The sequence below is a fragment of the Brachyistius frenatus genome, unplaced genomic scaffold (assembly GCF_029030835.1).
Source record: "Brachyistius frenatus isolate BFR_SWC_R1_liver_20210118 unplaced genomic scaffold, ASM2903083v1 Contig_40, whole genome shotgun sequence".
In the NCBI taxonomy this organism is placed as follows: domain Eukaryota; kingdom Metazoa; phylum Chordata; class Actinopteri; family Embiotocidae; genus Brachyistius; species Brachyistius frenatus.
The window spans coordinates 2431917-2572500 of NW_027210639.1; the positions used below are offsets into that span (position 1 = coordinate 2431917).

The 140584-nt window shown below is 41.5% G+C and overlaps 2 protein-coding genes across 2 annotated transcripts in view; one reads left to right on the forward strand and one right to left on the reverse strand.

The window, feature by feature from the left end:
- Positions 1–41905: 41905 nt before the first annotated feature.
- me1 (malic enzyme 1, NADP(+)-dependent, cytosolic) lies at positions 41906–119701 on the reverse strand. Its single transcript, XM_069702158.1, has 14 exons — positions 119496–119701; positions 91879–92012; positions 88377–88526; positions 63588–63663; positions 61875–62036; positions 54584–54687; positions 45676–45785; positions 44330–44427; positions 43972–44085; positions 43629–43734; positions 43278–43420; positions 42992–43165; positions 42481–42579; positions 41906–42372 (listed from the first exon to the last, which is right to left on the reverse strand). The coding sequence occupies exons 1-14, from the start codon at positions 119622–119624 to the stop codon at positions 42205–42207; spliced, it is 1767 nt and encodes a 588-aa protein (XP_069558259.1). The 5' UTR covers positions 119625–119701; the 3' UTR covers positions 41906–42204.
- A 19058-nt stretch (positions 119702–138759) lies between these two features.
- Positions 138760–140584, forward strand: part of prss35 (serine protease 35) — a 5655-nt gene continuing 3830 nt past the window's right edge. The window contains exon 1 of the mRNA XM_069702172.1: positions 138760–138895. The gene's annotated coding sequence lies outside the window, so the exon portion shown is untranslated. The remainder of the gene's footprint in view (positions 138896–140584) is intronic.

Sequence of the window (140584 nt, forward strand, 5' to 3'; positions counted from 1 at the left end):
TAAACAAGTAAACAAAGCATTTTCCACAAACCATGGAAAGATCAGCCCGCTCTCATTTCCAGGGAGATGCACACAAGGTACCTTATGTCTTATGCACTATGACGAGGCTGTTGGAACCACAAAGTGATGTAAAGTCCATGTATGGAGGGGAGGTCGAAGGTGGTTGGATAGAAGAAATCCAGACCTTTTACCCGGGAGAGCGGTGTTTGAGTCCATGAAAGACACTAGGTCAACATGGATTTCTTTTAAACAACTCAAATTATGATCTTTTCTTAACCCCAACCATGTGCCTTTTTGGTGCCCAAAACAAAAGGCACCTTGTACATCCTCAGAAGACGCCTCGCGCACAGCATGCACAAAGAGACAAACCACTGAAAAACAATAAAATCCGGCCTTTATGCTAAGTTAGCTGTCTTGAAGGTGGCCTCATATTTAACAGACAGATAACAATCTTCTGACCTCATTCATAGTATAAAGAAAAATAAGTTTACATTCAAATGTATCTATTTCTTTCAGAGAAGACTTTACAGAGATACATCCTTTTATTCAAGTAAGTAAAAAGTCAAACTGAAACACAGGTTTCTCTTAAACCCATCACACATTAATGGCTGATTAAAAATTGTAACATTGTGAGGTTGAACTGAAACATTATGGACCACACTGTGCTTGTAAGTGGATATAAACAGACAGGCATTAAAGTAGCAGGTTTAGCACTCATCGACTCACTAGCGGGTAAATAGCTGGATTTAATTGAAGCCCACAGGCTGCTACAAGCTACAATCGATAAGCTGCTCAGGCCGGTCTATACGAGAGAGACGGTTTACAAACTTCTCATCCTAGTCGTCAGGACTGAAGCGCGACTCGACCGAGGTACTTCAACTTAACTTGCTCTTTGTTGTGTGTTTGGCACGTGACTGCCGAGAAGAAGCTCACAGAGCTGAGGATGAATAAGCTCCAGTGCTGGAAAAGCTCTAAAGATGTGTTGAATGCGGTCCATTGATTTCCTCATTACCCTCAGCCTACTAAACAACCAGGCGACTGCTAATGCACTAGTCATTACCATTCAGCATGCTGGGCAAGGTCTCTGAAGGCAAACCTTTCCCTTCAATCCCCAAGGGCATTCACGGCTGGGTTGTTCTGCACTACGTGTGCCAAGTTTACATTACACAATGAAAATCACAGCAGAGGTTTAACTTTTAGTCAAAGCAAACACTTCAGCTGTGAACCTTTGTTTCACATTGAATTTCTTAAGCTCTTCTGCATTGAAAACCATATGTAAGATGGCCCTGAGAGCTCAACACTGTGCAACCTAAGAAAAAACAAACAAACAGATAAAACACTCACCAACAGCCTCACCAATCGGCCAGCACCTGCACAGCATTTAAAAACTGATTGTACTGTATAAAAAGTATTTGGTTTACTTTTCACACTTTGCAGCATTCTTTCCAAATTCTGCACGATTGGTGAAGAGGGTTAGTCAGTCCACTCCTGTTTTGTCTGCTTGTGTCTCTATTTTCTGAAGTCGCCTTCCATTGAGCTTTCAGGACTACGCATTGGAAAAGATGGGTTTTAGTGGGAACAGTTGCAATTTCAGTGTATCAGTTCTGTACTTTGCTCTAATTTCAGTTATTTGGGAAATTTTAATCAGAATTGAAGAGGTTTTGTTTGCCAGCAGTGTTCAAACATCATTTTTATGCAAGTAAACAATTGTAGATGATTGTGCTTGTGAAAAACGCTAGGTGGTTTTTGACAGTAATATCAAAGTTCTACACTCTTGGTTAATTCAGGTGCAGCATCTGGCTGCAACAACTCTTTGCACTTTAGCGTGAAATTGACAAACCCATCCACTGAAGCAAAACACAAGATAACTATGTTTGGGGCTGTTAGGATGTGAGAGTTACACGTTTGGTTTGCTGTGATACCAGGTTGGGTTAGGAAGAGTGAATTTAGTGAATGACACCAAAATCACTTGTGAAAAAAAACCTTTAGACTTTGTATTTCATTACAGAATTTGAATTGGAGTCTGTGGAGACAGAGGTCATTTTGAGTCTGCACCTAGTGAACAGTGATGACAAATGCATGCTGTGAGAGACTACAGGCCCTGTGATACTGGAGCTAAACTGTAGGCGAAGAGGAGGAGATATAAACCATCGGTACCAGCGATTTTAATGGGGAACGCGAGGTCGTTGGCCAATAAGACGGACGAGCTCAGCGCGCTGGTAAAGACCCGGCGGGAATACCGGGAGTGCAGCAACATGTGTTTCACCGAGACATTCCCTGACTCACATCTCCCGGACCACAGCGCGGCCGTACCCGGCTTCAGGACTGTTCAGGCGGACGGAGACGTTGTGCAGAGCGGCAGGAAGAAAGGTGGAGGGATTGCAGTCTATGTGAACGAGAGGTGGTGCAATCCCGACCACGTGTGTGTGAAGGAACGTTTCTGTAGCCCGGACATTGAACTTCTAGCCGTGGGGATGCGGCCGTATTATTTGTCGAGGGAGTTCTCGTCCGCCATTGTTATCGCTGTGTACGTTCCTCCATCAGCTGATGCAGAGGCAGCAGTGGACACCATCTACTCCACTGTGTTTAAACTGCAGACTAAGCATCCCGGTGCATTTTTGGCAGTTACTGGAGACTTTAACCAGTCTGGATGAAGCTCTGCCAACTTTGCACCAGTATGTGAACTGCCCTACACGGAACAATACAACTCTGGACTTACTGTATGCTAATGCCATGGATGCATACAGTACTGCTGCCCTTCCCCCCCTTGGTAGGTCGGATCACAACCTGGTCCTGCTGACAACAAAGTATGTTCCTCTGGTACTATCCCACCTGGTGAGCTGCATGGACACCTGTGAGGAGGTGGACACAGGAGGCGAAAGACGCTCTGCAGGACTGCTTTGAGTCCATGGACTGGGATGTGCTGTGTGGACCACATGGGGAGGACATCAACAGCATAACGGACTGTATCACAGAATACATTAAATTCTGTGAACACACCACCGTACCATCCCGGACTGTAAAATGCTTCCCCAACAATAAACCGTGGATCACCAGTGACCTGAAAGTTCTTCTTAATCAGAAGAAAGCAGCCTTCAGATCTGGGGACAGGGACGAGCTCAGGAGAGTGCAGCGCCACCTGAAGGAGAAGATGAGAGAGTGCAAGGACTCCTACAGGAGGAAGCTGGAGGCCAAACTCCAGCAGAACAATGTGAGGGAGGTGTGGACCGGTATGAAGGAGATTACTGGGTTCAAGGGGAGGGAGAGACAACCAGGGGGAACCTGGAGAGGAACAATGAGCTAAACTGTTTCTTCAACAGGTTTATTTCACCGGCCTCATCTGTCTCCTCCACACCTTACACCTCCCAAACACCTCTGCTGCCTCCCCCCCTCCCCCTCTATCCCACCTAGTGAGCTGCATGGACACAGGTGGTGGAAGAGCCCTTTGGAGTTGAGGGCTCTTCCACCATCGACGCCACCATCCTGCCCACTGCAATAAGACTGTACAATAACTCACCTCTGGCAAAATCCATCACAACAATAACACCGTTGTCTGTTTTTCTTGGTTGTTTAAATATAAAAATTAAAAAAACAACAACTTTGCACTATTGTTTAGTTAGTTTTAATTTAATTATCCTATTTTATTTTATTCTATTTTATTGTATATACTGTGCATTTTTATATTTAATATTTTTTTACTGTTATTTTATTTCTTTCCTGTATCTATAAATGCTGCTGTAGTGAAAGAATTTCCCCTTGAGGATTAATAAAGTAACTGTCTGTCTGTCTGTCTGTCTGTCTGTCTATCTATCTATCTATCTATCTATCTATCTATCTATCTATCTATCTATCTATCTATCTATCTATCTATCTATCTATCTATCTATCTATCTATCTATCTATCTATCTATCTATCTATCTATCTATCTATCTATCTATCTATCTATCTATCTATCTATCTATCTATCTATCTATCTATCTATCTATCTATCTATCTATCTATCTATCTATCTATCTATCTATCTATCTATCTATCTATCTATCTATCTATCTATCTATCTATCTATCTATCTATCTATCTATCTATCTATCTATCTATCTATCTATCTATCTATCTATCTATCTATCTATCTATCTATCTATCTATCTATCTATCTATCTATCTATCTATCTATCTATCTATCTATCTATCTATCTATCTATCTATCTATCTATCTATCTATCTATCTATCTATCTATCTATCTATCTATCTATCTATCTATCTATCTATCTATCTATCTATCTATCTATCTATCTATCTATCTATCTATCTATCTATCTATCTATCTATCTATCTATCTATCTATCTATCTATCTATCTATCTATCTATCTATCTATCTATCTATCTATCTATCTATCTATCTATCTATCTATCTATCTATCTATCTATCTATCTATCTATCTATCTATCTATCTATCTATCTATCTATCTATCTATCTATCTATCTATCTATCTATCTATCTATCTATCTATCTATCTATCTATCTATCTATCTATCTATCTATCTATCTATCTATCTATCTATCTATCTATCTATCTATCTATCTATCTATCTAATGAACAGGTCAAGTGTTATAGAAAATCAGCAGATAAACACTCACGATCTGCTGTGACTGTGGACACTCCCAAGGCTTTCCCTTCACGTCACCTACAGTTAATTGACTATTTTATTTCAGTCGTCCCTGTTTTGTATGTGTCAATCGCAGAGTCATTGCCATGTCAATTCATACAGTTTTCCTTGGCTGCTCAACTTGGAGAGGTCCAGTTTTCCACACGCAAGCAGCATGAACAACAGGAACAAATAAGTCAGAATGAAGACACTTGTCAGACAAGTCCACACTCTTGATGTGAACCATTGGAGGTTTTACAAGGCTGTAATGCATTGTATAATTGCATTTCTGCCCTATATTGAAAAGCAATGGATATAAACGTACAGACACAGTTCATCTATCTAAGATGAGATATATGAACTTTATCACCCAATCATTTGTCTTTCTTAAAAACCTCTTGTTGTGGGCAGGGGGTGTGTGTGTGTGTGTGCAAAATATTTTCCCCTTCAGCCTGTCTTTCACATCCTCAGGAGACAATCATTACCAAACATTACAAAGGATAACTATTTAAACCCGTGCTCCTATTGAAATCCAATTCATACTGCCTGAGGAAGAGAACTTCAAAAAGAAGTACAGGGAGGAAAAAAAAAAAAGGAGACAAAAGCCGATATAGGCTCTGAGAGAACGTGGAGGAGAGAAAGAGGACGGGAAAAACAGAGAGAGGGAGTGATGGAAAGAGTGAGAATGGTATAGAGACAGAGTTGGAGAAGACGAGGCTCCTTTGGGGTGCAGTGGGCTGTGAGACAGGTCCATTCACTCTGATCTAAACACTGTGTCCCACTGCGCATCAGCGCTCTCACCCAGGCAGCCAGCACCGCGGCCGCAGACTCAAAGTTAACCAGTCAACTCCATTACAGTGCAGGGGGCGTGTACAGACCTGCCACACCAAAGGGATCATGCCAGCCAGCCAAGAATATTAATTGCTTTTAAATGAAGTGGAAGTCTCTTTATTGGGTGTCTGGTGTTGGTTTGTTATCTGCCCGGCTGAAAAGGCCCCTCTGCTCTTTGGTCTCGCCGCCTTTGAAAGAGAAACTGACTCTGGATGAGGTCATTGACCAGCGGGGGCTATATACTCCCAGTGGGTTTTTGTGTGTCCTGCCCCTTTAACTACCCCCATTGTACTCTGCCCATTGAATTCTCAGTGCGCTGCGGTTAATAAACTTATTTGTTAATGATGCTTCCTCTCAGGCTTAGATTCAGTCCTAAGTGTGTTTATGTACTGATGCAACTTTAAGTAACAGATGCTCACTGTTTCACTGCAACACATCACTTTGTAACATCTGACAATGTCATTTCTTTAGTAATGATTAACAAATCAGATTTCAGTTTTTTACATTAACCACAATAGGAATGCCTCATTGCATTCACAGTTCAGGAGTCAGCTGATTTGCTGTCTTACCGGGAGTTTGATGGAGGGTTGATATCAGTCTGCTGTCTCTGTGTCTCTGTGACTCTGTGGTCTGGTACATGTTAGCTTGCTTCTGCTGGTGGGAGACTCTTGATGAACTGCTACAACCTGTAGGGCAGAGGTCACATGACCAACAGAGACAGTTTAAGATGTCAGTTAGGTAATTTTTTGTCAGTTTTCTAGTGTGCATACTTGTGTTGCCAGAGAAACAGTAAAACAGCACAAATGCAGCTTGAAAAACAGTAAAGCCTGATTTATAGTTGTCCATACTGTAAGCATTTCTACTTGTGTGCTGGTGTTTCTGCGTCACGCTGCAGTTTACACCATCAAAGCACCAGTTGGCCACAGTGTCGAGTTCCATCCATAGACTGTATACAATAATGATTGGGTGATAAAGTTGACATATTTCATATTAGATAGATAAACTGTGTGCCTGTATTGGGCAGAAACACAATAATACAATGTATTACAGCCTTGTAAAATCTTTAATGGTTCACTTGTCTGACAAGTGTCTTCATTTTGACTTTTTGGTTCCCTGCTGCTGCTTGCATTTGGAAAACTCGCAGTGTCCAGCAGTCACAGCAGATCATGAGTGTTTATCTGCTGATTTTCTATAACACTTGACCTGTTCATTATCACAGGACCTGGAGTCTTCCCCAGCATTAATTTGTCTTAACACTGTGCTGTCATCATGGACAGTATCTAAATATAGATGTGGCTTTCAGGTCCGAAAAGTGAAGCCAATGCAAAAGTGCCTTGAAGTGCAATACTACTACTGAGGTCCACTAGGGGTGGGCTCCAAAAACCTCTTGGCCCATAGACTCCTATTCAATGTCTTTCATGGTACACGATGTACACGACATGATGAAGACTGTACATTTGTTTCACAAGTCACAATGGTGTCATTCGCTAAATTCGCTTTGTCTGATTAGTTGTCTGGCAGTCCATCTGAAAATAATAACATTATATATATATGATTAGATATTAGGCTGAAAAAAATTGCTAAATTTGAGGGTGTGTCTGTTTGATTGACAGGCCTGACGTACAATTAGGTTTCCACTACACGTGAGCAGGCGCAGTGTCCTCCGGTTCTCAGCCATCAAGTCAGATCCACCGTTCACTCCTCCACAGCTTGTACGAATAAACTCACTTCTGGTTCCAAAATATTAATATAGTGATGGACATGAGGCTTCACAAACCAATGGGTGACGTCATGGTAGCTTGCCACTTAGTTCCTTTGTGTCTTTCAAACAATGGTGACTGAAGTTGAGGAAACGATGGCATAGTTGAAGCTAATAAATGTTGAACACTTACTTTTTACTGCCATGAAAAGAGAGAAGACGTCGGAGGAGATGGTGTGTACGGCCATTAAACTGACTGAGGTAGAAGGAGACAGAATTTTCTGTGCTTGTCCATCTACTGAGAGGCAATGCAGACCACTCACAGTTGTTGCAGTCTGCATTGATGGGTCATGTAGTTACACATGTGGGCTGGTTCCCCTCAGGCAACTGTGTACGTAAAGCGTAGTTTGTGCACAGAGGTATGAACTGACCTTACAGTACTTTATTATCACCATGGGGGAATTTTTCTTGGGAAAGTGTTGCTGGATTTGGTAGAATCCTGCATTTTGAACGTAATCGAACATAATTCATTAAAAAAAACATTATTTTGTGTGTCATAAAATAGACAATACAATGATAACTAAATGTATAATGTGAATATTAAGTGCCAGGGAACCTTTAATGCATACTTAAAGAAGATAGAAAATGCAAACAATGGATATCATAATAAAACAAATGTGAGCACCATGTACTGCACACACTTTATTTTTGAGTCTCTTAGATGGATCCTCGCCGCCTCACTGTGACTGAATGCGCTTCCACCTGTGAGCCCTGTCGCAACTACAATGGCTGCTGCAGCTCAAATCATGTACAGTGTGTCCACCTCGCTGGTCCCCACTGAGCTCCATGTCTGAGGTCTAGCAGGCTAGCAGCAGGGAGAGGATGGAGGACATTATCTATAATTCCCCGCACCGTCTCTCCTTCTCAAAAGGGGCCCAGGCACCAAACAAAGCCCTGCTGCTAGACAGCTCTGGAGATGAAGATGAAGCTGAGGTTTCACATCCCCATGAATAAGGTTAGATATTAATCCAGCTAAAAGAAGAAAAAACATGCTACAGGTTGCTTTCTAAGCTCCCTTTGTGGGAGTATTTCTTTGTGTTGCTGTCTGTCTGGCTCTTGAATAGGACCCCTCCTCCTTCTCACTATGTCCATTGAAAAAATTGGCTTCTAAATACAAGCTATTAGAATATTTGTGTAGATGAGTAATAAGTTATTAGTTGCAATTACTGGTCATCTATTAGTCTGGTATAATAGACTGATTAGGCAGTGGGCCTTTTAACTTCTGAAGAAGTAATTTGGAAGACAGCCTACCTTTGACAAGGCAAAGAAAGGCTTCCTTTATTCAGGCCATATCTGGCTATTGTACTAACAGACATGTTATAATGGGATTACTAGCGACTACAGTGGCTGATAAAATCAATGGCGCACGCATCATTTTGTATAATTCACAGGTACTGGAGATGAGAAGAGATCTTGGCTAGTGAGAGGGAACTTGAAACAGGATGAATAGGGAGCACTATATGCATTGCACAACCTATATTTCATGTAATTTGCTGCATATGGGAGAAGGTGGTGGGAAGTTTTCTTCCTTCGCTGTTTACTGAAGAGCCTTTCGGTGACTTCAACACGTTTTGACTTTTAGAGTATTCGGAGCCAACTTTGCCTCGAAACGTTACGTTTTGGCCTGCAGGAAGATGACGTGTTTGACCTCGGAGAAATTGGAAGCATCGCCTCCTCTGTACAGGTAGCACTGGTCTTTTGTCAAACATGATGACAAAACCTTCATTCATATTCTGCTGGAGTTTTCCAAGGACGCCCCATTGTTGTCAAACATATCCCTGACTGAAATCTTTCATTATAGAGAACAATGGCAGCTCTTGTGGTCGTGGTGCTTGGACTATTTCTGTTTTCGTCCCTCTTTCTCTTGGCTTCTTTGTTATCCACAATCCAAGAAGATGATGGTGAAATCTGTGGTGCTGCATTAACCAAACTGCTTATACACATTCAGGCACATGAAAAAAAGTGCAAAAAGTGAGTGTAGCTGTGTGATAGGAAGTCTCCACTGACATAAGGTGAGCTGCAACTTCTTAAAGGGAAATGTCAGAAATAGAAAAAATAAAAGTGTCCCTTGTGTGTGCTGTTTAAGGCTGTGGTGCAGCACACAGATGAACACAGGAGGTTCCTTGTACCTCCTTCAGCTGCTGGCTCAAGTCGGGGTTCCTGCCTCCTCATTCACCGGCGGCCACAAATGGAGCACAGTGTTGACACCTGACCAAATAACCCACAACAATATCATCTTTCCATTGGTGGCAGACAAGACGAGTGTATTGCTGTCTTTCCTACCCACTTGTCTCCTCTCTTTGTACCTTCTTCTTCCCGGCCTGTTGTTTATTCTAATGCAGTCCGGATGGAGCAGCTGGTGGTGACATGGGGTTGATTATGCTGTTCCCACAGTGACATATTCAAAGGCGGAGGAGGAAGGCGCCATTGTTGCCTCTGATCTGTGGATGACAGCCCTGCCTGTTGCACCAGCTCCACAGTGGCGATCGCATGGTGAGAGGAGAGAAGGACGAGCGTGCAGGGACGTGTACAGAACAGGTTTGATGATGTGGGCTTTCGCAGTGCCAGGATATTTGGTATCATACTGGCATGTATGAAACGTTTCAATTTCAGTGATTACCTGCTGAATTTGAACATTGTTCATACAGAGACACCTGAAATACGTGTCACAGCTCTCCACTGAAAACCAGGCCACCAGCAATACAAACATCATTTTAGAAATCTCTGGCATTTTTAAAATTAATATTCTGAAAGTGTCTACAGAATAGGATTCAAGGTGTAAGACATTACAACTGAATGTTCAAATTATTTCATCATATTATCCTCACTGAACCGTAGGTGAAAAAGTTTAATTTCTTAAGTGCTATTCTGAAGCTCTCAATTATATCACCGACATTAATTACTCATCTTTAAAAGACAGTATCAAGATATCCTTAAAGTGCTCAGAAACAATTTGATGACAACTGGTAAACTCCATTCGCTGATGAAGATTGTGTAATATACGTTGTAATTGAAAGCTCCAAATCATCTGGCAGGAAAATAGCAATTAGCAATTCCCTATCAAGAAATAGCAAATGTTTTGCTCATCCTATTTTCAGCCCCAAACTTCTTTTGAAGTTCAGGATCCTTTAGGGATTACATCCAATTCTTCACCTCACAGGAGACAGCTGTTTGCATCCTGTTACAGACCTGCAGTAACTTAAGCAACTATTTTAGTTGTCTGACCATAATTAAACCTTATTCATAGACTGTATTTAAAAGTGGATGCAGGTCTGAAAAGTGAGGCAAATGTAGAAGTGCCTTTAACTGCAATACCACTGAGGACCACTGGGGTTTGCCTCCAAACAGAGACTCCAATTCAACTTTCCTCATGAAATATATAGTCAGTGCATTTTTTCCACCAGTCATTATGGTGTCATTCACTAAAGTCACTCTTTCTTATTAGTTTTCTGGTGGTCCATCTGTAAAAAAAAAAATCCCATTCATAATTAGACATTAGGCATCAAAAAGCGGTTTGTTTGGGGGCGTGTCTGTTTGATTAACAGGCCTGTGGTTCAGTCAGGTTTCCGCTAGCCATGGTCGGGGCATAGTGTCCTCTAGTTTTCAATCAGATCGAGTCAGATCCACCGCTCGTTCCTCCCCAGCCCGTTCAAATATGGTCACTTCTGGCTCTAAAATAGCAAATGGCGACGGCCAAAATCTCCGAACTAGAGGATTCAGAAACCAACAGGACATCAAGGTTGGTTGCTGCTTGATAATAGCTCACTTGCTATAATCTTCACTTTTCCTTAATCTTGTTCTGATGTAGCAGAAAGCAACAACATTGCATTCATATTATCTTCAACTATTCTCAGTTTCTTAGGAGCGCCACAGAAGTTGCTTCAAATATACTGTAGAGCTTCATTCAACAGTCTCATGATACATTTATAAACCCAATGTTTCCTGATTTTTAGTCGGAGTTTTTCTAAATCTCCCGCTTATCTCCATATATATCCCCCTTCATTCCTTTTCCACATGGAAATACATCACAAAGTAGCAAAGATGTCACACCCTTTATTTACCTTAAACTAGTTTAAAAATGAAAAGCAATGAAGAGCACATGTAGTGTAAATTCTACAATCTGTGCAAAGTATGCTCTAATGTGTGTAGTGCATATGCATTCACATGCTGTATATATTAAACCACTTTGTTTGAAAGCATTGGAAGATACCCGGCACACAAGCACAGAAGAATAGTGCTGCCAGTCACTCAGTCAGTCCGGCCTCTTCATCACAAGGCCCAGTTTGGATCATTTGGTTGGTAATTGCTGCCCACAAGTGAGCCACTCCACATGAATAGAAGTGCAGCAAAGCGTCAGCGGCCATGATCAGTGTCTGCTCCCAGGTAATAGCCCCCCACCCCTCTCCCCCGCTTCCCCTCTCCCAGGCTGCTGCTCCTGTTCAATGAAGGATACAAGTAGTGAGGGTGAGGCAGAGGGCTTTTGCAGAGAAGGGGCGGGCTAAGGGGGGCCATATAGGCAATCCATAATTACCTGTAATGAGACTTTTGTCTTGGAGCATTATAGGGATGTTCTTGAAGTCAACCCGGAGGTGGTTTTCAGATGGAAGAAGGGCGGCGCACGCCTCAAGTCCTCTCATGGCCCATCTTGTCCATATGTGCAGTAATAAGTAATTACTGAAGTCTCATTGAAGTCCATGTGGAGTATTCTCCCTCTCTTTCTCTCGAGGCAGATGAATACCCGCCACTCACCTATTACACAAAGTGACACTCCTGGAGATCCGATGTGTCATCTCAATCTTCCTCTTCAGTCCTGCTCGTTCTTCTCTTCCACCCCCCTCAGTTTGAGAAAACAGCTGGCACCCTTTGATGTCTCTCTGGCCCCGCACTGGGTCACCTTCACTGCTGCATCTGACAGGGTATCTATTCACGCTCGTCTCGGGACGTTGAATTCATTTTCTATATGGCACCATGTTACAAATACCTATCATGGTCTTCCTGTGCTGCTTCCTCACACCTAGAGAGTGGCAGCTCTCACACAGGGACAAAAATCACAGAGCTGCCCCGACTGTTTGGCCCATGGGAAACCTTCTTTTATACAGTACGCAGCCACAGGACCCTGACAGAAAAAAACCCATATGAATTTCACATGTGCAGAAAGTCATGTGATCACACATGACCACATACACATGTAATTGTGCACATGTGGAACGTGTAATTTGAAATGCGGTGTTGGAACAATTTCATGTTGTAATGTGTGAAGCCATCTAGATTTTCTAGGTGAAAACCTTTCCACATATTTTCCCCATTTTATCATATGTTGCAACATGTGCTAAACATGTGTCATACATGTGATCACATGTCTTCCATGTAGAAAACATTGGAAACTCAAGTGTTTTTTTCTGTAAGGGGATTCTGTTTAATGATCAAAGAATCCATTAAAAAATGTTTCTCCAATAGTTTTCCATTGTTGAAGGACAATTCATTCTTTAGTTTTATAGCTGCTGACAATTATTTACTACACTTATAATAATGATCAGCTTTGCAAAGATGTTCAGTAACAAATGGTCATATGATCAGTAAAGTTATGAGCAAGTTACTGGTTTGCTCAGATTGACTAGAAGTACTAATTCCCAACAGGCGTTGGTACTAAATCACTGGGGGACACGTCGACAGGAAATGGCACGATTTGAAAAATGATTCATAATAATTGTAAAACTTTGTTGGCTGATAATAAAGTTGTTCTAATTTGAGTTAGCAAACAGTCAGCTGTCACATGGAGCAGACATTTATCAACAGCTCTGTTTTAATTTTCAATAACTCCTGAGGGAAATATTTATCTGTTTAGCTGCTAAATGTTCCACAACTGGTTAGCTGCTTTGTTTTTCTGCTTTCACGCTGGAAACAGCCGCCCGCCTGCTGCTGTTATAGACAAGGTTGATGAGCCCTTACGAAAAACACACGAGTTTCCCATGTTTTCCACAGGTTGCAACACATGACAACATGGGGAAAACATGTGTACAAGTTTTCACGTGAGAATCTACATTGGCTTCACACATTACACCATGAAAATGTTCCAAAACCACACGTTTCCCATGCGCAAAATACCTGTCTAACATGTACACAATCACATGTGAAATTCACGTGTTTTTTTTCTGTAAAGGAGAGTAGAGAGTGAACCAAAATAATAAGCTGAAAGTAGGTAAAATGCTTATTATAGCTGAAGGGAATTGCAGAGCTGAGTGCTAATTGTGTGTGGGTTTGTCTTTACAAGTAATCCAGCTAGCGAGATACATAATGATATCATCTATTGGTATTATAAAAATGTAATTAGTGGTGTTTCAAATAAAACGAGAACCATTTCAATAACATGCAACGGATAACTTGCTGCGGATGGTTATTAGATCTCAGGAAGACAAATTAACAGTTCACTGAATGGATATTTGAATGCAAAGACTTCATAGTTTCATAATGAGCTCTAAAGCACATGTAAACATACAATAACATACTGTATCTGTCAAGAGCTCTTTTCCTCTCATGTGAGCACGCATGTGTGTATTCCCTCTCAGCCCATCAACTTGTTTTCAAGGCCTCGGGTTCTTAACACAGACCATGAACGTCCTTATTAAATTACTGTAATGCAGCGCAAAGCTCCAATTCAAATTGAAACATTTTGAATGGCGCATGAAGAATGGCATAATTTGATCTGCCAGGAAAGATGCACACTTGGCATATATATGAACTTGACAATCAATCTGAAGGGCTAAAGCTTTATTGATTGAACCGATAAAAGAAATGTATCTGTCATCTTAACGCTGCGATGGCACAGAAAAAAAAACATGAGAGGTTTTTGATTAATAACACAACCGCAATCATGAGGTCACCAGTAGATACTCTATACTCAGCTCTCAGGTGGGGTTATAAAATGAAGTGCTTTGATTACATGTCTGGCTTTTTGTTTGTGTTTGTGTGTGTGTGAGTGTATCTGTAGTTTGAGCTCTTGAGCAGAAAACGACCCTTGGTGACCACACATGCTTGGACTCGCACACAAAAACACACAAAAACACACAAACACACACTCTCTCTCTCTCTCTCTCTCTCTCTCTCTCTCTCTCTCTCACACACACACACACACACGCACGCACGCACGCACGCGCGCACGCACACACACACACACACACACACACACACACACACACACACACACACACACACACACACACACACACACACACACATACAGAAAACAGCTGTGCGGGTGGGCCTTGTCATTAGTCCTGCTTGTTTTTCTTTTGATCGGGTGAAGTTGCATCGCGGTGCAACTCTCAATGCAGGTTTGAGAGTGTGTGAGTGTGTGTGCCATGTGGATCGGTTCTCAGTGTCCACTCGGCACTGGGACTAATTTGCATTCCTTTGTGCATGAATAAAGGACACCTATTCGGAGGACAGAGTTTACCAGCTGCCATCCAGGACTAGTCCTTATTAGAGCCCTGCTGTTCCTCTGAGAACGCCAGCACATGTTCAACACGCGCTGCCGCTCACACACGGCCGCACAGCCTACACACACACACACACACACACACACACACACACACACACACACACACACACACACACACACACACACACACACACACACACACACACACACACACACACACACACACACACACACACACACACACACACACACTCAAGGACACGGGCACCCCCACAGTCATAATCTATTCATACACAAATGAAAACACACTAACACAGATGCACAAAAAGAGACAGACACACACTTTACACGGAGACGCTTGCAGAAGGTCCCAGCAGTCCTCACCAACACCAGTGGTAATGTTCTGTAGTTATCAATAAGGGGGCAAAGGTCACTGTCTCACACACGTCAGTCCCGTTTGACACAATGAATATTTATGTTTTTTATCTGTTTACTCAAAAACTACAAGTTTAGATCAGAATAACTGTGTAACATTTACTCTAGTTTGGGTTTTCAGTTCCTGAACAAACTTACTTTTATGGAATTATGGGTAAATATCATCGCAAATTAAGGAAGGATACTTCTGAAACTTCCTTCAATAAATAAAAGGTAGTAAAAGCAGTCCCCAAGGTTACTTTGTGAGCGCAATCCGACTTATCGCTGTGAGGATGAGATTACCTCAATAAAAAGCTCCTAGAAGGAAGAGAGGTAGAAAAGAAGTTTCATGATCATTATAACCCTAAATGTAACACTTTTGTATATCATAATTTATTTCGATTTCAAAGAAAAAAAAAAGAAGCTTCGTCCCATTTCCTAATTACATCCTAATAAGTTTTGACTTTGTAGCACATTCATATGGGAATGACTGGATGTCTTTATGTTTGTATGCACATAACTTGATTTTATTTTTTGTGAGGTGTTGATGGAGGTTTATGAAGTTTGTTATTTTATACTGTTGAGATCATGTGATAGATTTGGGCACAGCAACAGTGAAGGGTAAAGAGTGTAAGAGAGGAGACAAATTGCAACATAATTAAAAAGTGTTTATGGGAAATGTAGTGGTCACAAATTACAAAGGGCCACACTGGACCCCTTTAACACTTTGTCATTTAATTCTCATGTACTCGTGTTGTGAAGAGCTGCAGTGGGAGACCCAGCCGTGTCATTCGCTGTCACTCCTCTGAATGTAAATGACTTGCAGATTAGGGGATGATTCGGGGTTTAAAAAGGAGAAACAAATTGTTCAATTTGGGCTAATTAGAAGAGAGGATGTAGACAGTGACCAGCGTGGCCTTGGCTTGAATACCTTATTACAGAGTGGAAAAATGATCTAAAATTACAGCCAAAAATTAACAGCCTCACCCTGACCACCTGAGTGGATCAGCTTGCAGATTTTATGGAGCTGATATAACACATACACTTCAGTCCCTCCTCTGCTCGTGTGTGTGTGTGTGTGTGTGTGTGTGTGTGTGTGTGTGTGTGTGTGTGTGTGTGTGTGTGTGTGTGTGTGTGTGTGTGTGTGTGTGTGTGTGTGTGTGTGTGTGTGTGTGTGTGTGTGTGTGTGTGTGTGTGTGTGTGTGTGTTTGTGTGTGAAGTGGCTGCAGATATTCAGGCCCATATAATGTGTTTTTCCGCCAATATTACGCCACTATAGTCCTAGTTTTCTTTATGCCTTACTTTTCACCAGTTCTCCTTTATCTATTTTGCATTAATTGCATCTCCCTTAATTGTTCATGTGTTAAATAGAGAGTTAGTATGGCACACAACAAGTGAGGAAGGACAATGGCACTTCACAATTGTTGCACACAAGCTAACACTCAAGTACACTTCAGCGCGATGACAAAGTGCAGTTTTTAGTGCTTAATCAAAAATCATTTTAAAAATAAAAGATATGCTAATTATGTTTGTTATTACATGCTAAACAATTGGTTTGGACATGCTGGTCGCTGAAAAACAGATGATGGAGGTGACCGGAGAGAGCAGATGTGGATTACAGGAAGAAAAAGATGTAAAAAATTTACATTTAAATTCCCTGTAGGCTGCTGCAGTGTTGGCGGCCTCCTTTTGTTCTCCAGTTTTCATTTTTCAGAAAACATTGTGGACCTTTGAGGAAGCATAGATGTGGGCGAGCCACTGGGTCATACAGCCAAGGAAGAGAAAATGAAAAGCTTCCCTGAAATCCCCCCCAACCTGCAGCACCTCACACCATCCGTGCATCTCTTCAGCACCACATCTCTGAAGGTCAAGAGGTCTGCAGCTGCAGAGATGCTGCTTCGCCCATGGTTTTCTGTGCAGGTCAGAGAAGTACACAACAGAAAAGTGTGATTTTCTGCTTTGTTTCCACATGTTTAATTTTAAAAAAAAATTGAAAAAATTAAAAGGCTTGTGTGAGACCCTTACACATTGTGTTACTGAAGGTTTTTTCTCATCCAATCAGCCTCCTCTGACTTCATAAAGGAGCCCACAGGTCACAGAACAAATGGATATCGGTCATCTAAGGCACATGTCTGGTTGCTTGAAGCTTTCTCTCGCATTATTAAATATAAACCATCAAATAAAAGCTTTAGGATTTGTCTCGATAGAACGAATCGAGAAAGAGATTATGACCTTGTAGCAACACCAACGCTGCAAAAGATTAATTGGATTCCCGCAATCCAGATTCATTTAATTAAAAGTGATCATCAAACCACCACTGAGATGAATGCAAATGAAAGGTAGTCATTGAACTAAAGCCATTCTTTAGCTAAAGGTGGTATGGGACTGCACAGTAAATAGGCTGTTTGCTCTGCTCTGATTTTTTTTTTTTTTTTTTCACCATTACTCCGATTGTGGGATACTCGTAGCTGAGAGAGAGGCTATGTGATGGAGTATGACCGCTGTCACAATACACACAACAGAAAGGCTTGGTGAAAAATGTAATTTCCCCTCTACTGTGAAGCTGCAGAAAAAAAGCAGAAAAAAAAGAAAACGGGGGAAAAAATGAACCCGGCAGAATTATTTGCCCGCAACTACTAGAGCTTGTGGTAATTACTATAATGATGTCTCCAAGTCAAGGCAGAGCCAGTGCCGCGATCACACAGAAGCTGATCAGGAAATACAAATTTCAGGGGGCACACAAGGCAGCTGCAGTCAACTCATTAATACAAGCTAATAAGGAGAAATGACAGAAAGATGCTGTTCTGCAGATATGAAGTGAGGCAGACAGCTGTGTGCCCACAGTTTTCTTTACATGTTGGAAATTATTCTTTAATGAATTTTTGTACAGTGCCGCAGCTTTGTGAGGTCCTATTTTCTTTTGGGGGCCTTTTAATCACAAGGGTTCATTTTCATGTAATACACAGACACACACACACACACACACACACACACACACACACACACACACACACACACACACACACACACACACACACACACACACACACACACACACACACACACACACACACACACACACACACACACACACACACACACACACACACACACACACACACACACACACACACACACACACACACGCACAGACAAACAAAAAAACTTTTTTTAGGCAGAGGTTTAGGCTCTGATTCTTGTCTTTTCTCTATTTTCCTCTATATTTTGGGTCTATAAGCCACTTATATGTATTTTTTTGAGTGATTGAAATATTTTAGATAGAATACATTTTAAGCCAATAACATAAATAAACAGATCTTTTTATTTTTTAATTTTTTTTTTACAATATGATTAACTTGTATTTGACTAATTAATGTATAATAAAGTCCACCTGGTCAGTTAAATGCTCCAAAAAAATAAATAATCTGAAAATGTATTTATTTATTCATTTTGTATTACTTTTATTTACTTAAACTAATTGTTACACTTTGAATTATGCTCTATTTTGCACACAGCATCTACAGCTACATGTAATAGTATATATGAAGTATGTAAGTAGTGTAATATAGTATTAAAATGGGAGAATTTGAAGCACAATTTTATGAACAGATATATAAACTATATGTTAATAGAGAGCAGGCTACATGTTGTAGCTCTGCTGTAAACTTTCATTGAGGTTCAGTTATTCTGTGAATTGGTATCTGTATCCTCATTTCTCTGATTTCCAGACGGTATCCATCTCCCAATCACCTAAGAGTAATTAAAGTGTTACATCTGTTACTGTTTTCTATAGGAGCTCATTTACTCTAAACCAAGATTTCACAGCAGACCATTCAACCACGAGGGCGTGAAAACACCAGAAAACTCCTGAATAAACTGAAGCAGGAGATTGATTTAATGTCTATTTATTAAGTTATTTGGATCACTTAAATAACAGTTTTTGGTGCAACAAATAACGTATTCTTTAGATTCCCTTTAGATTGTGAGTATTCGTAAAGAACCCACTGAAAACAGGAAGTGTTTTAAGAGTGCAGGAAGAGGGACGTGAGTTGAAGTATGGAGGATGTAACATACAGCATCTAGGTTCCTTGAAGGAAGAGTTTTCAGCAAACAATGCTTTGTGACCAAAAGCAATTTCTCTGTGACTGTGCGACTGGCCCGAGAAGACATGGTGGACATGCAGGGATGCAGGGCTGCTGATGTGCACAGATGTTCCCCCTCATATCCACAAGCGTGTGACCGCAGTCACTGGTCGCCCTCGCCTGGCGCCCGCTTACGCATCTTGCCTCTTGGTCCCTCCACATAACGCACGGCCCCGTTTGATTCTGATGGGTCCTGAAGGCCAGGAGACATACGTGGCTGTAACAACATCAATGCGCTTCGCCAGGTTTTCAAGTCAGGGACATGTCTTATTATAATTACTACCTATGTATTATTTATTTTGCTCCAGAGAGACAAATTGTCATGGTGCTCCCCGGACGGTTTCGTGTTTACCTCTCCTCCCTCCCTCCTTCCTGTCCTCCTTTCCTGGGAGAAGAGAGAGGAGCACAGTTTGGGAAGAGGGACACGGTGAGGGCAGAGGCAGGATGGTGGGGGCAGCAGTGATCTGCAAATCATTTATTTACGTTTGGCATCTGCATAATGAGGCAGGGAGCCAATAGCAGCTCTGGCTGGCTGGAGACAGGGTGGCATGCCTTCAGTTTTAATGGGCACGCTGAGGAAACTTCCAATCCTTCTTGACATTTCTCATAGCGAAATAAACGTGCTCTGGGTCAGAGTGTCTATTAGGAAGATAAGAGACGAACAAGTCAATTATACTTCAATGACTACATAGCCAGGGGACCTCATTAACATGATCAGAGAGGTCCGTGCCGCAGCGGCCCTCTCCTGTGTGTAGCCCCTGATTAAGTTGTGGAAGAATGACATGGCCTTTTTTCCTCTGCTTCATGTAGGAAAAAACAGAAAAAACCCACAAAGACATAAATGTATTAAAACATACATAAGCAAATACAAACACACGTGGATACACAGCTACACACTGTGGAACACACACACACAGACACAGACACACACACACACACACACACACACACACACACACACACACACACACACACACACACACACACACACACACACACACACACACACACACACACACACAGACACAGAGACAGACACACACACACACACACACACACACACACACACACACACACACACACACACACACACACACACACACACACACACACACACACACACACACACACACACACACACACACACACACACACACACACACACACACACACACACACACACACACACACACACACACACACACACACACACACACACACACACAGCAGACATTGCCAGGACGTAGTGTCTGGCCAGCCAGCCAGAAAGTGTTGACACATTGAAAAGTGAGAGGAGCACTCCATCAGAGGTTTGTGGGGAGGTTTTATCTGCTGATAGGGTCACGGAAGTGGATGCTTTGGGAAAACATTTGTGGCAGGGGATGTGGCGAGCTGTCATGCACAGCCTGGACGCATGGCCTTGGGTTGCAAGTGGAGGGTGGGTGATGAGGAGGGGGGATGGGAGGGGGAGGGAGAATGGGGGCGTAGCAGGCGAGGCGGGCGGGGCACGGGCTGAAGCGGAGGCGCGGGTTAAAAAAAGCAGAGCCTGGGGTTTGGTGGGCGGAGTGGTGCATGTTTTTTTTTTCTTGTTTTCTTCCCTTTTCCTCTGAGCCGCCTTGTTTCCTCAGCGAGGACGCTGCGATCTGTTGACGTTGATGGGATGAGTGCAGACAGGGTACAGGGAGCACGGCTTGTCTTTTCTAGTGCTTGCATAGTGTGCATCATATCCAGCCACTGCTCGGCTAAGGCTCTAATTAATTAATCTCAGTGCCTACTTGGACCAGTGGGAATTGATCAGCAGTCATCTTATCAGAGGCAAATGTGTTGGCAGCTACTTCTGACTGAGAAACACTCCTTCCTTCAACACTTGTAGTCTTCTTACATGTTGTCAGCTTGTACACGGCTGCCTTTTGGTTTAAAAAACGGTTCAAAGCGGTACTTTTTACTTCTGTAAGCAGATTTAAAATAGATTCAATTAAGAGCACGATATTTTAAGTTGTTATTTGCTAATGTTGGCCAGAACTTCAGGATTTGTGAGGTAAATATTTTCACTGTAAAGTTCATGATTCAAGAACAGGGAAGTATTTATACATACTGTAGCACATTTAGATCAAATGTCACAAAAGGCTTCACAATAAAAGACAAAAGTAAGACATAAAAGAGAGAAACTACATTAAAGTAGTGAATTAAAAAGAGGTGAAAGTGAATGCAGGTCGTTGGAACCTCCCTCAGTACCGATGCAGCCAGTAAAAGAAAAACTGTCCTCTCATCAGCCGTACTCAGAAATGGATCTAATGTGGCTATAAAATGGATTTAATATCCATCAGCTGGCCGACCGGCGTTCTTATCAGACTGGGGCTTGTTTACTGTAATTTTCTGATGACCTTCTCTGGTGTGCTTTTGTGTGCTACCATGAAGAGGAGAGGAGAGGAGACAGTAACAAGCCTTTGTCCAACGGGCACACCAAGCACACACAAAGGCGTCCCACTCGGAGAGGTCCCGGACATATTTGCTCACATACCTCCATTATTGCTCTCTGAAACATGAATGATTTGATTATTTGATGACATCTTATTTCTTAAATCTGTTTCGGCACCATATGTGTCTAATATGCGACTCGCCCGCCATATGAATGCCTTGCCCTGGGGTCTGTGCGAGGCCAGTGCAGTTTTCAAACCTGGAGGGAGGATTGGCTTGTGAACTCAGACAGGCATACAGCTCTCTGCAAAAGCGCAGCGGACTGGATTCAAGTGCATGTTCAAGGAAATGTCTTCCTCTTGCTATGCATCTCGTGTTCTCCCACTTTCTCCTTCTGTTTTTTTTAAATTTTTTATTATGAATTACTAATGCTGCTTAAGGCTATAAGTGCTGTTTTTGAATATCCGGGCCTTGGCAAACCAACCAAATCAAGCAGAACAGAGCGACGGAGAGCTTCTCTTTCATTATTTCCATTGCCTTCCTGAGGAAGTATTCTTGTTATCATAATTGGTCGCCCAGTTGTTGGGTTTTTTTCCCCTTGCAGGAATTTTAAAACACGACAGCCCATCATGATTCAAATTAACTTTAACCTGCTTTGCAACCTGTGTGCCATCACTCTAATTGGCTGATGTGACTGGACGATAGTGATGCCCTGATGGTAGATCCTGGCAGACTGCCCATACTATTGGCATGCATGTCTGATTAATTGAATTATTTTCAACTTCTTACAGAATTTAATAACTATGCAAAGACGAAGCGGTTGATATTTTTCTATTAAAGCTGATGCCGTTTCATAGAAAGCTAAAATTTCTATCTTTTTTTTCCCCAAAAAGATGCAATCTTTATGTTTTAGTGCAGTGAAGCGGAAGTGTTATGACATAGCACATCTGATTTCCATTACATTAAGAAAAATATGTTCTTTTATTACTCCAAAAATAAACAACAAAAATTAATGTAATGTAATTAGTGTCTTCTATATATTTACACGTGCACCACAAAGCACCTTAAAAGAGCAGACTAATGAGACATTTTATTTCATCATCTCTTACACATCTTATTATCATTCAAACCTTGACTGAGACTGTGTGTGGCATCAAAAAGTCAAATAATATTTGAATAATGTAATCCCTCCGATAGTAAACTGGTTTTGTGGACCGTGTCAACACCCAAGTGTTGGCTCTGGGGCGTGAAGAGTCGTGGCTGCTGAACGCGGCGCCGCAGCAGAAGGTCATGGAGGTCAGGACACGGTGGTCAGGACACAGTGGTCAGGACACGGTGGTCAGGACACGGTGGTCAGGACACGGAGGCCGCCGAGAGCTGCTCACTCTAACGAGGCCCCATTACGAGGGTCCGTCACCGCGTCCCCACTGTCATTCACACCTCGCGCAAGGAAGAACCCAACGACTCACCATTAGAAATCACTCGACTGCAGGGATATCAAATACTTGACAGAAATACAGAATCTTACTGACCTGCAAACAGACAGGATTGGCTCTGAGTAATGCAAATGACCTCAGTAGCACTCAGAATCATGTAAACACTTTCATGCCTATTGAAGCCTGCCATACAGCGGAGGGAATAGTGGTATAGACAAATAGCCTTAAGAATTAAGAAATTGTAAGGTAAATGGAACGTTTTGGTTATTTTTTTGCTCTCTCAAAGAACATTTCCAACAATTGAAATATACTGGCCTTGCTAATTCTCTACTTTTGAATAAAATCAATTCACGAGCTATAAGGGAGGTCACACTGTGGTCTTGGGATAAAAGTCTTCCTTTATCTAACTGCAAATAAAGCGTACCACCGCTTCAAGGTTTGTGCCACAACACAAGTTTTGAGTGGAGAAACTACAAAAAGGGCAAATTCAGATACTTTTGACCACAGCCAAAGATTTTCGCAATCAACTTCACAACGCATGCAAAAATCTAGTTTGTAGGCATCATTAAGGTGAAGGGAGCCGGAGATGGCCTGAGTAATCCTGTGTAAACATGTGTGCGTGGTGGCGGTGAGGGGTTGAGTGAGCTTGCTGTTGTGGCTGCTGAGATTCTTCCCGACCATTTAGCACTGCTAATAGCCTCGATGCCACAGCAAATCACCCTCCTCTCCAAATATTCAGACCTAAACATCCCCTCGTGGGACAGGGAGAAGCTCTTTAATTACTGTGCATCCCCAAACCTTTGAGTTGGGAGGAAGGAGGAAACTGCTGTAAATAAACGAACAAAAGGTCACAGCACAGGAAGAAGGATTTATCTTCTTGTGTGCGCTGCTGGTGACACACTCGATGTCCTTGCTGTCTCAGATCTCTGCTGAGGAGATAACGCCGGCTGTGTCCTAACAAGGCGTACAGTTATGGTTGGCTTCATTCCTCTCAGGTCTCTTCTCACCAAGGCCGAAGAAGACGACAGAAGTTACACACTTTAAACATGATAAGGAAACGTAGCGCTTCATCTATCTGCTTCTTTTTTTGACATGTACATGATCTAAACATGCCGGCAAAGAAAACTCAGACCAAAATCACCAGCAGGAATTAATACACTGCCTTTTTAAAAAAAAATGTATATACAGACTTTGATTTGGATCATCGGCTTTTCTGTGACTATTTAACGTTGCTTATTACTGGGCGGTAGTGAAGCGCATGATATTCATCCCTTCAATAACCTCTGAGCCATACGAGATCTGTTATGTTTGGAACAGAGCACAGCACGAGTGCCACTATGCTCTCTCACGGCAGGTTGTTTTACTCTGTCTCTCCAGCAGAAATGAATAAGGACTTTATTTTAAAAAGAAACAAAGTGAAGGAGGGTTGTGGCAATTATTTTGATACATATAACAATTAGCTTTTCTGTGCATAGTATGGAACAGGCTAATAAGAGGAATTGCTGAATCGTGTAATAACTCCCATATAATGTGATTCAACATAATTCAAAATATGGATTAATGTTTTCCAAGGTATGTTGAGTTAAAGATTTTATTGTGTGTTTTGAAATGATTTGTGTGATGGCTACTATAATGCAGCCTGGTGATGCCAGACTACTGCTCACAGCTTCAGTTTTCTTCACAGTAAATTGTAGTCTGGAAACCCTGTTTGCATCACATTTGCACAACCACTCCGAAGTAGTCTGACTGCTCCGACTGCGGCTCACCGCTGGAGTTTTCTTTGCTGTAAATACAGTCTGGTAACTCGGTCGTATTAGTGTTCGCAGTCACTTTGAAAGGCGAACCAATCAGCGATCAGTGTCGGTGCTTAAACGAGTTTGTCCCGCCCATTCTTCACAATGATTTTACAGCTGGTGACTGAACTGTACTCAGGAAAAAACACTTTGGTGGACACGGTTGCAGCGGTGGCAGAGTGTCGGCTGGTTTCGGCGAATGCTGATTGGTTAAAATTAAACCGAGGTCTACGCCCGGAAGGATGGAACGACTGCAAACGATTCCCAACGATGGCCAGATCCATATTGGTTTGCACCAGGCTAACTTTGAAGGGTGGACCAATCAAGGACCAGTGTCAGTAGCTCAGTGCAATGACACTGAAGTGTTTCTGTCTAAATGTATTTGCTGCAGTGGTGAGTTTCGATGCACATGGTGGTCAATGCTGATCGGTTAAAGATGCTGTGAAGTAGAAATGAAAATTAGTTTTAAGTTCATCACACCACAGAAGCATGGGTTGTTAACTACCCATCCAAATTTGAATGAAAAAAAACACCGACAAGTTTGTTAAATTGGGCTTTGAAATAGTGAGAAAATCATCAGTCTTCTCTACTCTGAGACTGAGGGGGCGTGTCATGAAGGAGCTGAAGCTCCGCCCACTCACTGGAAGGTGTTCAGTGTTCAGTATGACAGTCCTGTGGCTGCAGTTCTTTTCCCCACTAAGCGGTCCGTCTGACATCCAACCTCTCGGTGACTTTATGCATGATGTCCCACTGGTCCTCTGTCTCTCTGGTGGACGGAGCAGCCTGCTTTGGGAAAACACAATAGAATCAGAATTTATTTGTCCAATGAGTGAAACATACAGATGCAATCAAATCCAGCTTGTCCCCCTGAGCTGTAACACAGGAGTCAAACTGGACACCAGAGACAGCAGACAGTGAGTCTCCAACTACTTCTAACGCACCTGCATTACAATAGTGGAGATAATAAGAGCGGAGGAGTTGATTTAGTTCTGTAACGACTACAACATGAACAACGCTGCATTACATCACATGTTAATTCATTACATCACATCAATTCAAACTTTGAACCTGCTCAGGTCGAGCCGAAAGTCTTTCTCTTCCACTGATGTCCCTCCACCTTCACCTCCTCTCTGCACATGTAGTCGGGCTCGTTTATCCGGACCGGTACCGGTACATGTAACCGAGAGGGTCGGTGATTGTAACGTTACACTGGAGTACAACAACAACAACCCTCATTAATCAGGAGGACTAGATCTCCTCTGGTCCATGTTTACCATCACCCCGACATGTAAAATACAGTTACATATATTATAGTTCCTTATCGTAGCTAGATGGACACGCATAAAACAATCCGCGGCTATCGGAGCATTTTCCTCTGAACTCTGCTCGGCTACGAGCAGGAGGTTCTTGCTTCCAGGAAAGATTCTCTTGCAGGTGGAGGGAGATGTCCTGTAGCAGCTCGCTGATGTACAATAACAATCTGACTACGGCAGGAGTAGCAACTGACGTCCAGTGGGATGACCTCTTATGCAAATGAGCTCCAGGCTTGTATAGCGTTTCACCGTGTGAGAGGAGGAGCCATGCAGGAGGTTATATAAACCGTCTGTGCGGTAGCTCGGTGACGTACTGAAGCTAGCTTTTAGCCCCGCCTAAAGAAACCTGAGCTGAAGATGGATGAGAAACTGTTTAAGGGTGAAACTCCACATTTCAGTGCGACAAAGTTTTAAAACTTTGCACATGCTTTCAGCAACTCATTTCACAGTTATATAATGTACTGAGAAGCAAATCTTGGAATTTGCTTTGCAGCATCTTTAAAAGCTGCTCCAGCAGTTTCAAAATTGACCTACGGCCTACGCCCAACAGCATGCACAGGCTGGACACAGTCCCCAGTGGAGGGTGGCCAGAACCAAATATCCACACCACGAATTTAGGTCTGGAACATCAGGCTAGTAGATCTGACCTTTTCTTTCAAGGTAGATTGTGGAGCCTTCCATATATTGAGTCATGATTCAATAGCTACATAACAGCCACTTCAAAACACACATTCCTGTCAATGTTTCTTTTATTACATACATTTCAAGATTATCACAGCCCACAATAAGCTTTGGAAGAATTTGATTGATGCTGATGATGTAAGCAACTGCTTGGATCAATAAACCCTGATCAGTTTTTGGGGAACAAAATGGGAACACCTTAACTGGTGGGTCTGTCTGCAGTTAGTCACCAAAGACACAAACTGTGTCCCTAAAGATAAGACTAACTTGGGTCAAGGTTTCATCGCTTGAGCAAATCTCAAACGGAAATGAGGAGGTGGCTGCAGAGGTCTGGTAAATCCACATCTTTGTAACATCACCAGAGGGTTTTTGTTTATTTTCAAACTTCACCGACTCATGCACACCTGTCGAAACCTGTAAACAGATTTCCTGTTTAATATCCAATTTGACAGAGCATTCTAGATATCTTAACTTGCTGTTGTTTCTTTTATTGCCGATCTAATAATCTGTCTCCTAAAATGAGTCACCACTCAGTTGTATTTTTAGGTTTTTAGCTTATAAAGCAGTTAGAAACCTTATAGTAATTAGTAACAATTAAATTATAAAGATGTGTTTTTGTTTGCAGATGGTTCAGGATTACCACTCTGTTGTGTGTGCATTGTGATGGTGAGAAGTCGTCACCCCCCACCAACACGTTGCTCTTAAATATGTATTTGCCCCCTGAAGGCTGAAACAGGTCACAGTGTCAAAATGTTCATTTGAAGATGAAGGGCCTGCTGTATTTTTCACACTTTGACACATGCTGGCTAATTTACCATAATTGCCAAATTAACTGGTCAATAATTTAATTTTAATTAAGGTTTTCTTTTTTACTTCTCATCCCTTCTGTTGCCTCCATATTGGTTGATATAAAGATGAGGCTTGTTTCGAGTGTCACGTTCAATAAAGTGGGCCAGGATGGGACCCAATTAATATCATGTAGCTGAACCCTCAAACCGGAAAGAAAAAAAAGATCCTAACGGGGACATTTCCTCAGGACGTAATTGAGTCTGATTACATCAGCTTTAATTTGAGCGATGATGCCTGCAGGGTATAAGTTTGTCTTGAAGGTGCACACGTTAAACGAAGAAAACGTCTGAAATACTAAATATCTCTGATCCTAAACCAGGCACCTGTGAATGTTCTGCTGTCAGCGGGAAAGACTGAGAGGAACACTGAGAGACTGGAATATGGAAAATTAAAGGAAATGTTCACTTAAATCTCCAAAAGACGCATTTTCTTCCTCATTTCTGAGGTTATTTGTGATGATATTGTGAACTCCGAGCTGGAGCTTCCAGAAGCATTTTTGGATGATCCTGATTTGCAGATAGTCCCATTTCTGTAGTAGCAAAATTAAAAATTAAATCAACATACATGGCTAGACCCCACAAAGGATAACTTGATTTAGACTTATTGAAGTACGAGAGGAAATGTTTTAATATAATTGGCTTTAATATCCAATTCACTCATATTTACTTATTACTTACAAATTTGCAGAAGAAAACATAAACTGATGAGATATGACTGATAAAACTACTTGACAGTATAAAATACAACAAATTTGTCCTTCTAATGGTGGTCTAGAATTACTGCATCAGCAACACTAATTAATATAATATGGAATAGTTTTTATCGGCAATGGTTGCTTTCAAAACATTATGATAAATTGATTGGCTTAAGTAACATTTTTAATGCAGGAACTTTTCTTGTAACAGAATACTGCTATTTTGTGGTTTACTATATTTTCTAAAAAAAAAGGAGAGCAACACTTCTTTCACTATTGACAAATACAAGGTTGCTCAAACAATAGACAAAGTCTATAAAACTCACACCCACTGTGATTGTGCATGTAAGTGAACAGCATTACATACAAACAAGCACAATCATTATGAGACATGCTGAAAGGTCCCAGAGCCACATTGTGCAGAAGTTTGTATGAATGTTTCTCTGCTGTCCTTCCACTCTCAGGCCTGAAGAGTACTGTCACTCCCCAACCCGCCTGCCTCCCTCTCTGTCTGTCACTCTGATGGTCTAATAGCTCTTCTACTCCGTGCTAGTCTTACGAGTATCTCTGCACTGCGGACCTTCGGCTTGCATTACCCACGGCTAGTCCAGAATCATGAAATTGTAACCTTATGATCCTCCAGGTCAAAGTTAATGGGACACCAGAGTCCCAACCCGCCCCAACCAGCCCAGTGGATTAGTGCTACTCGGATCCGATCACATCCAGGCCTGTCACAGAGGCCCCTCACACCGACCAACTGCAAATCTGAGGCGGCAACTCTGGGCCCAAGACCTGCCTGAGTTTATCCATAGCCTGAGGTAGTGGTGCTCAGCTGACCAGCCTCGAAGGCCTCAGGGAGCTGAAACAACAGCAGCAAAGAGGGAGCGACCCAGAAAGGCCAGCATGGTCAGACACATGATGGTCACATGATCACCCCTCCTGGTCCTCTGTGGGCAAAGATCTGGACTAAAGAACATCTGGAAGGCATCGCCTCAAGCATCAAGGGGCGTGTCTACGACTTGAGTGGAAGCTGGTCAACAGAGGAAGAGGAGGGAAGGACAGAGACAGAGAAGCAGACATCAACACAGATTGTGAGCGGTATTTGGTACTCAAATATCAAATTTAACATTCGATATACGTTTGGAAAAATCTGCCCATCCACAAGATTTATTAAACGAATCCTGCAGTTTAGTTATTGTGTCAGCTGAGAAACTCGAACCCTCGTTCTTTTTAGTTAACCACGCAATGCCTGTCAAGGTCCGCTCTCCAGGCCAGTCAGAACATGTACAGTTTACAAAGCTAACAGTGATTCTTGAAACTATGAGTCCAATGGGTCACACTCACACAACAATGGTGACACAGCTTCCGTGCAAAGTGCTACTAACCTCATGACTAGTGGGAAACCCACTCTACCATCTGAGCTACAGCTGCCATGAGCTATCATTAACTTCATGAGTTGGTTGAAAAGTCCAGTTGACTCATTTTAAAACAAAAATCCCATGAGAGGGTTTTAAATATGTATTTGATAGCTATACATGATGTGGCACTAAAATAGTGAGGCAGAGAGCTAGCATCCCCACCAGCTGATGATCCAAGAAGAAGACATGGAAATAAAAGAGCATCATTGTTATTGAACTTGTATTATAAGCAGTACACGATGATATAGAGAGATTTAACAACAGGCATTACATGCACATTTATCTTGCTCTGATATAACCCTGTTTCAATGCTCACTGTACAGAAACCACAGGCTGAGGACAACTGTTAAAATTGGGGTTCGGGAAACAAAATCTCAGTTTGACCAAACTCTTACTGAACTCTGGTAGCATCCAAAGGTTCATTAATAGCACATAGTTGATACCACTAATCTTTTTTCTGACTACGGTATCTTATAATTTGTTAATAAATTGTTAAATCCATTCCTTGGACTTTTGGAAAGGCGTTAAAAATTGGTCCAGAATACCCACTTAGCATTTCCTCTTAATCCCAAATTTGAATACATTGTGCTGGTTTTTTTTTTAATGCTTCTTTCGTGTCACGAAAGCAACTTTAATCTCAGTAACATTTCTAGCTTTTACCTCAAAGTAAAAGAAAAATAGAAGACAATAGAAGAAGTATATCCAGGCTGTGAAACAAGAACAAATATGAACAAATGCAGGAGCCCCTGTAAGAAAAAAAAAAAGATACATTTAGAGAGTATGGAGACCGAGACGGAGAGAAGGACGAGGCTCTTTATTGTGCACGAGAGGAAACAGAGGCACATATCTCAGCCTAATCGCAAAACTCACTTAAAGACAGCGTCAGAAGAATTAGGTCCACAACATCAGAGCTCAGCGTAATGGAAGCCAACGGGTTGACAGGGAACTAGTGAAGTGGTGGTGGGCGCGCAGCGGCTGAAATATCCGGCAAAACTTGTATGTTGACTAGTCTTTTATCTGATTGGATTACTGTTACTTAGACCACATGCAGTGAAGCGCGAGTAACGCCGAGCTCTTTTTTTAGATTGACTCGCTCCCTCTCTCTCTGTGTTGGAGCTCCTCGTGGGTGGAGGTGACGGATGGATGTAGACTGAGTGACCTATATGAAGGCCATGTCCACACTTGTCATTTAAAGGACCATACACGACTATTATATTTCTGATTTCAGTGCCTTGAGGCTCATATTAGGGCCACATTGTACAAAAAATATGGGGCTTAAATGCATTAGTGAGCTCATGCATACCATTTTAAAAGCCAGTAAATCAATGCTGTGTGTCATCTGATTCAATATTAGATATGATTCATATCTAATACTGCATATATGGTTATCTAAAGTGAGCGGTGTCAATACATCCACTTTGAAAGTAGCAGTGATAAGAGCACCAGTAGTTTGGGAACCAGTCAAAAAATAAATAAATCAGACATGTATGAGGTTACTCACTGCGTTCACTATTCATTTCTGAAAACTACTCCCACCTTTCAACTGATAAAGCTTTTCCTTTTAAAAGCCCACCTCCCTATTCATCAGCTTTGTCATTGTCAGACAACATGGTCATGCTAGACTGTGTTTTCAATTAGCTACTGGCTGTTTACAGGTATTGTGTTCAGGGCTGTTGGGCCAGTACAGCCTGGCCTCCAGGCCATTGTGCCTGCTCACAATAGATAATGAGCTATCTACCCATATGCAGCCAGCACAAGATTGACACACTCATATACACACATGCAGCATGATTTTACGAAGACAGGGACACAAACACTCAGCCACTGTTGTCCACAGATTTCATTGATTGATCTATTCTGCTTGCTTTTATTTGCTGACATGAAATTATCTGACCTGAGCTACTTTCTCTGAGCGTTTGGATGGAGATTTGGATCTGGAGTGGAGGAAAGCACATGGAGCATTCAGCACAAGGTCAAGAGCCTGATCAGGTGCTCTTCACAGGCCGGCGAGACATTCAATGACTGGCACACCAGATGACTATTTCAAACAACCTTTGGGGTATAAAAATGGTGACCATGGCCGTACATTTGTAGACTATACTTGAGGAAGTATAGCTGCATTACAAACATGGTAACAGGACTGTCTGCTTTTATGGTGGTGGTCAAATGGTGAGACTGTCTGGACTCTAGTCTATAAGCCAAAGTCATCTTAATAACTTAAACCTGCTATACTTGACTTGTTTTGGTCACTTGGGGACTGATGAAACAAAATGTTAACACGACACTGGAATGTATCATCTTTTAAGTTGTTATAGCGAACTTCCTCATTCATTCAACTTAGAGCCTTTAATTGAAGTCATGCTTCTGGCCACCATCCTTTCAGCTCTGTTTTGGTTGGACCACTGAGGGGAAATTTTGGCTCCGCTTTGTTCACGAGCTTGTTGCTAGTTCTGTCTTTCTGCTGTTAGTTCAATGGGTTTTCATATGGCTGACTGGTTTTGGAAAATGACACTGATGAGAACCGTAAGAGTAAACCAAACACTGAAGTTATGACCAAAACAATTCGCTGAAAGATGCTGAAGTAATTGAGCAGAATTTTTGAAATGTGTGACATTTCTCTGTGGGTAACCTTTGTAACATTAACCACACGGTCAAGGTTACAAAGAAACGTAATAAATCTTGAGGCTTGATAAACAAAAAAGGTACTATCAAAGAACAAATCAGACCTTGTGCCACGTGACTTAACCAAACTTGTTGTCTAGCTTGTTAAGTAACATGTTGTCTGCAACGTTAGTGCTCAAATTATCTGCAATAATATTCCAAATTTGAAGGAATAACAATATGTGCTTACAACATAAATTGTCAAATGTCTGAACAGCAAACATACCATAACTTAACTCGTATGAGGTTGTTACTGTTTGATGACAGCACAGCAAATGACCCAGAAAGGATCCGCAGTACTGCAGGCTGCCCTAACTACACCTGACTGGGAGGGAGGGAGGGAGAGAGGGATGGAGGGATGGATGGACAGCTGGACGGATGGATGGATGGATGGATGGATAAACAATGCAGTTACAATATCTGATGGTAGACACATGCACTTTGACACCAACAGTTGCAATCTGTACCTGCATATCCTGTCATAACATTTTGGGATTCTTGAAGACTTCTTCTGAATTAGATGGTATAGATTAGATAAATGGACCGGCAGTCATTTGCCATCGACACCACTTGTAGAAGTTTTGTCTGTGGAAGGATCTATTTCTATTTGGCGATCTTTTAAAATCCCTTGCCACAGTTACCGGCATCCACAACCTGAATGCTGTTCTGCACAGTTCTACCTGCATACTCTCAGGAGCCTTCCAACATCAAACTGGCCTCAAACGACCAGCTTCATCAATTAAAATGAGCTTTCCAGCGTTCAACCCGAGCAACCTTTCACACTGTCAGACCAGACTGCTATTGGTGTGCTACACAACACTGTGACATATTGATCCAAAATAAGTAATTCAGCCTTTGTGGGTTCTTTAATTTCTCCATCAGGTGGACCAACTCAGGTGAACCCTTGAGCCGTTAAGGAGATAATACAGCAGGCGGATTTACATGCCGCAACTGATGCAAAAAGGAGGCCACCTCACTCATGGTGGCCACATCAAAGGCAACCCGGTTATTAATGGGCAAGGAGAGCACTAAAGGCTGCATTACCATCACATACAGCTCGCAGTCCTCATTTACAATCAGCCACACACACACACACACACACACACACACACACTGAACAGACCTGCGTCAGGATGGACACCCACCATCACCACACAAGCCAAGAGGGACAAACTACTTTCTATACCCATAACAACCAGAAGCTGTTGTTGCCTCTCTCAATTAATTAGGCAACTTATTGAGCTCAAGATGCAATATGCATGTTAATTTAATGGGTTATGTCTGGTTTCAGAAAAAAGGGAAAATGCTTTGATGTTTACAAAACTTGGCAGTAAATCACTGGCAGCAAACAATCGCAGAATTAATGAAGATCGAGAAAACAATAGCAAAGGCCATTGTTGCAAATACATGCATGTTAATAAGTTAAAATGCATGCATGCTAAATGTCATCCCAGCCAATAGTGTGCCTCGGAGCATATTCAGGCTCACCATCAATGCTCTCTTACTGGTCAGGAGTGCATCAAGTGTGATGGTGGGCTTAGCTTTCTTTGTTCCTGCGTTTGATTTATTATGAAAGATAGAATTCTAACTTTAAAAACATCTATTCATCACGTACAATACAATTACATAAAAAGACATAAACACATGCATTTACATTGCATTAAATTAAACAAAGCTTTAATTATAGGCGTGTTTGTCTCTACCTTGTCCAGTCTGGACACGAGTCCAGTCAGGCAGATACAAAAAATATCGCAGACTATTGCTGTTTTCCACATGGCGTCCTCATCTACTAACTTTCACTGTCCTGAGTGCATATGTGTGTTCACACTGTCAAGTATGGAAACATGCAGTGTACTACAAATACCCGGATGATGCACTGAAAACGGACCAAAAATGTTGTGTGAAATGCTGGAAACTTTTCACACTCAACGCTCACCATTTTGGAAACCTAGCAGAAAGGGAGGCACCACCGACAGAAGGATTTTCAAATTAAGCCGTCTGAAGAAGCTGCAGCTGATCCCGAACACCTCACAAACGTGTTTATTTGTTACTAACTACCACCGTACTTCAGTTGGTAAAGAAGCCATTAGCGTATTTATTGTGTGCATTAAATAAAGGACATGAAAACAGGTTAATTTATGGATAAAAGAATCAAAGCTGCAGATATGTTGGTAGGTGATACGCTCAAATGTCATGGGTATTACAGGTAAGCGCAGAACGGCAGTGTACGGTTTGAAACAGTACGCTGGCAAAATTCAAGTACTACAAAAGTAAGAGTACTAACATGTAAGAGTACTATATTTGAGTGTACTAAAGGAAGAACGCGATTTGGAACACAGTTTAAATGTCACTTGAGAGTATCACAGGTGACTTTCACTTCCAAATGGAGTTCACGATATCTTAGTCTTGTCACAAAAGCAGTTAAATTTGAACCAACCTATTTGCTTTGAGTGTACAAGAACGTACATTTCAAACTAATTGACCGAAAGCTGCTAATTTGAATGTTGCCAAATGTGGAAAAGTGTATTTTCCAACACAAACGTTCTAATCCAGGGTCGTTAAATAATGTCTTTGGACTGACTTGTTTGCATGGTGGAGCAGAAGTGAGTGATTTAGGTCACATGCAAATGTCTTGCTTATAATATTTTCAGCATGTGTTGATCCATCTGGAGCTTGCAGCAGAATAATAAGCACAAGCCTGCCCAGCATGTGCCAACATTCAAAAGGCGGCAAAGACATGCTCAAAAGCTGAAGGCGACGTGCTGCAAAAGAGCTCAACTAAACGAGGTTAAAACATGCTACCTTTCTTTACTCCTGAGTCTGTGGATAGGTGAACAGTGTCTTTGTCCTAACGACCACAAATCTGGACCCATCACTTGTTGAATTTCTCCTAAAATACAGTTTCTACTCAGCAAACCTGCATGCGATGCTTCAAAATGATACAAAGTGGCCTATTTTACATGTTTATTTTTTCATTGGTGGGAGCTGCAGGGAACGATGTCTGTGCGCCCTGTGTTGCAACAAAAATTAATTAAACACGACTTTGGGTCGTGATCACACATGTCATGTTAGATTCCAGTGCAAGAATCCCCACGCCGAGCGCGAGGCCTCGTCTAATTATGGAAAAGCTGTCAAGGCGTTGGCGCTCCTGCTTGGTATCTGCGCGTGGTACCCGCCCGAGAAACAACAGGCTGTCGGAAACCTGTGCCCACCACTGCCTCTCAGGCTAAAACCTGTGCGACGTGCAGGCCTCACGGACTGTCTGCGAAACAGAGACGTCTCCCTAAATTACACACAGAGTCCGTCAGGAGGAGGACGGCCGGACGGCCGGACGGGAGGACGCGGCTCAGCAGGGGTTGGTTTCTTCATCACAGTACTCATTCATTCTACCACCAGCCAGGCAGGCAGGCCGCTGAATTTGCGGAGAAAAAAAAGGTCACTGTGTAGCAACTTGTGTCGTCTCACACCACAAACAAGACAGAGACATCCATGGAGTCATTTCATTACTACACCGCTCTGTCGGTGTCATTGATCCCAGGAGGTTAAATCTCTTTTTGTTAGTGATCGGTCTGTATAGAGAGGTCAGAGCCAAGGCTGATTATGTGCTGCTCAGGTGCACTTCGGCGAGGTTATTCAGATGAAACACTGTCCACATTATACCTCCCTGAATTACTAATTCAGATCTGAGATTTAAACCTGCAAATGCCAAAAGAAAGCATCGAAGAGCAAAGGTACTGAAGGCAGACAGTTGGTCAAAAACCCAAAGATTTACAGTGTGTTAGAGAAAAGTAGAGAGTAGAGTGTCATTAATGTCTTTTACACACTGCTCTCTTAAAGCGAGCTGGATAACCGAATTAAAGGATACTTTAATTGTTTCTCCCTCCAAATAAACAATCAATCATTTCACAAATTGATCTGATGAGTATCTTGCAGGTCAAGGGGGAATCAAATATAATATTTTATATCACAAAAATAGCTTAAATAACCTGAATAGAAATACTTAATAAAAAATAACTACACAATAATCCCGAGTGCTTCAGAGGTTTTAACATGCACATCTTTGCAGTGTGATCTACAGTATATGACTGCTTTAGCTCAGCTGTGATTAAAGATGCTCTCCATACACAACCATCAAGATTTCTGTCAGGATTTCTCTGACATGGCAGCACTCAGCCAGAGGAAAGTTTGAGGAGGAGAATCATTTGTGAAAAGTGTCGACAACTTGTCGTTGTTTATCTTTCAGGTTTGTTTTAGTGTTCGAGCTTTTGTGCCATGATCCTTTCCTTGAGGTTGTTTCAAGCAGACCTGGAAAAGTTACACATCAGCCGCATTCCATTCATATTTACTGGTTGTACTCTGCAATCAATACGTTTGAACTTTTCAGGCGGAACCCTTCAGCACAGATACGTGTTGGTCTTTGTGAGCGAGACCAAAGTGGGGCATACTTGGTATGTATAAAATCCTTGAAGTGTAAACTGTAGTCCGGCGCACTGCAGCGCGGCTTTACAATTCAAAGAGCACACTGAAACAAAAACAGGTTTTAGAGACCTTCTTCCAAATAGTTAAGAATTTCTTTCCTTTCCAAGGCTTGTGGCTCCCAGTGTCACCACAGCGCTTTACACAGTTTACTCGCAGTTACTTCAAGGCTTTTGGAAAAGAAAATACTAAAAGCATCTTTTAATTGATTTCTTTCTCTTTTTGTTTTGCCTTCATGTCTGGTAGATTAGGTCAAACCTTCAGGGAAGCCAACAGGTCCAAGTTATTTGCATTAATGTGCACAAATGTACAGCATCATCTGAATTCAAATTTGAATGTGAAACCTAGAAACACAAAATAATCTCGTAGAAGAGTCGAAACATACAAAATACCAAATAAATGTGGTTTCTGTTGATATAAGATATGTTGGTTTCATAAAAAATTTCAAAAAGAGTTTAAGTCTGAATTTCAACAAAATTCTGGGAATATTTTAGAAAAATATTTCAGGAGTAAAGACCACCAAGAGGCAATAACATGCTGAAATAATGTAATGTACTCTATTTAGGCAATTATTACCCATCATGTCATCCACATGGGTTCAATTTAACCATCATGGTGTCTGGCTATATTGCAGCTATAATTCCCATCCATGTGCCCGGTCATACATACAGCCGGAACAATGCAGGAGTCCATTATATGTACATAAAGACAGAGCTGGTGAAATTAGTGCAGAGTGAATGCAGTGAGTTATAGACTGGAGTATTGATAGTAGTTGTTATCTTGTGTCATTATAAGGGTACATTAGCAGCAGGAGAGTTAGTGCAGGAGACACAAGAGGAAATGTAATGACGGGAAACAATGTGGTGGTGGTAGTAGTTGCACTACACTGGCTCCTTTTACTGATCTATGTTTAAGCAATATATTAGAGCGCCCTCTGTTGGTCTGTTAGAGGAGTGCCTCAGTGACACTGTCATTTCAGGACAGTACGTTTTTATTTATTTTTTTTTTTTTTAATGTATCTGGGCCTAAAATGTCAAATCCTGGTCTCAAATGTTGTAGCTTTACTATCGTTTTACTGAATTACCATTATTGATTGATAGAGAAGGAGACAAAACTCAACCTAATAGCGTTTTATGAAGTCATTTAAAGGCTAACTAACATGTTGAAAGTGAACCAAGATGCAAACAAAAAGGAGGAACTGTGTGTGCTGTGAGGAGTGAGCCCTACGCTGACTGGTTGTGCGGTGTGGTGCGCCAGCAGATGGGTGAGAGGGGTTTTGGGGCAAAATGTCAGACAGGCGAGCTGGAGGAGGAGGAGGAGGAGGAGGGGTCAGACTCACACAGGCGACTTTCCCTCGGGGGCTTTCACTGATTGGCACTGATCAACAGGCCTTAGCAAGGTGCCGTTTAATGTGAGACTGTAAACAAGGTCAAAACGATGTCGGGTTACAGCTGCCAGGCACCCGGCCTGTCTGCGACCAGCAAGGTGCCACACAGGGCTGCAGGGGGAGGCGGAAATGTCAGAGACGCACACGGGGAAGTTCCAGCATGTTTACACAACATACTGAGAGTCAGCTTTAACAAAAGAGCATTCATAAAACAGCCCCAGTCAGGCTTACACGGGCAAAAAAAAAAAAAAAATAGTCAATAGAAAACAAAATTTAGGGTTCGATTGAAAACAATATCAAGCCAACTGGAACAACTGGAACCCATGTTGTGTTTGTGTTTGGGAACACGTGTGAAAACAATTAAAATAGTTGATTTAAGTTATAGATAAATGGCTGAAATAACTTAAATTAATCAACAAACAGGTCAAATAATGAATTGGATTAATACAGTGCATCCGGAAAGTATTCACAGCGCTTCACTTTTTCCACATTGTGTTATGTTACAGCCTTATTCCAAAATGGATTAAATTCATGTTTTTCCCTCAAAATTCTACACACAATACCCCATAATGACAACGTGAAATACATTTTTTTTTTTAGAAATGTTTGCAAATCTATTTAAAATTTAAAAAAAATCACATACATAAGTATTCACAGACTTTGCCATGACACTCAAAATTGAGCTCCGGTGCTTCCTGTTTCCACTGATCATCCTTGAGATGTTTCTACAACTTGATTGGAGTCCACCTGGTAAATTCAGTTGATTGGACATGATTTGGAGAGACACACACCTGTGTATATAAGGTCCCACAGTTGACAGTGCATGTCAAAGCACAAACCAAGACATGAAGTCCAAAGAATTGTCTGTAGACCTCTGAGACAGGATTGTATCGAGGCACAGACCTGGGGAAGGGTACAGAAACATTTCTGCAGCATTGAAGGTCCCAATGAACACAGTGGCCTCCATCATCCGTAAATGGAAGAAGTTTGGAACCACCAGGACTCTTCCTAGAGTCGGCCGCCCGGCCAAACTGAGCGATCGGGGGAGAAGGGCCTTAGTCAGGGAGGTGACCAAGAACCCGATGGTCACTCTGACAGAGCTCCAGCGTTGCTCTGTGAAGAGAGGAGAACCTTCCAGAAAGACAACCATCTCTGCAGCACTCCACCAAGCAGGCCTGTATGGTAGAGTGGCCAGATGGAAGACACTCCTCAGTAAAAGGCACATGACAGCCCACCTGGAGTTTACCAAAAGGCACCTGAAGGACTCTTAGACCAGGAGAAACAAAATTCTCTGGTCTGATGAAACAAAGATTGAACTCTTTGGCCTGAATGCAAAGCGTCATGTTTGGAGGAAACCAGGCACCGCTCATCACCTGGCCAACACCATCTCTACGGTGAAGCATGGTGGTGGCAGCATCATGCTGTGGGGATGTTTTTCAGTAGCAGGAACTGGGAGACTAGTCAGGATGGAGGGAAAGATGAATGCAGCAATGTACAGAGACATCCTTGATGAAAACCTGCTCCAGAGCGCTCTGGACCTCAGACTGGGGCGAAGGTTCATCTTCCAACAGGACAACGACCCGAAGCACACAGCCAAGATAACAAAGGAATGGCTTCAGGACAACTCTGTGAACGTCTTTGAGAGGCCCAGGCAGAGCCCAGACTTGAACCTGATTGAACATCTCTGGTGAGATCTGAAAATGGCTGTGCACCGACGCTCCCCATCCAACCTGATGGAGCTTGAGAGGTCCTGCAAAGAAGAATGGGAGAAACTGCCCAAAAATAGGTGCCAAGCTTATAGCATCATACTCAAAAAGACTTGAGGCTGTAACTGCTTCCAAAGGTGCTTCAACAAAGTATTGAGCAAAAGCTGTGAATACTTATGTACGTGTTATATTTTCATTCTTTATTTTTTAATAGATTTACAAAAAATTTAAACAAACTTTTTTCACTTTGTCATTATGGGATATTGTGTGTAGAATTTTGAGGAAAACAAATTATTTAATCCATTCTGGAATAAAGCTGTAATATAACAAAATGTGGAAAAGGTGAAGTGCTGTGAATACTTTCTTGATGCACTGTAGCTGAAAGTCAAAAGCAATGAGTAAACAGTTGACATAGATTCATTGAATTACAGAAACAACTAAAATAGTCACGAGTAAACAGTGGAAATAGTGAGATAAAGCAGTGAATAAACACGTTAAGTCATCTCAAAGTAACAGAGAAATGGCTGACATAGTTAGAAGTCATGAATAAAGGTGAAATAGTGAATAAACTGCTGGTTAAAGGTAATAGATAAAATATACAGATACAGCTCATTGATCCAGTCCATGAGGTGTTATGTGGACTCACAGGGAGAACCATTCTGAGTAACATGACACCCTGAGATCATCCTTCGCGTCACTTAGTCCGCCATAAAGCAGAAATATTAAGATATTCATTTTGATATTTGCAAACACAACTGATGGAAAATAATGAATGTGTTGGAATGATACACCCCTTCCAGTAAAGACAGCTAAAGTGACAGCAGGATGGTTGTTGACATTGAGACATATTGATCATCAGGGCAGAGCAGTGGCTGCCTGCGGCTGATTCAGTAATTTAAATGGAGAAAACGAGGGAATGTTGCCCGAGGTGGGACGCTCAACACTGGACGCTGACTGGTCTGGGTTCCTCTCTATTGATTTCAGACTGGGAAGGGCAGCGGGCCAGCCGAGGCCTCTGGTACTGACTGTCTGGCCAGTGATTGATTACTTAATTAATGTAAAATCATCCTCAGTTTAAATCAGACTCAGAGACACAGAATACACCGCTGGACTCCCCTGCTGCTTTTATTGTGGCTCTCCATTAATACACACCCCATAATGCATGTGTGTGACTCTGTTTTATGGGCTGTGTGTTAGTTTGCTTTGAGAACCGCAATAATTAGGACTGTTATGTCTGATAAGACTGTGGTTTAAATATAATGATAAAAATTACATTCTTAAAAACACGTAAATGTGTGCATAGAGTTGATTGTAAATCTACACTACAAGCTGACTGTTGTATTACAATGACGTGACGTCGCCTCTGGAGGGAGCCAGAGCACCATAAGAGAGCGAGAGAGAGAGAGAGAGAGAGAGAGAGAGAGAGAGAGAGTGTGTGTGTGTGTGTGTGTGTGTGTGTGTGTGTGTGTGTGTGTGTGTGTGTGTGTGTGTGTGTGTGTGTGTGAGGAACTTTTATGGTGTGTTCAGTAAAATTGTGAAATGAATTATTCCCGTGGAGCAATTAAATGCAAAGTCAATGCAAAGACACAAATGTCCACACAAATTCGTGTCTGCGTGAGCTGAAAATATTTAACTTGAGCGTCCGAACTCGCACAAGTAACACGAGGCAAACATTTGCATTGAGTTCACTCTGAACACGCTATCAGACTGGACTTCTTTGAGAGACTCAATAGACGCTACTCAAAAACATCTTTGTCAAAAGTTCCTTTTAAATCCAAATCGGTGCTTGTTTCCCGTTTGTCAGTACAGATTCAATAATAATAATCAGACACAGAAAATATTAATCAAAAGCAGGTTTTATTTGACAGAGTTTCAGGATTTTAGCTGACAGTCATAAATTAAGTGTCTATAACAATACGATTAACAGTGACCTGTGGAGGACCTTCACAACATATATTCATGCAAAAATAATAGGATAACAGCCACTGGTGCAACATTATACTGTTCACAAGTGGAGAGGGAAACAACTCTACATGTGTTGTTACCAACAGTAATGTCTGTTATGTAATTCTATACTCTATATTGCACATCAGTAGTTACACTGCCTTTCCAGGGCTCACTCTCTCTTTCCAGTGCATTAAAGTTTGCATGACTGCACTATCATACTGTCCTCAGGCCAGCGGTACGAGTCAACAGAAAACTCATCGTAATCAGTGCTGTAAGAGAGCGAGTGCACGTGTGCTTCTTTGTCAGACGGCTCAGGGCGGAGGGCGGCCATGTTGTGCTCGTAGGCGTACTCTATGATCTGTAATGCACAGGTTTTAGGGAAAATAAAGACCCAGACACGATCAGCGACATCTACTGTGCATGGTGTGTGTGTGTGTGTGTGTGTGTGTGTGTACGGAGCTCTCACCTTGACCGCCAGTTTGACGGAGACGTCTCTGATGGCGCTGAGAGGAGGATACAGTCTCCCCTCTGCCAGGTCCTTCTCTGTCACCAGCTCAGCAAGAGCCTGTTTAACAGTCGACACACAGCTCAGGGTGCAGCAGCAGAAAAATGAAGTGTTTACATGGCGTTACATGAGTCAGATTACTCTCAGCAGAGTTTTTTTTTCATTAACTTGTACCTCAAATCTATATTGAAAGCATTGTATCAATTGAAAATTAGAAGATACAAACAAGTAACGGATATGACTTTTTTCAGCACAACTGTCTAATTATGTATGCCTGTTCAAAGCCAAATGATATACAAGTAGTTCAAGTAAATAATGTTCCTTTTTAACAAAAAATAACTATGTAGGTGTGTTTAGTTTCTTCTGAGTTTTAGCCGAAGGCCTGAGTAACATCCGAGTTCCTGGAATCAAGTTGAAACAATATAAAAGACTTGATAAGGGTGAGTATTCATTGTATGTGTCATTACGTCACCTCTGCTGCAGTGAGGAAGATCTCTTCAGTAATATGTCGCACGGTGCAAGCGGTGACGCCCAAACCCACACCGGGGAAGATGTAGGCGTTGTTTCCCTGTCCGGGGTGGAGCGTCCTCCCATCGGGCAGCGTGACGGGGTCGAACGGACTGCCGCTGGCAAAGATGCCCCGCCCCTGCAGCACAGAGGGGTTAATTCAAGTGTTTTTCACCCATGTTTTTATTACAGATGAGCTATAAAATCATACACAGCCATGTACTAGGATGTAACTGCACAATCCTGAGCACCTCTGTGAACTTGTAGCACTGCTCTGCGGTACATTCGGCTTTGCTGGTCGGGTTGCTGAGGGCGAAGATGATTGGGCGTTCATTGAAGGAAGCCATGTCCCTGATGATCCGCTCGGAGAACACGCCGGCAACGGCCGCCACACCTGAGATGGAAAACTATTACTATGCAATATGTTCCATTTTACACAGCTGCTTTACAGGTGTTTCTAACCTTTCTAGTCTCGTGACATTTAAAATTCTGTAGATCATCTTCAGATTTTCCCAAATGACCTAAAACTCTACCTAAAGTCTGCAAATCCATCTCTGTCCTCTATCTGACACAATGAGACGCATGAGTGCTTGTTGTTTTACCAATGATAGCTGTTGGTCTCAGTTCCCGCACCACATCCTCCAGTTTCTTCATCTCTGGGTGCTCATGAGCAAACCTCTCCTTCTCATGAGTCAGGTGGTCCCGACCCTAAACGAGGATTCACAGATTAAAGACCATCAACCATCAGTGGAAACACCAGAGAAAAACGTGTTGGACTTCAATATGTGGAGTTTAATTTCTGTCTGCCTTTTTTTTTTTTTTTTTCATTCTACTTCCTGAAATGTTTTCAAAGATTCCAAGACAATTAAAACATTACTGGACCTTTCACTTTGACCAGATTACAGTAGATTAGTGGGTTCGCGCCTGCATGCGTTCGTTCGATACCTTGACAATGAGACCCTTGGAGTCAACCATCCAGATTTTTTTCAGGCTCTCTTTCTTCGCGAGGCCCTCCTTCTCCATTGCCATGGTGATCAGCTCAGCAATCCCCATCGCTGCCTAGGAGGAAGACATAAAGGAGGGATAAAAGAGGAGAGAGGCTGCATCATGAAAACCCATGAAATACTAAATGTGGTGAAAAGAAATAAATAAATCGGGCAAAATGTTCTCTGCTTACAACAGAACTATATACTCTACGTTCGATCACCATTAATAGTCTGTGTCTTTTCTTTAAGGTGAGACATGCAGATGTTTACTTCATGTACCTCAGTGGTTTATTTTGGTGAATGAATGTCACACCTACCTCCCCCGCTCCTTGGAACACGATGGTGTGGTCACACATTTTGCTGTTGGTGATGCGGAGGGCGGCCAGGAGTCCAGCTACTGCGACTGCAGCGGTACCTACCGAGTGGGATGCAGCAACACCAACACGGTTAGCGCTAGAGCTTAAACCTATAGTTTTCCAATGCGCTCTTTAAAGAAGACCTTTGTGAAAGCTGGAGAGGAAGTAGTGTTCCACTGACAGAAGCTGTATGTTTAATAACATAAGAAAAATCCTCTGTAATGCCAGAACTGTATATTATTCATGCTCATTCAAGGAAAATAAGACAGAGCAAAGGTTTCTTTTCAGCATTGTAGTCGGGCTGACAAAGAGCCACAGCTCTGTTGAGGCTTGTATTCCTTCAGCTCTTAGCAGTAATGACTTTGTAAGCTTCTTTACAAATATAATTGTAACTATTAGGAACAAAATTAATTAAGCTGTCACGGATGTATTGTCAAGTACAGTAGCTTTAGAAACGTCTGGAAGACTGGATGTATATTTGGATCTCTGAGCAAACTTCAACAAAAGCTTCAACGTGTCTTTTCGTAGTAAAGAAAGCTAGCCTGACTTCGCTCAACAATTGCTCACAGCTTCAGTTTTCTTCGCTGTGACTTTAGTCTGGGAACCGTGTTCACATTAACGTTAGCACAGCTACGATAAACGCCCGACCAATCAAGCACGAGCGTCTTTTGATAAATGCGATAATGTTGAAGTCAAGTGTTGTTTTTGTTTATGTTATGTAGTTGCAGCGGTGGTATTTTCTTGGACATGGTGGTCAGTGCTGGTTGGTTAAAGGCTGCTTGAGTTGTGTGAAAAAAAACCAACCAAAAACAGGTGTACGACAAGTAGGATTCAACAACTGGAAACGATTCCAGATGGAGTCTGGACACGCATATATTCACACGGTAAATCACGGTCGGGTAACACCAGGCTGAAAGAACACCTCTGCTTGAATGTTGCCGTTGTATTATTGTCAGACCAAAATGATAAATCACTGAATATTCAATCTAATCAAGAAAAATAAATAAACGACAGCGTCACAATGTGATAATCACAATCAGTGGTGAGTGGAAAGCGGGTCTGGCTCTGAGTTCTTTCTCTGCTTTTTAATCAGCAATACTGGTGAGATATGAGCCTCATGTACCTGTGAATGGAGATGAATGGAGAGGATGTCCATTTATGTGAGTGTGTGTGAGTTCGTGTGTAAGAGTGTGTGCGTGTGCGTGTGTGTGTGTGTGTGTGTGTGTGTGTGTGTGTGTGTGTGTGTGTGTGTGTGTGTGTGTGTGTGTGTGTGTGTGTGTGTGTGTGTGGGGGGGGTGGAGTGTTACCTTGGATGTCATCGTTGAACGTGCAGTACTTGTTGCGATACTTGCTCAGCAGACGGAAAGCATTAACATTTGCAAAGTCCTCAAACTGAATGAGACAGTCCATCCCGTACCTGAGAACAGAAGAGCTGCATTTAATGTGACTGAACCACCAGAGGACATGAAAAGGAGGCTCGTCATTATCTTAACAGTGAGCTCGGATTTGATCAAATCTGCCCCACATAATCAGAAAGATCAGACTCTGCTTTCAAAAATGTTATTCCGGTCCAGAGGGGGGTGCTCTCCACCTCCACGGCACAGCGCAGACTGAGATTCAGGCTTCTCAGTGCACAAAGTTAAACTGCATTCAGGTTTGTGAATATGTCCAGCTCATATCAGACAGAAAGAAATACTTCTTTTGCTGTAAATAATGTGTAAAAATAAACTTTTGTTTGATAGTCATTTGACAAGCTGACACCTGTTTCCAAACTTTACGAGCGCACCTCGCAATGAGTTTTAATGAGGGAGGTCAAACATCTAATAAAGGAGCAGAATCACACAAACACCGTATTTGAAAGGAAGGAACACAGAAGCCACCCAGTAAAACAGCAGTGTTCAATTTTACAAGAAGCTGCTCAGATCACCAATCACATCCAGCCAATTCAGCAACACAGGAGCTCCTACAAAAACATCACACAACAAAAATAAGTCCACAATTATAAGTCTGTAAATTAGATTTAGCAATGACAAGAAGGAATCCCAGAACAGATGGAACTTTTGTTGAGGAGTTTACTGGATGTTTAAAGAGGGATGGCTGCTGCTCCGGCTCGAAGATGAAAGACAAGTTTTCAGCAGTAGGAAAAGGAAAGAATGAGCTGCTGTAGGTGTGCAGGATAACGAAGCTGGCGTGGATTATTAAAGATCAGTATCGAAATCCAATTTCCCAAATGAAAAATCAGTGGTTTCATTGCTTTTCAAATAGCCCCGCCCCCTTCTTTTGTCCTGTGAACACCCCCCCACCCCCGCCCCATTACTGCGGGTCCCATAATGCAGTTTACAATGTGACAGATTAACAACTTAAAAGCTTCTGGATTTCAGAAAGATAAAGGCAAAAGCAGGTTTCTTCATTCCTTGTAGCTGGCAACTGTCAAGTTTGCCACCAAACTTTTGCCAACCTGATAACCGTCACAAGTAGATTTAATCAGCTCTCGCTAAATAGATATTCAGGCTAACGTTGGTTTAATTACAGTTTCAAGAAGGATGATCTCAGATTTTAACACTGCAAGCTGGTTTATTTGAAAATGAGAAACGTGTTCCCAGACAGAAATGAAGGATTCATACCAGTGATCCCTGTACAGGAAACGTAAATAAAAACAGCAGCTTTATTTTTGTATTGCAGGTTCGTACTGCAGTAAAAGTTTCACAATTATGGAAGAACAAATGTAAGATCAGACTCTAATTTTTCAAACACAGCATTAACCTTGTTTGACTGCTTGTAATTCATAGTTGGGTAAAACAGATATTTGATGACTTTACTGTTCATGCTTTTGAACAATATTTCACCACAGAGAAGAAGCTTTGAGATGACAACTAACTGATGTTTATTGTAAACATAATGACACCAAGTATGAACAAGTTTAGCAACAGTTGGTGTGGTGTAAACAATTGAGAGCAGGACACAGCTGGTAACTTTTCTCTAAACTCTGTCAGCATTCAGAACTGGTGAGATATATAACGGAGAAAGTCCTAAATTGTCTAAAAACTGTTGCTATGGTGTTTGGCTTTAGTTTAGTTTGCTGGACAGGTTTTGCCGAGTAAAATAAAGGTTAAATACAATTTTTAAAACGATGACTGCGAGAGCTAAATATTTCAGAACTAGCGCTAACAAGAAGAGAAGTGAAGGTCATTAAACATTGAAATTTAAAAGGAAAGAGATTAACTAAAGCTTAGCTTAATAACACTTCCATTGGTGCTTTCAGCAGGCAGACAAAGGTGAAGGTAGAATAACAATTGTTGACAAAATGTCGCTGACGTTTGTGTCATTCTATTTTGTTTTATTAAGAGCGAATCAATCAAGACAGCAGGAATCTCCAGTGATGAGTGTGAAGCAGTAACGAAAACAAAGCGGCAGCTGATGTCCCGAGCTGTCAAAAGACATGAATGCTCGCAAGCTGTCAAGATGGGAATCACGACCTTCCCTCCCATACCGTGAATAGAGCTGTTCTGTTTGAAGAAAATGATTCTACAAGGTGAAGTGAGCTTAATAACTGACACTAGTCTTTGTTCAACACTCATTAGAATGCAGGAGAGACGAGAGAACTACGCGAGTCTACTACACAGCTCCAAACAAAGGGAGGAAAGGGCGAGGCCGTCTGAAACCTGTATTAAAAACACCGGAGCTCCTTTTTAAGTGAGTGAGTGAGGGAGGAAATTGAGGACAGGCCAAGCAAACAGAGCGAGCCGCCTCCAACACCTGCAGCCCTGCCAGCTAACAGTGAGAGGGGCCGAGGGGTTTAAAGCCTTCATCATCACTTCTTTCTTTTCTTCTTCCCTTCACCATGTTCTAACTTTGTTGTTTTCTCTGATTCCGTTTCTTAAAACACCACCTCATGCCTCAAAAGGAAAATGACTGGTGTTTATACTGTTATTGTACAACTCACTAAAGCTGTTTCCCACTTGTTACAGTGGCTGTGAAACTGCTTAGATTTTCAGTGAGGAGGAGGTTGAAGCTGAGCGGAAGCGAGGCAAAGGAAAAACAACATCCAGGATGAGAAGCAACCCGAGTTCAGCTGTCATAAAACTTAACTTCCTGATGTGAGAGTACCATCGCCGGGTCAGTGTTTACCCTTCTCTCTGCTGCACTGCAAGACACGGATGCCTAATACAGAGACTGACAGCGTGGCTGACTTCCTGCCAACACTGCAGCAGTGTTGATGAGAGAAATGTGTTTTCTATCAAGCGGTGACCAGCACTAAAGCGCAGAGAGCCTGAGCGAAGAGGAAGAATAATGAGGCCAAGAAGGGAGCTGTAAACTTTTCATTGTGTTTGGGCTTCAGGAGACGCAGACAGGCGACAGGCGAGGATGGATGTAGCTCTGCCCGATCGCCAGCGCAGCGCCCTCTGGTAGGGTTCGGTGCAGCTCGCCACAGGAGGGGTCATGCCAGTTCACGGAAAACCAAGATGCTCATGCAGAGAGTCCAGAGAGGATTTAGGAGTGTGGTCCTTTACGAGATGAAAATCTTGCTGACATGCTGCAACTATTCTCATCATATGGCGAAAACTGAGGTGGATGTGGCCCGAAAGACTTGAATTTATTTGTTTTCTTTGATCAGACAGTCAAGAATGATCTTTTGAGAGACATTTGACATTAAGGACAGAGGATGAGCGAGCTGTGAATCTCTTTATGGAAATCTGCTGACCATAAACTACAGTCACCATCTGTGGTTGTGGTGTTGCAGAAAGAAAGGAACATCTTCCCGCTGCAGAAAGCTCTTTGGTCCGTGGCCTGTGCCAATAAAGATAGGGGGAGTGCTTTTGACAAATGTGTGTGTGTGTGTGTGTGTGTGTGTGTGTGTGTGTGTGTGTGTGTGTGTGTGTGTGTGTGTGTGTGTGTGTGTGTGTGTGTGTGTGTGTGTGTGTGTGTGTGTGTGTGTGTGTGTGTGTGTGTGTGTGTGTGTGCGTGTGTGCTCTGCAGGAACAAAGCTCCTGTTGGCGGCCATTTGTGTTCGCTGTCCCTATTCTGCCTGGGAGTCTGTTGTCTTTCCTTGACGAGCCACTGAAAGGAACGCCGAAATCTGACAATGAACCTCTTTGCCAGCTGAATACAAAAAAAAAAAAAAAGGACAAAGAAGCAGGATTTGCTTTAGTCTCAATGTTAACGCATGAAGGGCGGCAACCTAAGAAAGCCAGGGCACACCCAGGAGATGAAAAACACTGACCGTATTCCTGACTATGCTGTAAAAAGTGCATTAATCTCTCACAACACGGATTATACTCACAACACAAAATGGATTGTAATTGCAAAAAAACTAAATGCAGCTGAGAATTTCTCTTGCAGATGCTGTGCCTGAGGTTGTTCTAGATTGGCCAGAGATTGAAAAAGTTACATATTGAAGTCTAGTGGTAACACAGATGTGTAATTACTAAGAATATATAAAAGAAACACACACACTGGAGCAAATAGCCACATGGAAAGAGAACAAGATGTCAGGGATTTACTTACTGAATACCTAATATTATATACCGCTATATACTGATACTGCTGTGAAAGTAGGTATAGTATCCTTTATTTCACAATTGTATGTGCGAACATAATTTGAGAAAATCCCATCTGCTTCCATCCAGTCATGATCTATACCTGCTTTTAACCTGTACAGGGTCACAGGGGTGCAGCCAGGTCAACAGTCTATCACAGTGCCAACACAGAAAAACACACAACCATTCATGCTGAATCACATAAGTACTCCATATTATAATGCACATGGCCATTTGGACCCTCGTATTCTCTGTATTACTTGTTCTGCATTTACTAATAGGGACCCTGCGATCTAATTTATGGCTGTTTAATATTTATTTGTTACTTATTTCAAAGTAACCTTTAAAATATAGATATGACCTTAAACTCAACAAACGGTTCAGAACTTGTTGAGAAGTCTTGAGAGACTTTAGAGTTACTTTGCACCGTATTTCATGTCAGTTATTAAAAAGAAACAGCGGCTGTGTGACCCTGTCATCTAGATTTGGCAGTGAGATCACTTTTCGTCTCTTTGTCCTGTGTTTTGTCAACAGCAGTGTCTGTTCAGAGGGCTCCGACATCAAAAAGAGACGGGTGGGAAAGTAAGCAAAATGAGACAACGGGTGAGAAAAATCACTGCTACACCTGCGTAGGAATGTAAAACGTGAAGGTGAAAACTCATATGACCACTCAGGTTTCCCAGTTTGAAACAAAGGAGCAGAAAAAGTAGAAAAGCACAGAAGAGTAACGATACAGGATTAGAGTGAGTCTTAACTATTGCTAGAATAAGGAAACAATATCAACCTGCTGCTGATCCTTCTTTGTTCAGTGGGTGAAACGAGGGGAGCGACTGGGTAAAGAGAACCAAAAGATTTGTGGTCGGGCATCAAACGTTCACGTGGAACATGTAGGCGCTGCCAGCACAAGCACAGCTTTGCTAACATGAAAACTCAGAAGAATTCGGCTTTGTCAGTCAATATAGCAACACTGAAGAACATATTGCTTAAGTTTACTACATTTACGATCAACACCTGCAAGTTAAATTTTCCCTTCAACAAACTGATTCATATCAGTGTCTTGATTTCCACCTCAGTCATTCACTCGTGTCTCCTGAGCCTCCATGTCACACTTTATCCACATACACCCTCACTCTTCCTCGGTAAAGAGAATCCTATCTGACTTCAAAGGTGCAGTTACTTCTTGAATCTTAAATCTTGATTTGTGTTCAGAAACGAGCAAACAAACTAAACTGCACACACATGAAACCAGTGAGAAGAACACAAAACAGTCCAGAAACCTCACATAAGAAATAATACAAACCGTTTGCAAACTGTCAGAAATCGATTCGTTTAAAAGAGACGACATCACTCAGTGAAAACCTGACCGAGAAAATAGGTTTTTAGGCCCCATTTGGAACTTCCATATTAGTTCTCTCGGATCATAAATTATCATATGGAAGCAGGTGTTTTGATCGATTTGAACTCTGGAAACTTTCAGAAACGGAAAACTTCAGCCAGGCAGACAAGGCAGCAGTCGAACCTTCCTTGCTCCGGGACTGTTTAAGCTATCTGAGCCAGTCAACACAGACCTTCTTTGTGCCTAAAACTTTTATTTTCCTGTGATTTATGATTTCCCAAAATAACACAGCCAGCAGAAGAAAAGAAAAGACTCTTAGACTCGTTGTTTTCTTGGTCCAGTGCTTAAAGGATTTCTTCGCACTTACTGCTAAACCCGTCCAATATACTGTGAGTAAATGCTCGTGACATTATAGTTCATGTTTGATAGACTGAACAAAATAAAAAGCGTAGGACATGAGACGTTTTCCCATGTGGAGAATCACTCAGACGTTTGGTGCTATGTCTATGAGCTAACGAGTGCCCCGGCTCCTTCAGGAAACCCAGTCTGACTGCATCTGAGACCCGATGAAACCAGAACCTCCAGTGAAGAGAAAGTAGCTGCATGTCATATATACTTCCAGCGCTGAGGGGAAGACTAAAAGCCGAGGAAAAGGTATGAAGGAAAGGTATGAAGTGATTCTTTGAGGGCTGCAGAGAGCCAGGGAGCACCTCAGCAAAGAAGGTCACAGACAAGGGTGCTCTGTCCAAACACAGCTGTCCAACCTGTGTGCATACATGTTTGTGCGCACACACACACACACACACACACACACACACACACACACACACACACACACACACACACACACACACACACACACACACACACACACACACACACACACACACACACACACACACACACACACACACACACACACACACACAGGCTGCCTGTTAGCTCCCCTACGGGGCTTTGTGGCTGAGGCCTTAATAAATCCTCAGCCCCCTCTCGCCCTCCAAAGAGCCAGCATCTCTCAGCACACATTATTTCTTAAATTCCCAAGCAGTCATTAAAGAAAGACGTATTCTGCATTCTTTCTCCTCTCCTCTATTACTCTGTCCGTCCGTCCGTCCATCCGTCCCTCCATCCATCCATCCTCACTTTCTCACACCCCTTTTAGGGTTAAGATTAGAATTAGGTTTGGTTGGAACAGGTTGCTGTTTGCTTTTCTTTTTCTTTTCCTTTTTGATTTGTTGTGTTTAATATATTAAATGATTAATATTATATATTACATTAAAATGCTACAGACTGCATCTAAAAACACACCAACTTGCTTTACTTTTTGTAAATACATTTTCTGACTTACCAGCACTAATGAAAATTCATGAATGAATGAAATTAATTTTTATTTCCCAAATGTTTATTTAATTTTCAGATAATGTATACGGCATTCATACATATTTTCTAAAAGGTCAAACTAATCTTGTAAAATATTTCAGTTTTTTTATATGTATCTGGAAAATATAAGTTTAAATCCAATTCCATCCTTTTACAACAATAAAACCTGAATAGTTGCATTTGAGCAGGGTTGTTTAAATGTAATAAATACAAAGTGATTTGAAACACTGCAGAGAAGCTCAGGATTACTGACCTCCAATGCTCAGTATTTAAAACTATATGCTATTTGGGCGTTAACGCGGCAGCCCAAATAGCAAATAGTTCTGCCAAATAGTTCTGACCAAATAGTTCTGCCAGTATGAGATAGTGACAGAACAGTGTTTTATTACTGTTTGATCTGAACACCGTCATGCAGAGGGATTCTTGGAGAAATCTGCACACACCAACAAAAGTACATCAGAAATGATGTGTGAGAAAAAGGTGAGTGAGTTTCTAAACCACAGCAGAGTATTAGCTCACTCTTTTTAAAGAATGATATTATTATATAATTTCTGCCTGAAGACTGGAGATGAGAGCCCGGCCTGAAATCAAACACCGGGTTGCATCACTGACCATTCGCATTCAACTGAGAAGTATTTTTAAGTGGTGAATCAAGAAATGCCTCCAGCCTTCAGCTCATCGACGATGAGTCAATGTGGAGTATTTTAGTTCATGTTTAGTTTCTTAGAAAACTAAACATGAATATTACTTAAAAGACTGCAGAGCTGTAATCATTCGTTGAATGTCTGAGACCATAATTATTCATTTTCCGCCAATCTGGCTCCTTTGGGGAAAAAGCATAGCTGTTCCCTGCATTTGGGAAGCTACCCGGTTATTAGAGTCATGGCTTCCTGTTGCCAGCTGGAGGAGACCCAGACCCAGACTTCTCCCAACAGACTCCGGAATCTCTGGGTTAGGACGAGGTTTAATCAGGCCCGTGTGTGTGTGTGTGGCACAAAGACACAGAGATGTCGGCAAAGGAAAGGTTTACAAAAGTCTGAATCAAACACAGGACTGCAGTAAACACACGCAGTCCCAACAAGAAGCAACATGTCTCACCTGACGTCAGCTCAGAAAACAAAGATAAAGATCAGCTCATGTAAACCAAATACATGAAAATATTGAATATGAACTCTTCGGTGCCTTTCTGTGTCTCCAAGTCAAAGAAACCAAAGCTAACCGCTAACAAGGCTAAGCATGTCAACATGACATCGCAGCGCTGAATTACATGTTCTGTTTGATCCGGGATGATGTGACAAGATACTTTCCCTGGACTAGATTTGTGGAGTCAACACAGAAAAACATTCTTCCTCAAACCAGAGGTCTCCCACTATTTCTGTGAGCATCTCCGTTTACATGCTTAGTTATATTCCCTATGTATTCAATATAATCAGATTTCTAAATATCCTTTTACAACCAACAAAGAAGCTCTCCTATTATCCCTGGAAAAAAATAAGAATTGACCCTGTATCTGTGGATTAATAAACTAGTCTGATCATTGCAGATAGTTTCCGAATGTTGCCTACTGACAATTCAATCATCTTCCAAATATCTGGTTAGTGTCGTTCACTGTCTGTCTGGAGAAAGCCATGCCAGTAAAAATCAATAGTTCCAACGGTTACCAAAGCTCTGATCACTTTTAAATAAGACGATGCTGCCTTTAAGACAGCGAGCAGAGTTTTGATTCATAGTTCTTAGCAACCAAAAGTTCAAAGAAGGTAAAACTGAGTAAGCGGTGAATTGATCTCCAGACGCCTGAATGCCACAGAATTTGTGTGCGTCGCGCTGCATGCACTGACCATGCTGAAGTGCTTAACATATTTCTGTGAAGAGCAGGGCAGCTGTCTGGACTGAAACGACAATAGCAGACCGCAGAGAGGAAGTGGGCAAATGATGAATCGAAGGTGTGTGCGGTCGTACCTGTCTGACACAGCATTCATAAATTCATCCAGCAGGTCATCGTATTCTTGGCCTCGCACTCTCTTGTGCCTCAGCCCAATGTAGAGCGGGTCCTTCAGCAGAGCCTGCAAAAACACATGGAGGCAGAGGTCAGCCCCCCCCCCCCCCCCCCCCCCCCCCCCCCCCCCCCCCCCCCCCCCCCCCCCCCCCCCCCCCCCCCCCCCCCCCCCCCCCCCCCCCCCCCCCCCCCCCCCCCCCCCCAGAGAGGAGCAAAGCAAACTAATAGGAAGACTGAAGCTGCACTCTGCAACTGTACCGATCAGCAACCGTGTATCAAATGTATAAGAGGAAATGTTTAAAATAGTTAAACTAAACTGACGCAAATAACTATTATCATCATCAGTTAATCTGTTGATTATTTTCTCAATTGATCGATTAGCTGTTTGAGCTTTAAAACGTCAGTAAATAGTGAAAAATGCAGACGAGTGTTTCTCAAAGCTGAAGGTGCAGCATGACGTCTCGTTCCGTCTCAAACAACTGAAAAGCAAAATATATTTCGTTTAAAATCATGGAGGATTAGAGGAGCAAGAAAATATTCACATTTAAGAAGCTGGAATCAGGAAATTTTATGAATTTTGCTTCAAGAAATTTCTCAAAAGATGAATTGATTATTGAAATAATTAGCCATTCATTTTCTGTCCCTCAAGTAAACCATTAACTGACTAATCGTTGCAGCTCTAGATGCTGCAGAACCAGGGATATCATATTCTTCTTTCTAGTCAATCTTTAAACTTATTTAGAAGTACTACTCCAACATCTGAGGATCAAAAAGGGGAGTTTGGTGATGAAAACTACAAACTAATTTACCACACAAATTTAGACTTAAGTATCAACCTTTATGACTTCACTGTATCTCTCCTGCATTCAGCTTCAAGAGACACTCAGGTCAGGTACTGGAGATTGAATTAAATTAGATCAAGACTTGACAGGATTGTTTCATTGTACAGTTATTCGTGCTAATTCCTAAGAATTTCTTTAGGAAATGTGTATGAAACCAATTACAATGTATGCAGCAGAGGCAAAGATCAAAAATCTTTATTTAGTGGTACAAACCAAGCTTCAAACAAAAGATACTTCACTTCCTATAATATAGCATTATAATATTTTTTCAGCTCACAGCAAAGATTTAAGATTTGCCAAAACTGTTTTCGAGCACCGCAGGGAAAAGTTGCTGCCGGCTGATCTGACCCGTCTCAGCTCGACTCAACGAACTCGGCCGGTGTTGTTGGCTGCTGCGATTTAGCTGGTCACGTCGCAAGTGGGCAGTTTAAGAATGGAAAGCAGGACACACACAGAGACGGACAGACAGAGACAGACAGAGACAGACACACAGAGACAGACAGACAGACACACACACACACACACACACACACACACACACACACACACACACACACACACACACACACACACACACACACACACACACACACACACACACACACACACACACACACACCTGTGGACCTCTGACCTCTGCTATAATGTGAACCATGTGTTATGCTACAGCGCCGAGAACCAATCTGCAGACACATATCTGTGTACAGAACATCTTGACCCTGTGGTGTGTAATTTTGCATTGATCTGAGCTCATACATTCCTACAGAAAGGTTTAATCTGAATGAATTTGATGTTTAAGTTCATCAAATTCAAAACTTCCGCCATGCTATTAAAATAGAAGAAACAATACATGGCAGTTAAAGAATAAATGAGAATAAAGTATGTATACTGTAATATATGTGTAAACTCTGTGGGTTACAGGAAACCAACTGCTTTTCACATTTACATCGACTAAACAATCCTTCAAAGAAAAACTCCAGCCCGAGGAGATGAAGGAGTGACCTTTGACCTCGACACCACAGTATTTTAAAGAATGAGAGGGATACGGCACTGAAGTGTGAAAATTAAGAGCGGAAGTGGAGGGGAAGGTGTGTGTGACGGAAAGACAGAGAAAGAACGGGAGACTGTGATGAATTAGGTGGACGACAACGGCGTCAAGCAGTGATAGATTGCCAACAGACTTTTGCTTTGAGGTGTCAACTCATATTTCACCTGATCTGTGACGCAGTGCACCTGCCTGACACAACATGCGGAGTCTCATCGCACGACAGCCAGTAGATTCAGAGGGAAATCTTAAATGTGCTGCACTCCGTAAACGTCAGGAGAATCTCGATCCCAAAGGTTGTGCTGTCACGCCCCGCCCGGACAGACGACCTTTACTTCTGGAGGTGGATAATTAGAGGGTTGCCTCTGAGATGTGCGCGGCTTGGAGGAGCGAGAAGCCACCCCTCTGTGGCAGGGTCAACAGTCACCATGTCCAAGAACAGCTCCAGAAGCTTATTTGAGCCAATATTTATTTGAAGTTGACAACTCATTTCCTGGCAAGCCTTTAAATGGATTGTAATAGGCAGGAGTTGGCCAAGTTTAACTGTAACTAAAACAAGCAAAACATTTTGCAAGTGATCCCACAGGGAAGCCGGGTGATATTAGAGGGAGGTTTTTTGGTGGTAATTTGAAACAGCGTGTGAGGAAAATAATCACAGTCGCTCTGAAGAGTGACAACATGACGTTTTGTGTCACACGGTTCTTTCAGAAACTGACAAAGCTGCTTTTCATGGTGGAAAGAGAAGAAGCCCTGAGTGACTTTTCAAGTGGTCTGACCTCGTCAGCACTGTGCTGAACTGTTGACATGAGTTGTCGTTCTGTCCCAGATTATCTGCTGCTGATTGGCTAAACTGTCCTTTGTGTTGTGCAGCGCCTCTTCTCCCAGAAGGGATTAGTCCTTGTGTATGGCTTTACAGTCACAGAAGACACAGAAGATCCATTTACGACTGTTTCCAAACTGAAGACTGCTGGACTTCAGGACAATAACATGAAGCAAGATTCAGTTGTTGTGGCGGACTGAGCATCGACAGCAGCCTCGATGAAAGAATTCATTTTAGAGAAGAGGTGGAATAAAGCCAGAGAACAGCAGCCTCGACCTGTTTGAGGTAAAAGACACCCGGCATTGAACTTGTGACAGACCACCCAGGACACACACACAAGCAGCATATTGTCCAGGATGACATCATTCTCTCATTTCAGCATGAGACAGTGTGTTGAGGTTACTTCAGGAGACAAAAGGCTAACAGATACACAGACAGACAGACAGACTGACAGATACACAGACAGACAGACAGACAGACAGACAGACAGACATAGTCCAGAGGGATAACAGGGCGATGCAGCAAAAAACTCCTGGAGATGTTGACTTTATGATGTATGTGTGTGTGTGTGTGTGTGTGTGTGTGTGTGTGTGTGTGTGTGTGTGTGTGTGTGTGTGTGTGTGTGTGTGTGTGTGTGTGTGTGTGTGTGTGTGTGTGTGTGTGTGTGTGTGTGTGTGTGTGTGTGTGTGTGTGTGCACCTCCCTTCCTGTGGATATAGCTGTGTATGTTGTGTGTGAATGTGAAAAGGAGATAAGAGCTGACCAGGTAGTCATATTTTAAAGATGCCTCTGAGATTACGCAGCTACCACATTCTGCTGCAGAAAAAACATCAACTACACAGCTACCGTTTCTGCTCATGATCTGATAAGAGATCAGAGGAATAGTTCAAAATTCTAGGAAATATGCTTTCTGCTTTCTTGGTGGAAGTTATGTGAAAAGATCGATACCACTCTCATGGCTGTACGTTAATATGAAGCTAGTCAGAGGCTGGTCAGCTTTGCACTGTGGACTGGAAACACACTGGGTAGACTTTTGTCGTGATTTACCACATATGACATGAGGTGGTAAATAGTGAACTTTAAAAGGTGCTGTTGGGTGGATTTTGTTACCTTTGGACAGAGCCAGTGCTGTTATGCTATAAGATATCCATCTGCTGGCTTTAGCTTCATATTTACAGTACAGAAATGAGAACAGTATCAATCTTCTCATCTCACTCTTGGCAAGAAGGTGAATAAGCATATGTCCCAAAAATTCTGAATTATTGGTTTAAAGAAAAAACAAAGGTATGTCTCTGTTGTGGGTCCTGCCTGCCTCTCTACCTCTGCCTCCACATCCAGTCAAGGACAAATATAATCCCATAATAACAGTCATTTTAATAATTAGCTGGAGCTACCACTCCCTCAGCCTCCCAGCCCCATCTGCTCCCATCATGCTTTCAGACTCAGCGCTGCCTCCCATACGAAGCCGGTCCAGAAGAACCACATATGCACACACACACACACACACACACACACACACACACACACACACACACACACACACACACACACACACACACACACACACACACACACACACACACACACACACACACACACGGTCCATTTATCCCATTACATCTCATTTAGCCTGTCATCTCTTTAGAATAATAGAGAAACGGAAAGTCGTCCACGGCCAGGCAGGCTGCAGTAAAATCTATTGTATAGCTATTTGTAAGTTGCACAAGCAGCAGTATATGTGTGTATATGTATATATGTGTGTGTGTGTGTGTGTGTGTGTGTGTGTGTGTGTGTGTGTGTGTGTGTGTGTGTGTGTGTGTGTGTGTGTGTGTGTGTGTGTGTGTGTGTGTGTGTGTGTCTGAAGGTAAGTTTGCCCATGCATATGTGTATATATACTGTATAATGGTACACACATAATGTCATTTAAGTGCTGATGGACCAGTATGCCTTGTATCTAATATCACATTATAGTAATGGGTTTGGTAAATAAGCTTATTCGCTTTCTTTCCAAGGGTTAAGAAGACTGATATAATTCTCATAACCAGTGATAGGAACTCACCTAAAATATGTAAGAAATGACATAACTGCAGCACCTCTACACCATCAACAGTAACAGAGCGTTCCTGACATTAGTAACGGTAATATAATTCGAACATTTTGAAATGTAATTCTTGGGACTAATCCTAAATATTGCATCACCGGCACAAGCTGGCTCTTTCTGAACTTCAAAAAAATATGGTAGATGGAGCTAAAAGTAACTTGTTGTCTCTTATAATAAAACAGAAGTGTAAAAATACTGTGATTTTGTGGGGAGAGATGTGCTATAACTATCTGAAGTTGACCCTTCAACCAAGAACTTCATTGTAGAGACACATACTTATACAGTCAAATAAGTGTTTCTCTTGTATAAGTTTATAAAGCCAGTTTGTAATAGAGGCAAGTATGGCTTAAATAGACAGCTTGTTAAAGTTGTGTTGTGATGCCCATAAATGTCTCAAACTGATGCTGTGTGCAGATGGTATTATTATGAGAAAGAGGTCAACATGTAGAGCTATAGTAAGGAGGCTTATGAAGATAAAAATCTGAGGCTGAGAACTTGGCAGAATGAGAGAGTTTTACTCTTAATCCAGGTTTAATGGCAAGAAAAGGGCTAATGTAGCAATGCAATATCTTTTATGAGCTTTCTGGTACACCAGCACTGTTTCTGTTGTTATCATGCTGTGAGCTGAAGCACTTTGATGAAGTGAGTATTGGGTAAATGATGTCAGGAAGTGAGCTCAGGCCATCAAAGATGCCATCACCTGCATGAACATCAAAGTTCATCTTCTCTCGGTTTCTTTTGGCAACTTAACATTTCTTGTTTAATTTTATTTGCAAACTCATCTAACCTCTGGAACATCTCATCGTTAATCCAATCGAGACATCCGCTTGGAATGAATCTGAACTCTGGGCGCTGAGTCATCTGAAGGCTGTCTTGGGAAAAGCTTCTGAAAGACGGCGCTCAGCCGTGTCGGGCACACTGGCATCCGAGGCTGCCACGCCCTTGGCCGAGGCCAGGAGCTGGGTATATATAGACATGCGCACAGGCTATTCTTAGTTTGTTTCAGGCTGCAGACACACGTGCTGTCCTGCCCACAGTTTGGATCATCTTTCAGAGATGCTGACATACACAACAGGGACCATAGGTGAATGACTGCAGCTCTGTTGGCTGCTGCTGTACCTTCACAGGCTGGCAGGAGGGAAAGGTGCTTTCCCAACTGGCACCCGTCAATGGAGCTGCTTACCTCACTTATGTGAAGGGTGTTTCCTGGTTGTAAAGTGTGAGATTTGTTTTCTTTTTCTTGGCTGATTTCTCAACCAAAACCTACCTGCCTTCGGTGGATTAACCACTTCGGTCCTACGCATTGTTTTGAATTTCTGCCTGACAAAACAGCCAAGTTCAATCAGTAACAGCTCCACAACTGTAATACCAAAACAAACAACCTGGGGTTATGGATAAAGGGCACATGGAAGAAATTTAAACTATAAAAAGCCTCCTTGTCCCCACCACTGGGCCTAAGGGAGATTAGAAAAACACTAAGTGAAATTGTTGTTTGCCTAATAAAAATAATAATCTCAAGAGTGAACAACACCCATTTAACAATGAGTCAGTGACACTGATGCTGTTGGACCAGTCCAAAAAGTTCTTAACTGCAACGCTACCAAATTAGATGCAACAGAAATGAAGCAAAACAATTCTACATCCATTTTAGTTAATACAATAAAAGGCATAATGGTCGATCTCAGAAATGGTTCAATCTGAGCAGTCAGGTTTAAAGTATAGGTACAATACAAAGGCCATAAATGAGATCCTTTTAAAACAAACAAAAAAAATCTTCTTCGTCTTGTTAAGGCAGCATAAAATGCAAAATTGCTACTCTTGTTGCCCTTCAGCAATTTTTTTTTTTAATTTTTTTTAATTTTTTTTTTTAGCTTTTTTGCTGAATGTTATATGCGAAGATGTTTGGTAAATATGACGCTACAGCAGGTTAGCTTAGCTTAGCTCAAAGACAGCAGCAAGCCTGGCTCTCCCCAAGGTAACAAAATCCACCTGCCAGCACTTGTAAAGCTCATCAATTAACATGTAATCTTCTTCATTCCATCCTCTGTTTATATCTAATTGGCAAATGTTAAATGTACGATAAAATGGTAAACAAAAGGCCTGCTAAACACCAGAATGCTGCCACTGTCATTTTGAACATGTTAGCATTTAGCTCACGAGTCCTCCCCGAGCCAATAGGTCTATTGTGAACGCAGCATTGGTCCGGTTATCTTGTGGCTCGTCTACACAATCTAACTTTGCCAACTTTTTATTTTGTTATTTATTTTTGTAGCGATGTAAAAAGTAAAGTACAAAAATATTTTCCTTTGAAAAAGCAGTGAAGTAGCGTAGAAGTACAGTAGGCAAATAAATGTGACTTTCCACTCCTGATGGATGGAACATAAAACAAAGCATAAGCTGCTTATAGTTCTGTAAACAATCACTAATATTTAGAGATCAGCTCTTACCTCATTGTCTGTGCCCACGTCCAGCATGACAGGCAGGCACTGCTGTGGGGGCATCCCTCCACAGGCTGTGTAGAGGGCCAGCTTGCCAACTGGGATGCCCATGCCATGGCAGCCGAGGTCTCCCAGCCCCAGGATCCTCTCTCCGTCCGTCACACACACAGCCTGTCAATCGATACAGCTGTCAGCCATCAAGGATGGGAGAAACACCAGCCATCTGAACAATCATTCCATTAAAAGTCTGTGTGTGGTTCCACTACGTTATAATAAATCACAGACTTTCATATTTGAATGTCATATTTTTAAAGAATAACATTAGGTTTAATTAGAAAACAAATAAAGAAGTCGTTCCAACTACTCAATTCAATCCCTCGTCATCAAAACAAGTCCATCCTGCTACCAGGAAACATGTTTTTTCCCCTCAGTGGAAGCCAGGTACTCCCACACCCTCCTGGCTTTCCACTCACAAGTCACTTTACTGATTAAGCGATAAGTTCCTCCTCTGGGCTGATTCCACAACATGAAACAAATGGGTTGTATAACACTTAATATAAGCAGCAGGAGACTTTAATGCAAAAAAATGTCCCTAATTCTGAGTGCTTTCTTTTTCCATCGTTGGTGTGACGCAGAGAAGTCTGGCACAAAAGTTTACCAGCCGTGGTCTGCCCACAATCTGACAGGTTTAAAGAGTGCCATTAGTTTTCCCACTTGAATTTCTGAAATGCATAACGACCATACTTAATACTTTTAGCAGCTTATGTTTTTGTCAATCACTTGTTAATATTTGTCAGAGCAGCTGCCAGGGTTTATCAGTGCAGGGCTGCTTTGGCTACCTTTTGCCCTCTCTCTACTGAAATGTTAAAAGTAGGACATATTAGGTGAGCTTGTGATAAGACCACCCTGTCAATGAGAAGCAGCATGTCAGTGCTGAGGTAAATGTCCTGCTGTTGACAGCTGTGAGCAGATGGCTGAGGCTGCAGGTATATTTGACATGCCAGGAATGCCTGATGGTGTCATCATTCTGAATATGGCAGGATTATGACTTGCACATATTTTTGCCATATACAAGATTAAAGGAATAGTTCAGGTTTTTGGGATACTGGCCAATAGGTCAGGTCAGAAGAATCAACTGAAAAATCTTCCAAGTCCCAAACATTGGATTTAGTGAATTCACAATCTCAGAGACAGCCCTTTATTTAGTGTTTTATTCAGTATTAAATGAATAACTGCGTGTGTCATCATTCTAAACATGACCAGATTATAACCTGATTATTTTGTTTTAAAAAGTATCTTCACTACATTCAGTAACCAGTTTCTCAAGTAGGTTTTGATTACGTCTTGTTCGAAATTTCAACCACAACCAAACAAAACAACAACATCTAGTTATTAAAGTGTCAGTATGTCATTTAGGATTTACATTAGAGTCCAAACAAACATTTCATTTTTCAAAAGGCTGAATAATTGTCCTGAAACAGAGGAGGACTTTTGATATTTGCAAATATTACTCAAACAGCAGAAGGCACTTTATATGTTGGGGACTATTTTCAGTTAAGTTTCCATATGTTTGTGCAACCAGTGCCGTTTTTAGGGGATCAACTCAAAATTAACTACAGAGCCCATGTTAATTGTAATGAAGGGACATGTCACCCAGTTTAACAGTGCAGCTCACTAATGTAAAAAAGGATATATAATTGTTATATGTATTGATAAATTTACCTTGATGTCCTTTTCCGGCCAGTTCTGGAGCAACGAAGCAATGTGGCCACGGTCATGGACAGTGATGAAGAGTCCCCTAGGACACAGAAAAATAGACAACACTTTTATACCCATTACATATTAGATGGTTAAAGTCTTCCTCTTTTGGACTTTTCAACTTTCATACTTTCTCTACTCAAATAAAACAAAATTTCACTAAAATAATCTTGGCAAAACAATGGCAACACATCAACACATTGTACTTCAAATATTCGCATCTAAGATTTGGAAGAAAAACTGTTTTAAGCTGCGCCTCAATAACTGTTTAAAGTTAAGCAGCTTTTCTTTTCTGCCTTTCTTTTTTCCGACCAAAACTTGATTGAATATTGATGGCACCTGGGACTTTAACGTTGAGCCCAGGGCCTCAGCAGGGACTTCGCTTTGGACCCTTGAGGCTCCCCAAATATTCTTTCATCTAAGTATCACCCCCCTCCTACCAACACTGCCTCTTTCCTTTCCTTGCTCACTGGCATCAACGTCCCTCGCTTCAGGACAATCCCAGGATAAAGAGATCACCTCAATGTGTGGGGTCCAGCTGCAGCATCTTTCCTACCAAAAGCACCCATCTGGTTATAGTACCGGGGTGGGAGGGGGAGGGGGCTGCAACAACACTTCCTCCATGTGCCAATGATAGTAAAAAATATCACTATTTGTAAGAATCCGCTCATAAAGTAAATCAAATGCAAACAGTAGGAGACGTTGTTAAACGCAAGAAGAGAATACAGAGAGATGAAGAGAAAGACATAAAAGTGTCACATTAAAATGCTCTGATAAGTCAGGGATGAGGTAGGGAACACTGTCAACATGGGTTTCCACTTAACACGAGTAACCACAGTAGAAAAATCTAAAATCAGACAAGCGGAAAACCCACATGTATACATCAAGAAATGCTTTAAAATACACTTCTTAAAAGTAATATTTACAGGAGCAACTAGATCTGATTGAGCTGACAAGAAGACAATATGTAGCTTAAAATAACTTCACTATAATAGACTGGTGTAGGCCAAGAAATTTGAACTTAAACCTCCGATTTTAGGAGATATACTGTAGCTCAGCTGAGGTGCGTGATTAGTTCGTGCTACGACCAGATGACTCCAGTTAGAACCTAGAGGAGCTCCCACATGGAAACCGACATCAGTGGCCCCAGAGCTCGGCCTGTTTGCTCTCCGAGGTAAACTATGTGTCTTCTCTAATCTCGAATTGATTAGGCCGGGGCTCATGCAATGAAGATCCACTTTTAAACTTGGTTGTGCCTTTTCATCTCTGTTTTCTTCACTATGCTGGCAGCTCCAGTTTGATGTACTCTTACATAACCCCCTTGAAACAGGTGGTGTTTGTTCGTATGACAGAACACAGCAGTGCTTTACATTTTGGCTTGACAAGATCCAAAAACTCTGGACTATAACAAGGGACAAGGCTTTTTAAGACATTTATTCTGATGGTCGATTACATTTTCTGTTGTGAAGTATTTTATAAAGGTCTTCACATAAAGTGCTTCACATAAAACCATTAAAAGCTTTAAAACATAGGGCAAAAGAAAAGGAAATTTAAAAACAATTAAGAACATTGATTGAAACATTAAAAACAGTCATTAAAACATTAAACAAGCTAAAAATAGAATAAAAGTTGCAGAGCAGTTTAAGAAATAAAATACAGGAAATTGATCAACATCCTTGAATCTGGTTCAATTAAAGCAGCAGCAAACAGAAAAGTCTTCAATCTTGATTTGAAGCAGCTGAGAGTCTCAGCAGACCTGCAGCTTTCTGGGACTTTGTTCCAGATATGTGGAGCAGAAAAACTGAACGCTGCTTCTCCATGTTTAGTTCTGACTCTGGGGACAGAAAGGAGACTCGTCCCAGACGACCTGAGGGGTCGGGATGGTTCATAAGGTTGCAGCGGATCAGAAATGTATTTTGGCCCTAAGCCATTCAGTGCTTTATAAACCAGCAGCAGGATTTTAAAGTCAATTCTTTGTTGGACAGGAAGTCAGCATAAAGACTTCAGAACTGGAGTGATGTGATCCACTTTCTTGGTCTCAGTGAGGACTCGAGCTACAACGTTCTGAATCAGCTGCAGCGTTCTGAGTGACTTTTTAGAGAGACCTGTGAACACACCGTTACAGTAGTCGAGTCTACTGAAGATGAATGCATGGACAAGTTTTTCCAAATCCTGTTGAGACATAAATCCTGTAATCCTTGATATATTCTTCAGGTGATAGTAGGCTGATTTTGTAATTGTCTTGATATGGCTGTTCAGATCGAGGTCTGACTCCATGACAACACCTAGATTTCTGGCTCGGTTTGTGGTTTTTAACATCAGTGATTGAAGCTTCAATCGTTCTTTCTTGACCCAAAAACAATTACTTCTGTTTTATCTTTGTTTAATTGAAGAAAATTCTGGCACATCCAGTTGTTGATTTGTTCAATGCATTTACCCAACCCTTGTATGGGATTATAGTCTGGAGTTGTGTGTGTGCGTAAGTGTGTGGGGGCTGAAGCGTTGACCGCACAATATGACTATTGGAAAACCACTTTATTATGACGGTTCAAAGCAAACAGGAAGGTGGGCAGTAATCCCTACTCTCTGTCAATTTAAAGGTTACCAAAAACATTTCAGGCTCCCCTTTCTATTATCCCTCTCCTCCTCCAAAACTCATTTTCTGCCACTCCATGGCGTCGGGGGAGCTGTTGACCTCGTGACCTTTGACCCTGAGGGACTCTTTAGAGCTTTCAGGAGTACTGCAGTACTGAATAATCTAAAGAAACTATGATGTCTGGAGTCATGCTGTTTTAAATCTATCATCACTATCTCAAACTATTGATCTTTTCAGAGCAAGAATTTTGCAACAAAATGCAGGATACAGCAGCTGTAAAGGGGATGTGTATGATATGAAAGCATCTCTCCAAAATCCCTAAAGAGATCAGTATATGGTAGTGTGTGTGTGTGTGTGTGTGTGTGTGTGTGTGTGTGGTGGGGGGGAGGGGGGAAGACAGAAATAAAAAAGCCATGGAGAGAGGTATGTTTTACATCCTCTGTTTGAACATTGTTACAAAATGAAGTCATTTTGTCTAAATTTCTTTAAGAGGTTGCTGCTAGTTTGGGGGTTGGGTTGAGGGTTATATGAGAATTCCACCCTCTGATACTTTCATGACTGTTTGGCCAATATAAAACACAAACCATGACATGTCCTGCATCATTTCTGGTCTGTAAAAGACTGCTGCTGAAGGAAACATTCATATTTCTGCATCTTTCCACAACAGTGGTTTCAGACTTCTTTTGTCAGAAGTCACCCAGAGCCCTGGCAGATCAACTCAGTATCTCCATGTGGGTAAAACCCAGACTTTACCTGGGATATTTCAAACATTGATCAGCAAACTGTTTATTCATTATTTGCAGTTGAATATTGGAACTACAGCAGATATCCAGAATATTTAGCTCGTCTGTTTTATCTATTAGCTTTAGCTTCACATTGTTTGTGTTCTGGTGTTATAGCTGAATAACTGCATATTTTTGGATTTCAAGCACAATTGCTATTTTTTTCAAACTACTTGAGCTACTCTTTAATCTTGCTGCATAACAAAGCCTCATGATTGTTACACAATTCCCTGATTCAAATTATTTAAGCTGACTGTAATTATTTTGCATAATCATTCGGAGTCTTTTCCATTCAGTGTACAAAACAGCTGGATGACATTAACAGAAATATAATGTTTCCATTGCTATCTCCACGTCTTTTTCCGATGTGAGGTTTGATTGGTGCTCTTTTAATGACGTCATCTTGTTGCAGCTCCTTCTTCTTCTGCAGTTAAAAGGCACACGAGTGGAGAATGAGTGCCACCATATTACAATTTACGTTTGCCATTGACAGTAATTTCTATGAATGTTTTATTGATAGTTTGTTTATTAAAGTTGATATTCATGTCATATCTGAACCTGCATAATTTTGGTTTATAGAACCTGTAAGGCAAACAGAAATGTGATTTCTATTTATATGTTCCATGTTCAATCACAATAAATGGCTCTTTGTCATAATGTGTATGTGGATTATTAAACTATGATAAGGCTCTGAATGCAAGAGTGGCATAAAAATGAACAGAAAATGACAATTAAAGTTAGCAATTTGTATGACAATTAATCATCAACTAATTTCATGAACTTGACATCATATTTTCCTCTTAATACTGATGCTGTAGATATTGTAAATGTGCATGTGTTTGTGTGTGTGCATGTGTCCGACTGCTGCTGATGAGATAACCACAATGAACAGCAGATGCCTGATTTTCTAGATGAGAGGAGGACCACAAAGCGCTGAGCCGCCGTGTCTGGCTCCTCCTGGAAGAGAGTGTGGCGAGTACACAGAGGGTAAAGAAAACAACCTGATGGCCTGAAACAGCACAACCGCTGTCCTGCAGCCAGACACAAAATGCTCCCCCGGGACGGCCGAAAGGCTGCTGGAGGCTGGCAGGAGGAAAAGCAGCTTTCCACACCGTGACCCCAAAACAAACTCTGAGCCCCACAAGGAAAGCAGCCGCCGATCGTTGACCCGTGTCCACCCAAAACACCAGCAGTCACTGTTCTTCATCCCAACTGCACAACCTTAATCTTCACTGCGCTGGACGCCCTCAGCTAGCAAGCCACATAAGGTTCAACTGACACAATGGACACAAATCACTGAGAATTAGTGTGAAAATAGTGATAAAGGTCACAGTCACGCACTATGACATTTCTCCAAGTAATTAAGCTCCAAATCTGCCACGACAGACAGGTTTTTATGGATGGTCCACGTCCCCTGAGACAAACGGTGACAGGATGTTCTCCTCCATTTTTGTGAAAAGGCCTAATTGGAGCTGAAAGGAGTCAACATCTTATAGTGTTGTGTCCGCAGGGAGGAGGTAAATGTCAGCTAAGAGGAGAGGACAATTCCTGGTTTGTTACTGTGCAACTTTTTCACTTAAAAAGTAAAAGCCTGACATTTTCTAAAAGCTTCTGAAATGTCATTTGGATAGAGAGCAAATGTAATTGTAGAGGAGCAAAGCCAGAGTCACAAAACAATGGGTTACATAAAACCTACATGTCTGTCTTTGCTCTCATTTTTAGTGCCCTGCTCTGGTCAAAAACATGATTTAAAAAGGGAATTAAAGGAATGTTTCAAAGTTTAGTCAATTTATTACTGTACTTAAATATTTGGTGCAACAGAATTGTTTACTTTGAATGATTTTTTTTTTTTTTTTATAGGCCCGAAGAGGTGAAAGCATTCAGTGTTTCACATGAAAAAAGCAAAGTTTTGAAAGAAAGTAAAAAGAAATGTCCCTGTATTCATCTTGTGACCTCCTGCTTGGGACACTCTGCACTCTCAGGTAAACATAAGTGGCTCGTATAATTGAGAACAAAACAATAAAATGTCATTCTGAGGCAATACTCTAGACTGTGAGTGCAAAACAACAACTCAGCATTTTCCTTTGCACACTGTATGTTCAACATTATCACATGGCTTTGTATAGGCCACAAAGTAAAAATCCTTACAATAGACAACGTTTTAGAAAATCATCTTTTAGATTTTCAAGTTAAGAATATGTCAAACTGTCCAATGGCTGCACAATCTGAGAAATTTAAAAGTGCATTTCCCATTCAGCCCAGAATAACTGCATTACATATAATCACACAGTAAGTAACAATTGTCAGACATTACAATTAACTGTAAAATGATGCTGCGCTGGGCAGAAACGGCCCCAGGATGTATAGTTTATCCATTCCTGTACCTGCTCCAGCTATGATCCAGCTGGAGCTGTCAATGGGCCCAGAAGACTGTTACTGTTGGACTAATTACTTTCTCATTTACTCCAGGCTGCTTGACATTGTTCCCATGAAGAATCTTAAGGGTTATGTAATGAAAATGGTTATGCAAGTACAAATCATTGACTCAATGTGAAGCTGCATGCCTCTCAGACGGTAGTATGACAGTAACTGTACACCAACAGGGGAGACAGTGAGACACATTTAGCTCTCTGGGGGATGTCATCACACATCGCTGTCGCAGGTTGTCGCCATGCTACACATGCACTCAATTAGCAATGACATGCGTCACACTGAGATCCTCCATGTAAAGTGGTACCTGTGCAGAATGGGCTGATGCTGTGAACATCAACTGGATATTCATTAAACTGTCGTTTCCAGCACAGTATAAAACTTATGGTATACAAAAGCAGTCTGCTTTTGACCATAAAAGAAACCAGTTTATTCAACCGAAGAACTCCCTGGTGGAGATATGTGGCTTTTCAAAACAGGTTCAAACACGAGCGTCCCTCCAAAATTAACACATTGGATCCTTCTGCCAGACCAGCTGCTGGGATGCGAGGTATCATTTCATTAAAGCTGGGAAGTTCAACAGGCCTTCAGAGAAATGAAAACAGACGGTTTCCAATAACCGTTAATATGCAGCATTTCATTAAAATAGATGATCAACTGGCAACTTCACTGGAGTTCAAATGGTCATAAGCAAAGAAGAGTTAAAAACACAATAATAAACCACAGATTTGAATGTGTTGTGACTGTCTTCTTACAAACATCTGCCAGAGAGGAGATAGTTATATTTCAAATCATCATCGGTCCAGGACTAAAGTTTTGCAAATTGGATCTACAATCGGACAAAGTCTTGTACTAATGCCATGATATGGTGAGTCCAATCTACTGATGAAAAGAAATTCTTTCATGGAACACTTTCCTTACAAATTTGCTTTTAGTGCAAACTTGGTCTCTCAGAGTTACAGACACAGTGGCAATGTTGTAGTTGTTTCCAGACTGGATTTTGGGTCACATCAGGTGAGACAACGTGGTCTTGAGGATATCATGTCGTAGAAAGATCTAGGTCAGAACTTAGATGCAAAATATAAACTGCCACGATTGTATTCTACATTTATACAACAATGAATTCCATGTGAGTTGGCTGACTGGATTATGTCCCATTAAAAATAAACCAAACAAAGGAAAACAGAAACAAGACTAGATGCTGAAATGCTCATAACAACAATGCTAACACGCTGATCTTGTTAGGCAGTTTTCAGTAGCATGAAGTTGTCAATACGATCTAACTACTACCACTATGACAAAATCAAAAGAACTTCAAGAAGAGATCAAAATAAAGGTGATTGAAATAAACTATTCTAGGAAGGGATACAAATCTATTTCTAAGGCTCTGGGACTCCTTAACTCTGCAGTGGTAAATTATCTACAAATGGGGAGGTCTTGTAAATAAAGCAAACACTCCCAGAAGTGGCCAACCTTTCAAATTCCTCCAAGAGCATGACAATGACTCACGGTGACACGGACAGGAAAAAACTGGAGGAAAAAGAATGGCCTTCATAGAACAGTTGCAAGCGATAACCACTGCTAACGCAGAGGAACATTACGGCTCTAAATGTTGCTGTAATACACCTTGATGCCTCTCAAACCTTTTGGGAGAATATTCTACTAAAAGTGGAACTGTTTGGAAAACAGGGGTCCCACTACATCTGCCCAAAACCAAGAATAGAATTCCAAAGGAACATCATTGTGCCTACAATTAAGCATGGACTTTGTTGTGAGGGTGCTTTTCTGCATCATGGAAACTTATATAATTGAGGGAAACATGAATTCTGTTCTCAGCCAAAATCTCCAGAAAAAGAACTTCAGGAAATCAGTTTAATGAGTCGAAGTTTAAGTACAACTGGGTCATGCAGCAAGAATATGATCCCAAGCACGAGTTTCAGTCCACTTCTGAATGTCTCAAAAGGTTTAAGATTAAAAGTTTTGAAGTGGCCTAGTCAAACTCCACTGAGTTGCTGTGGCGGGACCTCAAACCTTTCGATGTGGCTGCAGTAAAGCACTTGAGGAAGAGTGGGCCAAAGTTCCACCACGGCGATGTCAGAGACTGGCATCCACTTATCGGAGGCGTTTGGTTACAGTTGTTGCTGCCAATAATAACACAACTGGTTATTAAGTTCAGGGGGGGAGATCACCATTTTACTACAGTAATTACAATTATCATTTAAAACAAGTATTTTGAGTTGCCTCAGGTTTCCTTTGTTAATTGCAAAATTTTGTTTGAAGGTATAACACAGTAGTATGGTACCACAGAAATCAGAAGGAAGACAAATACCTTCTCATGGCATCATATACAGTTCAGGGCCGATAAGAGTGGGACCAAGTTTGCAGGTATTGCAACATGCTGGGGAATATTGCAATTTTGACATAATGCTGATTTTAGATTTGAAAGAATCACCTCAAGACAACTTTATAGGAACACAGATATCTGTAACAAATTTCATGGCAAACCAATAGTTCCTGGCAGTTCAACAAAAACAGATTCATATCTCTACAGATTCATCCAACGTCAAGAAAATCTATCTAGTCATTGTCATTCATGAAGCGAAGCCACACACATCTGTGTCTCCCTTGATTTGGAGTTAATTTGTAGTAGTTCTTGTGTCAGTTATACTTCTTGTGAAAGGTTGTGTGGGCCTTTGCATCTAATACAGTGAACAACACCAACCAACCCTTATTGATAGCTGAAGGAGCTTTTCATTGGCCACATAGGAGGTAAACCAAACCTTTCAGCCTAAGCATTGATATGAGGATAAACAGTGGTTTACATTTTCTCCATTTTGAACTGAAAATCTATTTTTTGGTCATTTTACCTGACAGGCATTAGTGTGGGTCTAACATTAGTCATCTTACTGTGTATGCAGCATCCTCTAAAGTGCTCCACACCAACACATGCACACAGACATTCAGAGCACTCATAAGGAGACAGAGTAATTTCTAGGACTGGATGTGGTATCTAACCACGAGCAGTAGAAAAAGGACTGACAGCACAATATTTAAGCAACGAGACCACTGGTTTCTACTTTCTTGCTTCCTTTGCTGGGAGGTATTAAAAATGTTAATGGTTCCATGGAAAGAGAAGATATAATTTTTCTTGGTCAAGTAGATTATTGTAAAGGCAGACGTTGGATTATACTTCATGATGAAACTTATTTTTGCACTTAGATCCAAGTCAACTACTGTATCTATATACTGCAACAGGAAAGCAACTTTGTTCTTTATAACTTTGGTTGGACTGTTGGTTTCGTTCATACTTGTCATTTCCAATGTAATTAGGTACGTGAAGCCAAAAGAAGTGCAGCCTTTGGCATTGCAAGTAACACTCATGCTGCAGCGCATGAAGCAGCCAAGCAACTGACCAAACCAATAGAGCAGAAGAAGAAAAGTCAGTGAGACCAAGGGGTCTGGCAGTGACAATCAATAACTGTGTTCCTGCCTCAGACTGAGCTGACGCAAACTCTTCCCACTTTAAAAATAACTAAATGCAATGGAAAAGATGATTGTCAAAGAAATTAAATATGCAATAGAGCTTTGGGAACAGGCGAAAGTGCTCTGTAAATACAGAAACAACAATGGGTTCCAGATAGTGGGTGAATAACATAGCATCAGCTCAACAAAAACAATTATCCAGCCCATAATCCATCACTCCATCTCTGTCTAAGCACATGTAAGCCTCCCTGTTATTTTTCAATCAGAAAAAACTTTTGCATGATGTCTGAGCGGAGAGTTATGCATGTTTCTTCCAGGAATTTATCATGGCAGTAACAGAACTGTTCATAGTCATTTTTGGTCAACACACAGCTCTCAACACTTGGAAATGAAACATGACGGGCAGGAATTCCCTTTCCTCCTTCTCCTTCTCCTTCTCCTTCTCCTTCTCTCCTTCTCCTTCTCCTTCTCCTTCTCCTTCTCCTTCTCCTTCTCCTTCTCCTTCTCCTTCTCCTTCTCCTTCTCCTTCTCCTTCTCCTCCTCCTCCTCCTCCTCGGCACGCTCACACTTTGACAGGATTCCACCACATCACAAGTAGTCAACACATTGCCTGAATCACCCTCTCTTTATTTTTTTAACACAAGCAAGAACCAGTTCCAGGCCCTGGCCTCAGAAAAGCAGAGCGCTCCCCCATCTCATTCCACTGCAGCCCACTGAAGTCAGCCCGGGCCTCCACACAATAACTAATCTTCCCTCCTGAAGCTCATCCAGACTCTGAGAAGAGGGTTAACTCAAGAGAATTTTGAGGTAAAAGGAACACAGTTCAGCCAATCTGATCGGCCTTTCATCACTCCAGGTAACATGCTGAGGCCAAACAGAAGACATGGAATATTTGACACAGGTCAACCTGCAGATGATGGAAATAGCAACCAGACAGTGTGAGGTTCTGGGCTTTCAAAGCCTGTCGTCTACTGCAGCTGTCCAGTTGAAAGAGAGGCACTCGAGTGTGCAGACGACTGCCGTGGATGTCCAGTTTCTCTCTCTGTCAACCTTACATAAGAAACAGCAGGAGTGGAAGGCCCTGCTAAAGGAATCAGAGGCAGAGACCTGATGAACCCAGCTTTTCCATTCGTTTGCCTTTCACACACATCCTGACATTTTGAGGGATGCCAATGACGTTTTGTGTGGGATGCAAAGTCACAGTCAAAAGCAATTAGTTTTACCTCGGCCAGAAACTGTGCAAAGACTGGTTGTACTGTACCATGTTTATTTGCAAATGCTGCTTTGTGTTAGCAACAGTGGTCGAGTCTGCATCACATGATGCATACAGTACAGCTAACAGGAAAATGTAAATCATATCAAATTCAAATTGGTAATCTTCTCATGAAAAACAGACACTGATGATGGGACACAACTAATGAGAATGTTGTAAAATCACTGAGCCCTGTATGGATGACAATGATTTATTGTATTCTCTGACATTCACAGCAAAATGTGGATTCCATTTTCAGGATGTCTGAGGTCGTGGCAGGCTAGCTGCTAGTGTCCACTATAAAACAGATGGAAAAGTGCTTTAAGACTATCCAATTCTTCATGGCTTTACAGCTGAGGAGGTAATTCGTGTAGTATATGACATGAAATGAGACGTTAAAACCATTATATTTTATAATCTACTATAGGTAAATGTAAAAACAAAAAACAACAACTGTAATATCTCTACTGGTTTAAACTCTCAGGGCCATTCAAGTTGTTTGCAAGATGATCCAAGGCCTTTAAATTCACAGATATTTTCTGAATAAGCTGGAACCCTCAAGTCATCCTTAAACCTGGATAAATGTCTGGTTGTGGAGAACCTAAATAAACACCGGTGGTATTTTATAACAGGTAACCAAGAGACAAAGCTTATTTGGTGGTTTCAATGGTGGTGTGAAATAAACAACAAAATACATCATTGTTTATATGCCCTCCAGTGCGATACATAGATCTGCTTTCTGATCTGGTGGCCCAGCCAGCGGCACAATATTATTTGTCTGTGCCTTTCAAAAGTGTCAAAATCACTGCTGCCAAATAAATCTATTTTATGATGTGACAATATGCTGGTTGAGCTTTGGTTAGCTTCATGTGGTTAATATTTGGGGAATGTTGAGAAACAAACAGTCTTTTCCCACATTAAAGTCAGAGGTTTTGTTTAATTTTTTTGTTGTAACCTTATGAACACATGGCTGCAGTGCTCAAACCAAGAGTAGTATTCAGGTCCCATTAGATTAAATAAACTAAAAATGAACCCTTTTGGGAAGATTTTGTCAAGATTTGCCTCAGCCATCCCTACAAGAAGACAGTGAGCTCAGTTTGGCAGATGTTGGTTAGTGACCAGGTCGCAGTCTATCGATCTATATTTTCTGCCACTTAGCCAAGGTCCTCCTGGGACATCCCAAGGTGTTTCCAGGCCAGATGAGAACTGAAATCTCTTCAGTGTGTTCTGGGTCTCCCTCCAGTCTCCTACCAGTTGGACATGCCCAGAAAACCCTCAATGTAAGGCCAAATCAGATGGCCGAACTTCCTCAACTGGTTCCTTTTGACACAAAAGAGGAGTGAATGTACTCCAAGCTCCCTCCGAATGTTGGAACTCTTTACCATAGATCTCTAAGGCTAAGACCAGCAACCCTACAGACGAAACTATCCGTGATCTCATTCACTACACAAAGCTCATTACCATTGGTGAGGTTCAAAACATAGATCAACTGATAAATAAAAAGTTTTACCTTTGGGCTCATTCCTTAATGGTCTATACAATAATGCATAATCCATAATTGTCTTGTACAACGTCAGGTTTACTGCTGACGGTGCACCAATCTTCCTCTAAATCTTTCCCTCCATCCTTCCCTCATCCTTGAAACCAGATGACAGATGAAGTCAAGACACACAACATCAACAGTGCTAACAGTTTTACAATCATAACTGATGATATCAAATTAAAATAATTATAGACAATTTTCTAACTTCTTTGAAGAATGGTAATGGATTATTCTACAAGACGAACGTGTGCCCTGTTAACATGCAACTACCCTGAGGGGGACATTTTTCAACTCTATAACAAGGTAACTGGAGCTGCAGCTCTGACTGATGTAACGCTGAGCTCTAAATCAAAGTGAATGTTCAGGGTGCCAGAAGAAAGGTCAAGTCTCATCATGAAAACAGATCAAAGAGTCAAAAAAGGACCACCTGGGGTCAGACACCATTCCTGCAAAGGTCAGAGAGGTGCTGAAGAGTTGGTTTACATCACCTCCAAAACCAAGAATTTTACCATGACAAAATTTTGAATAACCAGAAGGTCAAAATGCCAGTTCCCTAATGATCACTTGTCCTGAAAATAGACATTAAGACCCAGTGCACTCACAGAGAGCATTAAGACACACATCAACAATCTCATGTCATAATTTCCTTCCCAGACAATATAACAAATGTTTTATATTACATAAAAGTTCATGATCATGTCATGTTTATTTACAATACACATAACGGAGTACCAACAAATTGGCTGGGATCAAATAGGTTTTAGCAAGCAAGATAAAAGTTTACTGTTATTTTATATGTAAAAATACATCTTTCAAACAGGCATCATCAACTTGCATGGAACAAACTGTGCAGGAGACTTACTGCGTCGCTTTAATACACTAAACACTGAAAAATAAGCACTTCTGGACTTCCCCTGCCAAGTAAGCCTATTGTGCATTTTTGGCTCAATGCAGAGTGATTTTGAGTGCTTACCACAATTCCTATAGAAGTCGTGTTGGATTAGTAATTAATATTTAGAAAATGACATTTTTCTAACTTAGTAAGCCAATATGTGTCAGTATGAAAAGTGTTTGTTAACAGAACATAATACAGAAAAAGATACTTGGGGCAGATACAAATTTGTTGTATTTGGGTTTCTTTTTTAGTCATAATTGTTCAAATCAGTGGGAAACTTACCACTTCCGTGCACTGATGTCAGTGTGGACAATAAACTGTAAAATATCCTGCCTATATTACTTATCTTTTAGTAAATGCATTTTTAGTAAATATGCTGTATTTTCATTATCAAATCAGAACTGTGTGCGTAATATGCATTATGTCTATGTATTGCAAAAATTGTGCTCTTATTCTTAATGGCAGTGATAATGATAGTGCTTAACTGTTTTTAAAAAATCCAATTAAACTATTGTGTTTTCAGAATCCACAATTCTGTTCAAAATCAGAAGCAGTGGATGGTCTGATTGGAAGTACCAGCAAATGTGAGAACAAGTTCTCTGCTGGCACAAGGTGCTTAAATGACATGGTTTGATTTCCCAAGAGCCTAATTCAAGGCTGTATTTATATTAATAATATGCAATACTCTCCAATATAAGCAACAGGGGAACGACCGAGGCTGCTCATAGAGGGCTGCTCATGTGCATACAATCTCACGGAGGTTTCCCATTGAACAACTAGATCACAAGAACTGATGCATTTTGGAGGCTTTAATCAAGCTAACAAACATTCAAATAAACAGTGGCTTCAACGTCTCCGCTTGAATTCAAAGTCCAATCACTGAAACTATGAAATATCTCGTACTATACCACTCAAAACTCACACGTCTTCATAACTGCATGTCAGAAGCGCGGACAATGTTTATAGTTTGGAAGCCGTTTGACTGATTCAATAACCAATACAGCCCATGAGTGCAGATGGATTTCTTCAAGTTTTGGGTTTCTAACCTCGGGCCAAATCTCTGACAGGACAACAAGTGTTCACAGCCAAGGCTGAGCAGAGAGCTGATGGAGCTGATGGAGCTGTCAAAACAGTGAAATTAGCTTCAAGTGCTTTCTCACACATCCATAAACACAGGAGGGTTAAACTGACAAAGAAGTGGAGACATTACGAGATATTATTTTCCGAAACTGCAAGATCTCATACTTCCAGAAGAATGATCTTATCTAAGTGCTGATATGAGAGTGGTGATTAATGAGTGATCTGTTGACTTAGCTCTTATCGGCAGTGAGGAGCGTCTTATGTCAACATGAGGCTGACCTAGTTAGAGACTCGGGTTGCACTGCTCTTTAAATAAGATTGTGAACCATCATGCCTTTTGTTCATCTGTACTGAGTCAATAGCGTTTTAAAATTTAAAAGCTTCCCATTCAAGTGTTTTCTAATCTGCCTCCACTGTGTTTAAGTTTTGGTCAGATTCAGAAAAAAAAAAAAAAGAAAAGAAAAGAAAATTGGGTTGATGAAGGTTCAGGTCATCATAGTTCAACCTTCTTTACTAAAGGAAAGGTTTGACATTTTAAAGGAAATATGCTTGTTTGCTTGGCAGATCAGAAGGTTGATAACGGACTGTAACACCTGTAATACGATTGAGCAGGTCTAAGAAGGTGCTTAGGTTAGCACAAAGGCAGTTAGCAGTTAGCCTCACTCCTTTTTACATTGTTTTTGTTTTCATATGAACAGAACACACTGAAATGAGTGTTAGAGGTGCTGCGAGGCAGATTATGTTAACTCAGAGAGCCAGGAGACTAAATGCTTCCCCTGATTTCAGTTTTAGCCAAACTAAGCTGATCTCTTCCTAGCCTACAGCTGAATATTGCTTTGGTACAAAAACATGAAACGTGTGGGAGAGTAAAAACACACAGAAGCTGATATATATATATATATATATATATACACACACACACACACACTTAAGAAATCCCAAAACGGAGATAAATATATATATAAATATATAATTTATATATAAATATATAATTATACATTTTGGCCTCCTCTCATTGTTTTACAAGGAGTCTGCCAGTCTGTAAAAACATTTCACGCTTTCTCTGAAGAGTTTGATTTTTATTAACTTTCATAATCTAAAATAATATCAGGAGAACAATCCATACACAGGCATTGATTGGCATAGAAATGTGCAAACACAGTAACAGTCAGCTGACACAGAAGATGTCCACTTTGTAAAGTACATAGAAGATATAAATATACCTTGTTTCATTTTTATATAATTCTGATCATACAAGTGATTTCAGCCTGTACTCTATGTTGGTTTGTTACATGTCATCCTATTATCTGTAATTTACCACTATATCAGTAGCCATGAAATTTGTTTTGGTCAATTTAATGCGAGGTGTCGCTCAGTGTCTAGCTGCCACACTCTTACTGTATTTCTTGGTAACAGAGAAAATAAAGTGTCATCTGTAACTGAAACTCTACCACACCTGGAAAAACAGGCATCACTGTGCACCAAACAGGCCGTCGGGCTCAGTGACCGCAAACTGTCGAGTCCGATCGACTTCACAAATCAAGTCCAAACACCTTCATCCGGCCAGGCCTGAAGTTATATTGTGGCAGCATGTTTGCATCTAATGGGGTTGGTGTTTCACAATATTTGCATCATTCCATTTGGCCATAATGGGAGTTTTTATACCAGAATAGAAAGTCGATGACAAAGTGCCAATAGGGTTGGACTGGGACTCTGGGAAATTCTGGTTTGGAGTTTCCACTCAATCCAGAGGGAAACGAGGCTTGATTCAACACCCGGGTACTTTTCCACTTATGATGGCAATGGTTTATATGTCAGACCTGATATGTAACACGGATCTGTCCACTTTTGACACTTGCCTGTATACTCCATGTCCTTCAACTCCATCTATATTCTTTTTTGATTGAGAAATATTGTGCAAGGGGATACCTGATTTTGGATCTGGAAGCAGTTTGTCCAAAGTTTCTATTGCACCATTACTTTCCTTAATACACACTGTACCTACAGAGACGATTGGACGCCATATTAATGAGGGAAATTATAATATTGATGCAGCTATCCGGCTTGTTTCCAGAAATCTGTCTACACATGCCCAAGATCTGACCTGTGACTGTATGAATGGCTCTCTAGTTACCCACATACATGCAGTATATACACCGTATTACATCACACATACCCATCTGGCCGTTACATGTCACACAAGGAATGAAGCCAGTGCAGCTCGGTGATGTGAAACGACTCTGCTGAAGCACTGGCATCCCTCCAACACTAGCTTTGGAAAAAAGCCCCCTCTAACATTTGTTACGACATCCAAGCAATACACACACATTTCGAGCATGACAGGTGTAATAAAGAAATGATATAGCTTTGTTTCAATTTGCTGTCTCCTTGTCAGTTTATAGCGATCCTGCAGCAGTACTTGTGGAGGAAAGATAACATTGTTAAAACATACAGAGCACATAACTACAGTACAGTATGCTGGAAGTTGCCAATATACAGCTATTCCATAAGGCATCGTATTTAACTCGCCAACTTCTCCACTCCACTTGACTTTTATGGTCCAACCACATTTTCTCAAGGTAGGGAGATGAAAGCTACATCCATTCTGTACTAGCGATGACTGTATGTACCCAGGTTTGGCTGTTCCGGTATGTCAGATACATAAAGTTATGAAGAGCAGGTATATGCACAACTCTTTTGAATCGCTGTCATCAAATTTATTTCTCCAACTTGTCCCTCTTGTCTTCATGCTCTGGGATATTCACATTAAAGCTATTAAAGAAGATCTGACCTTGTTGGCAACTTGTGTGACATATGTTGAATGCATTTTCTGCTGTACGCTGTGAAGACACCTCTGGGTCGGCTCTAAAACTGCAAACCAAGCCGCGTGTGATTCACACAGAGTATCAGATAAGTTTAATGGGATGATCAGCAAGTCGTATTTTCCAATGTGGGATGGTGAAATATTTCTACTGCGCCCCAAAATGTAACCAGAGGAGATGATGTGGGGACAGCAGCCAAACAGTGCTCTGTAATTTAGTCCTTAGTGGGGATGGAGAGTTTCGCAATAATGCGTCATTCGGCAGCCCCCACTAATGCCTCACTGAAATCACATTATTCAAAGAAAAAAAGGATATGGAAAATATTAGACAAGTTCATTTTGTGTCATCTTCGGTGTGTGCAACTTTACATACTTGATGGACTGCGAGCTGTCAGATTGAATACTGGAAAAAAATACAAATGTTCTTATAGTCATTAAAATAGAAATTAAATAAAATATTAAAATTTTATATATTAAATAAAATATATAAAAATGTATAATATATAAAATAAAATAAATATATGTATATTATATATATATATAAAAAAAAAAATCAAACTGTATCAGACCATCATGTCTCATTTCCCTGGGTTTTACCTGTGCCCGGTAGGGACACTTTACTACTGCCAGGAGGTGGCGCTAATGCAGGTAAAAGCTGAAGAACACGTTAAGACCAGGTGTCGGTAAAATATGTGGCGCTGTGAGATTAAATGTAAAAAAAGTACAAAAAAGGTGCAGTACAAACTGTGCCAGGTAAAGCAAGCATATCATAAGTCTACCACAGCTATGAAGTCATATGAGAGCGAGTCACCGTGCAGACGGTGAATCCACAGATCAACAATCAATGGCTAATTTTGTCTCCAGACAAAGTAAGGGATGTTAGACGTGAAGAGAAAAGAGCTGCCCAATTATTTCGAAGATGATAGCTAAAGACATGCTTTTCATCAGCGTTGGCAAAGCTGAGGGTTTTCCAAGTTGAATACGTTTTGTTAAGCCTGAGTTTACTGCAGGAGTGAGTGTCTCTCTCCTCCTGTGTGCACATACAGCAGCGGGGAGGGTTCCAATAATAGCAGAGAAACTATGTACATACACCTGCACTGTAGGTTACAGGTAGGCCGACAGTGTCGTGTTTGCAGTGATGCCAAGAAGGTAAGAATACAGCAGTATCTAAACAGATAGTTTACCAACAAGTCAAATAAAAATCAGTTTTTAAGCAGTTTAATGGCCTGTAGCCAACTGGGTAGCTACAAAACTTTGTGTTAATGTTTATAAGAAGGATACGAGGAGACTTTAGCCAGAAATCTAATATAGCCGTTATTCAGAACCAGTGGCTCTGATGTTGTGTAGTAGGATGTGACCATCTGCCCGTGACAGAATACCAACATTACTGCTTTGAAATGAAACAATTTGAAAGGCTGTTCTAAACCAACAGCATTACGACAAATTACTGCTTAGGCAGCGGGCACCATCATGAAACAAACAAAAAAGACTTATAAAGCAAACATATCTGCCACACCAGATTCTATTTCAATTGCAGTTGGACAGTAAAGCAATGCCACAGCACTCTGAAATAAACAGACATCAAAATGATGAGGATGTCAATTTGCTTCGTGCTCCTTCAGAAAAATAGCTTCCCTTCTGTTTTACAGTGTCATGTCTGGCATTCCTCGAGTTTACGTGGTGTTGCCCAAATTTTAAATCTTCACCTGACTGACAGTAAATTATGTGACAAAGCTGGGACCTGACAACCACTGAGTTCATAGAGCCTGGCTGGATCCAGACCAACAGAGTGCGAGCGAAGCCAAACCTGTCCGTGGTGAGGTGAGACGTGGACAAGAGCTGCCAGGTCGGCTTTTAGGCTGACAGCCAACAGTCAGAGCAAAAACCTAAATGAATGTGTCTGCAATTATTTCATGGTTGTTTCTTAGGGACACGACGGAACAAACTGGATTATCTCCTGAACAGCTAAATCCAACCACCGGGCAGCCTGCTGCACCCTCAGTCATGGAAAGTTATGGCAGTTTGAAGTAGAAATGCAGGTCACAGACAATGCAGCCAGGTAGTCTCAGTCAAGTCGACAGTTTCTCAGAACATATATTTAGTTTGATTACTTTCCATGTTTACACAGTGAATCGTAGCAATGCTGTGGATTTAAATTGGGTATTAAATAATACTTCATTTATTTTACTGAGGGATGCTGAAAACAGGAGTTAAGTCTGCTGTGCCCTCAAATTTATTTTCTTTCACTGGCTCAAAAACCTCCTCGGACATGAGCTTTATATTGTTATACAAGTCCAGAGTGGAATTACTTCCAAATGTTTGCCACGTTCTTCATGAGGTCGGTGTAACTCCAAACCATTTCTCTCCTCCCATTCAAACAGAGTCTATTCTGCGCTGCTCTCATGGTCGACCAAAAAGTAAAAATGTGGTCAACAAATTCATCAGCAACAGTCATGCAATCAGTCATAATCAGGAAACTAATTCTCTCTGGACTCGAGTTGTGTGGGATGAGTGGTTGTTTCTTATTCACGATCATACGCTGGTCATCACGGTTCAATAATCCTGTGTGGATTAATCATCCAGAAGGAGATGGTATTTTCTACTCGCCATGGATGCTCATCAGTCCAAATGAGGTCGTTTCTCTCATACTTGAATTTGTGAGACTGCGTGTGGGCCAGGGCAGTGTGAGAGCCCCTACAGCTCGAAAGCCCCTAATCTGCAAGGTTGGAACGCTTTATCATCCAGCACGTGTCCCTTCAGAGGTGGCCGAGACACCTTCAGCTGATGCCTGTCATTAGGCCTTTATGAGCCTCCTGCAGCTCACCCTCTGGTTTCATCAAAGAACTGCCCATCAAGACTTCAGCATGGCTGTGCTCAAGTGATGGTTCAGTACCTTCTTCCTTAGAGTAATCAGGAAAAAAACCACTTTATGTCTGTATGGTTTCATAACTATCAAGCTCACACAGATATTTCAGTCTGCTGTGTACCCTGCACTCATCTGGTAATTTAGTGATATTAATCAGTAACCTGTCCATATACTGTACTTGTATTGTTGGTCAGGTGGGGCTCAACCATTTGGGTGGATTAGGAGTCTCATCAGTAAAGCATTACATATGCACACAAATACTTTGCAGCTCCGAGGTCAAATATTTTCAATACTAAGCATATTTGTACACAGCCTTTCAAACGATGTTGTCATCTAAGGCCACATGATGTCAACGTGTACATTCTTCTCAGATTTAAGAATGAATGTTCTGCAGGCAATCAGGAATCCTTCCTGGACCTGAGCAGCTGAACTCTCCACTCAACAAGCAATGATCTGAATGATCTGCAGAAAATATGGCGGATGTAGAAGGGAAATTGTCATTGCTAGAGGAATCTGAGGAGATAGATACGCTTTTCCTCAGCCAGATCATGTTTTCTACCCCTTACTTTATTAAGTAGCTCAACATCTCCATGATGGATTGGATTGACAATGTTGTATGTACAGTATTTTCATGGTTTCCAGAGGATCCAACACACTAGGGTGATCCCCTGACTTTTCCTCCAGTGCCACCATAAGTTTACCCTTTTCTGTTTTTTTATTGAAATAACTAAACAACTATTGGATGGACTGCAGTGAAATTTGATGCAGACATTCATGTTCACCAGAAGGTGAATTGATATTAATGCAATCATCAGGACAAAATTTCAAAGTGGTGAATACTTTGGTTTATGACCATATACTAACAAAACTAAAGACATTCACATCATTGTCAATTATAAGCGTGTTTAAAAGAGGATGTGTCTTATGTTATGTGTCTAAATGTTAGCATGCTAACCATACAAAACAAAGATTTTGAATTATACTTCTGACATAATCATAGTAAACATGAGCATTTAGTCTGCAATCTTAACTGAAGAATCTTAGTCTTTCTGTTCTTATTGAACTAAATCTCATGAAAATACATCAATTAATTCACAGATCAACACCAACAAGTACCGTCACTGTAGTCAAATCCTCTGCTACATACAGCATTGTCCAAGTACCATAACTATCATTACCATGAACACACAGTGCTTTACTTTTCCTACATACACTGTCCTGTTGACGGAAATACGAGATACACATGAATCCTTACAGTTTAAGTAATTATTCACAAGGTTTTGGGGCTTGGAAAACACAAGATGACAGTTAAAATTCAACATGTGACGCTGCTGACTGTTATCCTCATAAAAACGACTCACTACTCGCCTTTTGGACTAATCGCATAGTAAAAGTTAAGCTTGTGATTTGATGGGCAAGACTATAATGTACAGTATGAAGACACACTTGATCTCCAGTTACACAGGCAGTCAGACTCATGGCTTTCACACAGTAGAAGTGGAAAGAAGAATCTGGTCTTCACCCTAAACCATCTCTCAGGAGTTTAGTATTCCCGTGTCTTACTTTCCAGCTCCTGACAGACAGCTGCAGCAGCACAGAGCGGCAGACCCTTCACGCTCAACCACGAATCCTCTAATGGGCCACCAGTGATCATCCATCAGCAAGATGGATTGGTTCGTGTCACTTACCTCGAGAGCCCCTTGAACAAGCGGACTCTTACTTTGAAAGGGCCTATTAGCAGTTTATTTAAACACTCCAGTGCACCACAGACACACTGGAAATGACTGAACTAAATATATTTGGGATCATTTTTCTGCGACAAAACATGATCATTTATCACAAGCGAGTACTTTCAGCTGTCAAACAAAGTACACAACCCACATTTACGGTGAAAACAAACAAACTGTGATGAAGACAGACCAACTTTCTCTGCTAAACACTGTGTCCGCTCATGAGTTTACAAACCAACAAAACTTCACATGTCCACTAATCTTCTGATGATGTGAATGTGTTCCTTTCTCCAGCTCTCTTTCCTGCCTCTGCCCCATCTGAACATCAGTAAATCAGCCGTGTTTTGACACTTAATGGCGCTTGACCTTTGGTCTCTGGTACAGAGCCCGGTGTCGGAGTGTTTAGTCTCCATGAGGCAGATTAGCTGGTGAAGTCAGGCAAGACAAGGAGAGGCTGCTGCTTCCACACAGAAAGTCTTTATACCTGAGAGCCAGTGATTAGAGACCTAATCTGCTGCTACGGTGGTCTGGCTGGAGGACACGCATGCACGCACACACTCATACGAGGTGGTATCAGAAATCCATTAGGAGGATTTCCAACGAGACGCTCGTGAGTAATAAGTAAAAATAGAAAGAGAGCAGTATATTACACTGCAGATAGAAATAAGAGACATTAGCTGATCCTTCAAGGGCTTACACAACACCTAAAATTACAACCATGTGTATTCAGACGTAGTGTAAAGCAAAATGTAAAGGTGATGCAAAGTGCATACAGTCAACTTAAGTCAATGGAAAGATGTAGTCAGACTTGAATTTGCCTGGGGTGTCTGAAAATGACACAAAGGACAGAGTTACAAATGTTTCAAGCAAAATAAGAGAAAGAACCAGAGTTTCTGCAGAGTTCATTCAAGACATACCACAACACATAGTAAGGGCATCCATTGCTAGCTAGCAAACAGCTGGTAGAGTGATTGTTTTTGCAGGGCAAGTTGATTGGCCAGTCTCTTGGATGATGTCATCATTTTTCAATTTTTGCAAGGAACTCTGAACTACTGATCAAGTGGGCCAGAGGGTAAAAAAAGGTAACATTGGCCACTGCATTAGCAGGACTAAAAACGGAGACAATTTTGAATGCAGTAAATGCAAATTCATGCATGTCATTGGTCTTTTTCTCAGGCATGCTCAGCACAGAGAAACGACCTGGCTGAAAGCCCAAATCTGGTTGATGGTCAGCTTTGTCCCCGGTGTATTCTGCTAACTGACCCCTAATGCACATTTTCTGGAGGCCCAACTCCCAACCCAGGAGGCTTTGGCAGCGGGTCCTGGCCCACTGTGCTGTGAGATGGAGGGAATGTATAAATGAATCCTCCAGCCAGCTCAGTGTGAGAAGGGAAGCATGCTAGGAATATTTTCCACAGTTCTGCAGGGACGGGGAAACAAGAAGCTGTTGGGTAACAACACGAGTTATGTGCCAGGGAGAATTTGGATTTCCAAGCATCTTAAAAAGTACCCAAGGTAGGCGTTCATAATAAAACTGCTTGGACAAAACTGAGAAACTGCAGTTTTACAGCTAATCAAAAGCATCAAAGGAGGTTGTGTAAATGAAGCCATCACTGAATGAGACATAAATCTGGCACTTCTGCAGCACACCTCTATAGCTACCTGGCATCTATATCAAACTGGAACCTTCCTTCTAAAACTAGTTCACACTTTAGTATGAGTTTAATGCTAATTGTTTCAAATTAGCCAGTGTTATCATATTTAACTTAGTGAGTGATTGTAATTGTAACAGCCAAAAGTGAGCTTAAAAGCCCCCAGAGGACAGTTGATCAGGGTGGTCTGTCTCCTATCAGTCCTATAAGAGGGAAACAAACCCAACACGGATCCAAGTAAAACAGAGCGTGGCCCTGAATGAAGCCCTGAGAACGAAGGCACCATCAACTCAATATCTATTAGTGACTGCTCAGGGAGTTCTGCTGTCAGATAGTGAGAGTTGGACCTGATGAACCTATGAGAGGGAAAAAACATACCAGCAGGGGTGCGTGTGTACATGCGTGTGTATTTGTGTGCGTGTGTCAGACAGGGTGAAAGTGTGTTTACAGAAGGGGAGGAGAGGAAACCAGTGAACATCTGTGTGCTCAGAGCAGAGCCAGATCCACTCAAGGTGAACCCTGAACTGATTTCAACAGCTTACAGTGGTTTCCTCCGAGCTGAGCTGTCTAACCAAATTTCATCTGAAAGGGCTACCGCAACCTCTAGGTTTGGTTCAGATTTTACAGCACCCAATTCCAACATACAGTAACATACACTTGCTTTAAGAGTCCCTGAGCTTCTGGTTCTGTTGTAGTACATCCGATCATTTGACACTTTGCGGCTTACAAGCTTGAAACCATCATGGTTTTTAGATATACCAGTTTAATGGAGCCTCGGGTGAAACAACAGCTCAAAGAGTTAATAAAATACCTGCATGTGAAATCAAAGCAGAACAATCTAACAAGCCAATTTGTTGCCTGTCAACCTGTATTTCCTACAGACAAATCCACTACCTGGCCATAGTAAAACCGTTTAAAAAAGCATTTTTGCAAAAGAAAATGCCAGTTAATGTCTGTTTACAGCTACCAATGTTTCCAAGTGGTACCAAATTTACTTACAGAGATTAATAATAGGTAGTGCTCATTCTTCAATGCCACTGCCAAAAGATCATTACTGAAGAAGAGGAAATTTAGCATTTTTATTTGTTTCACGAGTTAATGTGAGGATGGTTGCAATCTCATCATTGGTCCACTCAGATTTAAAATCTGCCTCCACTGTCATTTCTGTCTCTCTAAAGAACGTTTAAGTCTGTCAATCAATATAGCACCTGTCCCACCTCGTCTAAGCATAAAAACGTGTTTGTAATCAACCACTGCCCTCGATGGTATTGTATTGGCTGACACCTGTGACCAGGCTTTTTTTTTTTTCCAGAGGACTCTGTGTGAAAAAAAGGTGGCCTGAGGTATCGGAAGATTGATGCCACACAGCCAACATTCGAGAGAAATATTAGCTGATACCAAGATTTGGAAACAAAACCAATGAAATACACTTCATAACTGAATGATGGAAGATTGAATGAATGCAAACGAAGGGGGGGAAACAGGAGCAACTGTTAACCTTTTGGGTCTGTTCACAGCACTGGGGAAATAAACTGAGATTAATCTTAAGGTTAACTGGATTTATTTGCTTGGGAATGAACTGTTTCATGGTTCAGGAGGGAGAAAACCCTGAGTGTGACTTACCTCGGTCTTCTAAATACGAGGCCGTACTGCTGGCAGGCCAGGCCCACGGTGGGCGTGTAAATGGTGGGCATAAACCTCTCGATGTCTGACAGGAGCACCCGATAGAAGAGCTTCTCGTTGCGGTCCTGGAGCCCCATCAGGAAAACATATCTGGGAGTGACAGGGAGGAGCAGGCAGGAAATTACAGCATGTTAATCTGAACCATCCCGATACCTGCTGAACTAAAGAGCAGATTATTAAAGTCAGATGTTAAATCCTTTGTGTTTGGAGGTGAGATGTACCAGGGAGATCAGAGAGGTAAAGACTTTAACATGAGAGCAGGTCCTTATGGATACTTTATTATATAGAAACAATACTGTAAACCCAGTGAGAGAAAAAGCATTGGAGTAATTATTTTTTAAAGACATTCTTTCTTATGTTCCAAATGACTGAGAAAATACACCGGATAAAAATCAGACAGCCTGCAAGAGATCTTTGTTCTGATTGTGGATTGCATGGAATTGAAAGTTTGCATATGACCCAAATTAAGTAGAGCATGCCAGGAAGGGCCCTACTCCTAATCAGAGAAGTTTCCATAGAGCCAGGAGCACAAGGTGCCTCTTGTTGAGGGGATGAAAAGCATGCGCGGCCTCTCTGCTATAGGTTAGGCCACAGCAGTTGCACAATACACAGCAGTAACAGTTGCTCCAGAAAAGAACCGTTTTCATACTGGTGACCCACATTAGCTTCTGCCACATGGAATACATCACAGGAAGGTTTTCTGCATAGCAAAGTGAAAATAAATTTAGCCTTAAATCCATTCTTTGCTCAAGTCTCAAATATGTTGTTGTTGTTGTTGTTGTTCCATACTGTCCATACTTTTATTTTTCTCAACTTGCTATCATTTTTTCCAGGGTTGGTTGAAACCAACCCATGTGTTGAACTCAACAGATGGTGTTTTTCTCAGTGGTCATGGAGAAAGGCTCCAAAAAAACTCAAGCTCAGCTCAATGTTTTTTTTATTTTATTTATTTTATTTTTGTTTACTTTGTTTGTTTCCTACTCTGTGGTTTTGTTGTCCAATCAGAGCGCAGTAATGTCAGCCTGTATCAGTAGCTTGCATCGCTAAGAGTAAGTGATATCAGCTGCTGATGTAATTACGTGTTCAGGCAGCTGGGTATTGGGTTTCCATTTGTGAACGTCCTTTTTCTTTGTTGAGATTGTTTATAAATAGTTAACAGTTAACTAAAGTAAGAAACAACCTCATCATCCATATAAACAAACAAGGCTATTTCTACATGTTTTGATGTACTAACATTTTTAACATTCAACACACTTGCTAACTAGGTAGGCTGGGCTAACCAAGTCGGCGAATTCGGGCGAGAGTGGATTCTTCGCTTCACTCACGCTGCCATGTCAATTAACGTCAAACCTACTTCTCAGAGCAACAACCCGTTCTCCCAGTGGGATATTTCCAGTTTGACAGATGTAGAACCGAGCAACGAACAGAACTTTCCCACTTGCTCATGAACGCATCATTAATCAGTAATAAATAGTTGATTCTAATCTACTCCTAAAAGAACAGGAAATTCCTGAAATGTCTATGAAGAAACTGAATATCTATAGACATTAAAGGTAAATTTACAATCAAAGAGAATGTGTGATTCTGTATATTTTTATGGCTGCAGGTTATTTTCACCCTTAAACAAAAAGGTTAAAAAAAAGAAGAAAAGAGCAGATTGGAAACTTGTGTGAAACTGAAACGGAATCAATGATCTTTATAGTCATTTTTTAAACAGCGACAGAAAACAGCCTCTCATTGTCTTACATTAATAAAGTGGTGCTTGAAGTGAGAGATACGTTCTCGCCACAGATATTTGTACAACATGCCGTCACAGGCAGCAAAACCATGTTGTGGCAAGTAAAATAATCCTCCTGTGTGAAATAGGTGGAGCGCCCCTTTAAGAATGAAGAAGTAAAGAAAGATGTTACTGAATCAAAGTTTGAATTGTGTTGACAGCCGGCTTCCATGCAGCAAAATAAACGTCTCACATTTTTCTTCTAAATTGTGACGCCTTCGCTCCTCATCATCAGTCATCAAACAAAACTATCATTAAATCTCCATATGTTTGATTTCATGCTGGCAAACATTATGGAAGATTTCTTTCTCGACTCTTAACCTTAAAAGGTGGTGACACATCTCACACCCAGGAAACAGGAGTACTTACAGTACACACTGCTTTATAAAGCCGTATCCCTGCTGACTTACTGAGCGCAGAGTTTCCTTTAAAGTCGACCTGGTGAAGCAGCCAGGATGTCATCTATCTCCATATTAATCTATCAATGATCAACCAGCTCTGCTCTGTCAGGCTCATTTAAAACCTGCTTTCTAATAAGCTCATTGGATGTGAGGTTTCCCTTCGGCTGTACCATGTTATACACGGCAGGATTTTAGTTGGCAAAGCCTTTGAACATCCATTTCCTCTGCTGACGGCAAAGTCGCAGTCAGAGCTTCAGTCCCTCCATTATCTCAGATCGTGCGCTCGCAGTGCTGCTCTCTTTGCCATCAGTTCTCACTGAAATAAAAAAAAAAGGGGAGTTGAGATAGCCGATTAAAATAGAGTGGGAAGTAGAGACAGTTTGGAGTTATGCTTGTAAAAAATAATAGACAGCGTCTAGCAGTAAATACCAAAGAAGGACTGAGAGTTGAGGAGCAGACTGTGTGCAAACACAGCAGGCTTCAGCAATGGCAGGAGAATAACAGTCGTTAATCCACGGGAGCAAAGCACAAAAGCTCCACTGGAGCCCCGCAGACAGAGTGTAAGTGACAGTGAGGGCATGAGAACGGCAACAACAAGCTCCTACTGACTGTTTTTAGATGCTGATGCTGCTGTGTTGCTATGGCGGAAAATAAGGCGACTGTTAAGGAGCTTACTTCCTGTTGACCCTAAATTCTGTCTCAGTACAAACTCCCTCATCCTTGACGTGAGGAGTGACAGCGGATGGAACGGTTGACTGACAGAGGGCGACTGGAATAAGAGGCAGTTTCACAAACAGATGATATTAAGCACACTGCAGATGATTTAAAACAGCAAACCAGACGATGACTTCAGCTGATCAAAGAGCCAATACTGAAGTGTTAGCATGTGGCTCGTTCATTGCATAATGCTAACAGCGTTTTCATTTGGGTGCTGTGGAGTTTATAAAAATAAGAAGAAGAGGGAGGAGATGGAGGGATGGCAGGGAAAGAAGAGAACAGTGTGCAGATTTGTTAAGTAAGATCTACGGTGTTAGGAGATGGATGGAGATCTCAGAGAGCTGATCGCTAATCTGCCTCCTGTGTTTTGAAGACTTCCAGATGTAAGATCTCTCTGTATGCACAGAGGCTGGGGAATCTCCTGGAGGATCAGATGAAATTATACTCTGCACAAGCTGCTGCTTTGAAGCTGATAGAAGATTGGATACCGAGTCATTGTAGCCGCACCGTGATGTGCTTTCTGTCCGAGTTCGTCTGTGATCCTCACCTGTCCAGCTCGTCTCTCTTCATGTCGTAGTTCTTGAGCACTCGGAGCAGCTGGACGTCCTGGCTGATGAAGCAGGGAGGCAGCAGGCCGTGGATCCCCAGCTGGAGCCGCTCCTCCAGGGAGAAGGCCATCCCCTACAAGCACACACACAAAGCACCGTCAACCTCCATTATCCACCACCATAATGACACATACAACGATGTTAAGTGGGCAAAAACCATTGACTACTAAATTTCTTGTTTGTTACATCAACCACAGATGATTCTCAATAGGTGCTCTTCAAGGGAGCCGTACTTTGACCAGCCAATGTCTGTTTAGAGTTGATTTTGTGTCTGTGGCCACAGACATGAGTATGAGGTGCCGTGTTCCTGGAGGAGCCCTAATCCAAGTTTTTATCCTATTTGCGAGCTGCTGGGAAAAGCAGGATACTGGTGCATGTATACGTTTTATGCAGGTTTCACAATTCTGTGCACAGACGCAACTTCAGCTAAGTGGCCAAAAAGAAACAGGGAACACAAACAATGGCGGCAACAACTTTAAAAGGAATGAAGACATAGTGGGAGAGAACCAGAAAAAGTTTGGACCACAATCCATAATATAAATGTACAGCTGCGTTTACAGTTTGTACTGCTCACCCAGCTCTGCACCGATCAGCACACGGTTCTCTGCCCTGATAGCAGCCACACCACCACTGCTGCCAGTCAAACACATCCCAATTAACAACTACGTCCCTTTCTGTGTGCCTACTAACTGTGCTGCTCTCCTCAGGGGCGATTGCGGATGAACTCACGACACTAAAATACTCCAAAAAAGCATCATGAGTCAAATAATGCTGCGTTCAGGGGAGGTCAGCAAGTGTTTGTTCATCTGTAAATGTCTCCTGCTGTCAGTGTGAACCCGACAGTGGCGTGAACATCTCACATATTTCCAATATGTTCCAAACCAGGATTAACTGCATAACTAATGAGCTCTAGGCCTCTGACTCCCCATGAGTGACAGGTCGATGTAGCACAGCACTGTGGAATTTACTTAATAATTCTTAGTAGGAGAGTGACTGAACAGAGGGGTCTCATATTTCAAACTACAGTTTGTTAGATTTTGATAAAACTGTCTGTAACAAAGAATATCTTGCTGCTCTGGCTAGTGGGAGCTCCTGTTGACACTGTACAGACACCTGGATTACATTTGAAACTGAGAAATTAAATAGATTCAACCACAATTCATTAGCAATTTTTTTTTAAAAAAAAGGTAAAATGATGTATTTTGGATGAAAAAGATCTCATTTCCAGTGTGTAAAGCTGTATTGCTCAGTCAACAGTGTTGCACTCTCGAACAAAAGACAATTTAGGAAAATATTATGCAATCCTTTCTGTTCAACCATTCCTGAGTGATGATGGAGGTGGCATGTCAAACACGTCCTCTGCTCTGTCGGGGTGTTTGCTCTCAGAGGGGCTTCCTCTCTGTGTTCAGAGCGGCTGCTGTCAGCTCACATTCTGGTGTGAAGTCCGCTTTTACCAACACATACGCTCAAAAACACACAACAGGGCCCAGACTCAGAACCTGCTTCACTCTGACCTTTATACTTTGGCTTTCATCTTGCTGACTTCTGACCTCTGAACGGGAACACTGAAAACTTGCACACGTGTAGTGTCGAGATTGTAACGCCGAGGAGTCTGACCTCCGACAGGGGCGGAGACGATGATCGCCCTGACGAGAGTTAACGCACCTTAAAGTGACATCAGAAATTAGTGGCAGTGGGGGATTGAGGCACTTCAGCTACAGTACAGTGGAGGGGAACGGAGGTAATTTTGGGTCCCTAAAATTAACAAGAACACGTATCGAGACCATATTTAAAACTGGAACAGCATTCTCCACTATTCTCCACAAGTGAGGCATGATCTGATGGGCGTTTTCAGTCCTTTCTCCGCCCATAAAAAAGCAGCGACCCGGTGAAACCTCAGCCCGAACATGCCAGCTACTGTCGATGACTAGTGAGACAGAAGTGAAAGCGGGCCGTAAACGTCTCTGTTTTGGATCCCGTCCATGGATGCCTGGCCCCCGGCCGCCACCATTTACAGCCTTTCCAAGCCACGGGCACTTTCTGTGTATCTAGTCGTGTTAAATCTGTTCTGAGGTTGTGAAGAAAATGTGCTTGATCACGCGACACGCTGCGAGATAGAAGGCATATGGACTAAAGTTTTGCGATCCTGACGTCAAACCATCAGAGCTGAGCACAGACACACTTCCAAATCCTAATAGGCTGGCAGTATTTGAATACAAAAGCAGACGGCTGTTGATTATATATTCAATCTCAGTGTTTCTTCGGGGTAATGAGGGGAAGGAAACAAGCAAAAATACGCCATTTCCCTTTTGGCGGGGCATCTTAAAGAAATGACTTTTATGTTTTCATATCATCCACAAGCTAGCACGAATTACCGTTTGTCATTACATAAGTTAACAGCATGTAAATGTTAATTTACACAAACAATCTGAGTCATTTAGTTGACAGTACTAAATCTAACAGGAAAAAGTGCATCAGTTATTTGAGACACTGAAATACAATCTGTCTGCCGTCAGCTGAGGCTCGATGCAGTCTGTACTTAACGGACCTCAAATAGACAGAAGCAGCTCTGAATTACAACCTTCCCCATTTATCAAAAAAGATTTTCTATTTTTCAGAGAGCCAGCTGTTCCCATCAGACTCTGTGTGTGTGTGTTCAGAACCAGAAGCTGGCCCACGATGCACCGCTGCTCAGCTGTCTGCTGCAGCTGACCGTGAGGAATAGAAGAGAGAAGAGAGTCTTAAAATACATGCAGGCAAACTGAGCTTAATACGAGGCTATAAAATGAGATTCATTCCTCACACAGCTCTTTCATTAGCTGAGATACACTCCCAGTAACATTTACTGCGTACAAACTTTCCCTGCGGAGTGTTCCTGCAAAAGCAATATCTACTTACATTTGGAAATGAAGAAAAAAAAAAACAGATACACCCACCGAAACAGACAAACAGGAGGCAGTAATTATCTGAAACACACTTTCTTCACGTTGGCTTACACTTCTTTTGGTACAGTCCTCATCAAACACACCCAACGTTGTGACCCACAGTATAATTGGATGCCCGGTCTGGTAAAAACACTGCATATTTTATATTATGCTGGGATGTATTTTGCTTTACATTTGTGCTGCTATAAGTAAGGAATCATAATAATATAATCCTAAAAAAAAATGCAAATAGTTCAGAAATGGGTGTGCAAACATCAATCAGTTTACATCAAGATAGAAAAAGGACAGAAGAAGAAAACATTTAAGACAGAAATAAAAAATGGTATACATGCTGCATAATGTGACACAGCACTTCAACATGAAGGAAGCAGGAATGAAAGCGTCCCACGCCTCATTAAGACAATTACCGACGTAGCTCAAAGGCTGCCAGTGTCACATGACAGATACCAGCCATAGAGTTTGATACAAAATGACCATTTAACATCAGCAAAGGAGCCGGCAGCCTGGCCGTCCAGAGGGGGAAAAGCCTGCGTCGTAATGTGACTTTATGATCGAACATACGGCTGGTTGGGTGAGAGCTGGGTGTTGGTGACAGAGGAAGAAAAAGGGAGAGGTGGGTGGATGAAGGGGTTTAATGGCAAAGCAGATCTGCAGCGCACAGTTTATTGAGTTTGATTTGGAAAGCGTGGGAACCGTTGACGCCAGCTTTGAGATCTCTGACTTTCGATTTGAATATTGGCTTTGTGACAGCGCTGTAAATAATCTCTTCAACACCAAGGTCTATTTGTCTTTCAGGCAACGTGTCCGTCGGTCGACCTTCTGAAGCATGAAGAAGGACGTTCTCTCACCACGAGCCAGGGTAAATACACTGCAAGAATGGTGATCCAAGATGGGGCTGGGAGAGCTTTTATCTTACTGCTGACAAGTAAAAACAGCCTCTACCAAGAAACTTTGAAGCACTGGGGTTCAAACACTGGTGCGTTCTTTCCTTTAGAAAATTTGCAACAATTTTGAACCTCACCTTTCACTTATATATACACTTCTGACTCCTTGTTAATTTTGTTAACAGTTCCTAGTTGGCTTGTAAGTGCGAAGTGCAAATCTAAATGAGGCAAACACCAACATGTGAACAGAAGATTCAGATATCAAAAATAGAACATTTTCTTTGGTTTAAGCTGTTCAAAACCAAAGTATGGTGACGAACATACTTACCAACACATCCAAAGCCCCAAACCTCACAAATACACACAGACCATCCCTATTTGTTTGTCTGAATACAGGTTTCCGAATGTTCGACTGCTGTAATGCCAGCTCTCTCTTTCCTTCAGGAGCCTGAAACTGGGCTGGGCAGGACAAACCCTAGAAAGCTTCCACATGGTCCCGACCACATCTGAAGTGCCCGCACCCAGTGCCAACACATGTGATGCCCACAGCGCCATGTTCCAGAAGCCACAGTAAAACCCTAAACTTGTAATCTATCCACTGGGCAGTGCCAACCCTTAACCTCGGACTGCTGCCATGCCCACCCCAAAACGCTCGGTGCACAGAGGAAACGGCTAATTAGTTCCCCAGATGGCCAAACAACAAAGATGAAAGCACAAACTGATAAAATGCCTCACTGTTCTTCCTTGTGAGATCAAAGAGGGGCTTCGCTGCAATTTTTCAGCGCAAGGATTTTGAAACTTAAACATTGTGTTCCCTCAACCTTTTAATTTCCCTCAGCCACAACCACGCAGAACGCCTATCGTCCAACAGCAAGCTCGTAAGGGGCTGACAGTAAAGCCACTCCCTTCATTACAGCTCAAATTTACCCTCATCTAGAAATTCCTTACTGCCACTGAAGGAGAGGGCTCTTATCTCAATCATAACACTGATCTGAAACCTTTCTCACTCTATTCTCCCAGGATATGCCGTACAATTTTTGTACACTTTCTGTGTGAGAAGCATGAAGTGAATCAAATGGAATTTCCGACACCATTTAGTGACATATTACAAACGTGAAACGGAGTGAAACAAATGTCAGATGCTGCACTGACAAAAGCAGTCGTCTTGGCCAGTCTGACATTCAGAGATCACACAGTTGTCCGTGTCTACTGGAGTATGCTTAAACAGTGAGACATGAACCCTTGATGAGGTCATCAAGGTTCATTTAGATTATCCTGCAGACTTCAAATGTATAACTTAGAAGTCTGGGATACAAATAAAGATCATGGAAGACCTGCCAAAAAAAATTTTTTTTTAAATAAATGACTCGATGATAAAAATGAATATGCCATTAAATGCACCAAAAATAATAGTAAAAATAAATATAGGCATTAATCAATTGATAAAATGTGGCAAATTGATCATTTGGTTTTAATTCTGCTTCTATATTTAGTCACCTTTGTATTAATTGTGCTATTCATTTACTTCCCCATTGAAGTTTTTATTTTATTTATACATTTTTGAAATTCACTTCGCATTTTCCCTCCTATGTATTTCCCAAACTTCTTTATTTCTGTATTTATTTAAAAATTCTTTGAGGGGGTTGTCATTCAAAGTGTGAAATGGGGTCAAGTTTATGCCTGTTGGTTGATTGTCTTCAGAGTGCAGAGATTGAATATGGAGTTTACACTATATCGCAAAGTTATGAAACAGTTGTATTCTGCAATAAATGACTCCTTTAATTGTTTTTAAGCCGGTTATTTTCATTTCATTTTGTCCATTTGCATATTTCATGTGTAGTTTTGTCTGTCTTTATATGCTGCTGTATTTGCAAAAGTGGTTTCCAATTAGGCTCCGCCGCTACAGATACTTAAGGAACCTCTGTATGAACTGTATGGTCTTGACTAATTTGACTCATCTTCAGCCTGTTTAGGTGTAAAATACATTTCCATTTTACCCAACACCGTTTCCAATGCTTCAAATTGAACTAACATCGCAAGGAATATACAAGTTCACGTCACATGCAGCAGTAAAGCACAGAAGAACCTCGGTGTGGAAGTAGATTAAATATTCTTCTTCATCAACAGTCATTTTTCTCTGCTTAACAAAAATATGGTCTGGTTTCACTTTGAGACTAAATAAGTGGTCAGGTTTGATAATTTTGTCAAAGTGCTGACACTTAAAACTTAAACCGAAAACTGAAACCCTCAAAACTCTTGCACCTTCCTGGGAAAACTTGAGAATGATGTAACTCCACACAAAGCCATGATGGATTCAGCCTGGGGGGTTACAAAGATAAGATAGAAGGGGGGACCTTTAATCTCAGCCATCCACCCTCCAACACACAAATCCTATCTCCAAATAAAAATCTCTAGGACAGGTTGGATGTTGCCTCTTTCCCTGTGTTCTCTGGTTGAATGTAAATGCCCTCTGCTCCGGGAGAAACGACCTCTATTGAGAGCGACCTGAGCCTAACAAGATAGGAGGCCCTTCCCCATTGAGCCGCTCTCAACCGCAGTCACAGATCAGACACCGAGACAAAAGCCTGCAGGCCTTCAACAGGGAGAGGGCTCAAATGTTTGGCACTGAGATACGACCTGGCAGAGATGTGTGTGGCCACAGTGCTCCTCTATTCAAAGCTGTGTGGGAGAGGGAGCGCAGTCTATTCATACGAGGGAGAGTGGAGGGGCGACACAATACGGCCCTCTTGTACAGCTTGTTTATCAGTTAAAGCACTTGATGAAAGTGATGTATAGTGATAGCCAACCTAACCCCGCTTTCCTCTCATTCATCTAATGCAGCTTTCATGATGCATTTTTTCAAAATGGTTTTGAAAGTCAGACTTAATGACTCATGCTGAGTCAACAGTATTTATGAGGCAGGTAAATATAAAGTGTTCCAGACTGTTTCACAAGATATAAAACAGAACAAAGCCAAAGTAAATGGGTTTGACATTACAGTAATAACAAGCAAACCACATCAGTCACAATGGAAAGCTATAAAAGAAATGAAAAGGTTTAAAAAGGTGCTAATGCAAGTCTTTAACCAACAGGAAATTGAGACTGTAAGGCTGATACTTTTAAAAAACTACACAGTATGAGCTTGACTTGAAGGCTACGAAGCCAAGAGCCAGGAGTTAGGTCGGTCCAAGTCAAGGTTTTGCTTGCAGGGCTGAGGAACCTTAAAGATCTTGCATTATGAACTGCTTTGAATAGTTTTGTTTGATTAATACTAATTCTCTTTAACACATCAGTGACATTTAATTTGCCAAAAGTTGTTTGGAGTTCTCTAAATCCATCTTTCCTTAAAGTCCAGCTTCACCTGTGACCTCTAGCAGGCTGTTTAAGAAGCTATGAAACTCATCATGACCACCTACTCCAATGGACTAGAGGTTTGGGCCCACGTACACATCCAAACAATTGTAATAAAACTTAATGAATATATGAAAGTTTCTATACATTGCATCTTTAAGCAATGGCTTGAAGATATAAGAACATAGAAATTAGGAATGAATTGACTTTCGTGTTGTTTTTAAATAGGAAAAATATTTGTTTACTAATCTTGTTTCCTTTATGTAACTCTTACCCCTCAGTCGATTCACTCGCCTGAACCCTGATCGTATTATTGAGAGAAATATTTTGTGTCATTTCATCACATTCAGCACAAAGATTTCCTGCCAGCAGACAATCTTTGTGCCAGAAGTTAAAATAAGCACTTCTTCGATGACTGCCAATACAAAAGTTGACTTTGAGTAAACCTGAAATGAAACTGTTGGGGGGATAACATTTGCATAACTTTTAACAGGACTGTGAACGAGTCATCTACAGCGGTCGAGTTCACCCACGCTGTTGTTATACCAGTGGATCTGGATTCACTTCTGCTGGTGAAGTCAGAGCTCCTCAGACCAACAACCTCTCTGCAGCTGACCAAACAGGGAGCAGAGGACTGCTGAGGTCGTTCCCATAAACACCATCATGAGCGCCATCTACTCTAACCCGCTATTACTGCCACATGTTCTCCCCACAATGCAACTCGGGCTGCTACAGTGCAGCGTACAGTAGCACCGCAGTTTATCATATCAATGCATGCAGTTGGCAAACAACAGACTGGTATCTATGCAAGGAGAAGAAACAATAAGGATGCGGATTTGGAATTGGCTTAAAAGTAAAGAAGTTTCTTGCCTCGAGGGTTCAAACATGCCCACGTCAACATTTCTAGTCTTAACCTGGAACACGATATGCATCCCAGACCTGCAAAGTAAGCCCGTTTGTAAACCAAAGCACATGCAGGAGGACGGTTAATATTGAGAGTCAGCAGAAACTGAATTAGAAACTTGCTATCAGAGGAAGCTTCTAAGATGAGTTCACTGTGCTGGTTGACCCGCACTGGGAGAGACTGTGGCCAACAGCTGGAGGAAACACTGAGTCATACGCCTCCTCGCCTTCATCCCTGCTGCAGTGTTTATAAACACACACACACACACACACACACACACACACACACACACACACACACACACACACACACACACACACACACACACACACACACACACACACACACACACACACACACACACACAGCAGATTTAAGTGTTCATAAATCACAAATACACTTTTGCATGCAGACAGACACTGTACACAGGTACGTACACTCCTGGATGCTTCATAAACACACACATACACACACACCACACTAATCTTCCCTAAACCCTGATTCAGCAGGGAGTCGGGGTTTAATCCTGCCGCAGGAGAGGAACCACACTCCACGATGTCCTCATTGTCCAGCAGCGCACCGTCTCATCCTCTTGTTTTATCAATTGCGGTATGTGTGTCTAGACGCTGTAAAAACAGCTGGTGGGGGTAAGGGAGTGAATATCCCAGTGGAATGAGAGATTTATCCCACAGTTATTATAGTTGGGATTAGAGGACAGAATCCAAAAATGAGAAAAATGGCAGGATGAAGAGTGGCAAAAACAAATCGAAGAGCGGGTAAAAAAAAAAAAAAAAAAAAAAAGAAAAAGTGGGGAGCAGGGACACGTTTTTATGAGGAAAAGACAAACTGATCAGGCCACCAGCATCCGGCTGGTGGGGTGACTGCAGCTCAGAGCAGGCCAGTATTCACAGCTCCTTAAGCAGTTATATAACAACAAAACTACCAAACCACTCACCACCACCACAACACTGAGCTCAGCCTCTCTCTGGTGCTGCCACGTAGAGAAAAAGAGTCAACGACCACGCGGCACTGGAAAGTATATTAGGAGCTGTGAGCAGAAGAATCATTAAAAGCTGAACCAGGCAAGATTGTTTAGTAAAATTAAACTCGCTTTAATGGTCCGAAACTGAGAGTCACTCAAAAGGATATCACCCCACCACATACCAATACAACTCCACTACAGACGGAGGTCAGTAGCAGGGAATCGTCCCAGAAGACAGGAAGCAGGGAACCAATAAACACACGACGAGCACTCGATCCGCAGAATGGGATATCCATCAGTGATGGCTGAACCTCCTTCACTACAGACGTAAGGCCCTTTATTACAGCCAGCACATGTCTACTGAACCCGCATTTAACACGGTAGATAAGAAAATGAAGCTGAGCACATCAAGTCTGGTCAGATATATATCCAAACACTGTGGTGAGCATTTCCCACATTGCTAATCCTCATATCCAAGTAGAGTTTAATGCTGCAGATATACAGCACAATGGATTATTAATCTGTTGTGGTCTATTTTGTTTTCTCAGTTGATTCAGAAGGTTTTTCAGACAACTGGTTGCGCAAGTCCACTCACACTTTAGTGAATTAAATAGATTTGGTGTCATGCTCACCGACAGCTGTTTTCACCATTAAGAGCTCAGTAGGCTGAATTAACAGTGGAGGCATCATTTACCTTTACAACAAGCTAGCTCCCTGGCAACATCAAAAAATACATGGAAAACAGAGTGTGGAAAGATGTGGATGAGATAGATGCAGCTGCACAAGTTGGGGCAGGTTTACCTGACAGAACTGACCTTGAAATAATCAAGTTGGCCGAGACATCAACTGAAATATGACGGGTGCACAAATATGTCACTGATTGGTAAAACCAAAACAAACTACCCACTGCTAATTGAAAAGGCCCAGGAGAGGTTTTTTTACACCAACCAGATCCTGCTCCAGTTTCTTCCTCTGTAGGAGTGACGGTTCAGCTTAGTAAACTCCCACTGACTCCCCAGTAGTGGTAGGAACACTACAGTCAGCTCAGGGCTGCTGTATCACAGTTTTCACCCAGCACCAGCTGGAGGGATGACTGTGAAACATGTTGCTTCCATTGTGGCAGCTCTGGACAGGCGGGAGGTGGCAGAGTGATCAGGCATGGTGTGAAAGAGTTGGTGAGAGGAAAGGCTTAAGAGAGCATGGGAGAAAAATGAAGGGAAGATGGAGAAGAAAGGAGGGACAACTAAAAAGAAACAGAGGAGATCATTTCAACTGTTTATTTATTACTTTTAGCTTATTATTTTTCCAATACTTTAAGCAAACAATTTTAACTCCTGTATTGTTACTTAAAGATATCTACTGTATTTCAATCATTGTTAGGACTTGGCTTCGTTGCTAACTAGTTTTCATACACACTTGAAGTTTCCAGGTGTTGCAGCTGGCTCAGTATCTGGATATATTGTACATATTTGTAGAAAAATGATCATATTATTATTTCACATTTGTTGAACTGCTCAATAATCTTTACTTGTACCCCAAGAAACTGATAAAGTACCGACTGGGGCGTTCCTGATTGGGAATCGTATTTTATAACGTCGATAGTTTGATTCAGCATTTTTCTTTGTGCATGCCTTCAGGCATTATTTAATCTTTCTGATTCTATAGGAGTATATTTTATGAAAAGCTTAGATTTTTATATATTGGTGTTTCCCTTCAAACAGCCATTCTGTTCACACAAGCTGGAAAAAGAGAAAATGTAAGCAGGTGTTAAACCTCTATAGTGAGGTCTTTAGTGGTTTCCGGTGCACAACGGAGGCAGCCAAGCAACCCAGTTTAATGACGTATGATGTGTTCTCGTGTGCTCTCCTACATTTAACAATAGAGTAAATGGGTAAGTGTGTGTTGGATGAGTGATAAAAGGGGAGAAAGTGAGAGAGAGAAGGGAAAATGAAAGCACTCATTCATACCAGAGTGCACACGCATGTGTGTGTGTTCATGCTCACTCTGCATTTGAACTGCAAAACCTACAGCGAGCATGAATCTGAATGGAGGTGAACCCTGCACTGGTGCTTGTCCAACACAAATAGTGACCCTCATACTCAAACTCATGACCCATCCCCTTTAACTCTCTCCAGGCTCCCCAGAAATATTTGTCCTCCTCGGTCATAAATTCTCTCTTAACCTTCCATCCATTCTTTCTCTCATTTCTAGAAACCACTTAGAAAGAGGAGAGTGTGTGTGCGCTCAAGAGCATAGCTGTCAATCATTTAGCTGTTGCACTGAAGGATGGGATATCTCCCGTGCTGTGTGTGTGTGTGTGTGTGTGTGTGTGTGTGTGTGTGTGTGTGTGTGTGTGTGTGTGTGTGTGTGTGTGTGTGTGTGTGTGTGTGTGTGTGTGTGTGTGTGTGTGTGTGTGTGTGTGTGTGTGTGTGTGTGTGTGTGTGTGTGTGTGGAGGGGGGTCTCAAAATCAGTGTCCATGTCAATCATCCAAATTGTACACCCATGTGGAGTTGCCCTGCAAATGTTCTCGGGTTTCAAAAAGGCAAATTCTGCAGGTTCCATGGTAAACCTACACCAGCTACATATTGGGCCCACACTTCACAGGGGTGCAATTCCTGATTTTGAGGAAGCACGTCGAATGGCATCACTGCACTCATTGTTCCAAATGGCCCGAGCAGAGAGCAGTCATCTTACACTATATAAATTATATAAGCATCAGCAATCAAGTGGAAACAGCAGCAATATTAGAAGGCCATGTATCCTGAGACTGAGACATCCTGCTGGGCCGACAGAGCAGCTACCATACGCCCTCTGAGAAATGTGACCTATGATGTGTCTCAATACCATGTCTGTTTCTAATCAGACTTTAGTATATGGTGTGTTCACAATATAGCTGTGATCATCACACACAGTAGAGTAGATGCCATTATTCCCGTTTGTTCAAAATTCTTATTGTATTCTATGTAGTCTAATTTCTTTTTTTTTTTAAATGCTAAAACAGCTGGATACTGTAGTTTTAAGTAAACATCACTGAAACAGGATTAAACTGTTTTGTTTGTTCACCACTGCTTTTAGGGGTGGGCGAAGACACATTTGGTTCTAGTGACAATTTATAGTGCAGAGGAGGTTTATGTAAGATTAAGTCAAAATTAACTACAGAGCCCAAGTTGATGGTGACAGAGAAACCCAGCTCTTATTCTTAATGAAAGTGAGTGTCATATTAAACACACAGAAGTACCAGAATTTTCTGAGTGGTGTTCTGGTGGGGCTCATTGGTCTTGAGGTATGAGTGTACTTCAGGGTCAGATGTCACGGGTGGAAATCCTGGATGAGCCCATTGAGTTTTAATACAAATTTCAAATCCAGGAAATGTTGGTGTATTTTAAAAGACTGTGTCAGTGAAAGGATTGTATTCAATGCAAAAGGGTTTGTCTTTGTGATGCAACTCATGGGTTCCATGGTACAATGGTCAGCCATGTGCACATCTTCTTACTCCTTCCTCCATGTATCAAAACTGAGTAAATGTTTAAATATACACCAGAATTTGTTGTCACCTGAGAGAGAGTCAGATCTATACTTGTTTGCAGCATATAATCTACAAGATGTATTTCACTACAACACCAAATGATTTCAAAACTGTATGATATCGTATTCCACAAAAGTGAGACCATTCTGTGGCCACTGAAAGAAGAAAAAAAAAAAGACCTTACACATTCACTGTGTAGACATGTATGCACTGTGAATACACAAGTTACAGAACATCAAGTGAGTGATCAATTAATCCAACTTTTTAGTGTACTGGCCTTCCACATCTAACACACTGTTAAAAACTTTGATCGCTCTAAGGAAAATTCCCCCTCAGCAGCCAGGCTGCGGTGCCTTCAGAGGAGGTTAAGTAGTTTCTTCAGATTACTTTAGCAGGACACCAAACTGGACCCTTCAACAGGGACCCGACCTCAACCAATCAACCAATTCTGCTGCCAACATGCCTGAACCCCATGCTCTTCAACTCGCCATCCAGCTGTGCCGACTTCTCTGAGCTACTCCCCTTTAAATAAATGCCCTCTGTCCTGGTCTTATGTCTGCAAAAAAAAGAAGCTCAATTAGTGTTTCCTCTGAAAGTGGTGCCAGGAAAGCATCTCAGATTATTTAGTGGAGCAAGCAGAACAGTTAGACTGACACACGGGTAGCACATGTTCCCTGGAAGCCTGACAGAGTGGGTCAAAAGCAAGTGGCTACTAAAACACTTGTAAATTTCAGAGAATGCACACAATGTGTCAAAAGTCTGTTGGGTTAGACATTTGCTTAAATATATTTCTGTCAAATTGAATTGGAACATACCAAGCCAAACTCATAGTCTCAACAACCAAGAGACAGTTATAAAGTCCAAGGCAGCAATGTGACAGTGAAGATCCGAGATGTCTGCGCTTATTTCCCATGGAGGCGAAGCACTGAGACACATCCTGAAGGAAAACAAAAAGGACTTCGAATGACCCTTTTCTCCCTGATACACTGCTCCTTTTCAGAGCTCCACACATGCCAAATAATTCTACGCTAGCTGACCTCTGTCCTCTGATCAATATGACTGCCTTTTCTGTTCAACACATGACAGGTGCAGGAGTCTTTCCCTACAAACCACATTCCTTTCCAGTTTGTCATCGTGCACCTGAACTAAAACTAACAAACCACACAGAAACAAGCTCAGCCAAGAGGTCCAACTATTTCATAAAGGCCACCCTGAGGACTACTCAAGTGTTTTCTCTTGCTGAAAAGTAAGGTTTATCAAATGGCCCTAATTGTACTCAGTGAGTGAACGGGAGGTGTATTTATGGGCTGTGGCCAGTGCTTGCAGGTGTATCATTGAAGAATGTAAAACCTTGGCCAACCTGGTGTGAATTAGTTTGAATGTGCATGCTTTTATGCATGAAAGCAAATGCACAATTTTTTTTAACATGGGTAAGACAGAGAGTGGGAATGTGTGTGTCCACCTGGCATATTAAAGGGAATCTTGAAATACTCCAGACCTACTTTGGGGCTCATCTGCACTGAATTAAAGAGGGAAGTTCCCTCTTTGGTGGAAACTCTATTATAAATGGCCCCAATCACTCTTCTGTATGGACTTTATAGCAACACAAATGTTTGCTGAAGTTCTGCTATCCAGTTACTTCTTTAACCAAATGAGGGATTTTGTAAAGTGTTGTGTTTGCGTTACTCGCCCTGAAGCCACTCAGAATAAAGCTATCCTTCATTTTATATATACAATTGTTATCTGACTGACATGTCTAAATACAGCATATCCCAATAAAAAGGCCTAACACAGACCCTAGTTTAATTTTGCTCCAGGGAATTTGGGCATTTTGAACACATGGCTTGTTGGTGTGTGTGATTTGCTTTTTTGGTGTGAGAGGTCCTGGAATCACTTTCTGGACCAGCCTAGATTGAAGATCTTCAAACCATTTGCAGGTGAGCTCAGTGTGAAACTGTTGCAAACAATCTAAAAGAATAAAGTTAAGTAGTTGGACAGACTAGTGTTAATCAGTTTGGAGTTATATTCAGGAGAGTGATTTTCATCATGGGTGCCATTCTCCTTCTCATGTTGGTAAACGATCAGTGACAGACGGGAATCAAAACTGAGGCCAATAAACCTGCCAGAGAGAGAAACACCAGACCACCAGTATGAAACACCACACAAATAGGTCATTCAGTGCAAGACCTGAGACAACAGGGCTGAGGCTCATCATCATCATTAGAGAAGTCTGAGAGTGGACATGAAACATATCAGTTTTATAAAGTTTTTTTTACATGCAAATGCAGGCCTGTGAATCCATGTGGATAAATATGGACTCCCACACACCCACAGTAAATCATACAGCAATGCTTCTACCCTCTTTCGCTGTAGCTTGCTGGTGAGAATTTATAGCCCATGTTGAATCTTTACATTCACTATTTGTCTATCATCCATAAAAGATACAGGAAAACCTGCAGGAATGTATCGGGCAACATGTCACATGGTAAATGAGATGGAGTAAAATAAAAAGTATGATAATGATGAATAGGACTTTGAATGTGAAGCTTAAGGGTAGGTTTTTTTGTGTCCCTATCAGCTCTCACTTTTGAATATGTTTGTACTCAGAGTGAAGCCATAGAGTTTCTTTATTGGGTCCAAATCCTGTAGCTTTTCTATGCAAAGGCCAGATGCCCCCCCATCTGTTTTCTGCTAAAATGGCAGCCATAGCAGGGTTCAAGAGAATTGCCCTCAGAGTAAAGCCCTTTAAATCCATCTCTTCCTCTCAGGAGGAAGAGAAAGGACACACGTCAGCTCCCATCCATCTCCTCTGAGGATCTTACAGCCTGACTAAGCTTTTCCCAAAGAATACCTCCCAACAAATGTGCCATGTCAGGTCTGCATATGCACTCTAACTCCCAAACAAGTGTGGCCATTTGGAGTCCAGAGTTGTTCGGAGGGCCCGAATCCATTAATCAGAAGATAACTAGTGTTTTCTCTGTCAACATTTCTGCACCTAATGATGCTGTCAGAGGTAATGAGAAGAAGCATGCTGACAACAAAATCAGGAGTGAGGATGATAGAAATCGCGCTCTCTTTTTAAACTTAAGATCATATGTTTTCAAAAATTGTCAAAAGAACTTTTTTCACGTTATCATTATGGGGTATTGTGTGTCAAATTTTGAGGAAAAAAAAATAATTTAATCCATTTTGGAATAAGGCTGTAACAACAAAATGTGGAAAAAGTGAAGCGCTGTGAATACTTTCCGGATACACTGTATATATATAAAGGTATTTATTTATGTATGTATGTATGTATATATATATATGTATGTATGTATATCTATACATAAATAAATGTATAGATATATATACATAAATAAATAAATGTATATATATATACATAAATAAATAAATTTATATATATTTGTTTATATATATTTGCTATATGTATATATATATATATATGTATATGTGATCAAAGCTATATTATAGACACAGTAAAGCTTACTTACTTTGGCTGTATGTTCCCTGTTATTTTACCATATTTTTACCATACCTTCAGTATGTTTTGAATATAATTTGTTTGGTGTTGAACTGTTTTCATTTACTGGGTTTATATTTCCCCAAAACTAGGCAGAAATGCTGGAGAAATTAACAGGGAAGCATCTTGGCATAACAAGAAACAAAGACCTCACAAGCAGTGTTTGAAGTTTTGTTTGTCAGCTCCCTCTTAAAAAGCTCTCAAAGTTGACTACAGCAGCACTTCTCTAGTCCAAATCTGCTCTTAGTGAGCTGACAAACTCTGCCTCTGATTCACTTCTCGCTTTTATGAGTCATGATCTCCACCTAGCAACACCGAGGTCTGAGATTGACCAAAAGGATCGCCTAAAATTCCTCATCTCGAGCAAATATGCAAACGCAGGGCTCCTTAAATCATGAGGTGTCAAATTGTGAATGTACAGACACGCTTGTTGGTCAAACAGCCTTGAAAACCGAGCCGCTGTTGACTTAGGGAGGGCAGGCTTAAAGTGGGTGGAGGTAGCAGACATGTAGGGGCTCTTCAAACACATCCAGTTCCCCAGAGGCAGCCCTTTTCATGCAACACAGTCCAGGTGCCTCAGGAGCCTCAGTGCTGCCAGGAAAATGTCAGAGGTCCTTAAGAAATCAGCAACTCTGTGAAGCCCTGCATCCAAACATTCACCTAAGGCTGGTTCAGCACTCATCGGCCATGTTCAGGTGACAGTACGGGCCTCAAAAGCCATGTCTGACTTTACAGGTGTCTGTGACTCTCTTTTTATGTAAAACGAATCTGTACTGACCTTTTTTTGTAGCAACTATTAAGTACTACTCTACATCTGAGTCATGTGGAAAGAGTTGAGGAGTAAAAAGGAACATACACAATTTAATGTAACCCATGTCACTCTAACAAGTACACAAACGAGCCAAAAGCCGCAATAAGACAAACGTTAAGTAGTGTCTTAAAATAACAAGAGGTCTCCAATTAATCTCTTTATACTTCCGCAGAGAGCTAATCCGATTTCAGAGTCTGTTTCAAAATAACAGTCTAATTCTCTCGTCAGTTCCCAGAAGGAACATCAAGGATATTCTAAAATCAGCATTCACACTGCCCGTCTGTCAGAGCTACTGCAGTCAACCAGCCTCCCTCACCTGAGACTTCAGTTACAACCTCATCAATGCTAAAATGTGAACGTGTCAGGCTAATGCAAGGGCCTCACTGACGTGTGTTTTCCTGTTGTCACTGCAGGTTTGTGTGATGACAGAAATTTATGCCGGCCAGATGACCACCTACACGGCGGCCAGCCTTGTGAATGTACCTCGACAATCAAAAAAAATGTGAAAGAAAGGAAATTGTCTCTTCACTGAGCAAACAATGACTGAGTATAACAATACGTTTACTGCACTCCTGAAGGTCCGCTAAGTATTCCCGTGTTGTGGAACAAGTTACAGTGACAGAGGAGGTCAAATGAGCCTGGTTGGTACAACAATACCAACAGCTCCATGTATTTTAAACTCACAGACTCTTTTAGTGTCTTAAACTGTAATACAGCCGAGGGCCACTAGGGGCTGGCTCCAAATAGCCCATGTAACTTCTCATGATATTCTAAGAAAATAAAGTTTTTGCGCAGATCGTTATGGTTACAGAAGTCACTCCTTCCGAATAGTTTTCTGCAGTCCATCTGAAAATAATTATTTAATTACTTGGGTATTAGGATATTAGACATTATCTTTGGGTTTGTGTCCAATTTTTTTCATGCACACGTCCGTGACCCACTCAGAATGGACCCACGAATCACTTTTGGGTCGCAACCCATCAGGTGAGAACCTCAGCTCTAATGAGAGGAAACTTTGTCCTGAGCAGTTTTGCTTCTCAGTAATCCCACTGATCGCAGCCATTCGATCGGAATGAAACTGCACAATTTCACGGCTCGAAACACAGGCATCAGCAGGCCTTCAGCCATTTGACTGAAGTCCATTAATACTAACCTCCTCCTTGCAACTTCACAGGAGCTGTCAGTATGCATAGGATCATTCTTTATGATAGCTATCTGTCCTGCCTCAAAAAAAAACATTTGCACATAATGGTCATAAATCCACATGCTGTCAAACGCTGAAACAAAATCCTACCTTTAAATTCTCTCTGATGCATCTGACAAGACCTCCAGCACTCTAATATAAGAGACAAAAGCAGCATTGAGCAGGAGAGGAGGGGAAAACAGACAGGTTGACAGAGGTGGGATGCTTGAGATGAGCTTCATAGGAAGGTGATGAGGCTCAGACAGTCTCTCTTTTTCTGTCTGGGACAAGCTAATGGCTCCTCCGTTGTACTCACATGAATGAGGACCCATTTTACAAAACAACACAATAGTGAGCTGAGGAGGCAGACGGACCTGCTGCTGAATAAACTCAGCATTAGAAATGTATGTGTGTGTACAGACAGACAGTCTGATCATATTACACTCAGATTATTTGAGCCAACCCCGAAGAAAACAATGATAAAAGCACTTAACAGCGTATGTGTGTGTGTGTGTGTGTGTGTGTGTGTGTGTGTGTGTGTGTGTGTGTGTGTGTGTGTGTGTGTGTGTGTGTGTGTGTGTGTGTGTGTGTGTGTGTGTGTGTGTGTGTGTGTGTGTGTGTAAAGCTCAGGTTAGCAGGTTGGCCACCAGAGGGGAACGAAGGTGCACTTTCTCTCTGTCTGGCCGATCCACTCCAGTCTATTGGAGGAATGTCTGGTCACCAGCAATGCGTGCAGTGGACCTGAAACACCTGGCCACACCTGGGACACCCCCCCCCCTCCCCGCACTGTTTTCTCCCCCCCCTCCCCCACAGACAGACAGATAGACTGATACACACACACACACACACACACACACACACACACACACACACACACACACACACACACACACACACACACACACACACACACACACACACACACACACACACACACACACACGGAGCTCTGTGGTCCACCTAGTGACAAGTATTGACAAGTGCAGCTGCTCTCCGTGAAGTCTGAACAGAGAACAGCTTGTCCCATTTTCACCGCTCAGTTAAACGAAGGCTTGTAATCTGACTGCCAACATCATCGAGTTCAGCCTCACATAACCACTGTCTTCAACCTCCAAACAACCTGTAATACACACACTCACTCACACACACACACTGGCATTTCAGCCTGATTTCTGCCCAACCCAGAGAAACATGCAAACTGATGTCAGACTCCTGTGTGAGGTGGTCTTTGGAAAGCTGACTTTCTCACACACAAGAGAGTAAATCAAAAAACAGGGGGCAGCAATGGAGCTTATGTTTCTACACACATGTAGGTCTTGGTTTAAAGTTTTAGTTGTTTGCAGCTCAATTTAAGTAATAGATTTAGGAAAATATACTTCTTTTGCTTTCTTGGTAAGATTGAGATGAGAAGACCGATACCACTATCATATCTGAACGTTAAATGCGAAGCTAGGCCGAGCAGGTAATTAGCTTAGCTTAGCATAACTTGGGCTCTGTATAAATGTATAAACAAGACTAAAGCCCATTTTCCAAAGCCGGTACCGGCTCAGCTCGGCTAAACCCCACGCACTTTTGTTTTCTCTTTTTTTTTCCCATTGGACAAATTGTGGATATCAGGTGCTATTTTTGGTATCACCTCCGTGTCTGAGCGATACAAACAGGTGGCGTGAAAACACTGCAGACTGCTGATTGGTCAGATAGAATCATCACAATGACTGCGCAACAGATCCTGCACATATCTGCTCATGTTAATTAGTAAATCTATGACAGCGCCATCCATTTGTTTGGATTCACTAGACCACTCCGTTAATGGGAAACTCCAAAACCACACTACGGTCAATCGGGGAGGTGCAGATGTTCATCTGTTCAGTTCCCAACAAAATGATCCAGAGACTATGTGCGTCACTTTGAAGATTATTTCATGTTAGTGTCATGCAATAGTAACAACAAGGGGATCCAGTCTGCAGTGGAAATGGAATCCATGAAACTACCCGGTACCAATAAGCAAGTAGAGTTGAGAGTAGATCCAGTACTGACAGTGGAAAAGAGGCTTCAGACGGCCATGCTAGCGGCTTCGAGAGGCTGTACTTGAGCTAAATGCTAACATCAGAAGGCTAACCGACTTTGTTTAGCTTGATACAATGCTGAAATGTATTGATTAGAACTGATGAGAATATCATTGGCTTTGGGGGTACTAAACTCATAAATGTAAGTGCAACGTATTAAGACAACATTCTTGACCCAATAATGGTAATAAAGTCCAAATCCAGCCAATATTTGTTGAGAGATTTCTCTCAAACTACAGATACCAACATTATAGAGTCACTGGAGAAAGAAAACAAGAGACCCATAAAGTCTGTAAACCTAACCCTATGGGGAATTGGATTGTATATTACTGAGGTAATTCAGTCTGGATAAAAGTGAATGACAGACAGCATCCCTACAAATCATCCCACAAGCACTATAAATATTACTAATGAACACATTATGTCTCATTCACTCAATACAAATCCCAAATATAAAGATGACAAGTTGTTTCATGGAAAGTTATGTGCATCAAGCATTTATTGGCCCGGTGCAGTTACTTCCTTGAGTCCTCTTGTCACCATTAGTGTTCCCATCAATGAGATATCACTGCTTTCAGTCTTCATGCTAAGATAGCTGGTCATCCATCCAGCCAGCTCCAGCTAATCATTTGTCATGAACACTCAAGCGCGGTATAAATCATCTCAACTGAGTCTCAGCAAGAAAGCAAATAAGTACATTTCCCATGATGTTACACCATAAATGAAGCACTCATGGGATACAACCTTTGTCAGAATTGGCTTCATTAAGCGCTCATTGTTTGTTCCTGTTTTTGTCAAGTCAAGAGACACTTGCGAAAGTGTTTACTTTAAAACCACTGTTTCATCATTACAAACATGAGCTGATGTCCCCTAAGATGTGCAATGTTTAATGTACAGTAGAACAGACAGAGGCCCGGGAGCTCAGTGACAAATCACCAAGGTCCATGGGAACCTTGGCTTGTAGCACAAACAAAGCATTGTTGTAATGCTTCACCAACACAAACAACTATCAGCACAAAGCTGCTCTAAGTCATGACTGTGCAGAAAAAGAACTTGGTCCTTGTTTCATGCTGACACGGTGACTCAGTAGGAATCAAAATCCCAGACTGCTTTGGCTCAAATCGCAGCCAAGTCATCATGATGTTTTCTCACTGGTACCTTTTAACTGTGGTGACATAATTCTTTTGGAGTCCATGTGGTCTAATGAAAACCTTATCAGGCCGTGATACAGACACAGACCAGCTGGAGCACATTATGTTTCACACAGAAAATACAGCCCAAGACGCACACCCAAATGAGAGCATTCAGAGTTGAAATATTTCCACTTCTGAATTAAAACCAAACCACGTTTGTTACCATGTGTTTGTTTGTTGCTATATTTATTAATGCGGGTCTCAGTTAAATGAAAATACAAACCTGGTATGGAAAACAAAAACAAATTCTGGGAGTAAAAGTTGCCAAGAGCAGCAGCCAAACCCGAGTAAATCTAACACGAGAGCCTAATGACTTCCAGTTGCTACAGCGGGTTATCAGGACCGTCGTCATTTGCCATACCAGCACATCATCAATGTCCAATCAGACTGCTGCTCAACGCTCGGCAAAAACAGACATTCTTAATTGTAGGTCTTTCATCTGAAGGGCCATCTTGCAGTGTCGTAAGTGGAGCCTGTGGTTACAAATGAGGCATCTCATTGCAGCTCTGTCTGGATGTGGGCTCTCCAATTTATTCAGTATTCTTGGGCTCAGATGATGCATAATGCTTCTTTACGGACCTCAATAAACAAAACCTTACTGTTTAATCATGGGGATCAATTTGAGTTTTCGTAGGATTTAGCACTAATAGCATGAATGACAGCACCATTTCTCACACTGCGGTCTAATGTATTTGAATGCAGGTCTTTGTCTGTCTAATATGAGGGGAAATCCAAAAGTTATAAATCCGCTCCTGTTGCACGCAAACAGAACACAGCAGCCTGACGTGCACGCAGCAGGAGAAAGCTAAAACCCTCATGAGTCAGTACATCAAGTTACACAGCTTGATGAACATCAACACCCGTGTTACACGTGTCCTTGTGATCGCGTGTGTCTGCGATGTCAGCATGGACACATCACCTTCTCTTTCCAGATTTCGCTGCCTGCGACTTCTGTTCCTCAAAAATTTGACACAACATTTAATGTGTACCCTCTGCTCAATTTTCAGATCCATGGTGAAATCCCAGATGAGCTCGTACCAGTGGTCACAAAAAGGTGTGTAACTTAGGTGCTGATGTTGAACAAGTGATGTAACTTGATATATTTACTCAAAGGTTATTGCTTCCTCCTGCTTTGTGCACCACATGCTACTGAGCACTATTCATGCGCAGCAGGAACAGTCCCAGAAGTTTTTTAATCCACCCTCGGATTCTTTATCACATGGTCTGATGTTCTCGGGCCAGCAGACAAAATGTGCAGAAAGCTGCTGCAAACGTGTAAAACAGGCCAACAAACAGACAGAAGCTGCAGCTCTTGTTTTTTTCTCAAACTCTACGACTGATTGCACTTGTTACAGTCACCTTCACCTACAGTACAGATCCTGTGAATAGGCATCTGTTGGGCGCCGACACACCGGCAGCTCAGTTCAGTGTTTGAGGTGAAACAGCATCCCTGATTGGGTCCTAAGAGCGTTTTTAAGGAGGTTGTTGTTGTTGTTGGTGGTGGTTTTCAAGGCAGCGGCAGGCGGAACCAGCATCAGAGGCGTACTGAGCGCCGAGATTCACAGGGATGCCTCATTAAGGTGTGATCAGGCGGAGAGACAGAGGACTTCTGTGGAGCGTGGCCAGCGCTCTCTTCACCGCCACAGAGAACCCTTTCTGCACCTCGCACCCCACTTCATCTCTTTATTGCACGGCGAGCGCACACAAAACACACCTATAATATCCGGTTCCACCTCTGGAGAGGGAGGAGGGAGCGCTAACTACAGAGTAAGGTGAAGCTGTGTGCGTCCATACATCTGCCGCGCGGCCATTCGTGCATGTGCAGAGAGATTAAAAGGAAATCGAAGCCCGTGGATGTGAGGACAGGCTGCTTTCAGCGCCGCGTCCCTCAGCATCAATTAGCATGTTGTGCAGTGACTGGCTCCTGTTAGAGGTGAAGTGGGCCAGCTGAGGGAGGTAAACACACCTCATCCCCAGGGCTTGCTGAAATCAGGAGGAGGGCAACAATGTGCCACTGCCTGAACTACAGAAGCCTGCCTGTGCCTGGCTGCTAACATGCTTTAGCAGTCATTTCCTTCCTTCTCCTCCAATTTCCTTGCCCCCGGTTCATGTGCAGGACTGGGAGTGGATGGTTCACCTGGCTGCATAAGAAACCTTTTTTCCTGCTGTTACTCTGACCTGCGCGTGTTCAAGGACGCCGGTGTTTGGGGTCACTTTGTCCACCTGATGAGAGGGTCGAGTTGATCAGATACAACCACTGATCACGATTATATCTGTATGGGAACACATGTGTCCTCAAACCAAAAATAGTAGTGGGACTTTTACTTTGGTCAGAGTGGTTCTTTTTCTTTTCAAGGGGATGATTGAATAAACCTCTGTGCTGAGTGCAAGCAGTCAGAGTAACTCAAAGTATTTGCACTTAAGTAGTGAATCTCACTAAACCGCACTTTCTTCCAAAACAATGTAACAACACAAACTGTGAGCTCATTCATTTAGGATGGCCAACTTTAAAGCGAGAAGGAAAGCCACCTTGTAAAATGCAGAACAAAGGACTGCTGCTCTCGTAACATTCACTCTTAACACCTCTCAGAGGAGAGAGTGGACAGAAGAGGAAGAAAAGGGCAGTACGTAAACAGAAGGGCAGACAAATAGTTTTAAAACGGACATTTCTCTGTTTCTGTGATGCCGCTATCCTCTATTAAAGGCTCCAGATTTGAATGTTTGAGGTCCACACCTTGATTAAAACAGACAAAACACAGTGTAAGGTCCTAAGTGGCAGACCCCCCCCCCCCCCCCCCCCCCCCCCCCCCCCCCCCCCCCCCCCCCCCCCCCCCCCCCCCCCCCCCCCCCCCCCCCCGGTCATGCATCCACATGAATTTAGGTCAACCTATCGAGCCCTCTTTCAGAGCCCTGTTGTACACTGGGTCCATTCAGAGCCTCAAGGTGTAAATTGAGATGTAAACAAACAGTTTACTGGGCCAGGTCTCAGCGCCAGAGCTATAGGCCTCCAAACTGATCTCTATGAAAAACAGTCTTCGTCTTAGTTTAAAGAGACGGCTTGAAAAGAAACTATTTCAAATCAGGCAGTCAAATTTACTATCAACAAATTCAGATTTCTATAACAGAAAATGAAAAGAGGTTTTCAAGATGGCGGCTCTAAAGGGTATTGACCGAGCCCTGAGGCCATGTCATTTTACTGTTGACCCAAAAAACATTTTCCCATACACAAGCATTGGAAAAGAAGCGACTGTAAAATGCTGAATATATTTTTCATAGCATCACAAACCCAGAAAAATTACACTTTTTGCCTAAATTGGGGCCGGCTCTCCAATGTCTGTCACTGACTTGGTGATACAGCTACGCCATTAATCAGCCAAATGCCAAAACTTCCTGTATCCCTTTCAAATTAAAAGCACTTGTTTCAAATGAATGCCCCTACCGTTTCATACACTACCCAGCCATATAATAGGTTTTGACCTTGGTTTGTTATTCCTGGGATTTGAGGCAATCAGCCCAGTAACATTTGCAAAGTCTAGATGAGTCAGCAGGAATCTGTCTTGCTGGAGGAAGGAAACTCATATGTGCGCTATGGGCCCAAAAATTCAAGAAGTGAGAGTAAATGAGCACAAATATGACTTTTCGGTGTATGTTCCAGTAAACAACTTTTTTTTCTGAGTGAGTCAGGTGGCATCTTTGAACACAGAATCCACTGTCCACTGACATAAGCAACATCTCTAACCCAAAACCTCACCCTCGTCAGGACTAATGTTGCCAGGACTGACATGAACATTAATGCCAATTTGAGCAGAAGAAAACATGATGGCCAACAGCCCTCTGCTCAGGTAGCAGGTGCATTATATCCAGTGACTACACCTGGCAGTAATAAGAAAGTGACTTCACTTCACAGATGTGAATAAGGTTTGTACAGAGATACAGACCTTTGGACAAACAGTGGAAGGGAATAAGTTGCAAATGCTACAATCAAATAGTAAAAATCTGGAGGAACAAAAAACAAATTACTGAGACTTAAATCGTTGTCTTCATCATGAAAGACACCAGCCATGCTTTGGAGAGTAACTTGAAAACACTGAAGAAGAGATGGACAAGATGAACATAATGACAACTGGCAAAACAAAGACAGGGGAGGGACTTCACAGACATAGATCCAGCACAACATTATATAATGCTGTCTTCTTTTGGCTTTTGCAGGTAAAACATATTCAAGTTGTGCAGATTCTTCAGGATGTGTCATTCTTTAGCAAACTGTCAAATCTTGGCTTTATTTCCCCGTTGTGTCTCCAAATCAGGAAATCATTGTCTTTGTGAAAGAGGATGTTGCAATATTTATGCTGCAACAAAAGACTCCCCTACCAGTCCAACTAATGTCCTACTAAGTATGATACAGCATAAAATGTGATCTAAGGGTGCCTGTTTTCTCAGTCAAAGTCATAGATTCGTCTGTTATACACCCACAACCCAGATGTCGATACGAATGATTAAAAATGAACATGATCCACTCTTTAATTCTATCTCTCAGGACCACTGCAGAATAAAACATGACATTTGTATCGCTGGTGGGACAAAGGGTGCCCTAAATAGTTCTCATTTGTCATATTGTATCTGTGAGTGTACACACACCTCACCTCACCCTCCAGAAAAACAAACACACAGCGTTGATGTGCAGCATGTGGTGCTTTCAGGAGCAGAGTCACTAAGCTGCCCGACAGACAGGCCTCTGTGCAGCCACCACCCCACAGACACCGGCCAGTTTCTACTCCACTATCTCACTTATCAACTCCCAGACTAGCAGCTCCTTCAACTGACTGGAACTTTTATCAGCCTGCAGCTTTTTATTCTGAAAACACACAATGATCATACTCAGGGTGCATGTTATGTTGGTTGTATCTGAGAATTCTTAGTCAAATAAAGCAGGATAGCTTACATTTTAGCCCCAGATGGGCCTACAGTGTTATTATGCCGTCTTGCAACTTCCTGTAGTGAAAACTGAGCACACCGACGACACTCAGTGTTTTGGAGGACAGACTTGACACAAGAATGACCCCAAATTCAGCCAGTTGTTGTGAAGGTCAGTCAGCACCATGGACAGAGACCCTGTCACCACCGCCTGACCTCCGGGGGCCCCGTCACCACCGCCTGACCTCCGGGGGCCCGTCACCACCGCCTGACCTCCGGGGGCCCGTCACAGCACACAAACCAGGAGAAAACACTGGAAAGGTTGAAGGGCTGCCAGATGCTCATTGTTCGGGGAAGCATTTATGTGAAACAGGGTGAATAACGACATCAGGCGGGTGCAACAGTAAAAGGCTGGTCATGATAATCATCTTAGAAATCTCAACACTGGCGGGTGTTTTTAAACCACAAAACCATGCAAAGTCATCCCCTTGTCTCATGATCCAGAAGGAAGCTGCTCAGCATTACAGCAGGACTAAGCGATTTTCAACAGTTCCTCATTTTACTTTGAGAAAAGAAAGTAAAAACAAGCTTTAATATTAATTATTTACAGAGTTTATCTTACATGATATGATATACGCCTCTGTTACAACATGCTGAATCATGTTATAGTGGGGCCTGACGAGTCACATTATGTACATGTTGTTACTCGCGTGTCAAGCGATACGTGACAGGTCATCGTGAACAAAAGCAGCACTGTGACAGCAGCGTTTGGTCGCTTTAAATCTAAATATAACCGCGTCTAAAGCTGATATCTAAACCTCCCGGCTAATGGGATGTTCACTTGCTCCTCCTTGGCTCCGCAGGGGGGCTTTGTAAACAAACACGGCTACTAAATGAATAGATATATTTCCAATATTTTCGGTGGTTGCTGCTGGTGTAGTGCGTAGAGAAGAGGGGCACCTGTCATGCAGCAAACACTTCAGTAAGATAGGTGTGACTCTTTACATGAGCACTTCACTTAATATCATAAACATGTTGACGGCCTGTTAAAGATCTACACCTCCTGAAAGTGAGCTAAACTTCGTGAATTATTATATTTTTAAATAAAACCGCCACTTTTCCTCAGTCGTATTGATACGTATTGATGAAATGTGCCGCTTTACATATAGTTGTAACATTTCCCACAGCGCCTGAAGGCAGCAGCTATCTTGTCAACCTTGTAGTTCACTGAAACAAACGCAAAACTCGCGCACACTCGCGTAACTGCCTTTACCTTGTTCAGGTGGGGGTTTCGGGTAACATCGTAGCCCCTCTTCTTGGTGTAAACGAAGCTTTCTCTTTTGTCTTCGCACTTGTGCATCTCTGTTTCCACCGACTCCCGTCTGACCAGCCCGTGTGACATGTTGTTGCCTCTTTAAATAGAGCGGCTCCGGTGAACTGTTGTGAACTCAACAAGTGGATGCGCAGGTCCAGCCGCAGAGCTCCGGTCTGTCCCGGGAGTCACTGCAGTCTCCTTATCACCGAGCGAGGCTGTTTTATATTCACCGAAGGTCTTGATGTGAGCAAAGTTCCTCGGAAAGTCCTGGCAACAGTTATAAAACAGCATTTGATCCCTCACATTGTCAGCGGTTGTATCATGAGGATGCGATTCAATGGGTTGATTCATGGGAGAGTTATGGATTAGACTGCAGGATTAATATTGTAATATTCAGTGGGAGAACAAGTATTCAGCTCTTTCAAGTAAAATGAACCTGTTCATCGGCTATTGCACTGACAATACTCCACTACGAGTTGAAAGTATTGCATTTCAAAACATTAAGTAAAAGTATATAGGCGTATAATGCGGCCTTCTAAAAGCACCAAAAGTAAAAGTACACACTGTACTGTTTACTGTATCTGCTCCCTGTCAGTGTTTTACTGCTATAGATTATGTTTTGGATTAATATTTGTGCTAGTTAATGGGAATTGTACTGCTGTGGTTATTTAAGATTGTGCTTATTTCAACTGCAACGTACATAATGTCCTTTTTTAGTTTTGTTTAATCGACAGTAATAGCCTATATGCTTGTATTGTTTCTGTTATGTAAGAACCATTTAATTCTAAAAAGTTGACAAGCTCAGAAAAACAATGCATTTCCAGCTGATCCAAGTGGATTTTAAAACAGTTAATTTAGCATAAAATGTTGGGAAATTTATGTGGGGAATGTCTAAATCTTCAGTTTATAAAAAAAAAAAAAAAAAAATGTGAATTCAAAATCACCAAACCTGGATAGACATGTTTTTTTTATTGGACAGGAAGGGTATGAAAATTATAATCCTAAAAGCAACTACTAACTACAACTTTCAGACAAATGTAGTGGCGTAAAAAAAGGTACACAAGATTTACCGCTGAGGTTTAGTGAAGTTAATGGAAATATTCCCTTAACACTTAGCTAAACTCCTTTTATGAATTAGTGAGTCTGAGGGCCGTGACAGGAGAGATATGCCAAGGTTGACATGAAGCCCTCACACAGTTACAGCTGGAGAGTTATGCAAAATTAGGCAACAGTGAAGGCAGAAAGTCAGGAACACGCGGTATTCTGGGAGTGAGAGAAAGGTTCTTTAACCCTGAGCTGATATTTTGCATGTTGATGGGGTGACTGACAAACTCAGAATGGTCTGGATTCAGAACCGGCTGATTGGTCCGTATCAGTGAAGCAGGCATTTTCAAATGTATGCAGAATCACATGTACTTACACAGATGTGCTATTTTACGTTTTGTCCCACAAATAATTGACATTTTTTAAATTAGTTTTCTATCTGTTCAGCCTGTCTAACTGTCAGCGTGTGTGACAGTGAGATTAAAGCAGGTTGAACCCTCGGCGTTGCATGACTGAAGTCAGATTTCATGTCAGTGGTTTCACTTGTGCTGAGAGTGTAAAGATGGTCAGACTGATAAAGTTATCTCAAACATTTCTATAACGGAGAGGAGCGCAAGTGAAGGATCGACGGAAAAATTATCTTCCACCTCTCGGTCGTCATACACTGTTAAAGTGGATCTGAAGGTTTCCAGGTCACAGTGCATGGATTCATTGTTTTGTTTGTGGGCCTTCCTCCCTCACCTTGCTGATAAAAAGAAACTAAGTTGATCAAATATTTTTTAAGTAACTTTTGAGTAACTTATTATTTTACACAAACTCTAAATTTTTACTTCTTTTAGTTTATTCAAATAACACCAACTCAAATTTGTGAATGGTTCACTTGAAATTCCTGGTTTGCAAATAAATAGATTTCATATATATATTTTTATTTTTAATGTAAAATGTAATGTGTCAAACTTTATACCTCCTGACAGCTTATTCTGCTCAGTGAAGTCACATTATACATTGGTCCTTCTTTAGATCCCTGTTGTTGGGAAGTATTGCAGGAAGTGTTCAGACCCGCCTGACTCTTATAAACCATCCTCCTCTTCCTTTGAGAAAAAACAAAAAACAATGTGATTCATGCTGGGAAGCAGATGTGGATCAGCCAACAAACTGGATAAGTAACCATTGCATCTGTCCCAAATATATGGAGGGTGACTAAACCTCCTGTGCACCTAGAAGCCCAGAAGGTTAAAATAATTAAGACCTCTCACAGGTAGGTTGAGTGGTACAAACACAGGATTTCCCCCTCATGGCTGCTATTTTTTTTTTTATCCTGTTCTTCTTTCTTGTGAAAACAAAAGTCAACAGGAACTTATTTTACAAACATAAGCAACACTTACATAATATTTTTAAACATTTTAAAAGTTAACATTGTTCCTGATCCTAATCAATAGTTTTGATGAATCCAGTTGAATTATTTAGTTTTCTTTTCATGTGGTTGCAAAGTCTTCATCGTATTAATGCTCAGGTCACTGAGATGAATTATGTTGTGATTTGGCTATACTATATGAATAAAACTGAATTGAAGCTTAACCTAATCAAACTGCAACCATGACACAAGGTTACATATGTTTATAATTGTTACAACAAAGGTCCGGTACATCTGTCACCACTCATATATGTCGTTGATTACGGCCTCCTGAAGCTACCACTAGGTTAAGTAAGCTCCTACCAGCCCATGTGTTTGGGGAAGATGTGAGAGGAAAATCGTCTATTCAATAGTTCTGATAACAGTTAAACTGGGGGCTAACCATGCTTCTAATCAACTTAATTTAATGAGTTAAATGTACCATCAATTGTCATTTAGTCAGCAGAACTCATGATTTTAAGTTTAGACAATTTAAACTTATCTGATTAAATGGAATCAATGTTTAAAGAAAACTTGTCAGAGATGTTTTTTCCTGCTTAATGATGCATTAACAGTCAAAGTTATCAGAGCTCACTCACCTCTATTCAAACAAGAGACGGGTTTGATTTATTAGAGCAGCTTACATTTTTACTTTAAATGCTGATTGTTTTGTTTAAATAACAAATTGGTTTAAAGAATATAAGTTGTAGCTTCTGCAGTGCTTTACCTTCAAAGATCTGTCTGCAATGTTGCAACAGAACTGTAAGTGAAGAAAATGTCTGAACTTGCTGTATTCATAATTTCCTCACATAAATCAGTCGAGTCAACCTTGCAATTAGTGGATCTCTGTCTACAAGTGTAAGAAAGAAGCGATCAACTCGGTGCTAACAGGCCTCTGAAGGGTTCACATGGGGTCACATGGTGTTTGTACTGCATGCTTCACTTTGGCAACGGGCTCAGTGGCCGGTTACTTTGTCCTTAATGCTCAGAGTCAACATCGAAGTAATGCTGCTGCCAAATGGAGACCTGACTGAGCTCTGCAAAACCACTCATAATAAATATTAAACATTCATAGCGAAATCAGCCAAAGTTTCAGATATAGACTGAAAGTAAAAAACATCTATAGGTATTATTTTTGAATGAGTTTATCCCTACTCACTTCAGTAGGACTGCGTGGGTGTATAATTTGAATACAAGTGGGAGAGTTATGGATTAGACTGCAGGATTAATATTGTAATATTCAGTGGGAGAACAAGTATTCAGCTCTTTCAAGTAAAATGAACCTGTTCATCGGCTATTGCACTGACAATACTCCACTACGAGTTGAAAGTATTGCATTTCAAAACATTAAGTAAAAGTATATAAGCGTATAATGCGGCCTTCTAAAAGCACCAAAAGTAAAAGTACACACTGTACTGTTTACTGTATCTGCTCCCTGTCAGTGTTTTACTGCTATAGATTATGTTTTGGATTAATATTTGTGCTAGTTAATGGGAATTGTACTGCTGTGGTTATTTAAGATTGTGCTTATTTCAACTGCAACGTACTTAATGTCCTTTTTTAGTTTTGTTTAATCGACAGTAATAGCCTATATGCTTGTATCGTTTCTGTTATGTAAGAACCATTTAATTCTAAATAGTTGACAAGCTCAGAAAAACAATGCATTTCCAGCTGATCCAAGTGGATTTTAAAACAGTTAATTTAGCATAAAATGTTGGGAAATTTATGTGGGGAATGTCTAAATCTTCAGTTTATAAAAAACAAACAAATGTGAATTAAAAATCACCAAACCTTGATAGACATGTTTTTTTTTATTGGACAGGAAGGGTATGAAAATTATAATCCTAAAAGCAACTACTAACTACAACTTTCAGACAAATGTAGTGGCGTAAAAAAAGGTACACAAGATTTACCTCTGAGGTTTAGTGAAGTTAATGGAAATATTCCCTTAACACTTAGCTAAACTCCTTTTATGAATTAGTGAGTCTGAGGGCCGTGACAGGAGAGATATGCCAAGGTTGACATGAAGCCCTCACACAGCTACAGCTGGAGAGTTATGCAAAATTAGGCAACAGTGAAGGCAGAAAGTCAGGAACACGCGGTATTCTGGGAGTGAGAGAAAGGTTCTTTAACCCTGAGCTGATATTTTGCATGTTGATGGGGTGACTGACAAACTCAGAATGGTCTGGATTCAGAACCGGCTGATTGGTCCGTATCAGTGAAGCAGGCATTTTCAAATGTATGCAGAATCACATGTACTTACACAGATGTGCTATTTTACGTTTTGTCCCACAAATAATTGACATTTTTTTAAAATTAGTTTTCTATCTGTTCAGCCTGTCTAACTGTCAGCGTGTGTGACAGTGAGATTAAAGCAGGTTGAACCCTCGGCGTTGCATGACTGAAGTCAGATTTCATGTCGGTGGTTTCACTTGTGCTGAGAGTGTAAAGATGGTCAGACTGATAAAGTTATCTCAAACATTTCTATAACGGAGAGGAGCGCAAGTGAAGGATCGACGGAAAAATTATCTTCCACCTCTCGGTCGTCATACACTGTTAAAGTGGATCTGAAGGTCTCCAGGTCACAGTGCATGGATTCATTGTTTTGTTTGTGGGCCTTCTTCCCTCACCTTGCTGATAAAAAGAAACTAAGTTGATCAAATATTTTTTAAGTAACTTTTGAGTAACTTATTATTTTATACAAACTCTAAATTTTTACTTCTTTTAGTTTATTCAAATAAAACCAACTCAAATCTGTGAATGGTTCACTTGAAATTCCTGGTTTGCAAATAAATTAAATAGATTTCATTATGTTGTGATTTGGCTATACTATATGAATAAAACTGAATTGAAGCTTAACCTATGAATGAGTTTATCCCTACTCACTTCAGTAGGACTGCGTGGGTGTATAATCTGATCTGATTTTACTGATAGTGGAACACAACAATCGTGAATCAAACACCCATCAGTAATCGTATTTTGATTGGTGCATCCATTACATGATGTCACCTTTTCAGAGACACAAATGCAGATTAAAAAACATCAAAAACAGTAAAACACTGATGGAGAGAATATATTTTCAGAGCCTTTAAAAGACAGAAAAGATGAAAACAAAGAAGACATGTACAAAATCAGCTGGAATTCACGATTAAAACAATAGTAAAACAAAAATTGAATCAAGAGACTTTGGAGTTTAAGTCTTTATTGCCAAAAATAGCCACTGATAAGCTACAATGTCTAATATTAGCTAAACAATGAAAGGCTGTGAGTCAGCTTTGGGAACGACTGGCAGCAGTTGTATCACCGTGTTTGATATTGATCAATGTGTCCCATATACAGCTGCACCGCACCGAGTCTCTCCTGATCACCTTGTTTGTCAGGCTCTAACTCTGTGTTTGAATAACTGATCTGGATGACAAACATCTGACATCTGTTTCTTTATCAGGAGCTGGAAATTATTTTTGAGGTTTAGGCAGGATGCCAGTTGGCAGTGGGAGGGCTTGAGGAATGCATGAGAGTTTGGGATGCACCATCAGCCCACCCATTGAAGCTGAGCCCAGTGCCAGAGCGGCCGGATGTAGTCGAGGAGGTCGACCACCTGGTTGTGAACTATTTATGAATAAAATGAGAGAAAAATCAGGTTCTAAAATGTTTTTACTATTCAACAGAAAAAAAAACCGTGGCATTAATCAATAAGACAGTTTGTTTCCATTTGTGATGTAGCTTAGATTAAATGTATTTAAAATCTGTAAACACACGAGCTGTACACTGTTTGTGCCCAGTTCCTTGTCTGTTCATGTCAGTACTTCCACTGTTGTGTAAAGGTGGATGATGATAATCAGTCAAAGTCGTGATCTGAGAGAGGATCTATCTGTCAAACGGACCGGCTGCACCCACACAGGCCCTGCAGATTATGCAAGACAATATAAAACTCGTTTATTACTAGTGATGTAATGATATAAAAAAAGATAGAGCCATATCTAGATGTAATATTAACAGAGTGATTACTGATTATGTAATAAATGTGCTAACTGGCGCGGCTACATGAAGTTGACCACTGATTTAATTGGCTCGGTAGGTAGGTAGGTAGGTAGGTAGGTAGGTAGGTAGGTAGGTAGGTAGGTAGGTAGGTAGGTAGGTAGGTAGGTAGGTAGGTAGGTAGGTAGGTAGGTAGGTAGGTAGGTAGGTAGGTAGGTAGGTAGGTAGGTAGGTAGGTAGGTAGATAGATAGATAGATAGATAGATAGATAGATAGATAGATAGATAGATAGATAGATAGATAGATAGATAGATAGATAGATAGATAGATAGATAGATAGATAGATAGATAGATAGATAGATAGATAGATAGATAGATAGATAGATAGATAGATAGATAGATAGATAGATAGATAGATAGATAGATAGATAGATAGATAGATAGATAGATAGATAGATAGATAGATAGATAGATAGATAGATAGATAGATAGATAGATAGATAGATAGATAGATAGATAGATAGATAGATAGATAGATAGATAGATAGATAGATAGATAGATAGATAGATAGATAGATAGATAGATAGATAGATAGATAGATAGATAGATAGATAGATAGATAGATAGATAGATAGATAGATAGATAGATAGATAGATAGATAGATAGATAGATAGATAGATAGATAGATAGATAGATAGATAGATAGATAGATAGATAGATAGATAGATAGATAGATAGATAGATAGATAGATAGATAGATAGATAGATAGATAGATACTTAATTAATCCCTCAAAGGGAATTTTTTAATTAATAACAGGCACACACTGGATAAAGGAACCACCTTAATATACATTCTCCATCTACACAGCCTGCGTCACCCACAGTGGTTTCCTTTTGTGTGTGTTTTGACTGTGTTTATCACTGTGGGGCTTTTCTGGTCAGGAAGAGGAGGAGGCAGACAAAGACAAATACAATTACTGAGAACCAAATGAGCCACAAACATATGGTTTTCTCACTCACCTCCATTTATTCTGCTGCACACTGTCAGCAACACCTGGCCATGCTTCCTGCACTACAGCTGATGGTAAAGGATTCACAAACGTGGTTGTTAAATGTAATTACAGCCAGACTCTATGGAGTGGGGAAACCGTAGCGCCTGATTGCGTTGCCACCAGTCTGGATAAACTTTAGGGAAAAGATTTCAGTTAAGGTTTGGCAACATGGGTAGAAAGATTGTCTAATGAGCTCTCTGAGGTAGTTAAGTGAGCTGCAACCACAACAACTGTAAGTTGTTTATTTTGAAGTTAAGATTTGTGGGTTTCTACTCAGATAATTCCACTCCTGCTATTTTGTCAGAAAGGAACCTCCATCATCAGAACACTAGAAAAAGCCAGAGCTGGCTCTGTGTATCTTACTAAATCTAAATCAAAGAAGATATAAACTACCACACACCATCTCTATTTTTCAGTGGGTGACACTCTATAATTTTGTCTTCTCGGTTGTCTGTACTGTATTAGCTCATCCTGGGAGAGAGATCCCTCATCAGTTGCTCTTCTTGAAGTTTCTTTTGTTATTTTTCCAGGGTTTGAAAGAGTTTTTTGAGTGACAACAGACAGTATTGCATGCTGTACAGATTGTAAAGTTCCTTGAGGTAAATTTGTAGCCTAGTATTACCATTACAAATTTACTACGTGAATATATGGCACTGGCAATGCTCCATTGGGATTGTTGTTGGGTCCTAATGGGCATAGACCAGTCAACGTTGAAACTACTGGAGCACCTTTTAACCAATCAGCATTCACCACCAAATACCATACGTTGTGTTACCATTGTTGGAAATACTTCAACGTCAGCACTTAGCCACCCCCACTGGTTGCTGATTGGTGCGTCCTTCAGAGTAGCTGAACAAACGTAATGCGAACAGGGTTTCCAGACTATAATCACAGAAAAGCAACAGTGGTACTGGATATAAATAAAATTGACTTGATTTTAAGCACACTCACCAGAGACTTCTGTATTATTGAGCAAATTAGTCAAAATCAAACAAAACCACGACTACATTCTTAAAGTCAGAACAGTGTGTATAAGATTACATAAAATTGCTGTGACATTGGCTATGCGTTTTCTAGTAATTGCACTCAATTATACGTGCTAAAGGGGGATATGGTGGCACAACTGAAAAAAATGACCGCAGAAGAAAGATCATGATTACTGAAATAAAATGGGAGAATATGAATCAAATAGGGGAACTCTTGTATTTCAGTTGATAACTGTGGAACACCTTTGTGGAGAGACTGAAATTTGTACATTGGAGTCCCAATATTAAAACAAAATAAAGCCTTCCTCCTTGACATGATGAACAGCACGTTTCACTTTTTAGTGTAACTGACATACCTCAGGAGAAGGTATCGTGTATCATGCATCATGTTGGTGAGGGAGAGTATTACACCAAGAACCTGCCTCAGTGTTTGAAAGAAAAGCTCCAGGTGTGGAATGTTTTCTGGATTTTGAATACGAGACACAGCTGAGTCAGCAGGTGAAAGGCACAAAGGTCAAAGTTCAAGGCAACCTGAGCGCTTCAGGTGAAGCGGTTCCTCACCTGCCTCAACCTCAGAGGCATTCTGAACTTCAGCCTCTGTAATTATCACTACCTGGGACCAATAAACTGCCTACAATGAGCTCTGTGTGGTTCGTCTGATGTACAGAACAATCTTTCCTATAGTTAACCATTCCTCAACTCCCTGAGGTTTCAACAACCACTCCACTTTTAGAATTGGCAGCATCGACATTTGATCATTGTCAGAAGGAAAATCTGAACAAGAGACACATTTCCTCTTTTTAGGAACTTTTAATAAGCCATAAGTGTAGTTGTTTGGACTCTGAACTGAACAGCTCGGAGGATTCAGGCCTGTCGTGCACCTTCAGCACCGGCGGAGGAAATGGGTGGATGTTTTGGAAGCGTTCCTGCCATATACATGTACGAGAGCCCTCACTTCTTTACCTTCTCTCTCTCCTTCCTCTGAGTCCATACATGACTTTAACCCAGCCCCCCAAATCAATGGGCCCTTTCACTGATTACTCTTTATAATGACCTACTGTTGGAGACTGCAGATATTTGGGGAGGTGGAAAAAGAGAGGCCTTTAAGCTGCAGCTTTTCTGTCTTGCATTATTAGAGAAAGCTGAGTTGACATGAGAGTACTGCAAGAAGGAGCTTGATCATAATAGCCCAGGAAGCCCTCAACACATCCTGAGCCTTTAAGTTAACAGGCCACATGTCACGTGTGGACATGGTAGTGCCCATATATTAATTTTATGGTGAGACATGACTGCTTTTTCAGTTTATGTAATGTAAAGTTGATTTTATCTTTACTTTGTTTTCACACTTTGTTCGTTTCTACAAATTAAATAAGAGAAAAGTGAAAATCTCCAGCAATTATGACTGAAACACACATGTATGCTAGAAATGATGAGGAAGGAAACTTCAAAAAAATGGAGTGACAGAAACTACCTCACTTTGTTATAAAACTTTTTTTTCCTTTGAGGCTGCTTCGATTGGTGGCTGCAAGGATGGACTGTTGACCAGGGGGAATTGGAGAAGGGGAAGACGAACATGGCGATATACATTCCAGAAAAAAAAATCAGGGCATTGTTAGATCATCAGCATGAGGAGATTTTGACAATGTGAGGACATTTTGGCCGGTCCTCACTTTCTCACCCCTTTAATGGACTGTTTGAAGGTAAAGAGCTGGTTTCAGGTTCAAAGTTAGAACTAGGTTTACACTAGGGTCAAAGTAAGGGTTGGGGCTAGCGTGAGGGGCTAGAAAATGCACAGTAGCTGTACAAATGTGTGTGTGTGTGTGTGTGTGTGTGTGTGTGTGTGTGTGTGTGTGTGTGTGTGTGTGTGTGTGTGTGTGTGTGTGTGTGTGTGTGTGTGTGTGTGTGTGTGTGTGTGTGTGTGTGTGTGTGTGTGTGTGTGTGTCTGTGGCTTAAGTGTGTTTTGATATTTACTTGTTTTTTAAATTAAAAATATACTGTAAATGGTTTAGATACAAATTCGTTTTTAAATGGATTTCATGCACTTTCATTATGTCGATTTTTTTTCAGGGGAGTTAATTAGTCGTTGTTTGTTGTATAGTGAAAGGTCTATGATGTGCACACATGTCATGCATCCGGTGTGTCCCAGGCCTTACCGTCAAAAAATATGCAATCACTTCAAGATAATTATGTTTTTCTTTCTTTGCACCAGAAGTTTGTGTGGCTTAAATGTAATTAAGAAATGACTGTTCCTTTTTAACCTAATTTTTCCACAACGCTGTTGAACAGTGTGTATTTTGTGACACAGAGTCTGGCTGTGTGTGTGTGTGTGTGTGTGTGTGTGTGTGTGTGTGTGTGTGTGTGTGTGTGTGTGTGTGTGTGTGTGTGTGTGTGTGTGTGTGTGTGTGTGTGTGTGTGTGTGTGTATTTTCTACTTGAAAGAATGTGTGTTTGTTTAAATCATGAGTGCACCCACACTATGAGGTGTGCCACTGAACCCAGCGTGACAGCTGCATGAAACAAGCTGAACAGCAGGCAGGTCAAGGTTTGCCAAACAGAACTGAACATGGCCTTGAACATCGGCAGGTGAAGACTCAGCCTGTGAGACAGCAGCAGAGCTTCTCTGGTCAAACTACCAAATGGCATTTGGCAGGAATGAGCCAGAGAGGCGTCATCATTGCACTTCAACAAAACCCCCTTTCTTCTCCAGGAAAGAGGACAGAGATTAGTGTGTTAACCTCGTCGTACAGTGTGTTTATGTAACCTTTCTGACCCTGCAGGATATGTGAGTCTCTCTGTCTTTCAACTTGCAAACACACAGATACTTTTTTACCTTACTCGCTTCATTCTTATGGCACGAAAACCAACCCAAGCTTGTGAGCATTTGTTTGCATACAAAATATACATGAAACATATGAATTGTCCAAAAATACATGAAACATATGAATTGTCAAAAACTACATTCAATGGCTTTCCTGTAATGCATTAATTTGAGTTTATTTGTAAAGTAGAGCTCACATTCGGAAATCTCTGCAACAACAGATACCTTTTCTTCTCGTATCCATCCTCCTGTCAACTCTCTCCTGTCCTGGGAGCGTGTTATGAAATGCAAACATGTCCTCGGTCCAAATCTCCACGATAAACAAAATGTTTGCCAGGGATAACTGTCACATTTTGCCTTGTTTGTCTCGGCGTGTCTAAACAGATCCATCTTGGAGCGGACACAATGCAGATCTGTTACCCACAGCTCAATAACAAGCATGAATTGTTCCTTCCACTTTTCCTCTGTGTTGCCAAATGATCCTCACTGATGCTGCATCTACTGTATAATCTGCTAAATATATGTTTGCTGTTAAATTTACCGCAGAGGAAACTGATTTAACGTCAGCCAACATCTTGTGCAAACTCTTGTTTGAAGCATCACCGTGCCTGATGTGTACATCATATCATCATCATCATCAAAGATAGATTCCCTGTTTGTTTTTTTCTCTCTTCAAGGTCATATTTCTCAGTCGTGTTCAGTGTTTTGACAGAAGTGGGATAAATGAAAAGGAAAAACGTTCCTAAAGAACTGTTCTCGAACCAGAAATAAAAGCTTTGATCCTTTTCTTTCTTTTATACACACAGCAGCTACCCTTGAAGAATATGTGTTGTTGCATGCAGTATGCATACAACTGGGACATACTACTTCATCATAAAATACACCTTGAACTTGACCCTTTTGATCATATCTGCTGCATTCAAGCGGCAACCAGCAGGGACGTCACCAATTAGGTTGTGATGAAAGCCCGTTATGAAGCCTCGAGTTTGGATTTGGCCATCGCCATCTTGCTCGGTCTGAAAGGTTTGGAGCCAGTAGTGACCGTATTTGGACGAGCTGGGAAGGACCAAGCGGACATAACACGGAAACACGGCTTTTTGAGGATTATTTTCTAATCAATGACGGGATTATTTTCAGATGGATCACCAGAAAACTAATAAGAAGGAGTGAGTTCAGCTAACAACACTAAGAACTTTTGGAAAAAAATGTATTGACTCTATATTTCATGATAAATTGAATTGGAGTCTATGGAGCCGTAGCCTTTTTGGAACCAACCTCTTGGTGGTATTGCAGTTTATGGCACTTCAACATTGGCCACATTTTCTTGCCCCGGGGCTACATCCACTTTAATATACAGTCTATCGCCCCGATCTGTAGTGCGACATTCATGGTAAAAGGAAAAAGGATGCGGATTGGAACGAGTGCTGCACTTAACATTCCACTTATTTTTTAATGCCTTTTCTTCCTTTTGGGAATTGCAATTGGGCGTAGCATTCGCTCCACCAACTCTCTTGGCTGCTCAGTCGACGTGACATGTCTTCCGCTGAGCAGAGATTGTGGGTCAGAACAGCCATAGAAACATGTTGGCCTGCATACTGCAAAATACAACTGGATGCAGTCGGACATCCTGGTACTTTTGGTATTCTGCATTTCACATACTATGTTTTGGGACATACTAAATCTTTTTCTTGCATACTAATTAATATGGTAGTATGGGTATGGGAGCACACATTGATTTAAAGCTAGTTAATGTGTAGCATCTTTGAGGAGTATCTCGACAATGTTAAAACTCTGTCTTGTCCGTACAGCAGCCGTACAAGCAGATCTGTGTATGTGAAAGGGAGGTCAGTGAAAGTGCTTTCCTATTTTTTATTCTCCTCTCCAAACGATACTTGCATCCTGAATGCTGTTTCCTTCATGTGCTTTGAGGCTGCTGAACTGACCATTACTGTGCAGGAGCACAAATTACAAAATCATCAATCACAGCTGGAAACCTCACACGTTTAACTACCGTCCCGGCCGTGCAGAAGAGCAACAGGCGCTCTGTTTCTTACCTGGAGGGCGGATTTTTTTTTTTTTTTTCATCAGAGAGGGGATTCCATGGTGGATGATTCAGGTGCATGCAGGCGTGTGATGTGGAAAGATATTTTTATGCTTTTATTGCAGGAAGAGATTATGGGCAGTCAGTGTAAACATGAGGCCACACAGAAACACTCAGAGACGGTGAGAAAGACGCCCATCTGTTTGTAACAGTTGCCGTGGCAATTTGTAGCCACACTAATGAAGGCTAAATGGGTCTGTCAGTCTTATCTTAAAGATCAGGTTCATCCGTGATTAAATGATATTATGCTTGTGGTGCAGTCAGGTTTCTACTATAGGTGGGCCAGGCGTAGTGTCCTCGGGTTCCCAATCAGATTGAGTCAGATTCACCTCTCACTCCTCTCAGCTTGTCCAAATATGGTCACTTTTGGGCCCCAAAATAGCAAGATGGCTACTTCTAAAATGCCCTAGTGTTGCCCTGACTTCTCATTGCACCACCAGCAGATTGACATTTGTGGTTATTAGTGAAATCTTTATATAGATTATGATGCAGCTTTGTGCAGATATCCATGTTTCTTTCGTGACTGTCTTTTCATCTCATGCCATCAGGTTCTCACGAAAGCTAAAGTCTTAAATAATAAAGACATATAATCTAAAAAACTAAATGAGTCCACAAGTGTGAAAACCTACAAATAAGAGGTAGAATCAAAAAAGTAGAACAAAAAGACAATAAACTAAACAGCCACGGGGAACAAACCACGGGACAAACAACCTGGTCTCCAAACACAACAGAAAGTCAGTTCAAGGGGTACAAAAGAAACAAGGGCAGGAACAGGAAGGACAAGACAGGGAGGACTTCAAAATAATACAAGACCACAAGGCCCAAACTAACTGAAAAGATTACAAGATAGAAAAACAGTTCTAACAATCACAAAACCAAGAATTTAGTTTACTGTACAATGACTGAGACAGAGCTGAAAGCAGAGTGCACGGGAATATGCTTTCAGCAACTCCTTTTATCACAATAATGAAAATGAGGATTGGGTCTTGGAAGAGATTCTAGAAATCCATCACTCCTTCCATTTAGTCGTGGTTGCACATCGTAGCCGGGTCCTGCTTTTATCAAGGAGGTTACCATGGCGATATGGGAAGTACAATCTCACCAATATGTTCTGGGACGGCACCATTATCTCTTCCTGGAATACCTCCACAACAAGAGTTCTTACTGGAAGTCCTTCTAGATGCCCAAGATGCTCACTCTCTCTTTGCATCACACCTCTGTTATTAAGCAAAGATGGGTGAGAACGGGAAGGTAGACAAAACGAGTCCAGTAAAGCAAACCTGCATGTCGATGTGACACTTCGTCTCACCTTCAGTTGTGAGCAAAACCTCTCTCGTCACCTCCTTCATTGGAGGACGGACACAATCCCACACTGAAAAAAAAAAGAAAGCATCATTTTAAATTCTTGAGCAGCACCAACATGAAAAGATAAGCTGATGTTTTTCTTTCTTACGGTGGCACTGCTGTGACCTGCCCTCACAAGCCCGTCTTTGCAGCAGGACTGTGGCTGCGTTGTTCGTCTGCACCTGAGATTTAAAGCAGCACGTGTGACTTCAGTCATCCTTTCATCATGTACAGTCTCGTCTCTGAGCGCTGGCATGTCAACCATTTACCCAAATATTTACTATTAGAAAAGCTTATAAAGTGGATGTGGATGTAAGCGAGAGCTTTAACTAACTGTCCCTTTGCTGTTTATATGTATGTATATATTCACATATATATACTGTATTAATGTTAGTGTGTGAGAGAGAGAGAGAGAGAGAGAGGGCGAGTCAGTGAGGTAGAGGATCCTATCAGATCAATGGTGGTCTGTGTAGCGCAAAGCGGTGCTAAAAGAGCAGTCAGTTGTCAAAATAAAACCTTTGGAAGTGAACCGAGGGTCAGTGCGGCCCTCCGAGATGGTTTACTAGTGTGGTCTGAGCAGAGGAGTCGGCCGCCTTTAATGTGTACACCTAAATACAGTTAAAAGAGCAACGAGGTCCTTTGAGAAAGAAAGAGTTTCACTGAGGAATCACTGAGGACAGAGACGCACAGAGGGCCAATCTCCCCAAAATTTAGTGTACTTTTTTAAGAACCACACCCATACATGTACTGGTTTACTGCTGTCATCCAGCGCACCAAAACACAACTAATGAAATTCCTTCAACTCGGCCTCCACCAATAACCATCCCTCTGGTCTGCAGGCGCAGAGTGCAAAGGGAGCACTTCCTGTGAGGGTGTGACACACACAAAAGCTCCTCTATCCACACAGCTGCCCCCATCACAAATATCACTCACTGCTCTCTCTCTATATGGACAGCACTGGGCAGGCAGCATAGGCCTCCCTCGCTCACTCTCTCTCCTGCTCTGTGTGCTGTTTCACTCCTCCCCTGTGACCTTTGACCTCAACTTAACTGAAAACAGGAGCATTTACTGTGTCTCTGTCTGCATGTGTTAGGATGATCATGGTGAGAGCAGTTACAGTTTGTTATGGTGTTGAGTGGCCTGAGAGAGGACAGGAGCATGCTGCCAAATTCACAATAATAATTAAACAAAAAGCCTTTTGAAAAACAGATTTGTTTTTAAGTGGCACACATGAGAGGCTGAAGTCAATATGTGGCATCAGACAGTTTTCTCTCTCTGCTTTGAATTTTCTCTTCAGTAACAAACTAACTTATGAACAAACACTTGTCTCATTTCACAATTATGATGACTTCAGTTCTAGTCATTCCTCTGACAGCCTCTTATACAGGATCAATTATAGGTCACTTTGTTGTACCTTAATTTTAGCCTGGTGCGAACCAGAACCCAATTTATGATGATAGGTCTCCCTTCAGAGTGGCTGTGTAAACGCTTATATGAGCCGAGTTACCGGACTGTACTCACTGTGAGCCTGAAGCTTTAACTCTTTATTTCCTATTAACATTTTCTAATTGCTTTGTGTTCTCTAAAACAACTATTAACACTGCTACAGTTGTCGTGTTTTCTGATTTGAAGTGCTTCAGACATTTCATCCTGAACAGGAGGTTTTCATCAGTCTGAACAGCGTGATCTATGACAGTCCATTTGGGTGAATCTGATCTGGAGCACTCAGTCGATCAAGCCTCACAGAATTCTTTTTTTTTTTTTTTTTTACAAGAATGTGAAACTTTTCTTTCATTTTTGTACAGTGCAGTGTATCATCTGCACCTGTACCAACAACTGACTCATACAAGTCATGAAGGTTGTATGAAATATATCAGTTGAGCAAATATTGAATGTCATATGCAGTGAGCACAGTTTGATATGGTCACCCTGCCCTGCATTCATACTGCTGCAGCAAAACATTTAGTCAGAGCTGATGGCGAATGTAAGCGTTTCCACACAAACTGAATGCAGCTACGTGTTGTTTAACTCAGCAGGAAGTTGCTGTTAGATAAAGCTGGAGGCTCATTAAGTGGCCTAATAAAAAGATGATCACCAGACTCACCATTCAACCTAGAGAAAAAAAATAACAGGAAACACAAAACTGAAAGAACAGACCACAGAAGATAAATACAATCCAAATTATGGCTGATGTTTGCTTTCTTATTTGTTTGACCTCTGCAGCTCCATGTTTTTCTTTTTTTCCAGTCACAATTGAACACAACAGCTCTTCCTCTCTGTGTTTTTTTTGTTGTTGTCATTGTTGAGGAGAAGGTCATCTTGTTTGAATAAACTTTACTTTACTTTGCTCCACAATACCTCAGGGTGGAGGATTGTTTACTTGACTGAAAATGAGTTGAGGTTCTCAACTGTAGTGATCACAACATCCTCATTCCACCTCAGCTCCTCCCACTCATCACTTGAGTAATTTAGATACTTAGATATTCAGTCGTTTGAGAAAGATTGTGGCGAGTGGTAACCCAACTTTAGCTTCAAAAAGTCCCTTCAGAGAGCAGCAGTGATGTCACATAAACAATGTTTTTCCACAGCCTGTGTGGCCTTCTGCATAAATTAATATGCTGCGCATGACTCTGAGCATTGTGCACCAGAGCTGATAATCTATTCTTCTTTGTGTGTTTTCATTGGTCAGTGGGTCAAGATCACAAACTTTAGGTCGGTTTGATTGATTCATTAAGTCTGAAGGATCAACAACCCAGCAGGAGGGAGAGAACATGTACCTCCAAATTCGCATCCTAATGAGAACATATTAAGCTTTGTAGCTATATGTGTGCACACACACCCGCACGAGTGTGATCACCACATCAATGAGCATCCATCGTTATCATGGCGGTCAGGTGTGTCGGCCACCCGTCTTCTCTCTCTCTCTCTCTCACACACACACACACACACACACACACACACACACACACACACACACACACACACACACACACACACACACACACACACACACACACACACACACACACACACACACACACACACACACACACACAGAGTTTGAGTAACAGGTGTCATTTAATAAGCAGCCTGTCGAGAACTGGAGTGAAGGCTGCTGTACATCAAAGTGAGTGACAGATCAGTTTCTATTCCAATTAACATCCTGGTTGCCTCATTCCCTCCTGAGCCAGATTTGTATCATCACACTCCTTCTTTTTCCTCCTCCTTCTTCCTCCTCCTCTCTCTCTCCCTCACATTTTTTCCATGTCTTTTTTTGGCTCATTGAGATTTCAACCAGTCACCGTGGCATTCTTCCTCTATCAGCCTCTCCTTCATTACCTGTGGTGCCACTGACTTTGTGTAATGCAAACAGGAAACATTATTTGAGTGGGTTGTTACAAAGTGAAGGCAGCAGGTCAACAAGTTAGGAGCTCAGACACACATCGGTGTCCAAATCTGCTGGAGTGCCTTTTAGCAAGTAACAGAACCTAAATTATTCCTTCACTGACCAGGTGAGAGACAAAAGCAGGAGAATTACATTTTCACATTTGATTGTTTCCTGCACACATTTGTGTATTTTAATGCACCGTGGTTTCAATATGGACAATAAATCATAAAATTCTGAACATGGAAAGATATTTTATTAAATATTTCTGCACCAAACATTCATAATAATGATTATGATGGTGGTTCTGAGTGTTCTCACTAACACAGTTAGTTTGAAACACTTAAAGGAATACATTTCAGTCAAGAGAGGCTTAATAGACAGAGAACTTCAAAGAAATTATGTAACTGCTTCAAAAAACACTTAAAATGTGCCAAATAGATGGTCTATTAAAGAGGCCATAAGTCTATTTAGTGGGTTTGGATGGACAAGATGAATAGAAAGATATCAATAATTTGTGTCAATAAAACGTCATCCATGTGATTAAAAAAAAAACATCTAAATATGACTTGCTGGTTGTTCTTTCAAATGAATGATTATGGAAAATGTTTAATGTAGGTTTTAGTAGGTCATATATTTGTTCAGGGAACTCCGTGCAACATCCGCGGTGTTTCCGCCTCACCGGACCTGCAGAATAAAAGCGCTGCAGATGTTGAGGCTCTCACGGACCACAATGGAAACGCCTCAGAAACTATTGTAGATAGTGCTGGAACTAATTCCTTCACAGTTCACTGGAAATCCCACCGATTGAGGTGCGTTTCATTTCCTCCTCCTCCTCCTCCTGCCGGAGTTTATACCGACTCACCTCCCGCCCGGGCTGCTGCTGAATAGCCCAGTGACTTCACCCCAATTCAGCCTTCAGTCAGATCTATGGTCTGGTCCCACCCATATGTGAACAGCTTTTGTCACGAGTGAAAAAAAGTCCTTTTCAGATTTTTTTCCTCCCCTCTCAGCCCTCCCTCCCTCCCTCCCTCCCTCCCTCCTCAGCATCAAGTGCAGCCTGAGCGCAGCGTCCCGGCTGCGACTTTCTCTCAGCCTCTTTGAAGGAGCGATGAGGAGAAGGCAGCCGTCGCCCCGCTGATAGCAGGACGTCTGGGATGCACTTTGTTTTCTAGTGGGATCATATTTGTATATATCCAGGGAAAACAAACAATACACACCGGATTTGGCATATCCATCAATCGGATGCGAGCAGGTAGGAAGCCTTTGTCATTCAGTTATCACGATCTGTCGATGGACACATGAAGGGAAATGTGCTCTATTATTATTTTTCTTTGTTTTTGTAATAACTTGAATCTATTATCGTTATTGTTTCATTTTTTTAAATGTTTTTTTCAGTTTTGTTTTTGTTGATCTTCAAGGTGATTTATTTAGATTTTATAGTTCACTATTATTCATTTAATTATGTTTTCAATTATTATTTAAAAAATGAGTAATATCATTCAATTAAGGCACAAAGAATTATAGATTTTTTTAAATTATTTTATAGGTTTATAATTAATAGACACATTGTCCCTCTTCTTTGCAGCTGATGCAGATGTGGATTTGCAGATGTTTTCCTTTTCACCTTTTGCTGGATATCTCATTTATTTAATTGCATCACAATGTCAGTCGTAATATTTGTAAAAATACCTGGCTCATACATTCACCAAGACATTTTCATAAGATTTAAAACAGGCTTTTTTTGGACACATTTTCTTCTTGTAAACTTTTGGCAGTGTCTGTCTGGTGAGTCTTTCAAACAATCTGGAAACTCTGCCTGACAGAGATACGTTTATTTTAAGTTGTGAAACTGGGTCAAAATGAAAGAAATCACTCCTTTTAACAAACACATTGAACTAGACAATAGACCAGCGGTTGCTGAACTGGATATGGACTTTTTGCGCCATAGCGCCATCCTTTGGTCACTTTGTCTCCCTGGGTGCCTCCAGCACTTCCCTGTGACTCCCTCCTCTGAGGGATGAAGAGGGCACAGCCTCTTGTTCAGCTGACTGCAGTGGAAAATAGTTGAGTTGAAATGATCGCGTTCATGGCAGCATATCAGTTTCCACTCTCTCCTGAGTAATTACAGGCTTTTCTCTTTGGATTTGTGTTGTGTCTGAGTCTGGCGGTCGGAGTGTGAAGCTGAACAGAAACGAGGGGTCATTTTTGTCTTCTCATTTATTGAGAGTGTTTTACAGCTGCTGTGGGCTTGTATTTTATTGCCGTCTGTTGCAGGCTGGTTAGATGTTGGCCACTGGGTATGTTTTATTGGACGCTGCGTGGTACACTTCAGCCAAAAAGTCCCCTTCGTAGTCAGACTCAGTTGGATGACACTGAAAACCAAATCTGAATAATCTCTCAACTGCCAAGTTGAATACACAGTCTCTGCTGTGAGAGATGAAGCACTGATCTGGTCCACAGGTGATGCTGTACATGCAATGACCTCATTCTCCCTCTCAGCTGAGTCTCCTGGGAGCTTTGCCAAAAAAGGCAGCATCTCATTTTCACACTGCACTACCATCTAATTGAAAGGGAATGTGTGTCTGTGGGCCCCCCTTCTGGCCAAGCTATACTGTCCCCCTGAAGGTTGGCCCTCTCATCTGTCACACTTCATTTAAAACCCCCCAGACAGGCATCATGAAGGCGATCCCTGTGGAGTTTCACTCTGAACCGTTGGATTCACACTCCTGCTGCACTGCTCCAAAATCCAAACCACTCTGAGTGTTTGAAATCGCCTGAGTGACTTCATCCCCACAGCCATGCTGATGAAATGAAGCACTCCTCCTCCGTAGTTAAGTGATGGTCTGCTGAATCCATTAAAACGCACCCATTGTAACTTTTTTTTATGGAGTTATCGGGATTATTGGCAGCCTCACACACATACAGTAGAAGCATCAGCCTC

Bases quoted from the DNA above. Each gene is read 5' to 3' on its own strand.
- me1 (XM_069702158.1), bottom strand. From the start codon at position 119,624: ATGTCACACGGGCTGGTCAGACGGGAGTCGGTGGAAACAGAGATGCAC. The intron at 43,735-43,971 runs GTATCGAACGAA...ATCCTCGTTTAG, and splicing joins CCAAGGGTCTCATTGTCAAG to GGTCGGGACCACCTGACTCA. The intron at 42,580-42,991 runs GTGACGTAATGA...ACTGTTAAACAG, and splicing joins TCTTCCTCACTGCAGCAGAG to GCTCTTGCTGAGCTGGTGAC.